Genomic DNA, 144,179 nt, shown 5'->3' on the forward strand with positions numbered 1-144,179 from the left:
CACTTCTTACCTTAAGCAGAAGGTTAATAATGTCCAGAGGAAGAAGAGGGAAAAGTTCCCAAATGTTTCTCCTTTATTCCCTTAGTCCCCACATTGTTATCTCAGCCTCTTCCAAAAAGATTTGGTTTCTTTAGCATCTTTGTCTCCAGGCAGTGTAGTACCACGGAAAAACAAAAACAAAAATACTAAACAGTGGATTTTGAGAAAGGGATGTGTTGGTTTTTGTAGATAGAGTGCTCTTATCTCTGTGAGTTCTTTGAGAGCAGAGATTCCTATCTTTCTCTATCCAGCATTTAGCAAAGTGTTTAACACATAACAAGTGCATAACAATGCTTGTTGGCTAAATGACTGCTACTGACTACCTGTATAAAGTGGAATGTAAGATAAATTATCTTGAACTTAATTACTCTGCCTGTAAAATGAGAGAATTAGACTACATAGCTTTAATAGTCCTTTCCAGCTCTATTTTTTGTCCCATCTTCTCATTCTACCACCAAAAGGCCTTGCCTTGAATTTTATCTCAGAGGTTCCACTGTACTTCAATTTTAAAATTAGAGGTAATTTCAGAGAAGCTCCATGTAAAAGATGAATACTTTCTATAATATCCCTGACAAGTGATCATCCTTCTGTACTTTACCCCCAATTAAGAGGAACTTGTTATCTACCAAGGCAATCCTTTTCCATTTTGGACAGCTTTAATTATTAGGAAAATTGATCTTCTGTAACTTCTATCCACTGTTTCTAGTTCTAATTTCATTTGTTCATGGACATTCTATAACTAGTTTCAGTAAAGTTTCAGAGAAAATAAAAAATGAAAAAGTTGATTTACCAAAAGTGGGATAAAAGAACATATGAAAAGTAGTCAAAAAGAGATTAAAAAGAAAAATTGAATTAGTAAAACCTAAAGTGCAAGCATTTAAAAATAATTAATAAATTTGAGATAATTCTCAACAATAAGATTTAAGAAACATGAAAAAAAAAGAAAAAGAAAATTCAAATTACCAAAATCAGAAATGAAATCAATAAGATAACAAAATTAAAAATAAATAATGTTTTGTTACATTGAATTAAAGTTAAGAAAACAGTGAAAAAACTCTTTGCATAGCTAAATGCTAACAAAATTGAAAATAATGTTAATGGTTGGTTATGATTAAATGGGCAAGGATGAATGGAAGTTTATTGTCAGTCATTGCTGACTCACACTTAATTAAGTGCCATCAATGAGAATATGTATGGGCAGAAAAGAGGTAAGTTAGCCATATGAAAAAAAATGACATCTAACAGTGCTGCATTTGGTATCCATAAAAATTGGACCTCCAGCATATTGGGCAGATCATCTGTGAAGCATTTATGGAAAGTCATAGACAAGATTTGCCTAGAATGAAAAATCATGAAGAAGTTTCAAGTTGTCTCAACACAGACAGTATGCACAGCAATACAATATCAGATCAAACATGACAATATATTTAGAAAATCCAAGAACTTAAAAAACATTGATTGATGATCTAAATGACTTGAATGAGAGCACAGAAAATCATCCATATTTTTATATCTCAGTAACAGAAATGAAGATTATAGATTTAGAATTATTTAGTTAATTCAAATCTCAGTTTTAAAATGATTAAACTGAGAATTAGAGAATTTAAGGAGAAAAAATAGCATTAATGATAACAAAAGATGTTAAGTGCTTAGACACTGAACTAGTAAAAATGCACAAGATTTATTTAACAATAACCATAAAATAATTTTGATAAACATAAAAGATGGATCAAAAAATTGGAAAGAGCTTGAGTTAAGACAATTAAAAATTCTAACAGTACTCACATTAATCTACAGATTTAATATAATCAAAACATGGCAGGATTTATTGGTTCTATCTCTGTGACATTTCTTGCATCTGTTCCCTTCTTTTCATTTATTATACCATTACTATCTAAATTTACATCTTTAACATCTTTCTCCTAGATTGTTTTAATAGTTTTTAATTGATCTGTTTCTATTTGTTCCTCTTTTGTTCCCCTCTCCAACTCATCCTCCATATAGCTATCAATTTTTTTCTATATTTGTTTCTTTTTACTACACCCTTCCTTCATTCCACATTCCAATTAAACAGGCATCTTGGTGTTCCTCAATATCTGCACTTCATCCCTTTGATTCTGTACAGGAAATGTTTGGAATTCAATCTCTCTTTATGTCTTCCTCTTGACATTCATGGATTCCTTCAAGGCTCATCTGAGGTGGGAAGCCTTTCATTATTTCCACACTTGTTAGTGCTCCCTCCATTCTCCAAGTATCATGTATATATACTTAGGCTTATGTGATCTTTCCTTCCATTCTACTCTTTTACTAAGCCTTTTGAGTGCAATGACCTTTTTTCCCCTATCTTCAACACCTAGTACAGTATCTTGCATAGTACAAACTTTATAAATGCTTCATGATTCAAATGAATTGGTATTTCAGTGTGGAATATTACTGCAGTATGAGAAATGACAAATATGGAGAATGCAAAGGAATATTGAAAAGCTTACAAAAAATGAAGTGCAAAGTGAAGAAAGTGTAATAAGAACAATTAATACATTAAAACAACATATTAGCAACATCTGATAGTATATACAAAAGGAAAGAGGTCAGAAGAAAGAGAAACAAATATGTTATCATTGTTGTTATTCTACTAAAGCCAAAATGTACATTATCTTTATATGTCAACTTGCAATAGTTTATGGTTTATATACGATTTAATTTTATTTGAATATTTGCTTATACTGATGATTATTCCATTTACAATATACTTTTAAAAACAATTAAATCTAATCAAGGAAAGCAATAAGTTGGGAAAACATTTTTATATTTAAGGATTCTGATAGAGGACACATTTCTAAAATATAGAGAGAATCGACTCAAATTTATAAGAATTCAAGTCATTCTCCAATTAATGAATGATCAAAGGATATGAATAGATGGAGAAATTAAAACCATCTTTAGTCATATGAAAAGGTGCTCTAAATCACTATTGATCAGAAAAATGCAAATTCAGACAACTCTGAGATACCACTATACACCTGTCAGATTGGCTAAGATGACAGGAACAAATAATGATGAATGTTGGAGGGGATGTGGGAAAACTGGGACCCTAATACATTGCTGGTGGAGCTGTGAATAAATCCAACCATTCTGGAGAGAAATTTGGAACTATGCTCAAAAAGTTGTCAAACTGTGCATACTCTTTGATCCAGCAGTGTTGCTACTGGGCTTATATCCCAAAGAAATCTTAAAGGAGGGAAAGGGACCCCATTGTGGCAGCTCTTTTTGTAGTGACAAGAAACTGGAAACTAAATGGATGCCCATCAATTGAAGAATGGCTGAATAAGTTATGGTATATGAATGTTAAGGAATATTATTGTTCTATAAGAAACAACCAACAGGATGATTTTAGAGAGGCTTGGTGAGACTTACATGAAGTGACGCTGAGTGAAATGAGCAGGACCAGGAGATCATTGTAAACGGCAACAAGACTATACAATGATAAATTCTGATGGACATGGCTCTCTCTTCAAAACTGAGGTAATTGAGGCTAGTTTCAATGATCTCATGATGAAGAGAAACATCCACACCCAGAGAAAGAACTGTGGGAACTGAGTGCGGATCACAACATAACATTCCATTCTTTTTGTTGTTGTTCATTTGCATTTTGGTATCTTATTCATTTTCTTTCCTTTTTGATCTGATCTTTCTTGTGCAACAAGATAATTGTACAAATAGGTTTACATATATTGGATTTAACATATATTTTAACATGTATATTGGACTACTTGCCATCTAGTGGAGGGGGTGGGGGGAATTTGTTACACAAGACTGCAAGAACCAATGTTGAAAAATTATCTATGTACATATTTTGAAAACAAAAAGCTTTAATAAAAAGATAAAAATAATATAAAATAAAAAAGTTAAATCTAAGTTAACTTTAGCTATTAATGCCCTTTCATATCTGGAATAACATACCTCATGTAAATTATAAACTAATTAGGATTTGAGAAGCTGCTTGAGAATCTAGCCATTATTTCTAACATTACTTCAAAGGGAATGGGAGTTCTAAGTTTCAAATATCTGACTTTACAATCACTTTTTGGAGCCCAAACTTTTTAATAAATTGAGGGAGCCTTTAACTCAATTTACATTGCTCATCTTGTACATGAATAGGGAGGATGGGAAGAGGACATGCTGGAAATGAACTGTAATTATTCTGTTCACTTTCTTTGTGTGTCTTGCTTCCTTACTTTCTCCATCTGACCCCTCCATCCATGTACTTTAAAAATTCCAACTGACACAAATTGCTGTTACCCAAATGACCTTAAAACTGAAAGAGAGGCAAGGATGGTGGAATTAATGGCTACATAAAACTTTTATTTTGCCTGAATTGGGGTTTAAAGCAAGTCTATTTCCTTGCTAATTCTCTACACGGAGTTCTTTTACATAGCTAATTTTTGTAGATGGAAATTCTGTGTTCAATACAACTCTACTGTAAATGGATGGCCTTATACAAATTGTTGTCATTGGATTTTACACACACCACTACACAATTCCAATCAATTTAACAAACATTTATTAAGTACTAAATATGCACAGGATTATGCTAAGCTCTAGGGAAATGAAGAGCATCCCTAAGACCTGATCCTGTTCTTTTCCAGTCTTCCAATATTGTAGAGGGTTATGACAATAATATACAATGAATATATAAGACAGTTACAAAACATTATGTGAAGTTTGAGAAGGGAAAGTAACATTTTACTCAATCAAAAAGCATTTACCAAGTGCCTACTATGTGCTAGGCTCTGTGTTAGAAGCCAAAAATACAAATAAAGAGTGAGACAGTCATTGATTTAAAGATAACACATTTTGGAACAATATAAATCATTCACAAGTAAATGAACATTGAGTGTAGACATATAACACAAGATGTTTTTAGGGAGAAAGCATTAACCACAAAAGGACCTCTCAAAGGATGTCACTTGGGCTGAACTTTGAAGAAAGCTAGGGGTCCCAAGAGACAGAGATAAGAATGCCATTCCAGTTACATTGGAAAGGAATAGAAGTGGCAAATAGAATTTTATATGTGAGAAAACAAAAAGTAGGACAAGTTAACTGCAGTGTAGAATAAATGATGTAAAGTATAACCATCAGAGAAAGATGGGCTGGAGCCAGTTTGTGAAGGACTTTGAATGCCAAAAAAGAGTATTATCATATTATCCTTCGGGCTATATGGAGTCCTTGAAGCTTCTAGAGTAAGGGAATGAGAAGGTCAGATTTGTGCTTTAGGGATTAAGCTTCAGAGGAGGTAGAGAGGATTTTCTGAAAGTGAAAAGGAAGAAGGAGAATATTATATTGAGAAAGAACAATGTGAGTGAAAATAGAGGATAGGGGATGGCTAAAGGGGAAGGGTGTAAATGTGCAAAGCATAATTGGAACATGGCAAATGTTATGAGTAAAGCAAAACAGTAGAATTGTACCTGAAACGTATTAAGCACTTAGGAAATGTTTTTCAATTTCTTCTATGTCTGATTAACTCAAATGTCACTTCCTCCATAAAGTAAAAGGAGGAGAATTGAATTATAAAGCAATAGACTCTCACTTTGCATGCTGTGGGGGTGGGAAGGGATTGGTAATCACGTGAAATGTGCTTGAGTGAGTGAAGCCCTTTGTGGAAGAGGCTAAGGAGCCTGCTCCCTGATTTGGCTAAAGCACAGACGTTCTGTAACTGGTTCAGGTTGACTGGCCTACTGATGTGGAGACAGACTGTTGATTGTCTGTGTAGCTAGAAATGGGGTATATTTAAAAATTAAAATAGTCCTCATACCTGCATGGTTATGTTCCAGTAAAGAGGCAAGAAAAACTGAATGTTCTTAGTGCAAAGAGGCCTTGGGCATTTATCTCTCTCCACTATACCTTAAGGGATGTAGCCCATTAGTACATGGTCCTAATGTTGGTTCTTTCTTTCCTGAAATTTTGGAAACAGGTATGATCATATGAGATTTGGAAAGTCAGTATGTGTGTGTGTGTCTCTATATATTTATATATATGTATATGCCATGTATATGTCTGGGAGCCAGAATCCATGCTAGCCTTTCTAGTCAGCGAGTCTAGTAGTTAGACCCTAAAGAAGGTTATATGGAACACAGCTCAGGGTTCATGAGACAAGTATTCAACTAATGACTATGCTGTATTTGGAAGTGAACTTGGTAAGATCGATGTGCTTTGAATCCATTCTCCCCAAGAACCAAGGCCATACAGGAATTATAGGGAGGATATGTTTACAACTTAAATTCTTGCTATTTCTTTGCAATAAATAATTTTTAAAAAAGTAATAGATGTTAATTGTTTAGTAGGAACAGAATTCTAATCACTGGAGTTTAACAGAGAGAACACACTAAAATGAGGGCTTCAATCAAGAGGCATGAAAGCTATGCTGAGCCCCAAGGATATCCCAACCACTCTGAGGGAGAAATATAGCTGATCTTACTCTATGACTATATACAGGAAAAACCACAGAGTCAGAAAAGTTACCTAACCAGGGTTACATAATAAGTTAGACTCAGAGATAGTACTGGAACATGTATTTCAGAGAACTTAGTATTACACTATGGTTTAGTAGTGAGAGGCCCTCAATCCCAAGAAAAGGAGTTCAAACTATTCAGCTGACATTTTGGAGCTATTGAACATTTCTAAGAAAGGAGCTCTAGAAACAGTTGTATATCTAAAAAATGTTCAGTTTATCAGTGACATGAAGAATGGATTGGGATAGGGAGAGAACAAAAATATGAAGATCTGTTAGGAAGTCAATCCTGGTATCAAATTATCCTTATCAAAAATGATGAAAATGCTGCTCAGTAGGAGAGGGCAAAGGAGAGCATGGGTTAGAATAAGAGAGATATACAGAAAGAAACCAGAACAGATGTCACCCTTCTGATTTCCTAGAAATTCAATTAGAAAGTAAAAGGGCATTTTCACAAATAATTTGTGTACAAGCCCACTAACAAGTACATTTCTCACTTAAATCATTTGAATTTTCTTCTCATAGCTATTTTTTTTTGTTTTATAATAATAATATGTTTATTGTATTTATACAAGATAAATATAACCCTAGTGGTCATTTATCAAATTCTTGTCCTTGACTAGAGGAAAAAAAGCATGTTTTTACTCTCACCACACACAATAGAGATGGAAATTTACATATATTATAGCTTAGGATCAGAGAATTCTCTTCTAGTAATATTGAATTCCAAAGAATGACTGTAAATAAATCGGAAAGAGGAGTGCTGTCTTATTTATTGGGAGTATAAGAGTTTTACCAAAATAAAATATCATCTCCTCAAAGGATTCATTGTTGCTTGAAATATTTATGATAATTTTATTATGAGGTTTGCTGCATCTAGCAATACTATCTTTCTTTTTGTTCAAATTTTTTTTTATTAAAACTTATTTTCAAAACATATGCATGGATAACTTTTCAACAATGACCCTTGCAAAACCTTGTGTTCCAAATTTCCCTCCCCTCCCCTAGAAAGCAAGTAATCTTATATATGTTAAACATGATAAAATATATTTTAAATCCAACATAGGTATACGTTTATACAATTATCTTGCTGCACAAGAAAAATCAGATCAAAAAGGAAAAAAAAATGAGAAAGAAAACAAAACACAAGTAAACAAAAAAAAGAGTGAAAATGCTATTTTGTGATCTACACTCAGTTCCCACAGTCCTCTTTCTTGGTGTAGATGGTTCTCTTTATCACAAGATCATTGGAACTGGCCTCAGTCATCTCACTGTTGAAAAGAGCCACGTCCAGCAGAATTGATCATTGAATAATCTATTAAAATGTACAATGCTCTCCTAGTTCTTCTCACTTCACTTAGCATCAGTTCATGTAAGTCTCTCCAGACTCTCTAAAATCATCCTGTTGATCATTTCTTACACAATAATAATGTTTCCATAACAATCATATACCATAACTTCTTCAGTCATTCTATTGAGTTTTCAGTTTCTTGTTACTACAAAAAGGGCTGCCATAAACATTTTTTGGACATTTGAGTCCCTTTCCCTCCTTTAAGATCTCTTTGGGATATAAGTCCAGTAGTAGCACTGCTGGATCAAAAGGTATGCTACATTTTGATAGCCCTTTTTGGCATAGTTTCAAATTGTTCTCCAGAATGGTTATATCAGTTCACAGTTTCACCAACAGTGTCCCAATTTTTCCACATCCCTTCCAACATTCATCATTATCTTTTCCTGTCATCTTAGCCAATCTGAGAGGTGTGTAGTGGTACCTCAGAATTGTCTGAATTTGCATTTCTCTGATCAATAGGTGGTTTAGAGCACCTTATGACTAGAAATGGTTTCAATTTCTTCATCTGAAAAATTGTTCAAATCCTTTGACCATTTATCAATTGGAGAACAGCTTGAATTCTTATACATTTGAGTCAATTCTCTATGTATTTTAGAAATGAAGCCTTTCTTAGCATTCTTGAATGTAATTTTTTTTCCCCCAGTTTATCTAGGAATACTATCTTGAGCTTAGGTCAATAAGAGAATTTCCCTCCTATTTCTTTTGTTTGGAATTCAAAGCCCTTAATAATTTGCTCTCTCCCACCCCTTTTCCATTCTTCTTACACCTTCTACCTTACAATTGTACTATAATCTAATGGCTCTTATCCTCTTGTTCTTTGAACAAAATATTTCATCTTCTGAGTCCAGGGATTTTTACAGGATGTCCTCCATGATTAGACTACTCTTTCTCCTCATCTTTATCTCCTGGCTTCCCTCCAGTTCCCTCCCTTTCCTGAACCCCCTTAATTCTCATGTCTTCTCTTTTTTGATTATTTCCAATTCATCTTGAATATATCCTGTTTATATGTAATAGTCTGTATATCGTCTCTCCCATGAGACTGCGAGCTTCTTTAGAGCAGGGACTGACAAGCTTTGTCATTCTTTTTATCTCCACTGTATAACACAGTGTCTGGAACACAGAAAGTGCTTAAATATATGCATTACTTTAGCTGTCAGAGCTAAGATTTACTGACCTAAAAGAACACTATGCTTTTCTATGGGAAAAGACTATTTTCTTCCCAAGGAATTAAACTTCAGTTTCCATTTGAAAGTTCTGCCACTGTTTGCACCCATAGAAAATTTTTCTTTGTCCTCAGGGACTCAGGGTTTCTCCTAAACTAAAGTGGGTGGAGGGAGGGAAGGAGAAAGGTAGAGGGAAGGGAAGGAGGAAGGGAGAGAGGAAAGAAAGGAAGGAGGGAGGGAGGGATAGGGAAAAGGAATAAGAAAAGGAGGGAGAGAGAAAAGGAGATAGGGAAAAAGGGAGAAACAGAAAGAGGACAGACAGACAGAAACAGAGAGAGAGAAAGAGAGAGAAAGGGAGAGAGAATGAAGAAAGTGTGTGTGTGTGTGTGTGTGTGTGTGTGTGTGTGTGTGTGTGTGTGTATCTTCCTGGTTGAGTGTTTTTGTTTCTTAGCTGCAGTCTGTTACCTAATTTCCAAAACAATGCTGTAAGATTTTGAAAATTTTGCTCTTTGAAGACTTCCCTTCTCTAGCAACATGTATGGTTTAGAGTGGACAGTAGATTATATACTCTGGTATCAATTTGCCACTGAATACAAAACCAGTAAAAAAAAAAAAAAGTCATTTTGAGGGAGGAAAGGATTGTGAAAAGAGTAAAAATTCCGCTTTTCTTTCATCAAATTCAATGCTATTTATGCCTACAGGTTTCTCACCTACACAATTTTCTAACCTATACTATTAGTAGCTGTTTTGCTTCGTTGAACAAAATGATCGGCAGTTAGTGACAGCTATATACATGGCTCATGAAAATGTTTGAGCGTATTAAGAGGCAAATGTCAAGCTGAAAAGCAATTAGATATTACTGAAAGCTCATTTCATTGAGGCAGGAAACAACTTCCTCTGTTTATAGCATTACCTTTCGACCTTAATTCCTGTGGAGGGGAAAAAAATAAATAAATCTCAAGATTTTTTTTGACATTGGTTCTGGAGTAAGATGACCTGGGTTTGAATCCTAGCTTTGCCATTAGCTGTATGATCTTGGTCAAACACCTTAACCTTGCTGGGCTTGGAAGAAATTGGAAGTGTCAAATGCAGCCTATAATATTCCCTAGTGCCAGTAGAAACATTTCTGATGAACTAATGTTCATCTGTTCTATTTGAGTCTAATCTGTTGTTTAGTTGTGACTAACTTTTTGTGACTCCATTTGGGATTTTCTTGGCAAAGATACTTGAGTAACTTGCCATTTCTCCCTTCAGCTCATTTTGTAGATGAGAAAATTGTAGCAGAGTTAAGTGACTTAAGTGACTTTTTTTTAGTCCAAAAGGTAGGGTCTGAGGCTGCATTTGAACTCAGTTTCCTGACTCCAGACCCAGCACTCTATTGACTATGCTACTAGCTGCCCTTTTGAGTGTGATACCATTGGACTACATGACTGATGAAGTTCTTCCATGGCACAATCTCTAATCCTGTGAGTTTTCTGGAGAAACTCAGGACTGGGGTCAGGGTAGAGTATACATAAATCTAGTCAGTTCTTCCATATCACAAATATATGTTCTCCAACATATTTTTCTATGCACAAGAGCACATTAAAAACCACAGAGCTTATGGGGAAAATGGGGCTAGGGAAACAAAACTCAAAAACTTCAGTGACCAGGAAAAAAAAATAACACAATAGGAACCTAATAGAAATGGAAACACAGTTTAATCCATGTTAAGCTTACAACTATATAAACCTAAATAAATAGTATTTAGAGTCTGCAGCCTCTGGATACTACTTGAGAAGCACACCATACTACAAGAATGAGTTGAGCAGGTTACAACTTCAATAATTGGGAAGGAGAACCAAGGAGAAATGGAAGAGGATGGGAAAGTGGTGCAAATCAGGCCTTCGCTACCCACATATCCTATTGTGCCAAAATTTGACAAAAGCCCAGCACTTTACCCTTAAGTTTACTTATGGAAGTGGGCATAGGAAGGGTTGCAGTTTTGAGTTATTGTGAAATGATGTAGTTTTCTGTATTCTTGAGAGAGAAGAAATATGAAAAAAAAATCCTAGAAATGTGCATTATGGTAAAAATATTCTCTATCAATTGTATTGGAACAAATTCCCATTTTACAAAAAACAAAACAAAACAAAAACAAAAACAAAAAACAAACAACAACAGAAAAGCTTTATACCAGAAATAACTATGTATATGTGTGAGAAGAAGGCAGAGAGAAAAATCCATAGGGGATAGCTGCTAGGGAATAACAATAAGAATGAATCTATCTGAATGAATATTACTTTATTTTATAAAATATGTTGTTTATTTTTAAATTCTTTCATTGAATCAATATTGTAGTTGGAAAGATAACTGCTTATTCATTTTTATTATGTTTTTTTTTTTAACATTTACATGCAAGACAGAGGCAACCCTAGTTCATTAATGCAGCATTGATTGATTCTTAAGATCTTATTCATGTCATAGGAACCTTGGACAGCAACATTCCTCCCTCTTTTGACCACAAAAGTAGGATTGAGGATGTAGGTTATCTTATATCTCACTGGAATAGATTACTTTAAAAAGGTTGGCCCATTTCATGCTTTCTGTGGGTTTTTGACCATCTGTACTGCTGATACATTTACAATCTAGGACTGAAGCTTTCAAATAAGCCACAGCATAAACAAAATGCCATGAAGCTTATTTTTTAATATGTATAAGGTATGTGAGCTGATTTTTTTTTTTACATGTGGCCCATGTATATATTCCTCTCTCCCTATAATTAAGAATATAACTAAAGGAACATTTTATTTAAATGTAAAACTTACCAGAATTGGTTCCAAAAGTAAATGGGCTACCCCAAGGAGGTAACCTCCTTTTGAGGCAGCTAGGTGGTTAGTAGAAACAGTCCTAACTTTAGTGTTAGGAAGACCTTAGTTCAAACCTGATCTCAGATACTTACTAGCTGTGACATTGGGCAAGTCACTTAATGTCTGTTTTCCTCAAATTTTTCAACTGTAAAATTGGAATAATAATAGCACCTATTCCCCAGAACTAATGTGAGGATTCAATAAGATAATATTTGTAAGAAGTTTTTAGCATAAGTGCCAGTTGCATATTAGGCACTTTATTGTGTTTTTGTATGAAATAATTGGGTTTAAGTGACTTTCCCAGGTCACAGCTAGTAAATGTTAAATGTATGCAGTCCCATTTGGAGTCAGGTCCTCCTGACTCCAGGGCCAGTACTCTATTTACTGTGCCATCTAACTGCCTCTATGCACTTTATATATGTTTATTTACTTTCCTCATTCCCAGTAATGGTCTAAACAAAATACTAATGAAAAATTTTATATACATATACACATACATATGTTATGTGTTTTATGTATTCAACATAAATTGAATATTTGAATATAATAAGAGGGCTTAATAGTTACAGATATCCCTTTTCAAATCTTTATATAGAAAAAGTAATCACCTTTTAATATTTTTCACCTGGATCTTTACATAGTAGGGTTGTTTTAAAAGAGGCATAATTGTACTGGTTTTTACTGAATTGGAATTTCCTTGAAATAGTAATCAAAAAGGGCTTAGATATCTTGTTGAGAGAAGATATTCATTTTTTTTTTATTATATATATATATATATTTTATAATATTATCCCTTGTATTCATTTTTCCAATTTACCCCCCCTCCCTCTATTCCCTCCCCCCGACGACAGGCAATACCATACATTTTACATGTGTTACAATATAGTCTAGGTACAATACATGTGTGCGAATATCATTTTCTTGTTGCACAATAAACATTAGAATCCGAAGGTACATGCAACCTGGGCAGACAGATATTAGTGCTAACAATTTTCATTCCCCTCCCAGTGTTTCTTCTCTGGGTGCAGCTACCTCTGTCCATCATTGATCAACTGGAAGTGAGTTGGATCTTCTTTATGTTGAAGATTTCCACTTCCATCAGAATACATCCTCATACAGTATTGTTGTTGAAGTGTACAGTGATCTTCTGGTTCTGCTCATTTCACTCAGCATCAGTTGATTTAAGTCTCTCCAGGCCTCTCTATATTCCTCCTGCTGGTCATTTCTTACCGAGCAATAATATTCCATAACCTTCATATACCACAATTTACCCAACCATTCTCCAACTGATGGACATCCATTCATCCTCCAGTTTCTAGCTACAACAAAAAGAGCTGCCACAAACATTTTGGCACATATATGTCTCTTTCCGCTCTTTAGTATTTCTTTGGGATATAATCCCAGTAGTAGCGCTGCTGGGTCAAAGGGTATGCACAGTTTGATAACTTTTTGGGCATAATTCCAGATTGCTCTCCAGAATGGCTGGATTCTTTCACAACTCCACCAGCAATGTATTAGTGTCCCAGTTTCCCCACATCCCCTCCAACATTTGTCATTATTTGTTCCTGTCATCTTAGCCAATCTGACAGGTGTGTAGTGGTATCTCAGAGTGGTCTTAATTTGCATTTCTCTGATCAGTAGTGATTTGGAACACTCTTTCATGTGAGTGGATATAGTTTCAATTTCTTCCTCTGAGAATTGTCTGTTCATATCCTTTGACCATTTATCAATTGGAGAATGGTTCGGTTTCTTATAAATTAGGGTCAGTTCTCTATATATTTTGGAAATGAGACCTTTGTCAGAACCTTTATTTTTAAAAATATTTTCCCAATTTGTTACTTCCCTTCTAATCTTGTTTGCATTAGTATTATTTGTACAGAAACTTTTTAGTTTGATGTAATCAAAATCTTCTATTTTGTGATCAATAATGATCTCTAGTTCTCCTCTGGTCATAAATTCCTTCCTCCTCCACAAGTCTGAGAGGTAGATTATCCTCTGTTCCTCTAATCTATTTATTATCTCCCTCTTTATGCCTAAATCATGGACCCATTTTGATCTTATCTTGGTATATGGTGTTAAGTGTGGATCCATATCTAATTTCTGCCAAAGAAGATATTCATTTTAAAGATGTATTTACGACCTTGAGGAAATCACTTACTATCTGCATGTCAGTATATTGATCTTCAAAGTGAGAAGGTTGGACTGGAAGATTTTAAAGGTCCCTTTAAGCTACATGTGTTTTATTCAGTGTTAGTACCTGAAGAAAGGTCCTGAGCTGCCTAGGAAAATTTCAACATCTTATCCTAATTAGACTCACATGACCAATCAATTTTATATACTGTATTTCTTCCTTTAAACACATGGAATAATTTATGAGGACCCAGAAACAGGACACTTATGATTTATTGAAACAAACAAAAAGTAAAGACTATCACACATGTTTGTAGGGTCATTGGCCAAAAATGACAAAGAATGAAATTTAATGTCCTAAAATTGGTGCTAATAGATTTCTTTTTAAACAAAAATCTTTCCCAAAGTAACTTTTTAAAGACCAGTTTAACTTGAACTAAGGTGCTGCTAGTCATTTTGCAAGTATTTGTTTTGTATTTGGCGTGAGCACCCTCTACTGGCAAAATAGTTTTTGGAGTCCTCCCCTTTTACAATGTAAAACAAATGAGTATTGATAATTATAGTGCATCATTTCAAGATTCTTTTAAAAGAAGTAATTCTAAAGTAGTGTAGTGAAGGGCAATTTCTACATCTGAAACAGAAACTTAACAGATATAAAAATTTACTAGTGTTAGAGACAAAAAATAAATTTCTCAACAACTGATCAATGTTCTAATTTTAAATGAAGTAGTTGCTTACTTCCATTTGTTTTCTTGTGGCAGTTACACAGATATTGACCTGAATTTAAACTGTGCCCTTTGTATCTATTTGACATTATGAAATGACTGAAGAAGTCAATAATTTGTCTTCTCTAACCTGTGGCACTGAATGACATTAATTTTAAATTTTAACCATTTTCAGACTCAAGATATGCTTGAATCCTTTGGTTTAAAAGGTCCCACACCCTTGGGCATGCTTTCTGTTTCTCTCAATTTCCCCTCCCTCCTTTTTCACCATCTCTTCCTTCCCCTATCTTTCCCTCTACTTTTTTTCCTTTCCCTTTCCTCTCTATTCCTTTCTGTTTGAGGTCCTCTAGCTAAACTCAACCTGGTTGGCCCGTCTGCTAAGAGGTTTTTACAAGGGTGGCTGCTGTACATGTTAATAGCTTCTTAGGCCACAGGTGGGAGTGAGGTGAAGATGAACATCAAAGGTGGACAAAGAGCCCTGAAAAGGGCTTAGTCAGATCTCTCAGCAAAAGTTGGTCCTCATCTTATCTGATCCAGCATCTTATCTGAACTAGATCAACTGATTTTATATACTGTATTTCCTCCTTTAGACATGGAACAATTTAAGAGTAGTCAGAAACAAGCCATTTATGATTTATTGATACAAACAAAAATTAAAGACTAACACATCTTTAGTTATTGGCCAAAAATTATGATTTTTAATGTCCTAAAATTGGTGGAAATAGATTTCTTTTTAAATAAAAAAAACTTATAAAGCAATTTTTTAAAGAGCAGCTTAACTCAAGCTAAGATACATTTAGTCCCTGAAGGAGTGAGTGGATTCCATAAATTTAGGTTAGCCTCTGCAAAGATGCAGTTGTAGGATAAAGGATGTAACGTACAGGAAAAAGGTATTAAGCAGGACAATTTGGAAGAAGCATAAGAATATTTGAAAGAGAGTAATATGTAATAAATTCTGGGGAAAACCAAGGATACTTGAAGAGAGGAAAAATATCAATCAAGTCATATAAGTGCTAGATCTTAGGGATACAAAGAAGAAATAGTCATATCAATCCTTTACAACTGTTAGTTCATCAGCTGTGGAGGATTGATTGTAGAGAAGCTGCAAACATGGATGTCATCAAGTAGAAAGGTAATGCAATAATTCAGGCAAAGGATAATGAGAGCCTGAATTAGGGCAATGATTATATGAGCAGAGAAAAGGGGATAAATGTGAGACCTTTACATTGTGAAGGTCAAATCAGCAAAACTTGGCTTAATTGGTTCTTGGGGAGGAAGGGGAAGAGCCAAGAACGACTTCTAAGTTGCAACCTGGATGACTGGAAGATGGAGCCCTTCACAGAAATATTGGTTAGGAAAACACTGCCATACTGCAACAAAACATCTGTATCTCAGTGATTCAATGGTGTTAGATTCATCAGTTAATGAAATGAGCTCTGGTATGGAAGACATGAGTTCTAGCCCAGACTTAAATAATTATTGCCTATGTGATCCTGGGCAAATCATTTGTCTGCCTTAGCTTTCTCATCTGTAATGGAATACCCTATGTGGTTAGTGGCAGTGCAGAGAATTGTGGGAACCCCTTCTAGTCCACGCAGGTCCAATGTGAAAAGAATTCACAAACTTTAAAAGTTTGACTGGCAAAAGGGAAGTTTATGGTTGGCACTGCCGAAGGCAGCTTTGCAAGGAGACTGACTTCTGAGTGACAAGGCCCTGGCAGAGAGATAACAAAAGGTTTTCACTGAGAAGAGGGTCTCCTCACAGCGGGCAGGAGTCCTGGCAGGCAGCTATGTCAAGGAGAGAGGTTCCTTGCCATGGCATAATTCCTACTCTGAACTTCTGCAAGTTATGTCTTTTTTATAAGAAATCAACTGAATGAGAGTTCTTCAATGTCATCACTGCCCCCAGGCCTATTTCCAGTTGAATGAGACCACTTAAATTTCAGCAAAGTAGGATTGGTCCTGGACTAATTTTCATCTCAATAGAGTGTAGCTAGTCCCACCAAGGTAACAGAATGAAGCAATTTTATCTTGACTTCCAGAGGTGGGACTCTCCCAGAGGAGAGTTTCTCAGTGTTTACCCCAAGGCTTCCCTCCATAGTCAGGGAAGACAGTTTTAGGGTTCCCTCTGTCATACCCACTCCTATTTCCTTCTCTATTCTTCTATACTCTAGGGAAAATACACCATGGGCAGCAAGATGGTGCAGAGGAGCATGTGCGCGCGAGCGTGCCTGTGTAGATATAGAAAACTGGTCAGGAAAACAAGAATTCATATCCTCCATGAGACACATCCTAACTGCTCTGTGATCCTGGGCAAGTAGCTTCCTCAGTTTCCTCATCTGTAAAAGGAGCTAGAGAAGGAAATGGCAAATCAGTATCTTTGCCCCTCTCCCCACCTTCCCCCAAAAAAGATCGCAAAGAGTAGGACACAACTATGCAACAAAATAGAACTAACTCCTCCAAGTGACATGAAGCCCTTCACTATCTGTCTTCTGGATAATTACATGTCTTGCTTTTCTTAATCCAGTGCCCAGAATTGAACCCTGTAAGCACAGATAGGATCTAATAAGAGCAGAGTATGGTGGGATTATTTACTCCTTATTCATTAAAATTCTGGCTCTTATCAATGCAACCCAAGAACATGCCTGTTTTCTTTGGCTCTCATCAGTTTGTTGTTTCATACAGCTTATAATCGAGTGCAACCTTTTATAATGCTTTTTCAAAACGGTGCTTTATGCCTCTTGGTTTCTGTAAGCAGGCGGAAGATTTTACATTTCTCCCTACCAAATTGCTAAATTTCATCTTATTAGATTTAGCCTAATGCTGTATGGCCTATAAAGATCCTTTTGGTTCCTGTCATGCACTATTAGCTATCCTCTAAGCTTTGTGTCATCTATAAATTGGATGAATACACTATCTCCTTTTAGTCTTATTATCACTTTAAGGAATTTAATTGGTTACTGGTAAGTTATCTCAAGATATATTGGTCAGGGAATAACTAAATGTCTGTGAAATATAATGGAATGTTCTCTAAGTGATGAATTATGAATACAAAAAAGCATGGATAAGCTTACACTAAGATGTTAAGGGAAGTAAACAAAGCCAAGAAAATATTATACACAAGACTACAAAAATGTAAATGGAAAGAACTACAAAACAATTAGGTGACCTTTACAGAATTACAAAGCCCCAGAGAAGGGACACAGGAAAATACCCTTGCACCCAAACACTCCTTTGCAAAGCTGGGAAACCCATAAGTGTGGGACATTTCATATTATTTTAGACTTTTTCAATGCATTTATTGCTTTTCAGTTATTTTTTTCCTTCTACCTCTTAAAAATAATTTTACTTCTACGGGATGGATCTCTGGAAGGAGGAAGGTGAGAGATATTAGGAGGAATTTTTTAAGAAATAGTAAAATGAAGACACTAAAAAAATAGTTTTAAAAATGTATTACATTATATGGTGATATATTAAATACAGGTATTAAAAGGGAAATTTTAAAAACAGATTTGTGGTTTCATATGATTTTTTCTAGTTCTATTTGTATATAAAAATGTGTTTTGGGGACATGCTAAATTTTAGAATTAAAAAAATTAAGAAAAAAGTGCCCAGTTAATAGTCTTAATATGTGTTGATAAATGTGGGATATATCAATTTTTCCTTGACTTTTCAATTAAGTTTTTTAAGTGTGTGTATGGAAATAACTAAATGAAGAATGAAAGGGGCAATTTTCACTGATGAAGTATCCACACCAATGAAATGTCACAGATTTCTTTAATTTCTTAAGTAAATGGATATAAAAAGAATATTTCTTTTGTTTAAATATGTGTGTGTATGTGTATGTGTGTGTGTGTGTGTGTGTGTGTGTCTCTGTCCACTTGATACTTGATACCTAGTTGTCTTGGTGGCATGGTGGATAAAAACACCAGGCCTGGAGACAGGAAAACCTGAGTTCAAGAATGGCCTCACTTATCAACTCTGGGACCTTGGGCAAATTACTTAATTCTGTTTACCTGAATTTCCTCATCTGTAATATGAACTGAAGAAGTAAACAGTAAACCACACTAATCATCTCTGAAAGTTCAAATGGGGTCACAAAGAGTAAGAACCAAAATAACAACATATGTGTGTATATACATTTAACATACATATCATACAAACCTTAAAGTGCTATTGAAGAGGGGACACAAACTCCGAAAATCCTTAAAGGAGAAAATCTCCTTCAACTTGACAAGGACAAACAGTTTCATCTTTGTTATCTGGGTGGGGTCGGCTTAGTCCTGGAAACCCAATGAATTCAATTCAAATTCCAGTTCCAAGCTGAAACCTGGCTAAACTAAAACCCTCTCTTTGCAGAGGTTCCAAATATGCCAGTCATACCATGCTTGACAACCCAAGGAGCTTCTGCCCACTGGAATACTCTTTTTCCAGTGCTCTCTTCTCTTTGTCCTCATCTATTTCCTTAACCAGACTTTAACCTAACTTCCAATCCCCATAATAAACCTCTTTTATCAATCTAGGTTTTCAGGTCTGTAAATTCCTTTACAGGAGACCTCTAGCGGCACCAGAAGGGAGTTCCCCAGAGCTCCCTATCCTTGCACTGAATCCAAAGAGGTTGCAGGGGAGCTCCATTTGACTCCCTGAACCCCGAAACTGCCACTAAATCTTATTTAACTTCTTGACCACCAGAAACCCTAATTTCATTTGGGTACCCAAAATCTAAACCTGATCACTATAAAGATGCAATACTGGGTCAGGTAGGTACCACAGTGGATAGAGCACCAGCCCTGACATCAGGAGCATTTTGAGTTCAAATCAGGCCTCAGACATTTAACACTTCCCAGCTGTGTGACCCTGGACAAGTCACTTAACCCCAATTGCCTCAGGGAAAAAAAATTAAAAATGCAATATGAGAAATTAGTTGTTGGACTGTATTAGTAAAACTAGTAATAAAAATTAGTATTAGTAGGATTAGAACTAGTATTAGTAGGTATCAAAAGTAACCAGTGTTCCATATAATGAATGAGTGATTTTCTACAGAAGTTTCTGTGTTAAACACTTATTTTCAACATTTCTAGGAATAAAAGACAACAAGTATTTTTCTTTATTAAAAAGACAGTTTGCATGGTTCATTTTGTTTTTATTATAAAAAACAACAAAGAACATGAACATGTACAGGCATTTTAAGAAATGAATATAAGACAAATCAGAACCATGGTGAGTTATTAAACCCCTTTTCTATATACAAACACTAAAATTCCCAAAGTGGGAACATCATCAAATGTGAAACACATTATAGCATTATACTGTACATACAAAACATACACAGAGATCTACTGGTTATCTCTGAATCTTTTATATACATGTAACTTAATACATAAAACTGCATTTGAAGTTTAGTTTTAACTTCTCAGATGCCCTTTCCTGCTACAATAGGATGAAACGGAACAGTTTTACCAAAGTTTACAAATGAGGAGAAAATAAGTTAAAATGAATTTCTGGCAAGAGCTTTGTCTTTTATTCTCTCCAGAAGCCCACCAAAAACAAAAAATACAGCTTTGTAGCCTATCTCTAGGCTCAGTAACGGAAGACTTTGCTATCCAAGTCTTTTTTAGCTATATAATTCACTAATCTTGAGTGCATAGTCCAGAAACTGTTTTGGTTCAAGAACCAATAGCATTTTCATTGTTGGATTAAATTTAAAATGTCACATATATATTTTTTAAAAGCCAACACTAAAAAAGATACTTTCTGCAGCAAAAAGGGCAAAGTTCAAGTTTTTGTTATCTGATCATAATACAATACTTCAACCCATCATCATTTAAAACATGTCAAGCTTCTATGAAATGTATATTCAATAATACAATAATTTTAGGAAGGACATGCCTTCTAGAATAAAGTCGTTTCAACTTTTTCTTTTTTGTCTATAGCAATAAGGAATGTCTCTGTCTTTTGCCTGGTTTTGTTGCTGATATTGCTTTGATCATTTCTGAATTTATCAACCAACTCTTCTGATAAAGACAAAAAGGCACTTGGACAGATGCAGTGTCTTTCTCCTCAATGGTTTAGCTGAATTCTGCTGCACACAACAAATTGACTTCAGCTAAGCAGCTCACAACAGCAGATGGGATGTTCTTTGTGGTCACTCTTGTCCAATTTTCTAATACCTTGGACACTTCTGCGGGATTGCTGGGACTCAAGTCACAAAGAGCATATACAGCTGCTAGCTGAATACTCCAGGGCACATCTGGAAAGAGTTTCAGTCATAATTATTTATACTCTGGAGGAAATGTATTAAGAATTTTTAGAAAATTTACATGACAGTCTATTCATATAATTTGGATACTATAAAATATAAATTCTTTTCATAAATGAAAATTAAATAAAAAGAATGAGGGGAAAAAAAAATCACAATTAATGAAAGCAACGAGGGCTGCAACAGCCCTAAGATGATGTGACAAAATCTAAGAGGCAGTTAGATACAATGATCAGAATCCTAGATTTGGAATCAGGGAAGCTAGATTTGAATCTCAGTTTACCCATAAAGTAGCTGTGTGATTTGGAGAATTTATCTTTCATGTACTTTATTGTAAAATGAAGGTAATTAGATGATCTCTAAGGGTCTTTGTTTGCAGCTCTAACTCTTATGACATATCTATGCATAGTTAGGAAGTCTTGATCTTAGATTTCTCAGACTCTATTCTTTTTAAGACTTAGTTCATTTAGTTCACTGTACTCTTACAAAGAGGAAGGAAACAAGTACTTGTTAAGTGGCTTAATATTATATGCCCAGAACATGCTAAGTGCTTTACAAATAGAGGCAGAAGTACATGATATCCCAAAAGAATTAGAGGGAACTGTAGAGATATAGAAAACACCATGAAACTATATCTAAACTCTTAATCTGATCATAACTCATATGTGAGACAATCATTGTTTTATGGAGAGGGAGCATAACTAAATATCTGAGGACCAGATTCCCACTTAGCTCCAAATCTGTTTAAGACCATGAACTTGTAATCTTTATGCTTCAATTTCTTCCTACTAAAAACAGACCATTTTGCACTGGCATCACAGAGTAGGCAAAAAGATTACTTTGAATGCAGTTCTTCCCATGAAAAACAAATGCAAAATATAATATAATATATACATATATATGTATATATACATATATACATACATACATATATATATATATATATATATATATATAATTACTTTGCGTTTTTAAGAATATGGTTTCAGAGAAAACTTAAAATGTATTACTAAAATCTTATATGGTGATATTGCTGTTCTTCTAGCCTAATTTCTCTTCTGTAAAATCACTGCTTATCAAGAGATAAGACTTAAGGTTGAGTGTAATGATTTTTATATAACCATATTTACCTTCTTCATTTGAATGCTGTATAAACATACAAATCACAGAACTGATATTTTTCACAGCAGAAGAAAATCCTTCCTTCAAGCCTAGTTGGCCTAAACGACCTGTAAGAAAAAAAAAAAAAAAAATGACATAAAAGATATCTTTAGTTAAGTATTATTAGCTACTTTCAATAAGAATTCAAAACTGTTATCTTTTATCTCTTTTTCCACCATTCCATCAAGTCTTTTTCTAAAGTATTGTCACATAACAGCAACAAACTAAAATGATTATATCCACAATTGCATTTATATTTCTATAAGGAAAAAAAAAAAAGATCACATGATAGAAAGACATTTAAAAATAATGCATCCATATGTCCTTTTCAATCCATTCAAATCATTCATTACCAGCTTAAGCCTACATCCAATGGTCTTTTCTGTTTTCTTCCTTCTTTACCAATCTCAGGCATCTGACAATGTGAACTACACTTCATGATGTCATTATCATTCTTCAGATTGCTTCCTTCTTGTTTCTTTTTCTAATCTCTCAGTTACTCTTTAAATGAAGGTATTCACCAAAGTCCTGTCTTTTTCTCTTCTCATTTGACTGTCACTTTACTATGGGGATCGCATTCATTCCCAAAGTTTCAATAGTAACCTCAATGTAGTTAACGCCTAAATCTCTACCCAACACTTTTCTTCGTATCTTGTCTTTTTTTCCCCCCCAATTGAATAATTCCCAACTGTCTGATAGTCTGTGTCCACATCAAAAACATATCCTGAACTGAACTTATTTTCTCTTCCAAAAATTTGACCTTCTACTTTTTGTTATTTCTTGAGAACCTGTTTATTTGTATTCCTTCTTGGTAATGAGCTCCCTTTTTCTTGTTCTGAAATACAAGTTCCTTCAATATCCTTCCTTTGACTATGAAACCTTCCTTCACAATGCCAGGAGTACTACCCTGGAACCTCTAACTAGAAGTGTTTTCTCTTTGAAAACGTTCTATTTGCCTTTCATTGTAGTTATTTGGATACGTGTGCTTTCCTCCTATTAGAAATGTGAGCCTTAAACAAAAAACCAGGATATGTGCTCAGTAACCTTAAAATTTAAAACAATTCCTTGAACACAAACACTTAATGTCTGCCGAAATCAAAGTGCTTTAAGACACATTTAATATATATTTCTCTCATGTGGTAAGGAAAGCTTATTAAAAGAGATTTGAGTTATATTTCTTGGATTGGAGGAAAACGTGCTTCAGATATGCCAAAAAGAACAAAACTATCTTTGTTCAATTTTATATTATAAAAATAAACCAAATTATAAATTTGCAAAGATGTATGTTGGCATTTCAGCAACTGTTTTGTTAATTGTGTATTTGTTACATAGAAAGCTGATTCAAACAAAGGTAAAATAATGTTTTAATTGACTTCCTCCAACACTTTGTACCTTTGGTTTCTTCAGCCTGCTTTTTGCTGTTAGGTTGTCTCAAAGGAGTCCTAATGTGAGGGCACAGGTAAATGTATTTGCTCAACTTTGACAAATTTCTCTATATGGGGCTCTTCTGTTTTCTTCAGGACTCACAAAAATATATCAAACTTGCATTAAAAATAAAAATCCTTCTAAACATAACTTATATTTAAAAAAAATTCCTTCTTTGAGTTCTTACTGTACTCAAGGTCACTAGTACTGTTTTAATATGTACGAAACCCTGTATTGTCCTCTGTTTTATCTCTCCAAAAAGACGTCTTGAATATAGGGGGCACCTTTTTAATTTCCTCTTGAATTAGAAAAGGATTTCCTCACAAGATCAGAAAGTGTTTTTTTGTTTTTTGTTTTTTAAATATAGTTCTTTTTATTTAAGCAACAGTTAAGGTAATAATCCTGTCATGAAATCTTTCCTGATGTTCTTCTTAGACCCATCTCATATAAAAGTGATTGCTGCTTTCTCAAATTTTCTTTTATTTCTTTCTATTCTCATCAGTTGTCTAGTAAACATTTTGAACTAATTGTTCCAAAGGGATCTAAAATTCAACATGTCCAAAATAAAAACCATAAAGACTCCTCCAAATCTATTTATCTTTTGAACTTCTCTATTTTTGTTGAGTACTGATCTTTCTAATCATATATCCTCAACTTTTGACTCAATTATCCATATACTAAACTAGTTACCAAAGGTTGTAATTTCTATTTCCATAAAGTTTTTTTCACATATCTCCCCCTACTAGCATATTGTCACTATCTTAGTTCTCATCACTTATTGCCTAATCTACTGTAATAGTAGCTTAATGGGGCCAACTCAAATGCCTTCCATCTTCAAACCAACTACATATAGTAGCCACTCAAGTGATTTACATAAGCACAGGTATGATCACTTCATCCTTTCCATTCCTATTGAAATAGTCCCATGGCTACTATTATATCTTAGAATGGATAGATATATACACATACATACATACATACACACACACACACACACACACACACACACACACACACACACACACACTCTTCTTTTTGTATTATTAAGTGAAATTAAACTATTAAGTACCTGACAAAAATTATCAAATAAATATCCAATTGACACTCAAAATGTATAAAGTTCAGATTACTGTGAATACATGAAGTTGAAATAGAAATATAGTCTTCAATTGCAGGTACTGTCAACTCCTTAATAGTCTCATGTATTAAAAGAATGTTTGAAAAATAAATTAAAAGAATGTATTAAAAGAATATTAAAAGATTTGTCTGCTTTTCTACTCTAATAAATAGAAAATGAGAGCAAAAAGATTAAGTATAAAACAGTGAATGAAAGCATAATTCTGAGTTTGCAAATTTTCTAAGATAGTGTAGGACCAGAGGAAAATGATTACCTCTTTTCCAATTGGGTAATGCTTGCTGGAAGAGGCAGGATTTCATAAGCTGTTTGAATGAAGGAAGCAAAAGAAATGAATAATTGTGAAATGAGGTTTTTCTGAGCATCTGATGTGACCTGACATAAGGCTCAGAAAACAAGATGAGATGACTGGATAGAATGAAAATGTGCCTGTGCTAAACAAAGTGAAAGAGTGAAATACCAGAAAAGGAAGCAAGTTAATCTAAAATGTGAGACCAAAGATATAGTTCTTTAAACATCAGCTTGGTTGGATTTTACATTATGTAAAACAAAAATTTTAAGAATGACACGGCAAAAGTGATAGACCACAACCTTGGAAACAATGAAAAGGAAAGGCTAATGGCCATTAGGGCACAAAGGTTTGGGGAGGAGATGATAACTAACTTTGAGAAGAGATAACCATAAATTTAATGATTCAAATTCAGTGAATATCTATGAATTCATAAGTTAACAATGATAGCTTAACAAATTTCACTCTTGTAGGTTTGCAGTTTGATTTAGTCCATAACACTAAGTTGAACAAAAGATAGGATTTTTCCAGTGTTGTTGTTGTTGTTTTTTAAAAGCCATTTCCCTCTACTCCAGTAGTATTTCATTCTTTTTGGCAAAGCAGAGTTTAAGTATTGCAGGGATGTCCCTCCATTTTTTCTTTATCCCCAATAACTCATTAGATATTATTTAGATTATATTTTGATTTTAATGTTTCTTATAAGTAGAGATCATGGTTTATTTATATTTCTTCTGTATCCCACGATTTCTTAGTATATTAGTAGATAAGGAGGCATTCAATAAACAGCTATTTAATGAAATGATTCTTTTTTTAAAAAATTCATTCATTTTCCATTATGTTCTATGTCTGTTGTTAACATAAGTTAGCAGTCTTGGGCTCTTTTTGATGATTAAACAGTCCTCCTATAAATCTATAAAATGAGGGGAAAATGGATCAGATCTCTACCATCCCATGTAAAAGCTCTGAAACTATGATGCAAATGTCAGTTAAAACATTTCAAATGTTAGTCTTCAATTCATATCAAAATTGAAAGTGTTCAAAAATTTTTTTTAAATCAAATAATCTTATATAACAATTAAAATGAATTTTATTGTTATTTCCACTATTTTGTGGAAAAATTCTGAATAATTTTCTAGTAATATTAGTTTAAAAAAATGTTTCTCCCCCCTTAAAGGGGATCATTCTAATTGAGGGTGACAAGAAGCGGGGACAGATGGGGAGAAAGAATAAGAAAGAAGAGAAAGAGAGGGAGGGGGAAAATGGGGGAATAGAATGATGATAATTGAAGGGAAATCTTGGAGGGAAAGGAGGATAGAGAAGGGGTCAAAGGCCTCTTCTAGAAGGCTCAGTTTAAGCTCTCAAAAAAGGCTAAGAAAATAAAAAGGCAACAAAGAAGAATAGCACTCCAGATATGGGGCATAGTCTATGCAAATATAACAGAAAAATTAATGTGATGGATACAAGGAGGCCAGATTTCATGGATCACAGTGTGTGGAAAGGAGTAAGGTGTGTGAAAAGACTGGAAAGATAGAAAGGAACCAAGTAATGCAGGTCTCTAAATATCAAAACAGAGCTATATGTTTGATCTTGGAGACATCTGAGAGTCATTGATAGGATAACATGGTAAGATATGTGCCTTAAGATCCTTTTGGCTGATGAATAGGATGGACTGAAGTGAGAAGAGAACTGAGATATGTGACCATTAGAAAGTTATTGCAATAGTCTAAGCATAAAATAACAAGGGCAAGCACTACGGTAAGTACTGTGTAAAGGAAGAGAAGAGTACATGTAGAAAAGATTTTGTGAAGGAAAAAGTAACAAGATATGAGTAACAAGCTTGTATTGTATGAATTAACAAGTAACACACACACACACACACACACACACACATTTGAGTGAGCAAGAGTAAAGAATCCTGGATGACACGAAGGTCATGAAAGTCTGGGTGACTGGACAGTGGTGTCTTTGACAATAATGGTAAATTTAAGAAGAGGGAAAAGTTTGAAGGAAAAGACAATGAGTTCTATTTAGAACACAGTTAAGTTTGAAATGGCTACATGATGTCCATACAAAATATACAAAAGGCAATTGGTGATTTAGGTCTAAAGTTTGGAAGAAGGATTAGTGCCAGATATGCAGATATTAGATTCATCTACAAGAAAGGACAGTTAATCCTATGCAAGGCATTAAGATCACAAAGTGAGATAATGCAGAGATAGCAGAGAACATCCAAGCAGAAGCCCTAGGGAAACATCTAGTCAGTATGACCTGGATGAAGATGTAGCAAAGGAGACTGAGAAGTAGCCAGAGCAGTAAGACAACCAGAAGAAAGGTTGTGAAAACCTATAGAAATAAGAGTAATAAAGTTAAGAGGGTTATGAATAGTGTTAAACATTGAAAACAATTTAAGAAAGATGAGGACTTAATTGCTATTAGATTTGGCAATTAAGAAATCAATAGTAACTTTAGAGAAAGCTATTATAGTTGGATGATTGGCTAGAAAGTAAAAGAGTAAGAGGAAATGAAGTTAAAAACCTCTGACTGAAAGTAGACATCTTAATGAGTTTAGCCCCCAAAAGGAGAGAAAGAAGATCACTTTAGCTAGATAACTTTAGCAGGAATAGACAGACACCAATCAAGTAATAACCAGTAGGAGATAAGATCACAAAAATCTATATAAACTTCTTTTTCTGAGAAAAGAAGATGATTGACAGTTGGGGATGCAGATAGGTCAAGAAAGATGACTAAAAAATCATTGGTGAATTTGGAGAGCAATTTTGGTTGAATAAGGAAAGAGATTGCAAAGGTGTCAAAACAAGAAGATCAATAGTTAATGGCCCCAGGTGAAGATTTCTCAAAAAGTCTATGAGATGGAGTAGTTCAGACCCTAGGCCTGCAGGTCTATTACATGATCCTTATTCTCAAAGGTCTATAGGGCATAAAAGGTCAGGCCCTAGGTCTAAGCTTCAGGAAATTACATGTCCCACAGGAAGTAAATGTCATTGTTGAACACTGATCAATGATTACTTCCGTTTCAATCCATCCAATGAACCAAAAATTTTTGCTATTTAACCAATTCACCAATTCCAACTCATACCATATACCATGCTGGGCTTCCTCAGCAGATGTGTTTGGGCCTCTCCTTACAAGGACTGACTAAATGCTTCCTCTTTAGATCTGAAGATACCTCTGAGTAGCCAATTTGAGTAAAGAGGTCTAGCATCCCTCCCACACAAGAGAAAATAAAATCTAAATTTAGATGACTTTTTCAAGCAATTTCAAGCTTCAAGATAAAGGAGAGACATGAAAATATCTAGTGGGGATAATAGGATAAAGTGATAAATTAATTTTTTTAAAGGGTGGATATAGGTATATTTGTGGTTAGCAAAGAAGGAACTAAGAGAAAGAGAATAAAATCAAGGACACATAAAGAAAAGTTTGCACTGACTGACAAAGAAGAAGCTCATCTCTTCAGGCAAGACAGGAAGAAATAGTGGGAAAAGGCTTTTGATTGATGTGAAAATAAGTGAAGAGGAAAAGAGGGAACACAATTCCACAATTTTCTCCAATTCTATTCAGTATCACACTATTCAGGAGTGAAAAATACAGATGATGGGAGTAATCTCAAGGCTGCAATTTCAAAGATGGCCAGTAATAGGTCAAAGGGATGTGAAATAAAATGGAAAAGGATCATAGTGATTATACAACCCAACCCTTGTTTTACATATGAAGAAACAGAAAAACAGAGGTGATATAATTTAAGAGATGGCAAAAATGAAACCCAAGTGTTGACTTCAAATTCAGTGTATTTTGTACTAAATAAAATGAATTTGTATTCTCTAAACTAGTGTTGTTTGAATCCACAACCCTTAACAATTTCATCATTTGCTAACCAAGTTCTCTGGTCAATAGCAATCCAGACTCATGAAGCAAAATTTAGACAGTATTCCTTCTTAGTAGAATTATTAATTTTTTTGAGTTCCCAAGATTGCTTTTAACTATTATTTGATAATTAAAGTCAAAACAACAAAACTTATCAATTTGACTCTTATTGGTCAAGCTGGCTTCAGACTTCATTATTTAAACAAAAGTGTTCTTTCAAAAGTGACCAAAAATATATTTGGAATACTTACCAAATCACTTTATTCTTGGATTTTCAAGACATGGCTCTCTAGTTAACCTTCCTACCTGTCCCTCTGTCTGCTTCTACTCTGTTTCCTTAGTTGAAACACTATACATATCACTTCCTCTAAATGCAGATATGTGTGTGTGTGTGTGTGTGTATGTGTGTGTGTGTTAATATGTACCTAGCCTTATTCTTTCACTAAATGACAAGCACACATGACTAAATGCATGCTTGACATTTTTATCTAGAGGTCCTGTGACTACCCCAAACTCAATCAGTTTAAAACAGAATTCATTATTTTTCCTCTCAAATTCACCTTTTTGATCATGTAAAATTCTACTGGAGACATAATTCTTTCCAGTTGCTTTGGTATACAGTAATTTTTGCTTTATCCCTGACTCTTCCCAAGTCAAAATGATTTTGATCTCCACCACATTTCACATTTCTAACCTTACAAGGCCATCAAATAATTCAAGGCTTACCCAGTCTCCTCTTCTTGTCTCTCCCCAGTGTATCCACCACACTTAGCTACCAAAATATTTTTTTTTTCTTGAAGCACATGTAATTTCCTTGTACTATGAACTCCCAGGCTTCTAGACTAAAGTACAAACTCCTCTGTTTTGTATGTTAAAGCCCTTCACTATTGTTAACACATCTTTCTATCCCTAAAGCATGATCCTTTCACAATCCAGCCAAATTAACCTTACAAATATTATCATAGATGACACTCCACTTTCTATTTCCATGCCTTTGCATAGGCTATAACTGGAAAGAACTTCTACCTCTGTTTCAAAGAATCCTTAAGCTATAGCTTTAACAATACTTTCTAGATTGGGGTGGGGAATGTGGTTGTATAGGGTTCATGAAATCATTTCCTTACACAACTACAGACAAAGACTTGAAAGCTAGGTACAATAAGCTCCCACTGCTTGAGCTCTGTAAGTAGATAAATTTTTTTTTTAATGGCCCATGAATGATGTTATAAAAATCCAAATGGCCCTTTGTAGAAAAAAGGTTCCCCATCCCTGTTTAGATAAAGACTTTCTTGACCTTTCCTTATTCTTCTAAATCTAATATTGTCCTTCTCAAACTTTTATGGTTATTTGTATTTTCTTTATATTTATATCAACTGTTTCCAGTAGTTTTGACTTATTTTTTCTTGAAGCAGTAATGAATGAGTGATCTCTTTCAGTGCCTAATCCCTTATAATCCATAGTAAGGTACTCATTTCCCTTTACAACTATCTTAATCATATACATTAGAGGTATCTCCTCTCAACACTGAAACAATATTTGTCTTTTTTCTCCCTTTCTAAATTCCTTTCTTAGTTTCTTTGCCCACTTTTCCCCTAAATTTTCTTGAGAAAACACAGGTGCTATTCTCCCTTCATATATAGATAGGAAAGTGAAGAAAGAAAAATAAAATGTTTCAGAAAAGTAAATATGTTAATTGCAAAACAGCTTAAACATCTTAAAATAAGCCAATACAAGAGATAACCCGAAATATAGGTTAAACTTAGAAACAACTTACATTAATTAGAATTTTTGCATTAGGAAAAAAAAAAAAAATTACATAAAAGAGGCCAAATGCCAACATGCACAAAAACTCACCAATTAGCCTGAGTATCAATGCCACAATAATATCTGGAGTGTATGCGATGTTCAAATGTCCTTTTCTATGCTTTATCCACTTATCCATGACAGGCCATAGCTCTTTACTATGAAATGAAGAGATAATGAAAGAATAGACACTCCAAAATTTACCAAATCAACAACCTATCTTAAATAGATAATAAGTTAAGAATTACCCTAAAAAAAAAAAAAAAAAAAAAAAAAAAAAAAAAAAAAAAAAAATTATATTAGCTGGAAAGCACTCTCTTCTGAGGAAGAATTCCTCCCATTTCTAATGGCTAACAAATCTCCTTCAATTACTATTCTTAGATTGTATTAGAGGCTGTCACATGGCTATCTAAAAGCACAAGCACATTTTATGCTATGAAACAAAAGTATTTCAGGAAGATTAAAAAAAAAAGTAATTTTGCAATTCAAATAATTTGAAATGGATATAAAATCCTCACTATTCTAAAGCACAATAAGGTAAACATAAGGTAAAGAAGTGCTTTCCCACTTTATTGGTTTTGCAATTTGAATTTCTATATATTAAGTGCATTATAAGCAAAATCTACCTGTACTATATTTCCTGGAAAAGAGTTTATCATTCATATGGAATGGTTGACAACAAATCAACAAATTTAGTAGGTGCCTATTATGTTTCAGGCATTAGGTTAATACTATACACAGTAAGGATGACATTGCTACCTTAAAAAAATTACTATGAAATAACTTTCAACTGAGAAAGAACTAAATTTTATTATTTTTATTTCTATTATTTAGCAAGGCAATAACTTACCTTATGATATTATCATGTGTCCAAACCCATTTCTGATGACAACAGAGTAGATCAAGGGCAAAAATATATTCCCATGTGTCATCATTTAGATCTTCACCAAATTTCTCACTTAAGTGAAACTGCATTTTAGGACATAATTGTATTGTCAAAAGCAACTTGGAGATCATCATACTAACATCTAAGGAGGAAGTCTGAGAAACAAAAAAAACCCAAAATTTCAGATTTGTAGAGATAGCACAATATACAACTCACTGTTTGGGATATTACTTCCAAACATCGAAATAATGGTCAGATGATCAGTCATTTGATTAAGAGTCCCTACTTTCCCTTTTCATAAACAGAATGATTTCAATTTTCATAAACAGAATAAATAAACAAGAATTATATTTCCTCTTACAATAAATTAATCTTTGTAGAAGTAAACATTTTGGGGGCAGCTAGCTGACACAGTGGATAGAGAACTAGCCCTGAAGTCAGGAGGACCTGAGTTAAAATCTGGCCTCAGACACTTAATACTTCCTAGTTGTGTGACTCTGGGTAAGTCACTTAAGCCCAATTACCTCAGCAAAAAAAATTAAATTAGAAGTAGTAGTAGTAAACAGTTTAATTTCCAATTCCAATTATTCCCCAAAATCTCCAATCCCCACCATCTGCTTATATTATAATGACAACAACATTTGTAGGAATCCAGTGAGATATTTAAGATGTTTTCCCCCTACAAAGCAAGAGTCATTGATCTAGAAAAGATTGTGCCATAAAATGACTTGTACTCAATTTAAAGCATATACTTAAAACTTTTAACTATTTTATCTTACAGAATAATCCTTATAGATACTAACCAACTATGGTGTCATTTTTAAGTAATTAACCAATCACTTAATATGGTAACCTAAAAAAATTTAAAGTTTAGTTTTGTCATGGTTTTATAATCAAGACTAATTCTGGCAATGTCAACACCTTTTAACATTTCAAGTTTAACATTTCAAGAGTGCTTTATTAAAAAATGAGAATATAATGTGTTTGTAGGAAAATGATGCTTGTGTTTTATACAGTTTTTCTAGCTCAGTATGATCTATACATAGTTGTCCAAACCAACATCATGTTTTAACTGCATTATCAACACATTATAAAAATTGCATAAGCCTGAAATAAACGTGACTGTTTACTTAATATTTTGTCCTTTTCAAACTAAATTTTCCTACAAACACATTATATTCTCATTTTTTAATCTTAAAGGAAGTAGGGATAGGTTTATTACTGCTCAAAACTTTGATTTAAATCTGAATTACTTTTACAGCTTGCCTAGCAATGGCATCCATTCCAGCTTCTTCAGACCTGTGACCACAGATTTTCCCAGCCAAGGAATTCAGATGTTGGTACTTCCTCAACATGGTAGGATGTATGTTATATGTTGTTTCCCTTCTTGTTATAGTGTCTTTATTGTTATGGTAGCCACTTTATTTATTAACTGTGTATTACTTTTATGCTTTGAGTTTCTTCTTCTCTTATGTCTTATTTAAATCAAAGTTTTGAGCAGTAATAAACCTATCTCTACTCCCTTTAAGACTTTGCCTACTGAATGTGAATTCTGAACCTAGATTAATCTCATAATGTGATACAAGAAATAGAAATGTTGCTGTGGAGTTGCCTCAACCATTTCTGACTATGACCTCATTTGGGCTTTTTTTGGCAAAAATACTAAAGTGTTTGTCAATTTCTTCTCATTTTATATTTGAGGAAACTGAGGCTATCAGGGTTAAGCGACATGCCAAGATTCACGCAGCCAGTAAGTATCTAAGCATGTATTAAGTTAGCACCATGGATCATATACTAAGCTGGCTGCTAGAGAAACAAAGACAAAAAAATGAAATAGTTTCTGACTTCGGCAATCATATATGCTATCAGAAGAAATGACGATACATAAATAATTAATATTAATTATTATTATTATTATAATAAATAATAGTATTATTGATAGAATAGCATGGGGGTGGTGGGAAAAGTGTTTGGGGAAGAGAATATCAGAAAAGATTTTGAATTCAATCTTGAAAGAAACGTGTGTCTAAGATAGAGGTAATGGGGCAGAGAATTTCAATCATGAAGAATGAGCATTTTAAAGGCATACAGAAGAGACATGGACCATCATGCATTTTTACAGCAAGAATACCAAAACAAATAATATGAAAAGACTGGGCTGGGAAATGGAAAGGTAAGATGGAGCCAAACAGGATTATGGGAAGGGGAAAAAAATGACTATAATTTAAGTAACTTTATCCTCAAACTACTGAAGAAAAAAAAGAAGAGAAAAGGGATGAACTACTGAAAAACTTCCATTTCAAAAAGAATCTCCTTTTATTTCGACTTCATCTAGCATCTACTCCTAGAATATTTGACCTATATCCTATCAAGAGATCTCTCTATAACTGAGATTTTATAAATGAACGAAGTTCATAATAGACAGGATCAAATGATTTTAAACAAGAAATACTTTAGAACCATCTACTTCAACTTCCTTAATTTACAGATGAGAAAACTAAAGATGAGAGAAGGTAAATGACATGCCCAGTCATATACTAGGTTGTCCTCAAGAGCTCTCAGTTAAAATCTGGTATTCCTTTTACTCTACATGTCTTTCACCACATGTATTTCTAAGTGTATAATTGCAAAATCATTCAATAATAGCTGACTAGCAATTTAGTTTTATATATATATGTGTGTGTATATATATATATATATATTTTTTTTTTTTGCTGAGGATAAGTGACTTGTCCAGGGTCACACAGCCAGTACGTATTAAGTGTCTGAGACCATATTTGAACTCAGATGCTTCTGACCTTTGGGGCTGGTGCTCTATCCACTATAATATACTTTTAAAGAGAGAAATCTCTACTAATAAAACAATTTAAAAGACTATGTTTCTAAATTTGTTCTGAATATCCCATGTGTGACAAATTTCCTTAAAACCAATAAAAAAAAAATTCAATGATGAAAAAGGTCAAAATTAATATAGGATGGGGGAGACAATCTGCCAAGTTTAAATATCAATATAAAAATCAAAGATACTGAGATTGCGAGGTGTGTATATATTAAAAAAAAAAAAAAAAAAAACAAGAAAAAAGAAAAGACATCATTATCATTAGTTTGTCGATAGAAAACCACCAAGTCATGAGATTTATGTTTAAACTAGTTTTATTATAAGAGAAATTAACTGCATGCAGAACCAACAAAGTTCAAAGTGCACCCTTACAGAAATTTGCATATTTATGACAAGGATACAACAAGAAGGGGAATGGCATGGGAGGGGAAAGATGGAAAAAAAGAAATAACCTCTCCTGAATGGGAGGAATAAGGCAATGGCAAAAGCCACATTCTTTTCTTTTGGGAACTGTTAGACTATGAAGAGGGGCCTAAGTTGAGTAAGAATTTTCCCATCTAGCACAGACTAGCTAGTGCTTGTCTTGCTTACCAAGGATACACAGTGGATCCAGCTTGGGATGCAAATAGTAAATTATGTCAGCTGGCTGCAGGAGGCTTTGTCCTTAATGCATTCAGAGACCCCTACAATGCTCTAGACACAGTGTTCTGGATATGGCAACTCAAAAAGACCAGTTCAGGGAATCCTTATAGCCCTTCATAGAAGCAAGTTATGGAATTCCAAGAGTTCAGTAAAAATGAAGCATACCTTTTCCCAATTGAGATATGTAATCAAACAGTTCAGAACTTCTCCTTTAGCACGTTGTCGGACAACCAGCTGCATTGCTTTATTAATCACTCCTTGGAAGGCAAATATATCATGCCATATGTTTGCAATAAACAAAGTTAATTTATCAGATTCTGGAAAATCTAAAGGGGAGACACAAAAACATGAAATCTTTATTATAACTTATCAACTATACAACAATTACAAACAATTTTCCTTTTTTTTTTTTTTTTTTTTTTCTGCTAGCACACAGGATTTAGCGTTAAGACACCTCCCCTCCCCCAATCTTAGGCAATCTTTTCTTTTAAATAAACTTTTCTCTTAAAAATGAAAAGAAATTTCAAAAAGTCAATTTGCTTAAATAAATTGATGCAGGAACTTAAACCACATTTAGACAAAGTAGAATGCAGCCTAATTTGTCTTCAAAGTAAATCTGGTGCATACACAAGGGAAACATGAGTGAGAAGTAATTAAACTAGAGCATTTAATGTACTGTAATATACTTAGCACCATGGATCATACACTGCTGGCTGCTGGAGAAACAGACAAAAAAATGACCTCAACAATTATATATGCTATCAGAAGAAATAACAGACACATAAATAATTAATATTAATAATTATTATAATAATAAATAATAGTGTTATTGATAGAATAGCATGGAGGTGGTGGGGAGAAGTGTTTGGGGAAGAGGAAATCAGAAAAGATTTCATGAGTTTAATCTTGAAAGAAAGGTGTGTCTAAGATGGAGGTGATGGGGCAGAGAAATTGATTTAATTATCTTCACTTTGAAGAAAGTTGGAAAATAAACTCTCTCTATACTTATGAAAACAGATTTTTTATTTTCTTTTGGCTGAGACAACTGAGATCAAGTCACACAGGGTCACACAGTTAGGAATTGTTAAGTGTCTGAGGCCAGATTTCAACTCAAGTTCTCCTGACTTCAGGGCTGGTGCTCTATTCCACTATACCACCTAGCTGCCCCCAACCAGATGTATTTTTTAAGTTTCAGTTCATTATGATCAAACAATCTCATTTTTAGATTATGTAAAATAAACAGATTTAGAAATGGCAAAAGCAAAAGCAAAAATCTGAGGATTACTTTTAAAGTCTGACTTATAAAATCATAAAACAAAAAGTCCATTGAAACCGGTTTTAAAAAGACATGTCTTCTAAGAAAATGGACATTGGGAAGTTTGTAATTATTTTCTGCATTTCTCAAAAGATATTCATAAACTAGGGATAGACCTTCATAAATTATCTAGTACAACCCTGTCATTTTAGAGATGAGGGAACTTAGATAATGACTGACCTGAGTCACTAAGATAAGCAAGCTGAGAAGGGACTTAAATTCAAGCCCTGGACTTCAAAATTAGCATCATTTGCTGCTATACCACGAAATGCCCAGAACTACTTTTCATAGATCATATTCTATTCTAAAATGTCTAGTACAAAAATGCCTAACTTTCCCTTCAAAAATATGTTTCAGATCCTAAAAAGATGAAAACCAAATTTTTCACAATACAAAAGGGTACCAAATTCTCTTCTCTTCTCACCAATGCACTTCTGTACAAAGGCCTAGATAATACGGAAGCTTTTCCAATTTTTTTTCAAAAAGACTCTTTTGGAATGATATTTTTAGTACAGTAGGAAATAAAATTATTTAAAGGATAATTTGCTTTAAAAAAAAATCTGTCTCCAAAGTAAATCTGGTGTATGCACAGGGGAAGTTAAAATCATTTAAATTTGCATTTAGATGGAATAAAGGGGGAAATTCATCTTTAATTATCTTTCTTTAAAACAAAAGGAGAATTAGCTTGCCACTTATACATATAGATTAAGGAGATATGTCAGTATTCATACTGGAATGAAAATTTTGCTACAAAAACAATCAAGATAAAATATATTAGTAATTATTTATATTTTAAAGATTGAACCCAGGGATTTCCAACTTGGGTTCTTTTATGCTCAAGTTGGATACTAAAATTTACAAAAGAAAATTTTAATTTACCTTAATGTTAAAAAATTTCATAAGAGCACTTTTAGAAAGGACAAAAGAAAAAATAAGAAGCAAAAAGGTATTATAATTCTAGAAAATATGAATATTATAAGTTTCACAATGAACAAGTAACATATGCAAGCGTTCTTTATAAAACTCACACAAAACAAACAGAAAGAGTCTTGAGATGGACAACTTACATTGCATCTATAGCTAAAGCATTCAGATGTCTATTTTAATTCACACTGGCAGTCAGAAGCAGTTAAACACGGCAGCTTCATTCAAAGGGCTATTACAATCATGGACAAATGGTTTGTTTTCACCTGAATTTATACTGGCCCTAGAGATTGCTTTGAGACATGAAGAAGATAAATCTTGGTAAAAAGAAATTATATTTTTGGAATAAAATACCCAAACCTTACATTCATATAGCATATTTTAGTTAGTTATCAAAAATCTTCTAGATACTTTATTGTAGATTATATGATCCAGGCCATTTTTAATAATCTGATAAATAATAAAGCCATTATGGGTAGAGCAGGTGTCAAGCAATCATTGATGAAAGAATAACTCAAGGCCAGATCATTTCTTTTCTTCATCACTGGGTAGGCATTTCTAATTTCTTATCTAAAATCTTCATTTTATTACATTATAGGGTCATAGATTTAGAACTGGAAGAATCCTCAGAGGCCATCTTGTTCAATTTTACAAATGTGGAAAATTGAAGACTGGGAAACTTAAGTGATTATAGGCTTCTCTCTTGATGGGTGATAAAACATTTTAATTTGACTTGTGCTTCAAATGGAGTATCATTACTTTAGGTCAAGCACATTGTTTCCTAAATGTACGAACAAAAGAAAGCCAAACCAATAAGACCAGAGTGGTGAGTAACATTCACCTAAATATAAACTATGCTAATGTAGTATGTATGCATTTAAATGCTGGACATTATCTGCTAGGTAAAAATCTGGAATAAGTTTATACCCCTTTACAAATATACAATATGAAAGCGGTATAAATAAATTATATAAATATATTCCTAGAACAAAATAAAAAGCAAAATATAAATGTATATAAAATATAAAATAATAAAATATAAAATATAAAAATAACAAAATATAAAAAAAATAAAATATAAAGAAACCTATCCAATTCCCACCAGCTGTTCCACTTTTGAACTTTTCTGCATCTCTTCATTCTGCTTTCCCTCTCTTGGAAACTCGTCACTGGGGCATATCATTATTCTGCAAAACTGAAACTGCCTGATTTTCACATCTCATCAATGCCCTCTGCCTCACTGATTGCACTCTGGGAAGGCAAAGCCAGTTTCTAGGGCCTTCATTTAAAAAAGAGGTTCAGCACAGTTTTCCATATTTTCCAAGAGTTAACACTGCTATTGGCCTTCACAAGAATTCTATCTCTTGTCCCTTTGGGCCAAGTCCCTCCCACCCATCCCCTACTCTAGTCTTTTTGGCTCCCTTTTTAGTTTTACATTTGCCATTATAAGATAAGCTCCTTGAGGGCAGGGACTGCCTTTGTTTTTATTCATATTTGTTTCTCTAGTACTTAGGACTAAGAATATAGGAGGTTCTTACTTGACTGAGAGAATATTTCCAAGACAGTGTTACTTAAGTATATCAACATACCTTCCTTAAGTAAGTCATAGCAAAATAGTCTGGCTCTTTCCAAGTCTCCCAGTTGCCGACATATTCCGACATAAACTCTGCAGAGCGCATGAATGTAAGTGTAATCCAAGGAAGTCTTGTGAATTTTCAATTCAGAGAGAATAGCATGAAGCAAAGGCTGTGCTAAGTGCTGTATTAAAAATGTAAAAGCAATTTATTACTCGCACATGTATTCAGTAAAGACTTAAGAATAATTAAATGATAAAAAAAATTAAACACAAAATCTCAAGAGTAAATAAATTAGCCAAATGATGTGTAAGCAGCAATTAGAGAACCAAACCTATTCAATCTGTTATCATTGCCAACATTGTGTTTATCTGTTTTGAGTTAAGCTTTGTTTTCCTGAGTTAAATTTTAGTTTTCCTGTATATCATATCATATATCACATCAAATCATATCATTCAGCTATTATTGTACCTCTACCTGTTCTGCAGAGTTCAGGTGGTTACAATCAATCAGTATCCCCAGGACCTGGAAAAGTCCCAGTCTTTACCACCAATAAGAAACAGGATGACACAATCAATCCTATTCCTGTTCTACTTTTATCAACCATGAAATTACAACCTATTCTATTTTTGTGTGCTGTAAAATGCCTTTTCTGTTTTTGTACTCCCATCATTATAAAATCCTTGTGATTTCTTTGCTTGGTATCTTTTGTGCTTATGAAGGCTCTGAACCCAATGTTTTGCAACTGCATGTTTTACCAATAAATTGTATTGTTTATTTAGACTTTATTTCCTCAGTTATACTACATATGGGAGGCCATGAAAAATCATTTCAACTTTCTGGGTTTTATTTATACACTGAAAAATTAAGGAGTTAAATTAGATGACATTTAAGGTCATTCCGGCTTTCTACCTATGAATCCAAATAATAAATAGTATCATGCCTTAGATTCTTATAAATGTGTAATACTATTTAGGAAAAAATATATAAATATTTACACAAATGCCAAAAATATGGAAATAATGTATTTTCAGTGATACAGAACCAAAATCTTTTTTAAAGTTTTCATATCTTTCAGGAAAACAGGTTCTGAATGGGCATTATAACAAAATCTTACCTAAAAACAAAAGCAAAATCAAGTATTATGGATTCTAATATTATTTGAGATATCAGGAATCAAAATTCTGGCTTGCCTACTACTTTTTGAAGTTGATCATTCTTACCTATCTACTTTTTATTTAGACTCTTACATTTTCTGTTTCCTCAGTTTCCTTACTTTCTTAGACAATACCCTTTTTAGAGCATTAATTAAGATAATTATTGTTAATAACAATAGACTTTGTATAGTACTGGCAATTGTAAATCTTATTTGATTCTCACAACTCTGTGAAATAGATCATACAAATATAATTATTACCATTTTAGAGATGATAAGAGTAGACTAATCAGAGGTTCCATGAACTGTCCATGGTCACAAAAGTACTATCTGTTAGGATTCACATTTGGATAGCTCATGACAACTCCTCTACCTCCAGAGTTCTGAATTTAAAAATCACACTATTTCATGAGATCCATTGATTATCAAATACAATGATAATGGTGCTATTAATAACTTACGTTTAGATAGAACCTTATAGGTCATGCAATTTTTTTTAACATAAAATCTCATATGGTTTGCTATTTTTTATTCATTTTACTCTTAAAAGTTACACTGACAAATCCTATTGTCCTTTTTCATAAAGAGATAAAAGAAAACTAATAAAATCTGTAACACAAAGGTGATATTAAAGAAACTTTTTGTTTTGTATTTAAAAGATAATCTCCAAAGGCCTGTTATGATGCTGGTGATATAAATCTTCAATGTGTTTTAAAAGAATATTACTTTTAGAAACCATTTTATATCTTAATGTAAATATTCAAAACTATTTTGTTTCTAGGAAATATTTTTGAAAAAAGAAAAAAATATAAATGCTGGTGACTAATACAATATCTTCAGCAAATCCCTTCCAAAGATCTCAAAGAAAACAATGCACTGGTCTCTTCCTACCTATTTTTCTGCTCCTTTTCAGTTTGCTCTGCTGTATTTTCATACAAGTTAAACCACTTACCACTAATGTTCCACAAGAGTCTATTCTTGGCTTTCTCCTTTCCATCTGTAATTATTACAATGGTGGTTCCGTTTTATCTTACGGACTTCATGACAATGCTTTTCAGATCTGTTTACAGTCCAGCCCTAATGTCTTTATTGATCTTTATTCTCTTACTGATCATGTTAACTGGTGGTCTTGTAAAAATCTAAAAGTCAAACATGTCTAAAACTGAATATGTGTCTTTTCAAATCCTCTGATCTTTTCAACTTCTCTACTCCTGCTGAAGGCAACAACAGCTTCTTAGTAATCCAGGTTTGCAATCTTGTTGTCTTCCTGGACTTCTTATTAATACTGAGCTCATATACTTAAGCTGTTGTGAAATTTTGGCATCCTCAGTTCTTCTTTCTTATCTCCAAGTCCAATCTGTTGGCAAGGCCTGTCAATTCTATGTTCACAACATACACATTAAGATGGAGAATGATCTCTCTGTCTTGTATATGTATATACACCTATATTATAAAGATCTATCAGGGCAGCTCAATGGCGCAGTGGATAGAGAACCAGCCCTGAAATCAGGAAGATTTGAGTTCAAATTTGGCCTCAGACACTTAACACTTCCTAGCTTATGACCCTGGGCAAGTCACTTAACCTCAATTGCCTTAGCTTCAAGTTTCTTTCCAGTCTTAATTTATCCTCCATTAAGCTACAAAATTGGATTTTTCCAAAGTGAAGGTCTGATTATGTCATCCATCTGTTCAATAAACTTGTGGTTCCTTATCTATCATTTATAAGATAAAATCTAAAATCCTATTTAGCTATTAAAGCATCATAGCCTAGTCTTTTCCTACTCTCCAATCTTATTATATTTTATTCCCCTCTACAGTCTGCAATACAGTGCTACTGGTCTCCTTGATATTTACTGGTCTCGATGTTTCTCTTGCAATATACTCTATCTCTTGACAATGTACATCTCCTACTGATTGTCCCCAAGGACCAGAACCCTCCTTCCTCCTTATTTCTATTTCCCTCCACTCATCAAAGTCTTTGGTCTTCTGCCAATGAAACCAAACCAAACCAAACCTCTTTAATCTTAAGATTTCCTTAAGATTATCTCTAATTCATCCTATATACATACACCTTGTCTGTACATAGTTGCTTACATATTGTCTCCTCATCTGACTGTGAGGTTTTTGAGAACAGATTGGTTTTTGCCTTTTGGGTTTTTTTTTTTTTTTGTATCCCTAGCACTTAACATAAAGCCTGTAGCACAATAAGTACTTAAAAAATAATTGTTGACATGAATTACCTTTTCATCTCTCATACACATCCCTCTTCTTTCCACTCACACTTTTGAATCTTGCTCCAGGGTCTCATCATAACACATAGACTACTGCAATACCTACTGCTTGATTCCCCTCATCTTAAGGAAGTCTCTCTCCATTCTAATTTATCTTCCACACAGCTACCAAGTGATCTTCTTACAATTCAAGTTTAACTAAGTCTCCCCTTTACCTAATAAACTGGAATGGCTCATCTTTGCTTCCAGGAATAAATAAAAAGTTCTCTCAAGCCTTTTAAAGCTATTCACAATCTTTTCTATTTTTCCAACATTTTTATATTTTACTTTCCTTGACACACTTTGCATGCCAGCCACACTAGCATTTTTGCTGTGCCTCATGTAGGACACAGCATCTCCTGACCCTATAAAGCCTTTTCACTGGCTGACTCCAGGACTGTGATGTTCTCCCTGGGAAATTTCTCTTCCACCCATTGCTAATGCCTTTTCTTTTAGATGACACTATATAAGTGTGTGTATCCACTAATGTAAGGAACCCCACACTGAAGCAGATCAGCAAATCATCTATATTGTAGTTGCTGGAACTCTGAAAAGCTGAAGTTACTTACTTGTTTATGGTTACATAATTAACATGTTTAAAAGAAAGAATGTGAACCTACTTTTTCTTGCTTCCTTTACTTACTATGTAACATTTTTATATTATGCAATTAATTATGTAACTTATTATGTTACAATAGGCTCTCTAAACAAAGGCTATTGATTATAACAAAATGGCTTAAGATTAAATATACTTGCTTGCTTTGAAAATAACATTAAATTTGAGATATTTTCCAAAAGAAGCTACTAGTCCTCCAAAATCTTACAGCAAAGTTGAATGTGTAGTAACTGCTAAATAAAGCAATTATGTGGTACCATATTTTATGGGGCTAGCAATTCTTAAAACAAAAAATTTTAAAAAGACTTTTGCAACCTGTTGATTTTCAATACAAATATAATAATTATATACAATATATACACTAGATCAAACTACATACCTTCTTTGTGGTACTAAATTCACAAACAACTTCTTTCTCTTGATCTCTCATGACTGGCTTTTTTGAAACATTTCCTACATGCACATGACTTCGGATGACAGGTAACAAATCAAAAGATGACTCGGCAATCTTTTTCAGGACATTACTCATGTTGTTATCATGTGACTCTTTATGTTCCTGTAAAGTCGAAGATAATTCTCCAACAGTGTTGTCTGTCAGTTCCTGAACAGAAGAATTCTCATCATCATGTGTCATGACATTTTCAGCTTGAGGAGAACTAGCCTTAATGATTTCTGGTGCATCTACCTTAATCTCCAATTTTGGTGACTCACTGTCTAGACGTAACCTCTTTGCACTCCTTAATATGGTTGATGGTACCAAAGGTCTTTTCCCACCATGACTCTGGAAACTTGTAAGCTCAGGCTCAAAATCTTTTAGTTTACCTTGATCACATTCAGTATTAGAAGTGCTTCCTGTTTTAACAAAAGCAGTTGAAGCAGAAGTGATTGCTTTGAATCCTGTAATATTATTCACAGGCCCGGGTAAATTTTTACAATCTGCTGGAGGACATCTATTCAGCTGAATATTCCCTTTAAGAATGTTAAGTGTCCTTGCCCTGGCAGACAACTCTGGATACATGGTATCAAGGATTTTTACAGAGTTTTCCTGGGGTCCTCCTAGTGCAGTATTATTGCCAACTGCCAATGGAGGAAGCCTTCCAGGCACAGGAAGTGCATGCTTTGGTGTGGCAGCACAAAATTGCAAAGGAGATGATAAGATTCTCTGACTGGCAGATGCATCTGAAGGAGATGGAGTACTATGCATAGGAGACTTGTACCGTGGATCATCAGACAATGGAGACATCAGTGGAGGGACTGGTGTATCACGCAATGGGGAAATCAGATCATCAAGTGGTGAAGTTAGAGAAGACTGACTAGAAGTTGACATTAGAGGGGAAACTGGATGCAGAGTCCTTGGGGGTGTTGCAAGCAATGGTGCAAGCAAAGGAGGCAAAGGTGGCCCCATCTCTTGCCTTATTTTACTCAGAGTATCAGGAGAACATTTTGTTGGTGTAGAAGTATCAGCAGTTGCCAAAACTGGCTGAGCTAAGTGACTGTGTTGAATTTTTGCTTTGCTTTTTACCCTTGAAGACTTTTTAGAAGCTTTGCACTGCTTAACTTCAGCTTTAGATTTCGCTAAAGCTTTTGTCAGTTTATGTGATGATTCTTGGTTTGACATTTTTGACCCACGCTTATTTTGATTGACTAAATCAACAAATGGCTCAAGTTCTAAAGTATCAGTGCTATCTAAGGAAATACTTGGGGATTCTGAAGTCTGATTATTTTCTTGAGAGTCAAAATTTACATCACACATAGATGAATTCCACAGCGTGTCTTTATCAAAGATACCATTTTGACCATTCTTTGAACCATCTTTCTGTGTGGATAAAGGATCGTCATCATAATATTCATTAGATGGGGAGTCACTCTGATTTTGTTCAGAATTTGGTGTGTATTCAGTAGAGGCAAGAGGATCAAGTGCATCTTCTAAGATATCTCCAGAAAGAATAGCTTGTACTCTAGAGACTGCCTCAGGAATTTCATGCACTACAATTTGGTCCATGCTTGACTGGATATTTCCATCCTTTGTAATCATCCAATCTTCAGATTCTTTGATACTTAAATTCAAATTATCATGTTTTCCATACCCATTTACAATTTCTGGATTCAGCCTAGATGTACGATGGAGCAACATACCTTCTTTAGAATTTCCAGTATTTTGGTCAATGGCACTTTTCCCAACTTTTTCCATTTCTGTGGCATCTTTACTATCATTTCTTCCTTTGGCTGCATCTGAATATTCTATATGTTCTTTTCTTTGAGTGTTTTCATTAACAAACCTATCAGTACACGACTTTTTTTCAGCATCAAAATCTAGAATCAGTGATGATTGTTTTATGTCTGATGAAGGCTTAATTATTTTATAGGAAAGAGATTTTTCTTTCAAACATCCAGCTATAATACTGTTACGTGTGTTCAGAAAGGAAACATCAGGAGATTTAGTATGAGAATCTTTACAAAAGTTTTCAATACCAGGTATATCTTTGGTGTAAGTCTTAGTGGTTTCCCCTAGTAAGCAATAGGTAAACTGACTTGCACACTTAACCTTTCTTAAACGATTACATTCTTCTTCTGAATCACTTGTTTCTTTGGAAACTTCATGAGTTTTTACCCAAGAGTGTTTTCTCAAGTTTTCTTCAGATACTTTTCCTATTTTTAGTTTGTTTTTCATTTCCTTGTTTGCCAATACTTTGTCAAAACATTCTGAAACAGAGTTCCTTGAAGTACAATCCTGTGACTGACTATTTTCGAGAAGCTTAAATATCTCTGATGTAGAAAATCCATTTGTCTCAGAAACAGTACTTAAATTAAAATCTTTCAGGGCTGATGTCAAATTCTCTATGTCTAAAGAGCCTCTTCTTTTCATACATGCATGAGCATCTTTATAAGTATTAGTTTTTCCTGTTTGCATTTGTGGTTCTTTGTTGAAATTTTGCTCTTTGGTTTCGTGGTTAGTTACAGTTTCATTTTTACTTTTACTATCATAACTAATCTGATCATACATCTCATGTTCAGAACCATGTTTTGTGTCTTCTGGACTACCCATATAGCACTGTACAATGTCATTAAGTATATTTAGGCTAACTTGGGTCTCATTTTCATTTTTTTTGGTTAGGGATAAAGGGAAAGCACATTCTTCTTTCATATAAGAGTTCAAACAAATATTCCCAGGAGTTCTCTCTTTCTGAACTTGTTGAACTTTAAGAGACACAGAGTCCAAGGGTGTAATTAAGACTTCTAAATCTGATATAGAAGCATCTCCTGAGCAAATTTCTTCTGTGGTTAAATCATCTGGAAGTGAAATATTTGTGGATGGAGAGAATTCCTCTTTAGCACTCATGGTACCAAGATGACCTTGATTTTGCAGATCTTGTTTTTTCTCTGCTTCTGACACATTACTCTTCTGGCTCTGGAGGGATATCTCTTCAGATCTGGTTGATAGTTTTCTAATTGTCTCATAATGAGAATTTTCTACTAATAAAGATTCACTAAAACAGTTTAAATCTGTTGTTATCCAGGAAGCAGAATCTTCTGCTGAGGAGCAGTTTACTGCCTCTATTTGCTTGACTTTTAGCAACTGGCATTTCTCTTTGTCAATATATTCTGCTTTAGATGACATATGTTCAGTTTCAGTGTAAGTATTATCAGGTGTCAAAGTGCTCTCTTTAACATGAGACTCAAGATCTTTCAAGTTGGTAACCTGGAGCTCTTCAGATTTCAACTGCTCAGAAATAATCGAGACCTGGTTATTAAAAGTAAATGCTATTGGATTTGCTTCCTTTCTATGAGAATCCAATTTGGGTGATGACAGAACATTTTCTATAACAGGAGTTTCTGTCTGTAATTGCTTATTATCTTCTTGTTCACAGCTGAGTTTAGCTTCTGGACTTCCTTCATATTCTTTGTCTATAAGCATACCAGCATCTATATTATGACATGAAGTACTTATATCTAAATGATGATCTCTCTTTACCAAGTCACTCTGAAATGGTGTGGAAATTAAATCATCTGATTTAGTTGTACTAAGCTCAAGTCTTGGTTTTTCAGTTTCACATTGTTTATCTCCTGTGTCTTTTTCAAATGTTGCCTGATCAACCACATAGGTATTAGCCATGTCTTTTGATTCATCAGAACATTTTGTGTCTCTGCTGATTTGACCAGTAGGCATGGGTGTTGCCGAATTAGGGCTCAAAGCATGTATGTTTTTCTCAACATTATATTCTTCTTTAGAATAATCTGTAGATTCAGAATGCTTATCTATTGTATCTGAAATATTATGCATTGTTTCACAGGATTTTTGTTCTGCGCAATGGAGTTGATTTGGAACAGTCTCATTTAAAAAGTCCGTATTTACAACTTCAATTAAAGTACACTGTCCATTGAATTTCCAAGAAACCTCATTATTATATCCTAAATCAAAAGAGAACTGAGGATTACTACAATTAGATGACATGACATGGGGAGAAGAGAGAACATCTGTCTTGACATCAAGTTCACTTGTATCCATCATAATGAGTACATCTTGTTTGGATTCAGAAGGATTCTGTTTATTAAATCCTTGCATTTCTTTTGCTTCTTTTCCAGGCAATTCTCTAGTTATTTCTTGCAAATGTTCAGAAACCATGAGCATTTTTTCATTTTTAGAGGTGAATCCGTTAACAGATATTTGTTTAGAAAATTCTAATTTGTGTGATTCAGGTCCTGGCAATGAGATTTTTTCTTCAGATGTAACTTGTACAACTAACTTTTCCTGGCTAAGCAAAGAATTACATATTTCTTCATTCAATTCAGCATTTTCTGTCACTTGCATTAGGTCATCAGATATCGTATGTAAACACTCAGTTTCAGTGGGTATATGGGGAACTCTAAAGGTTGCTCTTTTATTTTGCAGTGGTGTGACATTTCCTTCTTTGTCATCTTGTGATATACCACCTTTATCTAAGACATATTTATTTTCATCTTTTATATTTTCATTTGATACTGCATGATGTTCTTTATGGAGTAATGGGTTAGCACATGAAAAAGGCATCTCCATTTCTTTTGAATTAGGTTTACTACCCTTGAATTTTAATCCTGTTGGTAAAATATCACACCCAATAGCTGTTTCTTCATTCATTTCCAGATTCACTGGATCCTGGGTTCCAAGATCTGGTTCAATTTGTTCTATAACTTTTCTACTTTCTTCTTTCCCTTCAGAAGAGTTAGAAGTATTCAGAGACTCAGATGTGCCATTTTCTAAAGGAGATTGCATAGTATGTTCTCTATCCACCAACTCTTCTTCACTGGAATCTGTAAAATCTCCAAAATAGTCCTCCTGGGGAGAAAAACAAAACAAAACAAAACAACAGCTTATGATTAGTTGCTTCAGCTTCCTTAAATCAAATAAAGTTCAGGTTCAACAGATTCACTTCTTTTCCCCTTCTCTTTACCAAACTTTTTCTTTTCTTTTCTTTTGGGAGGAGGTCAGAGAGAAGGCACAAAAAAATTAAATGGCTTTCCCAGAGTCACACAACCATTAAGTTTCAAGTTTTGAGAATGGATATTAACTCAGGTCCGCCTGACCTACTGGCACAACCTAGCTGTTTCCTACTCCAAGACTTTTAATGAAGAATTCAGTTTATTATCATGTTTATTAAAGAATTGATCTATTTATATAAAAAAGATGCTCATTATTAACATATATCAACGTTCCTACTCAATTATAAACCACTTAATCAAATATCAAGTTTATATTTCTAAAATTCAACACAGAATACAAAACTGTATGTGATTTGATTATAGAACAACACAATCATCACTATCTTTAAACTGGATGCCATGCCTCCCCTTAGCTTACTATGGCTACCATAATCACACAAAGCACAATGAGATTCATCATCTCACCAGAGAGGTTTGCCATTTCAGTGATAAATTCTTTAGCCAAAAACATCCCTGAGACAAAGACAAATCCAAAATTAGATTTTTTGGATTTTTAAAGTGAAGATGGCAAAGTGGTAAAGAAAAGGGGCAGGTAAATGTGAAGACTGAAGAGGATTTGACTAAACAATCATTAACATAGGTGTTAAATGTAAGGTCCTTGTGTACTTATCAACAAGTGAACATACCACTTCAAGAAATGAATCACATAAATCTTCCAACTAGAAGACAAAAGTTGCAGCTAAAAAAAGAAGCTGGTGGAATTGGTATTATTGTGCATCCAAAAGCAACAACAAACATTATTGAATGGGACATTTATTATTTTTTATTCATGCAGTGCTTATAATAAGCATTTAAAAACCATTACTATGAAAATAACTGAAACTCATGCATCAATATTTATTGCCACTAAGGAGATAGCGAAATTTCATAAAAATCTCTAAAATCAATCATTATAAACTTTAATTCCAAGGGATTTCAATGCATATGGAAGTAATAGATAAGGAAGGTGAAAAATGTTTAAAAATAGGGTTCTTAAGAACTGAGACCACAAAAAGCTTAAAGAAAATTTTCATACCCACTAATCATAAATACTTTTAATTTTCATATCCACAAATCCTAAATACTTTTCTTGAGAAAAAGGTCCTAATATAATATAAAACATATACAAAATACAATACATATTGTAATACAAAACATATAAAGTAACTTCAAATCAAACAAAAATGGTTAGATTTTAATGGGCATGATATTAAAGATTATTGATGAGGAATTCCTTTCTGCATCAGCTCTCTACTGAAAGAAAGGTCAAATTAGAAGAATGAAAATGAGATGGAAGTCTTGCAAAATAGAGCAACTCCAACCTGAATTAATCAAATAAATTTGTTACAGTAAACCCTGGGAAAATGATAAAACAGACATTGACATGAACTATTAATATTTTCTTAAGGTGATTAGCCAATCACCATAGATAACTATAGATAACTACTATGGGGACAGAAAAGATATGAATTCATAAACTCAGAAGACAGTGAAGTACCTCAAAGAAAAAGGTCAAATGGTTGCAAGCCCAAAGAGAGTTCTTAGAAGAATTTAAAGGGATTTTAAAAATCAAATAAAAGAAGTCCAGAAAAAATTAGGGGGAAAAATTATGAGCAATCCAAGAAAATCAAGAAAATTATAAAAACAAAGCCAACTGGAAGATGAGATCCAAAAACTCAAGAAAGAAAATGCTTTAAAAAAAAATAGAATTGGAGAAACTAATGATGTTATGAGACAATAAGATGCAATGAAACTAGTCAAAAGAATGAAAAAACTGCAAAGAATGTGAAATCTCTTTTAGAAAAATAATTGATCTATAGAACAGAACAAAATATAAAAATTGTTAAGACTCCCTAAAAGTTAGGATCAGAGTCTCTAGATATATTACAAGAAATTAAGGAAAATTACTCTGAAGTTCTATAATGACTGGGTAAAATAGAAAGAGAAAAAAAAAAAAAAATCCGCCTATCACCACCTGAAAGCTATCAAAACAAAAACTCATAAGAATATTATTGCCCAGTTTCAAAGCTTCCAGGTCAAGGGAAAAATCTTAGAGCAAGAAAAATAAACCAACAAAACATCCCATCAAGTTAAATAACACAGAGCTACAATCAAGATAACATAAAATCTAGCAACGTCTACATTAAAAGACCAAAGGGGGCAGCTAGGTGGTACAGTGGATAGAGCACCAACCCTGAAGTCAGAAGGACCTGAGTTCAAATTTGACCTCAGAGGAAAACAAAAACAAAAACAAGCAAAACAAAACAACAACAACAAAAACAGAGCTTAGAACAAGAGCAAAGGTTTGCAACTAAGAATAATTACCCAGCAAAGATGAATTAAAAATAATGGTAACTTAATGAATTTAAGACTCTAGGGTATTTGTGACAAAAAGATCATAACTTAATAGAAAATTTGACATGTAAGATTCCAGAAGAAACATAAGGTAAATATTAAAGAACAATTAATTATGAAGGACTGAATATGGTCAAATTGTTTAATTCTTATATGGGAAAATATTATATGTATTTTTAAGAATATTACCATTACTTGGGTAGTTAAAAAAATATACATATAGTTATAGGAGGTTTGGGATTGAGCTGAATATGATGGGATGATTCTAAAAAATAAAACTGGGGAGGAAAAGATAAAATGGAACCATTATCTCACATAGAAAAGACCTAAAAGGAAGAACTGTTATAGCAGAAGCAGATGGGGAAGAAGGGTAGGTAGTACCGGAACTTTATTCTTATCAAAATTGGATTAAAGAGAAAATAACACATACATCTAAAAGGATATAAAATTCTTCTATTTAAAAAAAATTTTTTTTAATTTTTTTAATTATAACATTTTTTGACAGTACATATGCATAGGTAATTTCCATTCATTTATTTATTTATTTATGACATTATCCCTTGTATTCCCTTTTGTTCTGAATTTTCCCCATCCTTCCCTCCAACCCCTCCCCTAGATGGCAGGCATTCCCATACATATTAAATGTTATAGTATATCCTAGAAAAAAATGTTTACAGCAGCCCTTTTTGTAGCAGCAAGGAACTGAAAACTGATTGGATGCTCATCAGTTGAAGAACAGCTGAATAAGTTATGGAATATTAGTGTTCTATAAGAAATGATCAGCAGGATGATTTCACAGAGGCCTGGAGAGATTTACATGAACTGATGCTAAGTGAAGTTGATGAGGTTTATAATTGAAACTAGGTTTAATTGAGGTCTAGTGGCAGGTTTGGGGTACAAGGAGTCAAATAGAGCTCCCTTGTATCCCCTTTGGATTCAGCACAAGGATACAGAGTTAAATGGGGTCTAGTAGCGGCGCAAAAGTCCCCTATAAAGGAATTTACAGACCCCAAAACCTAGATTAATAAAAGAGGTTTATCATGGGGTTTGGAAGTAAGGTTAAAAGGTGTTAGGTAAAGAGAGGAGGGCACCAGAACCAGGTGGTTCCAGTGGGCAGAAATCCTTTGACATGGCAGATATAAGGCTGCCATGTTTGGGATCTCTGCAAAGAGAGCCAGCTTGGCTCTTTTATAATAGGAGACTTTAGCTACAAGCTGAAGGAGGGCTTGTGCATGGAGTTCCATGTTGGCTCTGGGCTGGGTTTCAGCCAGGGTTAGAATTTGAATTGAATTCAATGGGTTTCAGATTGAGACAGATAAAGATGAAAAGGTTTGTACTTAGAGTGGAATCCCCTCCCTGAGGCAGACCAAGGAGGTTTTCTCTTTTAAGGATTTTTCAGAGTTTTGGGGTTTTCCTCTTCAAAGAGAGTAACCAAGAGAACATTTTACATAGCAATAATAAGATTATGAGATGATCAATTGTTAGAGACTTGGCTCTTTTCAACAATAAGGTGATTCTAAGAAATTCAAATAAACTTGTGATGGAAAGTGCCACCTGCATCCAAAAAGAGGACCGTAGGATCTAAATGTGGATCACAAAATGGTATTTTCCCTTTCACAATTTTGCTTTTTTTTCTTTCTAATTTTTAATTTTTTTTTTCTTGTGCATGATGCATAAATGTGGAAATGTTTAGAAAATGTGTACATGTTTAACATATATTGGATTTGCTATCTCTGGGAAGAAGAAAATTTTGGAACACAAGGTTTTACAAGGATGAATGCTAAAAACTATCTTTGCATGAATTTTGAAAATAAAAATCTATATTTAAAACAAAAAGTAGGAAGTGAGAGGAAAGGATTAGGGAGGGATTGTTAGAGGAGAAGATAGATTAAGAAATAGGAGGTTACAGGAGAGGATAAGGAAGGGATTCTTTAAAAGGAAATGATTTAGGGAGGTAGTAGTTATAAGTAAATTAGAGATTTAATGAGATATAAAGTAAAAAACAAAAACAAAAAAACAACAAAGAGGATAATAGTGAAGAAAATTGGATTAAGGGAAATAAACAACTAGTAATTATAACTTTGCATTGTAAATAGTCATAACTTAGAATGTGAATGGGATGAATTCACCTATAAAAGGGAAACAGCAGAATAGATTAAAAATCAGAATCAGAATCTGAAAACATGCTGTTTACAAACAACACATTCAAAATACAGAGTTCAAATAAAAGGCTGGAATAAAATTTATTGTACTTCAGTTGACAAATTTAAAAAAAAAACATTATCTCAAAGTTAAAACAAGTTTAATTAAGCAAAATAAATATTAAACCAAGTGCACCAAATGTTATAGCACCTAAGTTTTTAAAGGAAAAGGTAAATGAATTACAGATAGAAGTAAAAAGTTAAAAAAAAAAAAAATCAGGGAAGAAATAGGAAGGACTTAACCTCTTTAAATGAGATAAATCTAACAAAGTCAAGAAGATGAAGAGAATATTAGATAAGATAAATAAGATTTTTCTTAGTAGCAGAATACTTTATAAAAATCAAGCATCCCTTAAGGTATAAAAACTATATAATGAAATGCAGAAAAGTTAATGCATTCTTTTCAGATTATAGTGCAATAAAAATTATATTCAATAATGGACCATGAAAATAAAAGATTAAAAAATAATTGAAGACTAAATAACTTAATCTTAAAGAAGAGTAGGTTAAACAATCAATAACTTCAGCAAAAAGAATGACAATAATGAGACCACATATCAAAACATGAGAGGTAGCAAAAGTGGCAACCAGAGGAAAAAAATCTCTAAATATTTATATCAATAAAATAGAGAAATGGAACATCAACAAATTTCATAAAAACATGGAAAAAGAACATATTAATGATTTCCAATTAAACACTAAATTGAAAATCCTAAAAATTAAAGTTGAGGCTAACAAAATTAAGTGTTAGAAAGCCCAAATAAAAGTAAGAAAACCAAATCACTGATATTAAAAATGAAAAGGATGAATACAGCACTAATGAAGATGATATCAAAGCAATTATAAGGCATTATTTTGCCCAATTATCTGCCAACAAATGTGGCAATTTAAGTGAAATGAAAGAGTATAAAAATAAAAACTGCGTAGAGCAATGAAAGAGAAAATAGAATAACTAAATAAATCTACTTTAGGAAAAAAAAAAAATTTGAACAGGCCATAAATGAATTTCCTAAGAAAAAAAAGCACCAAGACCAGATGAATTGAAACATTATTAATTCAACAGGGCAGGTAGGTAACACAATGGATAGAGGCCCTGGAGTCAGAAAGAACTGAATTTAAATCCCTCAGACATTTCTTAGCTGTGTGACTTTGGATAAGTGATTTAACTCTGATTACTCAAACATTATTATCCCCAACCCCCAATCCTATAAATGAATTCCACCACATTTAAAAATCAACAACTTCTAATATTAAGTAAATTATTTTGAATAATAAGCAAAATCCTTTTATGAAACAAACTAAGGGGAATAAAAAGAAAGGAAGAAAATTATAGATCAATTTTATCAATCAATATGGATGTAAGAATTCTAAATAAAATACTAGACTACAAATGAAATAAAAAAGTAAGAGACAATAACATAATACCATGACTGCAAAAATGGTTTAACATGAGGAAAACTATTAACACAATTGATTGTATCAGTAACAAAAGTAACGTGTTTAATAAAATACAGCACTCATTCCTAAAAAAACAAAAACAAACAAACAAAAAAAAAAAAAAACAAAAAAAAAAAAACATTTGAAAGCAGAGTTATAAATTAATTTTCCCTTAAAATGATAAAAACGTATCTACCTAAAGCCACCAGCAAGCATTATCTGTAATGGTAATAAAGCTAAAAAGCCTTTCCAATAAGATCAGGGGGAAAGCAAACCTACTATCATCAGCATTATTCAATACTATATTAGAAATTCAAATAACAAAAATGAAAAAAACAAAACAACAAACTAAAGGAATCAGAATAAGCAAAGAGGCATCAAACTTTCTCTTTTTGCAGACAATATGGTATATTTGGAAAATCCTAAAGATTGAACTAGAAAATTAGTGAAAACAATTTTAGCAAAATAGCTGGATATAAAATTAACCATATAAATAATCATTGTCTCTATATGTCACCAACAAAATATCCTACAAGAAGAGATGGTAAGAGATAAACCCAGAAATGAAATAAACATAATTATAAAACACTTTTTACAAATAAAGTCATATTTAAATAACTGGAGAAATGTTAATTATTCATGGGTAAGCATAATCAATATGATAAAATGACAAAAGTTATTAGTTAAAAAACTAAGTAAAACTAATCTATTTCTTCAATGACATCTTAAATTACCAAACATATTTTTTACTGAATTTGAAAAACTAAGAAAAATCATTTCAAAGTACAAAAAGTCAAGAATATCAAAGGAACTAATATTAAAAAAAATGTAAGGGAACATTTACCAGTGCCAGCTCTTAAACTACACTATATGGGACTGGCTAAGAAAAGTGATACAGCATTATCTCTAATATGCTGTATGATGTACAAAGGGGATGCAGAAATAAATATTCCTGGGAGTCTTCATGGGGAGAACTGTGTATGAGCAGCCATGCTTAGGGATTAACAAAGTGGCCAATTGTTCTAACTAGCATGCAGTAGTCTATAGTTTCTGGTTATTCAAAAAGAGATAATTGAACAAAATTAATAGAGCCAAAGAAGTTGATATAAATACCTTCACATAAAGAGACAAATCAAGAAGAAAACACTGCATTTTATACCTAGTAGTTTTTCTATTAGGAAAAGATGCTCCATAGATGTTTGTGAACCAAAAGATCTATAAAGACTGGAATCAGTGGATGGAATTAGATTTAAGGTTGGCCTTAAGTGTAGATTTTAGGAACAGACAATTGTTAACAATTGGTTAGATTTCAGGCTTTAAATTTAGGCATGAATAACCCCTTGAAGGGAAAAGCAACTCCCATCATTGACTTGCGAAATTCTAAGGTTTTTCTGATCTTTAGCCAAGCATCAAAGAGTCCTGCTAGCCAATGTCTTGGAATTTTTCGAGTGATGGAAGTGTGCCCAAGTATCTCGGCATAAGATATTGCTAAAAAGTAAAATGCCAATAAAGTATAGAAACGTTTGTCTCAGTCATCACTGTTAGATCACTGGTTCTCAGACTGTGGATGAAGGATCTCTATATAAAAAAAAATGTAAGGGAACATTTACCAATGCCAGCTTTTATACTATTTTATATGGGACTAGCTAAGACTATTGGTACTAGCTAAGAAATAGAAAGTAAGATGAGTGGAACTAAGGAGACATATAATATACAATAGCAAATTATTACAGTACCCTTGTGTTTGACAAATGTAAGTATTAGAGAAAAGAATTCATTTTTTGCTAAAAATTATTGGGAAACTTCGCAAGCAATTTAGCAGAAACTAGGTACATCAATAACTTGGGACATAGACCATTATATTACATCATTTATCAAGACAAGGTCAAAATGGACACATGATCTAAAAATGAAAGGTAAATATCATAAGTAAATTAGAAAAACTTGGAACAGATTTATGGATAGAAGAATAATTTATAGATAAATAAGAAATGGATAGCATTATGCAATATGAAATGGATAATTTCAATTACAATGAATTTTTAAAAAGTTTGTACAAATAAAACCAATGTAACTAAGATTTGAAAGGAAGGAGAAAATTGGAAAATGTTTATAGACAGTTTCTCAGATAAAGGTCTCATATCTCAAATACATAAAGAACTTTGTCAAATTTATAGAAATGAGTCACTCCCCAATTAATAAATGGTTAAAGAATATGAAAAATAAATTTTTCAATGAAGAAATCAAAACTATCTAAGGTCCTATGAAAAAATGCTCTAAATCATTATTGAGAAGATAAATGTAAATTAAAACTTTAAGATCATCTTATACTTGTCATATTGGCTAAAACTATAGACGGACAAAGTCACAAATGTTGGAAGGATTGTGGAAAAACTGGGAAACTTTCCAGAGAAAAGAGTGAAAACTAGATGTATACCATAGTTTTACATATACACATATAGTTATATCTAATGATAATCTTCTCTAAGGAGGGGAGGGACAGGAGAAGGAAAAAAAAAAAAAAGCACACAGTTAAGAGCACTTACTATATAGTTTTTCAAAAAAATGTACAAAGTACAAAATAGAAATTCATGGTCTTATGCTGAATCTTCTTTTATGTTGAACTGTGTACATGGAAATATTCTTTTTGTTTTTGTTTTTGCTGAGGCAATTGAGGTTAAGTGACTTGCCTAGGGTTACACAACCACGAAGTATTAAGTGTCTAAGGTCAAATTTGAACTCAGGTCTTCTTGACTTCAGGACTGGTGCTCTACCCACTGCATAATGAAATATTATTTTTTCCCTAGTCTTTCTCTAAATTCAAAATGAATTAATTTAAAAAATAATAGACTTGAGAAAATTTAATGAAATAAAAATTAAATATTTTCTTTTCCCCATTACAAGTAAAATCAATTGTTAACTTTTTTTTTTAGTTCTGAGCTTCAAAGTGTATCATTTCTTCCTTTCCCATGCCTCCCCTTACATAATCTTACATAGATTACATATGTGCAATGATGTAAAACATTTTCATTTTAGTCAATTTGTACAAAAATTTCAGATAATATTAGTTCTTTCTCTGAAGGTAGATAGCATTTTTCATTATGAGTCCTTTAGGACTGTCTTGGATCACTATTGCTATTAACAATGTATAGCACAAGTTTGCTGTTACTACGTACAATGCTCTGGTTCTGTTCATTTCACTTTGATTCTGTTTACGTAATTAATAGTTCCAATTTTTTCCGAAATCATCCCATTTGTCATTTCTTATGAAACAAAAATATTCTATTACAATCACATAACACACCTTGTTCAACCATTACCCAATTGATGGGCATCCCCTCAAATTTCCAATTCTTTGCCACCACAAAAAGATCTGCTACAAATACTTTTATATAAATCGATTCTTCTTGCTTTTAAAAAAATCTCTTTAGAATATAGACCCAGTAGCAGTCTTGTTATATCAAAGGATAATATAGCTTTTCAGATCTTTGGGCATTGTTCAAAATTGCTCTCCAAAATGTCTGGATCAATTCACAACCTCACCAAGCATGCAGTAATGTCCCATTAGACAAATAATAATAAATATATGGGGGAGGGGAAGAATCTAGGTTTTTTTTCTTCCTTTTTTAGGTACTCATTTAAAGCTCAGCCTTTAAAGGACATTTCTGACCCTGACCAAAGAATTCATGCAACCAGCGAGATGGAATTCTTACCATAACCCTACCATTGTTCTACTCAGGTTATAATGGAGAATTGTCTGCCCATAGACAGGCGTGTCTGGGTTTGAAGATCAGTCTCTTGATCTGACAAGTAAAGAGTCTCCCATTAGAATCCCTCATTAGAGCCTCTCACTACAACAGGTCTATACCTCATTATAAGAGTTGCTTTCCACCTATCAAGACCACACACACACACATACACACACACAAATATTTAGCAGCTAATAAGTCCATCTCTGGTTTATAGGAGAAAGCTAATAATTATCATTTTATTAATTATTTGTAGCCGTAACTAATAAAATTGATAATTGGCTGTAAATCATGTCTAACTTTTCATGTTTACACCCATTTTTTTCCAAATCATGTCCAACATTTATCAGTTTCCATTTTTGTCCTATTAGCCTATCTGATGGGTATGAGGTGATATCTTAGGGTTGTTTTAATCTGCATTTCTCTAATCACTGGTGATTTAGAGCATTTTTTTTCATGATGATAGATAGATTTGACTGCTTTGTCTGAAAATTGCTTATTCATACCAGTTGACCATTTATGAATGGGAAATGAATCTGTCCCCAAAGTTTAGCTCTTTAGACTTATCAAATACTAAATTACTATGATCACTTACTACAATGTTTTGTGTACCTAATCTATTCTAATGATCTATGATTTTTTAAAATCCAGTACCAGAAATCATCTTTTTTCATAGCTACCTTACATTAACATTATAGACAAATGTTTATTAGTAACAAATGCAAATAATCTGTAACTTACAGGTGCAAGTGGAGATGATGATGGCACCTGACATCGTAATGGTGTTGGAGGAGGTGTGGACACTGGGGACAGAAGTGGTGGGGGAAGTCTGAAGAGGTCAAAGATGGCTTCCAGATCCTTCACAAGTGGTTTATCTTCCATATCTTCCGGATCAGAGGAATCAGAACTATTTTCCTCCCAACTGCTCGGCACAAAAATCTCAGGATTTCTGTCCTCATGAAAAGCTGAGTCATTACTGCAATCTTGTACATTGACAGTGATGGGACCATCCTCCTCAATGGACCTACACTCTCCGAGGAGTTCCTGCTCTAACTGCACAGAGAAGCTTCTCAGGCAAGTCTTCATTTCAGGAGATCTGAAGTTATTGCTCTGAACTCGAGATAGCAGTCCATATTCTTCAACAGATTTCCTAGATTGTGTATTTTCTTTGGCAGCCTTTTCTATAAATAGATATTTGAAATTAAACTTTGGGATATTCTTGCACTCTTGCAGTACAATTCTACAAACTGGTCATTCTAAAGGAAATATATAGTCAAAGGCAAAAATATTCTTAATTATCTACTCTAAAATTGAGTATCATGTAAATATAAATAAACTTGCCATCTTTCAGACATTAATACTAACTTACCAAGAAGGTATATCATTTGAGATTTATGTCTACTGCTTTAATAGGCTCATGTCAAAATGCATCTATTTCTCTTGCTTTTGTACCAACAAAAAACATGTAGCACAGTTAGTTTCAGGAATGTGGTTTATGGAAAAACTGCCTAGCCCATAAGGGAAATATACCTGCGACTGGAGCCACCTTACTGCAATGTTCTTACCAATAATGAATTAGAAAATACAAATGATTTATAGCATATACGAAAAAAGAACTTTCTGTTCTCAATTTTAATTAAATCAGATTGCCAATAATTAAAAAGATAAAACCTCTAAGTCAAAGGAAATTGTAGTTGCCATTCTCTTTTCGTCAAGTGAGCATTTCCTAAGAATATAAGAAACCCATATTTGTTTTCATTTCTACAACACAAGAATATAAATAATATATTTTGATGACAGATAATAGACTCTGTCCAATAGCTTCATCTTCTCAAAATACTAATCAAAACACACTCATTTTCATAGGGCCAAATGTTTAAAACAGTATTATCCAGTGAAAGATAGGCCAAACTTATAAACAGGTAAACCATTATGAATTGCAATGTTTATTTGAAAAATCACATGTAACTTTATAAAAATGTCCAATTCTAAAACTGACCTATGGGTCAACAATATTCATGTTCTTGTCTTCTAGATTATTCTTAGTGATTTTGATCACTGCAAATAAAAGACAATCAGTACATGTAAATTTTAAGTGGCCTAGGAACATATCAGCTAAGCTTGTTGCCATCATGACAGCTGCCAAAAGTCACAGTGAATGTCCCTTCCAAGTCCATGAACTGGGAAGGAAGTTGAGAGATAAAAGATGATATAATGCCATTTTTGTTCAATTCTAAATTCAAAACAGGTGTACACCATATGTGGAATATTAAATTTAATAACTGCATTGCCTACAACCCTAAAGACCAGAAAGAAAAGTAAGCCTATAAGGAATTGATACTGTTTCAAAATACTAAATCAAATCAGGGTTTTACCAATCAAATACAAGAAGCATGATATTATGGACAGCCCTCTGAGTTGGCTGCATGACTCTGTGTAAATTCCTTAAAATCTCGGTATTTCAGACAACTTTATAAACTGAATGACAGTTAACTATCTATAGCAATAGAGGATATTTCTTCTTCATACCTCTCTATGGCCATGAAATAATAAATCTGAACAAAAACCAAATGGAAAAAAAAAAAATCCAAATGTTTTAAACAACATTTAAATGTTTTAGAAAACTTTTAGATTAGTGTTTAGAAGATGTCATCAGTTTGGTAACAAAGGGATTGGCTTACTAAATTGACAAATTTTGGTCAAATGATAATTCTCTTATAATATACTGAACCCAATCTATCTTTGTATTCCATGGATTTTTTTTTCAGTTATCACTAAACATTCATTGATAGAAACTGTAGCAAATCAAAAGCCAAATATATTATTTACCAAGTACACAGTAGGAATCATGCTATGATAGAAGAAAAAAAAAAAAAAAAAAACAAACAAAAATTTTTTTCTGATAATCTTTAATATAGCTCGCCTTACCTTGGACATCTTCATTGTCTTCATTCTGTAGCCTTTCTTTTGTAGAGTCAATGCACAACCAGAGCTCCTTCAAAAGCAGTTTTATTTTTTCTAAGAAAAATATGGAAAGCATTAAATTTTCTTCATTTATCAAAATTTACTTTAATCTAGCTGAGCTAAGACACACTGCTCTTGGAATAATAAATATTTGATGGAGCCTGTGACTTAAGTGTGGCTTCTTCTCGGGGTCTTAGTGCAAATTCCAAGGATATGGAAGACAAAAAAGGGGGAAGACTAAGGATTTAGAAGTCAGGTAAGTAGCAGGATCACAATTATTAAGAAAAGATGAAGTTTTATGAACTTTGGACAGGATATAAGGCTAAAAAAAGATGTTTTTCATCCTAGTTTGGGTAAATATGGAGTTGAGGAAGATAGAGGTCTGAATTCCTAGAATGGACAAAGAAGGCTTTTAGAGCCCACTGGTCTGAGTAAGAAGATCAGGAGTAAAGAGAACAGGTAGGTTTTCAAAGCAGTGACAGGGATGAGCAACAGTAGCCTCAAGTAATCTCTGTTTCTTATGGTACACTAGAATAGACAAGGGATCCTATTGATTTCCTTGCTTAGTTACCAGAAAACTCCAATCTTTCTTTTTTCCTACTAAACAACATTTTATTTTTTCTAATTACATGTAAAAACAGTAAAACTGAATCTTTCTTAGCTATTCCATTAGGATCTACCCAAATAAGTGAAAAAACATTAAAATTGTGCATTATAATTATTACCATGCACTGTTAATTCAAACTAAAACCTGAAAAAGTCTCCATAGCAATATAATAAATTCCATCTAACAAATGAGGAAACAGAGGTTAAATCCTCTTATCCAGAGTCATAAATCAGAGTAGCAAATGTATACATACCTTAAAAGAAATCGATTTACTACCTCAAAGAATTAGATCTGAAGGAGAACCAAGAGGTTATCTGGTCCAAAATATACCTGTGGAGGAATCCCCTATTCAGCAAAGCTAACAAGAGGTCATACAATTGCACCTAATAATTCCTCATTATTGAATCACTGCAGACTCTACTATCTGGTTTTCACACTCAACACTGCACTGAAACTACTTTTCAAGTTTCCCAATTGACCACATTACAGCCAAATTCAATGACATTTTATCAGTCTTTATCTTCCTTATCCACTTCACAATTTCTGAGGTCACGGCCCATCCCAGACATTCAAATAATTTCTATTTTTAATTTCTGTTCTCCTTTTTTTTCTCAAAGCATTCACTGTCTCCTCCACAAACTCCTTTCTCTCTTCCTGGCTTCTAAAGACTATCATTTTTCAAGTATTTTTCCTCTGTCGTCATCTTCTTCTTCTTCTTTATTTAAATATATCCTCCCTTTTCAGGCTCAGCTATAATCTATATGCAAACGACTACCAATAGGGAAGCAAGATAGAGTAACGGAAAGAACAAGTAACTAAGTCAGAAGATCAGACTAATTCCAGTTCTACTACTTGTAGAACATCTATTTCTACTGCCTCCTCTTCCATGCTCTAGGCCTATTCCAACTCCTTCCTAATAATCTTCTGAATGAAATGAGACAAATTTTAAAATGCCCCAAATCAAAGTCATTATTTCCCCAAGCCCAAGAGTTCCCTATTTCTGTTAATGGTACAGTTATCCTCCCTATCACCCATGGACATCAAATAAGTTACAAAATCTTATTCAACCTACCAATGATTCTTCTCATACCTAGAATAGATCAGAGATAACATCATTTCCCTACCCAGCTATTATTCCATGAAAATTAAAAATATCAACAATATAAAGATTTTAATATTCTTTGCAGAAGCAAATAATTCAGTGCACTTATTTTCTAACAGCAGCTAAGCAGTACAGTGGACAGAAAGGCTAAGTCTAGAATCATGAAGACAAGTTAAGAACCATGACCCTGAAAAAGTTAATCTCTATTTGTATCAGTTTCCTCATCTGTAAAATGGGGATAACAATAACTCTAATCTCCTAAGGTTGTTAAGAGAATAAAATAAAATAATATTTTGTAAAGTATTTCACAGTGTCTGGTATATTGTATGTAAATGTTAGTTATTATTATCATTATCATCAGATACATATACTTGAATTGAATTGAAAGACTACTCACTCTTGTCTAGGGTTTCAACTGGCTCATTACTGGAACTCTGGGTCCCCATATGTTTCAACACTAAAAATATAGAAAAGAATGATTTTATAATGCAAAGTTTATTATAAATCAAAAGAAAAATCAAATATAGTTACAAAGTCAATACTCACCTTTTTTACTATTTTGTTTAGGAAACTCATCAAGTTTTTCCTGTTAAATAACAAAATTCTGTTACAATAATCTGTTACCTATATATAGAACCCTCACCCTCCACACATCCATGAAATTCACCAAATAAACAACTCTTGGTTAGTACTTGGCACAATTTGCTAATTTTTAGTTAGCTTTGATTTTGTTCTATAATTATTCTCAAATAAATAAATGTTTCTATATGTAAAAGGTCTTAGAAGAACTCACTTTTATATAAGTAATATTTTGAGATTGACAAAGGATAACATGTAAACCTCTAAATCTTGATACCAAAGACTTTGTAGATTATTACCTGTGTCTTCTTGAGCTCTTTTTCAAGAGTTTTCTTTTCAATTTTCAATTGCTTTAAGTCTTCAGTGTGTTTTACTGCAGCTTCTTTATTTAAAAAAATAAAAGAAGATGGGAAGAAGAAAAAAGTAATTACTTTAACTATGGTTAAATCACATTCATGAATATAGACAGGCATATGGTTGCTATGTGCATAAAACTTTTCTTTGCCTATTTACTGTATCTTAAATGGAACAAAGTAAAATAGCTTCCCTTCAATATTTTACCAGATGTTAGAATTCTTACAAGGTGCTAAGTCAGTGGAATTGATAGAGACAATGGTGGTTTAACCGGGTGCTTAATAGTTCTCTAGATGTACTTAGTATTTATTAGAGTTCTACAAGATTCATACCTTTAAGAGAGCATATATAAGGAGGAACCCACTAAAGCACAAGCCCACACTCAATCAGATTCCTTCTAACTTCCACCTTTGTGCTGGCTGGAGACATTGGGAGGACGAGAGGCTGAAGCTGGCAGAGGCAAAGGACTAGCGGGAAAAGCTCTCGGAACCAAGGAGAGAGATAGCTTCTAAGAAAGCTAATCAGGCCCAAGGAAAGAGACAATACTTGGAAAGAGAAAATAAAGGAGCTGGACTGTAATACCTGGCTGCATTAGGGGTGATTATTACACTGAATTGAAACCAAGGCTGCCTCCAGAAACCCTTAAGAAATCTGCTCCCAGAGAACATTAAATTTTAAATAAGAATATTACAACTAGGATCTACAGAACTGCAGACAGTTTAAATCCAATTTGTAAATATTCTTCAGGAATTTTCACAAAATTATTTTAGGCAATTTCGAAATTGTTTCAATTTATTTGCATTTCAGAGAATAGCTCAATGCTATTTTACATTTAAAGACTTCTGTTACTAATGAAACAGTTCCTATAATTCCTTCACCTTTCATTTCCATAGCTTAAATAATCCCAATTCCTGAAACACTTTCAGATAAATCTTTACTTACAAACCTTCATTCATCTTTAAAGTTCTTATCTGTAGCTCTCCACATTCCTCCTTAGCTGTGGAGCTCCAACTTAGATAGAATATTCTAGTAAAGGTCTGATCAGTAACAATGATAATAGGATTTATTATTATTTTTATTTATTATTTATTTATATAAATATATTTATTTATTATTATTATATTTATTATTATATTTAAATTAAATTTACCTAAAAATAAAGATTGGCAAGTACCCTCTAAATAAATAAAAACTCTTCCACTGATTCATCTAACACTCCTATGCTATTTGTCAAAAAAATGTAATACAGAACAAATTCAAACTTATACAAAACAAAAATATATTTCTCCTTATGCTTCAAAGGAAATTTTTAAGATATGCTTGTAACAGTGACAAAAAGCAAAAGGTGAACTGCAGAGCACTTCCATCAATAAAAACCATGTCTCCTTAAATTCAAAACCACGTCTCCTTAAATTCACTATTAAATGTTGACACAGCACACAGGGGATTCTCTACCTATGCCTTTTACTGACAATGTTTAATACAATTGCAAAGCAAGATGAAATCATCAGTATTTGGTTTTTAAAGAATTCAAATCTAAATTTCAAATTTAATCAATATAACAAATTTATGTCTGAACCTATGTCAGTTCTTAGCTATTGCAATGTAACTTTATCCTATGTTAATCTAGAATATACTTCATTCCAAACCTGAAGTAAACTCATTTTTAAAAACAGAATTTTATCAAATTACTGAATTATGAAAGAACAGATATAGTAATTGAGAATACAAAAGGTAATGGTGATCAGGTTGGAATTCTGGAGAGTACTATGTATTTATGTCAGTCTTAGTCAAAATTATGAAAGTGTCCAAAAAAGAAAGTCAGAAGATTATAGACTCAGAGCCAGAAGGGATTAAATGGGTTATAACCAATCCCCTCATTTTATAGAGGGGGAAACTAAATGCTGAGAAAGGTTACATAACACATACAGGATTAAGGGAAGCCTTGAGTTCCAAGTTTTTCACAATACTCCAATTTTCAATCCAGTGTGCCCCCAACTGTCTAAACCTTTCCACCTTCCATAACAAATTTGCTTTACTTTTTCCTGATTCCACCATATTCCACAAATGCCCCACAACTCCAGGTCTATTTTTCTGAACAATATTGACATGTTAACTAAACAAATAAAATAACTGTTGAGGAGGTATACCATCCCAGTATAACAGTATTTTAATGAGTGTAGCAGAAGAGTAAAAGTTAATTCTTCCTCTAAACAAAGAAAGGAAAAATAAATCTAATGTGCTTATTTCTGATCCAAAGTACCAATTTTTCTGACAAAGAAAAAAATATCCAGATTTTATTATAATTTTCCCATCACACATATCATAATTTGCTTGCTTCTAAAAATATCTTTTCTTAGTAGTGACTTTCCTTAAGGAAATGAGTACAAAAGACCCATCCCTTTCAACTTTCTAAAATAAATCCATTACTCAATTGTTGTCTAGTATAACAAAACTATAGTACTCCTATTATTTGGACTGTAATATTTTGTTAAGTTATCTTGTTACAGTCAGACATTACTGTCTAGTAATTACGGATATAAGTACAGTATTTATATTTCCTTTGACAGAGTTGTTAAAGCAGTTATCTATTACTCCAGCATGAAAGATACTGTGCAAGGATCATTCAGTCAAGTGTCAGAACAAAGTAGAAATGATTTACTTTATCATCATGATCATTGTAGTGCTAATTACCTTCCAGCTTTTTCACTTTGGCTTCGAGTTTCTTCTTCCTAATTAAAATTTCAAGTTAGATAATAAGTAACAGGATAAAATATAGAATTCTGCTTCTGCAATTAGATAGCATAATATGCAGGACACAATTTTTGTTCTATATATGGCTTAAAAAAATTGGTAGACAATAAACATGGCATGAAAAGACTTGTTATTGTTTATGTGGATTTATCTCTTAATTTTTTGTAAAGTCTTACTATCGACTTGTCAAAAGTATTAGCAAAGTTAGTTCAAAACAAAACAAGAATAATGTGAAAGAGATACGGGAGGAGGGAGTTTATAATGTAACAACTTAACTAAGGAAATGAAAATCAGAAATAAACAATGTATAACGGAAATAATATTGTATCTGTTATACTAATTTCATCTTGAAGTTTCACCAATATAAACTGTCACAATAAGAAAGGCTAGAAAACACCTTATAGTAGGCAAATTGTCTGACGAACAATCAATTAATCAATTAACATTTATTAAGCACCTAAGCACTTAAGATAGAAAGATAATTTCCAAAAGTTCTATTAGAATATGCATTAATTTTAAAATCTTATGAAAGAGGATAATAATAAAAAGCAATATCATGTTACAAAGAAATGAGAAGCAATGGAGGTAAAACCAGTTTTTAAACATTTCTAGCAAGCTATCCAATTAAGCAAAGTCATCACAAAGTTATTCCAGGTTTATGAAAATAGAAGGTATTTAAACAAAAAAAAAAAAAAATTTTTTTAAATCTGCAAAATTAATTTTAATAAACTTTTCTGAAAAGCACTGGAAAGTACCACATTTGGATTCTAATAACACAGCAAATGTACCAATAAAAAGAGAGAAATGGTATCAAAAAGGGGAAAAAAATGAAATGAACCAAGTGTATATACTCATACTCTAGTATAAGTTCCATGTTGGAGAGAATACAATTGTGAAGATATCAAAGGCTGATATATAAGGTGTTGAACAGAGAAAGCTATCAAAAGTGTGGGGAAAATATCTTATTACTTCTGGGGAGGGGAGGAGAGGGAAAAGGAAGGTAAAATAGAAAGTATAATTAAAAAACTAAAAACTTGCTTTCCTACTTATGAAAAATTTTTGTAAGAATTTTCTATAATCAAGCTGAATGGACTTATGAGTATATTAATAGGAAACAAGCAGACTTTCCCAAACAATAGTCAACAATAAATACATTTTTACTATTTAAAAATTAACTTTAAAAAGTGGAAAACATGGATAACACTGTGCTTATGATATTGCGATTATAAAAAGACATATATATATATATATATAAAATTTTATAGCACAAAACAGGGTTCTTCAGAATAAAGTGTCTCCCATCAATACTCAATCAAGAGCCTCTGTAAGATGTAAAGACAATACATTAACATTGTTTAATGTTCTACTAATATTGAGCATGATGTGAGTCATGAAATAAGGAGACATATGCTCACCCAAAGTATTCACCACTGTAACCAAAGAGATTTCTACAGATGGTGAGGTCACTTTGGTGGGTGGCATAGTGGATAGCATGTTGGGCCCCGAATAAGAAAGGTCAAATATGACCTCAGATGCTTATTAATATCCAAATAAGTTTAACTTCCATATGGCTCAGTTTCCTCAACTATAAAAAGGGGATATAATAAAGCCCTTCCTTCATAAAGTTGCTGTGAAGATAAAATAAGATAATATTTACAAATTATTTAGCACATTCCTGACATTTAATAAATGGCTTCCTCAATTATTCCTCCTTTAACCTTTACCCCCAAGCCCTCATTTGTAGATATCATTGGGTTTAGCATATCAAGCTTCAGAACAATAATTACACATCCACCTTGATTAAAATTGCAAACACTTCAAAGGATTCAGACTATTTTTACTAGAGGTTCAATAAGTATCTGTATGTACATACTAAAGAGTTCACAACAAGACAAGCTATGCTCAGAGCAGACCAGAAGAGAAGGCTGGATTGTTTTGGGAAATGAGAAAAAACTTTTACCAATTTAATACTTCCCATGAAAGTAAAGGAATATTTTTTAAAAGTCAATATTCCATAAATATTTTTATACAATTTTCAGAAACAACAAAAAAAAGTCTAAAACAAAAGTCTAAATTGCAGAGACTCTGAAATTAACAACCATAAGCTACATATGGTAATTTTTCTTTAAATAAGATAAAGTAAAATAAAAAACTTACCGAGCATCACTTTTTAGGCATTCTTCTTTCACACGAGTATATTCATGATAAGAATCCTGATATATCTTGAGAGAACTCTAATAAGGAGGAAAAAAAAAAAAAAAAAAAAGGCCTGAAAATTGTATTGCACTGTCAAAACCCCCCCAAAAAACAGAAGATGACTTTCTTTTTATGACTATATTTAAATGTAAAGTTTCATATATGTGTCATCAAAGGAAAAAACTCATTATTCAATCCTTCTGCATTATTATTATTTTAAAATTTAATATGATAGGCAATCTGGGGAGATTAATGAGGAAGCTATGTTTTGACATTCAAAAACCCAAGTTCAGGTACTGCCTCAGAAACACTGTGATAGTTCACTTACTCTTTACAAGAAATTTTCAAAGATTATAGTAACAGAATAAAATGTTGATCTTCATTGATAAAGAGGAATTTTCTCACTGGGGAGGTTCACTTATGGTGGTGAAATCACAAGTTCAGGGAAAAACAAAAAAAATTAATGACCAATCATATGAAAATATAATACCAGTTTATGTATAGAGGGACATACAGATATAAGGTATAAAATAGAATACCTCAATAAAAGAACAATGTACAAATATTTAAAAAGAGGTCTTGCTAAAAATTGTTGCAAAAAATACTGAAATGAACATATAACATCAAATCTTAGCCAAAAGAATGAGAGGTAGTATAACCTTATAGTGTAATGAGAGGTATCGATGCAAAAATGGATCCTATCTATGATGTATATTTGTATGTATTTGTATATGTATGCATATAACTTCTCTTAAGTCTCATTTTCCTCATCTACAATATTAGAGGTGCTGGACTCATGACAGCTACGATTCCTTCTAGATCTTTAGAGGAATTAAGGCAAAAAAATCTTGTGATTCTCTAACTCCAATAATAGATCCTACAAGTTACTATGATCAACTCCAATTATAAGGAGACAAACATTAGCAAAATATGCTAAATTGCATTAAAAATACAAACACCCTTTACAGGTGGTTACACTAAAAGATACAAATAAAAAGTTTTCAACAAAGCATAATACTCATTTTTGATTAAAAAACAAAACAAAACAAACAAACAAACAAAAAAAAGCCCTCAAAAGCAGAAGTGAAGGCCACTTTTTAATAAAACAAAAATTCACTTAAAGTAAAATGCCAAAATAATTAATGAATTTACTAAGATAAAAATTCATTTGAAATCAAATGTCAGCATTACCAATCAGATTTTCCAGAAAATACAGAAGTAGATCAAGGATACCTCATTCCCCACTATTTAAAGCATGTCTATCTGACAATCTAAACACTGTTTCATATCATCACAAGTAAATTGGCAATAATGACAAAAATAAAAATGGCTCATGCTGGAGTGGCTGCAGGACACTGTTATACAGAGCTGTCAACTGTTCTAGTCATTCTAGAAAGCAAATTGAAATTATGTCAGGAAGAAAAAAGTAACCAAAATATTTTTGCCTGCCTAGATATTCCCTGACTAAGAAAATTCAAGCAAGTCAAAGGTGGAAGAAAAGTTCCATTTACAGTAAACATTGCAATACCTAATGGCGTAGCAAGAAATTAGAAACACTCAAAATTGTAATGGAGTTTTACTGTGTCATAAAAAATAACTATAAGGAACTCAGAGAAATATGAGGTTTATATGAACTTATGCAGAGTAAGTAAGGAAATACTACGGAATAAAACAATTAATTTTTTTTTTTAATGACAAAAGCATAGCAATGAAATGACACTGAATGTTGCATTATAATGACCAAAGAGGTTCAAAAAAATAAATAGTTGAGAAATGACATCTCTGTTCATCGAAAAGTATGTACTCTTAAGACAATGCCAATGTGTTATTGTTCTGTGTTGCTGAACTGTTTTTATTTCTTTTTCGATCTGTATGCATAGGAGTATATTTGGAAAAAAAAATATTTTTTAAAAAGGTATTAGAGAAGAATAATTTTGACAAAATTCAATATCCATTCCTAATGAAAACACTAGAGAAATAGGAATAAATGGAGTTTTCCTTAAAATGACAATTATCATCTATCTAAAACCATTAGCAAATCATATATAATGGGGATAAATTAGAAGCACTCCTAATGAGAGCAGGGGTGAAACAAGGTTGTTTACTATTACCACTACTATTGAACAATTGTACTAGAAATGTTAGCTGTATTAATAAGAGAAGAAAAAAGAAATTGAAGGAATTAAGAGCATGTAATGGAGAAACCAAATTATCACTCTTTGCAGATGACATATATACTTTGAGAATCCTAGAGAACCCACTAAAAAAATTCCTAGAAAAAATTAACAACTTTAGTAAAGTTGCAGGATATAAAATAAATCCATATTAATCATTGGCATTTCTACATGTTACCAACAAAGTCCAACAGCAAGACACAGAAAAGAAAAATTCCATTTAAAATCACTATAGATAAGATAAAATATGTAGTTGTCTACCTGCCAAGCTACATGAATACAATTACAAAACACTTTTCATACAAATAAAATTAGATCTGAACAACTGGCAGAGTATCAAGTGTTCATGGGTAGACCGAACTGATATAACAAAAATGACACCACCTAAATTAAGAAATTACTTTATAGAGCTAGAAAAAAATAATAACAAAATTAATCTGGAAGAACAGAAGATCAAGAATGTTAAGAGAATTCATGAGGGGAAAAAAAGCAAAGGAAGATGGCCTAACTGTACCAAACCTAAAACTGTATTGTAAAGCAGCAGTTATCAAAACCATCTGATGCTGGAAAGAGTAGTGAATCATTAGAATAGGTTAGTTCACAAGACACAATAGTCAATGACTATTCTAGTTTTTCATAATCTAGTTTTTCATAAACCCAGAATCCAATTTCTGGGATAAGACCTCACTATCTGACAAAAATTGTCAGGAAAACTGGAAAATAGTATGGCAGATATTAGGCATGCTAATTTCTAACTAACATGCTATACCAAGATAAGGCCTAAATGGGTTCATGATTTAGATATAAAAGGGATACTATTAAGAAAATTAGAGAACAAGGATAGTCTACCTCTCAGATCTGTGAAAGAAGGGATGAATTTATGGCCAAAGATGTAGAGATTATGAAAAGCAAAATGGATAATTTTGTTTACATGAAATTAAAAAGATTTTTTACAAGCAAAACCAATAGAGACAAGATTAGAAGAAAGGCAGAAAACTGGGCAAGGAGGGGGATTTTACATCCAGTTTTGATAAAGGCCTCATTTCCAAAATATATAATTGATTCAAATTTCTAAGAATACAAGCCATTCCCCAATTGATAAATAGTTAAAGAATATGATCAGACAATTTTCAGATGAAGAAATTAAAGCCAGTTTTAGTTATATGAAAAAATGCTCTAAATCACTATTGACTTAGAGAAATTCAAATTAAAACAACACACACAGTTTCAGACTGGCTAAGATGACAGGAAAATATAATGATAAATGCTGAAAGGGATGTGGGACAACTGGGACACAATACATTGTTGGTGGAGTTGTGAACTAATCCAACCATTCTGGAGAACAATTTGAAACTAGGTCCAATATGTGAATATCCTTTGATCCAGCAATGTCTCTACCGAGTCTGTATCCCAAAGACTTCATTAAAAAAAAAAGGAAAAGGACCCACCTATGCAAAAATGTTTGTAGCAGCAATGAATTAGAAACTGAGTAAATGCCCATCATTTGGGGAATGGTTGAATAAACTATGGTATAAGAATAAAATGTATTATTATTGTTCTATAAGAAACAAACAGCAGAATGATTTTAGAAAGGCCCAGAGAGACTTGCAAGAACTAATGCTAAGTGAGGTGAGTAAAACCAGAAGAACACTACACACAGCAACCATAAGATTATGGGGCAATCAACTGTGATAGACCTGATTCTTTTCAACAATGAGGTGATTCAGAGCAATTCCAATTGACTTGTGATGGCAAGGGTCATCTGCATCCTTCCAGATAATTATGGAGACTGAATAGGGACAAAAACACATTATTTTCAACTTTTGATCTCATTTTTTTCATATAGCATGACAAATGTGGAAATATGTTTAGAGGAATTGCACATGTTTAACCTATACTGGACTGTTTGCTCTCTAGGGGAATAAGGGGAAGAAGGACAAAAATTAGAAACATGAGGTTTTTCAAGGATATACCTTAAAAACTGTCTTTTCCATATATTTTATAAAATAAAAAGGCATCAATAAAAAAACTGTCTATGAACAGAATATTTATTAGCCAAAGGGACATAAATGAAAGTCATGATGACGTATTCTGCAAAATGAAAGATTTTTTATAATACAAACCATTAATTTCTAATTAGCTGCTTTCCAAGTCTGAATTTTTACTAATTATATTTTCCCTAAAGAAGGATGAATAAAGATATGACTATCTAGAACAATCAATATTAAAGATACATGGAATCAGAGAATTTTAGAACTAGAAGAGATCTAAGAATCATTGATTTTTACATATCAAGAAACACAGAAATTACAAGACTTCTTCAAGATCAAAGTTAGCTATTAGCAAAGTTAATAACCAAGCAAGCACCAGTTCTCCTGATCCTCAGTCATGGAAGCTAACAGCTAGCAGAATGGATAAACAGAGATGGACCTGCAATGAAGAAAATTTGAGACTGAAACCAGTCTCAGATACTAATTGTATATTCCTGGGAAAGTTTTTTTAAGGTCTCTCAACTTCAGTTTTCCTATCTGTAAAACAGGAATAATAATAGTGCCTATATCACAGGGTTGGGAGAATTAAATAAATTTGACAAATTAAATAAAAATGACAGATTATGTATAATAGCAACTGAAAAATAAGAATTTTAGAGCTACGTTTTTTAGTTAGTAAAAACACTGTAAACCTTAAAATACTTTGTGATTATTGAGCCTAGGTGTATATATACTAGTTTGCTGCTTACTTAAATGTGCCTTGAAGAATATGTACAATTTTTAAGCATATAAAATCTTTCCCCCCCATTTCATATAAATGAGACATTCATTTACTGAAAATTATCAACTACTCAAAATTCTAAACTTAAAAAGTTTTAAAATGAAGTTATTAGAAGCCAAGCTGTCAAAGGTTTTAGCAAGCCATGAGATATTAAAATTGCAAAATGAGTTTTCACTCAGTAAGACTATTTTGCAAAATATTAAAATTAAAAATTAAGAAAGTCCTTGTGGACATTTTTTTTTAAAAGATAGCACATATTCTTTTCAGTGTGATATAAAATTCCAAGTGAAAAACCTTATTTCTAACAACTCTTTAAGTAGTCTGGAATTTTAAGATGGAAACCATGCTTAATCTGGCCAAGTCCAAAGATCTAAAGCTACATAACACACAATGACGGAAAATAACAAAATCAAGAAGATAAATTATATCTGTTCAAGATAACATACCTACAACTTACTCCTCCAAATGATTACACAAAGCAACGAATAAATGAGATTTGAGTAAGCTTCAGCCAAACAATACTGGCCTTTTCACTACTGTACCTTTTTTTCTTCTAGCTCTGCTTTCAAACATCCCAGTTCTTCCTGGCATTTCTCCAGAGGGGAAATTTTTTGCAACATTTGTTCCACCTGCTTACGAAGTGCAGAGTTTTCTCTGAAATAAACAGTTTATGTGTTAATACTATAGTATATAATTACTTGAGCTCAATTAATGTACAATTCTTTAAATAGTTTTACTTTTCAAGTGAAAGGTTAAGTCTCTGCTGTTGCTGTCATAACTGTTCTATGAACCTTATTAGCTACATTAGCATATCATAAAATTACTCTTTATTTTTTTCTTTTTATTGCCAAAAAAAAGCCTAAAGGATTTTTAAAAGAGGTTATTAATATAACCTTCTAATCTGACTACTACTGTCCCAGCAAACTTATCTTATCTCCTTAGACCAAACCTGATCCATTGAGCCAAAAAGATTAGTTAACTCATTCCCATATTAAAATTTTAAATTCATGCTTTGTGTTTCAAGCAAGTAATGAACACAATTAGGTAATGCAACATTACTAAAAATTTATGTCCATTGGTAATTAATTCAAATACTAGTTAAGACAACCAAATTAGTCTAAATGATACAAAATAATCTGATGGTACAAAAATATATCAATATAGACATTGGCTAAACATCACTAATGAAAAAATAACTTAAAAGCTATAAAGAATAGAAAAATCAGTGCAGAAAAGCTCTGAGGACCCTATTCCTTTTACTGATATCTGAGTAATTAGCATCAAATATTTTGAACAAATATTAATAAACAGCCAGCTGAAATCCTAATGCTTAATAAAGTTACAGTCTACCAAAGAGTTTTTTGGTCAATGAAGTTGAATTTAAATGATAATGTATAAAAAGTGTGTTTAAGGAGCAAGGTTATCTTCCATTAAGTAGATGTTCAGATAATCATGTGGTAAAGAAGAAAGGCTCAAACAAATGAAGCTTTAAAAATGACACAATCTGTCAATTTTTCAGTAGTTTTAGTTGAGTCAGACTCATTGTGAAATCTTATTTGGAATTTTCAGGACAAAGGTACTAGAGGGGCTTTCTAGTTCTTTTTCTAGATTATTTTATAAAGCAACTGAGACAAAAGGATCACATACTTATTAACTATCTAAATCCCAAATTTGAGTCTTTCTACTTCAGTCCTGGAACCTATCACTTCCTAGCTGCCTGTAAAGATGTCATTAAGGGGGAGCTAATATTATTTTTAGTAAATATGATATGCTATTAGCTTTCTTACTATAGCAAAGGATGTCCACTCAAAAACAAGGCCCATGTAAATTATATCAGTTAAATTCATGCTTACCTTTCTGCGAATTGCAGCTGTAATCTTGAGTTAAAGATAACTTAGAAAATTATGTATTTTTTTGTTTCAAAATATTTTTTTATTAATTTTATACTTTTAAATTTTTTGACAGTACATATGCATGAGTAAATTTTTTTTTTTATATAACATTATCCCTTGTATTCATTTTTCCAAATTTTCCCCTCTCTCCCTTCCCTAGATGACAGGCAATCCCGTACATATTAAATGTGGTAACAGTATGACCTAGATACAATATATGTGTGTAAATCCAATTTTCTTGTTGCACGTTGAGAATTGGATTCCAAAGGTATACTTACTTCTGGTTTTGCTCATTTCACTCAGCATCAGTTCATGTAAGTCTCTCCAAACCTCTCTGTATTCATCCCACTGGTCATTTTTTACAGAGCAATAATATTCCATAACCTTAATATACCATAATTTACCCAACCATTCTTCAATTGATGGGCATCCATTCATTTTCTAGTTTTTAGCCACTACAAAAAGAGCTGCCACAAACATTTTGGCACACACAGGTCCTTTTCTCATCTTTAGTATTTCTTTGGGCTTATGCCCAGTAGTAGCACTGCTAGGCCAAAGGTTTTGGGGCATAATTCCAAATTTCTCTCCAGAATGGCTGGATTCTTTCACAACTCCACCAACAATGTATTAATGTCCCAGTTTTCCCACATCCCCTCCAACATTCATCATTATTTGTTCCTGTCATCTTAGCCAATCTGACAGGTGTGTAGTGGTATCTCAGAGTTGTCTTAATTTGCATTTCTCTGATCAGTAGAGATTTGGAACATTCTTTCATGAGTGGATATAGTTTCAATTTCATCATCTGAAAATTGTCTGTTCATATCCTTTGACCATTTATCAATTGGAGAATGGTTTGATTTCTTATATAGGGTCAATTCTCTATAGATTTTGGAAATGAGGCCTTTATCAGAACCTTTAACTGTAAAAATATTTTCCCAATTTGTTACTTCCCTTCTAATCTTGTTTGCATTAGTTTTGTTTGTACAAAAGCTTTTTAATTTGATGTAATCAAAATCTTCTATTTTGTGATCAATAATGACCTCTAGTTCTCCTTTGATCATAAATTCCTTCCTCCTCCACAGGTCTAAGAGGTAGACTATCCTCTGTCCTCTAATCTATTTATGATCTCATTCTTTATGCCTAAATCATGGACCCATTTTGATCTTATCTTGGTATATGGTATTAAGTGTGGGGCCTTATCTAATTTCTGCCATACTAATTTCCAGTTTTCCCAAAAGTTTGAAAATTATGTATTGTAGTATTATTTTTTTTGCAGGTAGTGACAGGTTTCCCCTGCAGTTATACTTTTGCAAGTGAGAGCTCAACATTCTGCTGTCCCAGTGATAATTGATAAACCTGATTAGCTATACTGGTATATCATCATCTACTCCTTAATCCTATTCTTTACTTTTTTTCTTTTACTGGCAAAAAACAAACAAAAAGGATTTCTTTAAGAAGTAATCAACATAATTTTCCAATATGTTCCCTATTATTTGTAGAATCAAATATCTGGTACTTAGAGCTCTTCACAAGCTGACCCCTTCCTACCTTCTCAGTTTCTTTACTCTCCCCTCCCTGCATACACTGTCCTATATGCTGTTTCACAAAGGATGCACTATGAGCTTTCTGTAATTCTAGCATGTGCTACATCCTTTTTTCAACCTACTTTCCATCATTACTCTTCTCAAGTATGACCTTCCACATGAAATCTTTCACTTTCAACCCAAAATATCTTATATTAATACCTTGCATAAACTGTATATGTTTTCACACTTTTCTAAGAATCACTAGTAGTTGGAACATAAATATTTTACTTTAATAGTAAGCAGACTTTTTAAAACAAGTAGTCAATGGGTTCAAAAATGAAATGAACCAGAACCCTTAAAGAACCCATTTTAAATGACAATAAAATAAATGTTCTTCAAAACTTCATTTGAATTTTTACTTATTTCCAAGAGTAGAATGAGGATTGAACAGAACTATAGTATAAATGATATTCATACCTATATAATCTGCTGTATATTTTCTGTAACATTAATTCATACATGTGTTTTGAATGCTTATATTTGTGCTTTAGTGAGTTCTTAAGATATACTTATACACATCATTTGTATATGTATGATACATATATAAAAAACAAAATCATGACTTTAAAAAAAAAAAAATTCCTGCTGATATAATCTGAGCTCAGATGGAATGCACTTACAATATGGAGATAATGAAATTAATTCCAATACAGATAAGGGTCTATGAAATACCACATCATAATTCCTATATCAATTTCCATTTTCAGTAATGATTAAGAAACACTTTTCTTGAAGATCTATTTCAAAGATGCATTAGAAATTGGAAAATGACTTTAAATAATAAATGAGCTTCAAAACAGTAATGGAACATTATTTCTTTTATTATTCAGGCTTTCAAAGCACTTCTAGATTAGGAGGCGGAAAAAAAAAACATTTTCAAAAAGAAGAAATTATGTAAACAGATTAGGATGAATACACATTATTTCTTTTGGATGAAACATTACTTTAACACAATCCTCATTACTGTTCATGAATTCCTCTACTCTATTTTCATGGTTTACTGGTATTCCTATAGTAAAAAGCCTCCTACTATTTCTCTTATCACACAACAGTGAGACTAACCTTCCTCGCAAACATAATTGGCCTTATGTTCAAAACTCTTTGAATGGCTCCATTCTGAGGCCTGAATATAGTTCCCAACTCCTAAGCCTCATATCCAAGGCCCTCTAGAAATAGGGACCACCCGACCACCTTTATGAATCCTCTGAATATACCCCACACTTTCCCACCTCTCCTTATCCCCTTCTCTTATGTACTGAATTCTTGCCTAAACTTTAAAGTCCCCAATCTTCTTTATGAAGGCTTTCCTTATTCTTTTTTACATTTCAGTATGAATTTTATTTCCACTAGTATTTGTTTTCAGATTCTATCACTGGTTGGTTCTTTATAAAGCAAGAAAATACTGATAGTCCTAAAGTTTACAATGAGTTAAGACTACAAAGACTCCATTTAAATGGAATACCAAACTTGGTATTTTTCACAGGTCTCTATGAACAATTGTCTATAATCTAAGTATATGAAACAAATTTAATAACGGACAGTTAAACAGCACAATACCTTTCATGACTTCCTCACACATCATTTCCTTTCCCACATTCTATGGTCCAGCCAAACAAGCTTCTTTTCTTTTCTAAACACATGATACTCTCTTTCCCCTTTCTATGCTTTGTACTGGCTGTCATTTCCATGTGTGGAAAACACCACCTGATAAACTCTGCCTTCTACTTGAACTCTTTCCTAATCCAATTGCTAACTACCTTGGATTTTGTCTATGTGTGGCTATAACATGTATAATACTCAATATATGTACACGCTATCTGCCTCAATGAATATGCTCCTTGAGGAGGGATTGTCTAATTCTTGCATTTTTATCCCTCATAGGAAGTAGTTTATAAATACTTGTTGACTGACAGGATAAATTCCTACTTATCCATAACAAAAGTTAGAAAATAAAAAGCATATGTATTTGTGCTAATATAACTATTTAATCTGAATATTCCATGTCCCAAATATTTTTTATCATAATTTCCTATGCTATAGCAGATTTCTTCTAAAGTTCTAGTTTTCACAATGTTACTTTCAGGTAAATAAAGAATATATATATTTCAATTTTAAAGATAAGGTAAACTATATACAAAAATGTCTTAAAACTTTTCTAAGATCCTAGAGTTAATAGCAGAATCAACTGACTAATCAGCATATTAAATACATTGACTTTGAAATAAGACATGTTCTTTATCAAAGTCTATGTCTTTGATCTTATTTTACTTTATATTACTTTGATTAAGTATTAAAGAATTCTTTCAAAAAATTAGACATAAAAGAGATCATTTTAAAGAAATACTAAGCAAACATATTGAGAAGTAAAAATCTATTAAAAGGATATTATCACATTTCTTCTGATATTCTGTCAGCAAATTACTGTGAGGAAAAAAAGAGAAAACAGAATAAATCATTTACAATGGAAATATAAGAAAATCACCAGTTTATATTTTTTACTTGAAAAATCTAAACAATTATATTTATTAATATTGTGCAATACATAACCCTTATACTAAATGACCTTATATAGTAAACAGCTTAGTAAATATATTCTAAGATAAACAAGTCACAAAATATGATTATTCTAAAAATACAGCATTAATTATCATTATTATTATCTAAAACTACTGAATTATGAATTTAGTGAGGGAAAATTCCCTCACTAAAAATTCATCTGATCTGACTAAAATTTATGCCTAATATAATTATTAGACTTTTCACAAAGTTTAATGAATTTTAATTGAACTTCCCAGAATGACTGGAAATCATAGTATTCCATCTTTTTTTTTTTTTTAAACTATGAGGAAAATAAGAGAACAGTAAGAAATTCAAAAAACCCTTCCATATCAGAAAACAGAATGGTGGCAGACCAAAGTCTACTTAACTTGGATTCTAAAATTATTTTTCAGTCTGGATCCTGAGAGATATCATTTTACTTTTAAGTCAATTTCACCCTGCAACACAGATACCAGTGTTGGAAATAGTCATTCCTTCCAAGCTAATTTAACATTACAGATTAGTTAAGAAAAAAATGCCAGAAATTAGTCAGTAAATTTTTCATACACTTTTTTTCTTCTCCTTTCCCATGTCCTTAATTTTTTTTTTTTTTGGAAAGAGATAGGGAATCTTGTTTAAAGTTAACACTGTGTAAAAACTTTCATTTATTACACTAGAAAATTAAAATTATAATATATATGCTGCTACTGTGTTCTAACATATTCTAATGTACTCATTCATCCCATAAAGAGAATGTGGATTAATTCTCAAATCCTGGTTATAAATTTTTTATTTTGATCTACCATTTGAAGCTTTAAAATTATCCAATTATTCTGGAAAGAAATTAGAAACTATGCCCAAAAAGTTACTAAATTTTGACCGTAAAAATCCACTTATAGGTCTATATCCTAAAGAAATCAAAAGAAGAGAAAAATGATCTACATGTATAAAAAATATTTATAGCACCTCTTTTTGTAGTGACAAAGAACTGGGAACTCAATGGGGCAATGGCTAAACAAATTTATTGTAAATGAATGTAAAGGAATGCTACTATTCTAAAAGAAATGATGAAAGAAGGAGTTTTGGAGAAACTTAAGAACAATTTTATGAACTAATGAAGTGTACTTGAAGTGAACAGAATCAGAAAAACAATTTAGCTAGAACATTGTAAAGACAAACTTTGAGCAATAAAGAAATCTGACTAAGATCCCATGGTAAAAGACACATTTCCCAATAGAGAAATAAAGGTCTCAGTGCAGACTGAGACACAGGAAGTGTCCCAAAAATCTTAATACAGTTTTAAGTTTTAATAGCACCCTGCGTATTTCCTAGAAATAGTTAAAATGGAAATGTGTTTGTTTTACAATGCATAAATATACGCACAAGGGTTATAGGATTGTTTCCCCCTCCCCCCTCACTGGGATGAGAAAGGGAAAGGAAGATTTTTTTATTAATTAAAAAAAAAATTAAAATCTGCCTAATAAAATATCTTAAAACTATATTAACTGTCACTATATAGACATTCTCCAATGCTAGTCTGTTAGTGAAAAAGAAAACTGATATGGGCTTGGCTCCACTGACACTGAGCTCAAGATCACTGTACTAACACAAGTAGAAATTTGTATATATCGCTTATTTTCCCCAGACCTGCTATAGTAAAGCCAAATAACAAAAAAACTTTTGCTCACTTAAAAAACAAACAAAACACACACACACACACACACACAAAACATTTGTACTTACTCTGTATCAATTATTTTTTGTTTTAGTGTGATTAGTGCAGCAACATATTCATTTAAATTCTGAAAGAAAAAAAAATCAATCAGTTCTAGTTACATTTTCTGAGGAGGCAGTTCTAACAAAATCATTGGATAGTTATTATCTACACAATAATAACTGTACAAGATTGATAGGGAGAGCTAAATGTTTCATATTTCTTTTCATTTGAATATCAAGCAGTAACCACTTCAATTTTCCAGTGCCTAACACTTAATAGGTCTTCAATCTCTTGAATTATCCTCAGTACTTCAAAGAATCCAAAGTTAACAAATATAAAATTAATTCCCAAACTATTTATGAAAACAAAACTAAACACATAAAACACTTTCAAAGCAAAAAGTGAAAAGTGGTATGTTCCTAAGTCTTTCTTTTCTTACTTTTTCAGTCACAATGTAGTAGTGTCTACTACTACTAGTGTGGTAATACTACAGAAGTGATTTCTGAAATATAAATGACTACATAGAAGCCAAACATGAAGAGTTCTATATAAATAGCTTTCCAATTCATACGTAATCCTCTAAGCAGAATCATGCTACACTAAATTTTAGATGCTTTTCTGGACTATCTAAAAAAATTTTTTTTTCAATTTTTTTTTTAATGCTATAATTTATTTGATAGATTCCTAGAATTTTAGCCTGATTTGATTCACAATGTAGATGATTCAAAGACAATAAATAGTCATATGGAGGAAACTTTTTTAATTTAAATGTCTTTTCATTTATTTTACATTGTGCCAGAAATGGGAAATGGTATGTGACTTAAACATTGTTCTAGAACAAATATAAAAATATTAAGTATTCCCTTACTCAACATGAAAAGATCAAAACCATATACTAAATATGAAACAAGGTTTATGATGCTTTCATTTGTAACTTTAGAATTATCAGTAACCAATGATTAATAATGCTAGACCTACTAAGTTAACATCTTAATTTCAATAGTTTCCAGGTTCTAGCCCAGTTCAATAAGTTGATTAAGAGTCAGAAAATCTGGGTATTACTCCTGAATATGACACTTAGATACTAACCCCAATTTCAATTTCTTTTTCTGTAAAAATAGGGATGAGCATCTGACTACATTGAGAATCAAATGATATTACACAAGAAAATACATAGTAAGCTACTAAGCACTAAAGAATCAGAGGAAGACTTCACTGAATAGTGCACATCTTTTATGAACAATTCATGAAAAGATGGCCAAGTTATCACACAAGACAAGAAGAAATGAAAGAGTTTTAATTTGTACTGGAATGAGTTATTTATATCAGTAAGATTACAGATCCATCAAAGTACATGAGAACTAAGAACAGATATATTTGATCGAGAAGTATGAGAAGATTTTTAATACACATCTCATTTAAACCATACAATAAATCTATGAATTAGGTACCATTTTTCTTTTTAGCAAAAGGAAATTGAGGCTCTAAGAGGTTCAATGAATTTTAGCCCATGGTCATTGAATTGGAATCTGAACTCTAGTTTTCCTAACTCCAAGTCAAATATCACATATTCTATTATATCATCTTGCAAACACTGTCCCCATCATGAAGACCCGATTTTTGAATTCCAACTGGGGAAGTTCAAATCTTAAGTTTCCATTTGAAAAGGAAATAAGCTTTTATTGATTACTTGATTTATTTTTAGTTTGATTAGGCTCCCTTCTTTAAGAACTACTCCTTTTAAAAAATATATTTTGGTTTTCTTCAGTTATATGTCAAACAATTTTTTACATTTGTTTTTAAAACTTTGGATTCTCTTCTCTTTCCCTCACTCCTACTGAGAAGGTACATATGAAGTTATGCAAAATATATGAAGTCCTAAGAGCTAAGCCACATTAACAGAGATAGTCTAGGTTACCTACAGATTTGGATGAATAGATTGAGAATACATCTTTTCATCATTTAGCAGCAGATAATTTTAGAAAAATAAAATAATCATAAGATTATAAGGTTTTTCAAAAGGCTATCTCTTTTTCTAGCAGAAAGCAAAGGGGGAGAGGAGAGGATATGACCAAATGCTAAGCAGAAAGCAGGGGTTGACCAGAAGCCAAGTTCTCTTATCTGGCAGGAGAAAAGTTTATCAGTCCTTACAATGTAAAGTCCCCTTTTCTTTTTCTTTAACTAGAGTCTAAGTTGAGTAAAAGACCCTGCTAAGGAAGATGGGAAGTGATTGCTAACCTCTGACCACAAGTTCCTTTTTCCTAGTATATTTTCTGGTTACAAAAAATATCACCTAGAGAGAAAAGATGTGGAATAACCAGCAAATAATTAAGAAAGTCTGAGAGAAGATAATTAACCAGGTGACCTGCCCTTGTCCAAATGATTTATGTTCAAAACAGTTTCTATAATTTTTCCAATTCATTTTTTGTTATTACAAAAACTTCTGTGAGTTACTCCTTGTCTCTGATCTCTGAGGAGTAAGGTAACCTGGTTTAATATGCAAATTCTAGCTTTGCAAATCAAATCATAAATGACTATAACTTCTCCCTCAGTTTCCTTTTTATTTCAGACAATTTGAACACATCTCCTAGAAGTAACTATCCTTGAACACTAATATATTCTGGCCTTCAAAGAAGTCCCTTAATCACTCCACTGTTCAGAAAAGCAGAGTGACCTACTGTTCCTGGCACTGTAAACTGGAACCAAGAATTTGGTTTTCTACAGCAACAATAATATGTTTAAAAAAGAGAGAATTGAAATGAAGGCAGTCATGGCATTTTGGCAAAAAAGTCTTAAAATTTGAAGTTAGAAGATCTATGCGTTAAGCATACTACCTTTGTAATCTTCAGAAAATTACTTTACTTCTCTGGACTTGTTTCCCTATCTAGACAAAAAGGGAAATGGGCTATATGATTCTGGTGGTCTTCATTGCTACTGCCCTTCTAACTCTAAATCTTAGAATGTTAATAATAAAATGAAACCTCAGCTATTAAGAACATTGAGGGCTATGACAGCATGGAAATTCATACTAGAAATGTAGGGTAGGCTACATATTTGGAAAACTATCAGCATAATTGATCCTATTAATAACAAAAACAACAAAATCTTTATGATTATCTTAACAGATGCAGAAAAAGCTTTTGACAAAATAGAACATCTATTCCTACTAAAAACACTAGAGAGCACAGTGAATCAATGGGGCTTTCCTTAAAATGATAAGTAGTATTTATCTAAGCATTATCTGTAATGGTAATAAACTAAGGATCGGGAGTGAAGCAAGGATGCCCATTATAACTCCATTATCTGATATTATACTGGAAATGCTAGCTATAGGTATAAAAGGAAAAAAAAAATCAGAAGGAATTAGAATGGGTAAAAAAGGAAACAAAACTCTTACTCTTTGCAGAAGACATGATGTTATGCTTAGAAAATCCTAGAGATTCAGCTAAAAAACCCCAGGAAAAATAATGAACAACTTCACCAAAGTTATAGAATATAAAATAAATCCATATAAATTATCAGCATTTCTATATATTCCCAACAAGATTCTAGAGACTTGGGAGTCTGTCTGCCAAGACAAACCCAGAACTATATGAACACAATTACAAAACAGTTTTCACAAAAAATAAAGTCACATTTAAAGAATTCTAGAAATATTAATTGCAGGATCATTAATAAAAATGACAATTCTACCTGAATTAATTTGCTTATACCAATCGAACTACCAAAAAGGTTGTTTTATAGAACAAGAAAAAATAACAGCAAATTTATCTGGAAGAACAAAAGGTCAAATATAACAAGGAAATTAAATTTTAAAAAAACATGGGAAGGAAGGGGGTCTATCTGGATACCAAATGCACTATACAGTGGTAAACATCAAAACAATTTTGTACTGGTTAAGAAATAGGATGGGTGGGGTGGGTTGATCAGTAGAATAGATTAAGTTCACCAGACACCAGACAGGTCACAATAATCTAGCGTTTGATAAACCCAAAAATCTAAGCTTTGTAGACAAGAATTCACTATTTGACAAAAATTGCAGAAAAACCAGGAAAGCAGTTTGGCAGAAACTAGATATAGACAATACATCTTACACTTACTTACACACACACACACACACACACACACACACACACACACGCACACACACACCCCTATCTTTTTCCTCCATTTGGCTCAATGATTTAAGATGTAAAGGGTGGTATAAGCATATTAGGGGGGAGCATGGGGAATTTTACTTGTCAGATCAATGGATAAGGGAAGAATTCATGACCAAATAACTAAGAGACAGAACGTTAGGAGATACAAAATGGATAATTTTGATTACATTTTGATTACATTAAACAAAATCAATGCCAACAACATTAGAAGAAAAGCAGAAAAAAAAATTTATGGCAAGTTTCTTTAATAAAGGTTTCATATATACATACACACGTATACATATCAGAAATGAGTCAAATTTATAAGAAAAATGAATGAATCTCCAATTCAAAAATGGTCAAAGGTTATGAACAAGCAGTTTACAGAGGAAGAAATCAAAGCCATTTACAGTCACATAAAAAATGCTTTAAATCACTCAACAGGAATGTAAATTAAGATGATTGAGGTTCAATGTCACACACCTACAGGACTGATTAATATGACATGAAAGGAAGATAATAAATGTTGGAGGGCATGTAGAAAAACTGAGACACTAATTAAATTCACTAATGTTCAACTGTGAATTGAACAAAACATTTTTGGAGAAAAATTCTCAATTACTCTCAAAGGGCTTTATAAAACTAGGCATACTCTTTTTTGACCCAAAGAGAATCAAAGGAGAAGAAAAAGAATCTATATGTAAAAAAAAAAAAAAAAAAAAAAAAAAAAAGTTTAAAGCAGCTTGTTTTGTGATGGCAAAGAATTTGAAATTGAGAGAACATCCAATAATTGGGCAATGGCTGAATTAATCATGATATATAACTGTGATAGAACACTACTGTACTATCAGAAATGATAAGCAGCTTTCAGAAAAACCTGGATTTACATGATGCAAAGTGAAGTGAGTAGAAGCAAAGCATTATATACAGTATCAACCATATTAAATGGTGATCAACTATGGACACTTTAGGTATTCTCAGCAATACAATAATTCCAAAGGACTTATGAAAAATGTTATCTCTATTTACAGAGGTGACAAACTGAAAGCAGACTGAAGCACACTTTTTATTTACTTTCTTTTTCTGGGTTTTTTTTTTCTTTTAGTTGTGGTTTAGACTTTTTTGGGGTAACAAGGATAATATGGAAATACGTTTTTCATGCCTTCACGTGCATAATCTGTATCAAAATGCTTATCTTCTCAAGGAGTATGGAGGAAGAGGCAAGAAAGAATCTGAAACTTAAAATTTTTAAAAGCTCATGTTAAAAAAACTTTTTTTCATGTAATTGAGAAAAAATAAACTGGTAGGCTAGAGGGAGAAGGACCATACAGCCAGAACTGAGCTTTCTAAATAGTTACCACCACAAGTATTAAATAGTTGTAAAGCATTTTGCAAACCTTAAAAAACTAGATAAGTGTTAATTATTATTATATATATTCATCATCCTTGTAAATCACATGTGTCCAACATGTATCTTTAGTGATACAACAGGATGTTGAGTTCTTTTAGGGGCAACTAGGTGATACACAGCAAAGAGCACCAGATCTGAAGTCAGGAAGATTTTAATTCAAATTTGGCCTCACATACTAGTTGTATGACCCTGGATAAGTCACTTACCTTGTTTGCTTCACTTTCCTCATCTGTAAAATGAGCTAGAGTAGAAAATAGCAATCAAATCCAGTAACTTTACCAAGAAAACCCAAATGGGATCACAAAATCAGACATGATTGAAATAAATGAACAATAAAGATCCTTCTAACACATACTAGAAGAACCCAACAACCTGTTTTCACAATTCTTTGACCTCTACAATCTTGTGCTCTGCTATAAAATACATAATTCTTGGGAATTAAGATGTTGATATAATTCTGGAAAATAGGAGTAGCAGGTGATGACCACAAGATGTTCTGTATATCTTGTGATATGCTTTTGTAATAACTACAGATATTCTTGAAATAACCATAAAATTTGTAAAACTCTGGCTGGACAATCAGAAAGAGAATGTCCACATTGCTAAAGATTATGCAAGCTGATTGGTTTCTCATTATTGACTATATGCTTTGTTAATTGCAAAATAGTGTCTTTGAAACTATAGAGAGATTTTGGATCTGATTTGTTATGCAACTGTATGCCTTGCTAATAAATTGTTTTGCTGGAATTTAACTGCCTCAGTTTTATCAATTTCACTAGTGATAATACCCTTCTCAAAACATACACAGCTCCATCAACCTCATTTGAGTATCTCTTTAATTAGCAGTGAGACAAAGATACAGATTACCCCTTATTATATAGAACTCAATATAGATATTTTTAACATAAATGTGAGTATGTTTTCTAAAAATATCCCACAACTTTAGCCAAATTTTGAACTGTCAACCTGAATACACCTTGAAGTTCATTTCCTTATCCTTGACAATTCTTTTTCCTCTCCATCACATAATTATCTTTTATATTACTATAAAAAACTTGCCTATCTTTTCAATGTTCAACTCAAATTCTATCTTCCTCTCTTTAACTATGCCACATGAAAGAGATCTTTTCCATTTCCCAAATACTTTTGATTAATTCAGCACTCCATTAATTGCTGGCATTTATCTTTTCACACATCTCTAATGTTATTGATCCTGAACAAGATATTTAACCTCTCTTGAGCCCCAGTCTTCTCATTTGTAATATACAAATAGTAACACATAAAAGTGCAAACATCCTAGTAACTTCTACTAGTTAGAATAAATTAGGGCAATTATAAAATTATGTAAATCACCCCTATGAGTTTACATCATTGATCCAAGTCCTTTCTATATAGTGAACAAATTTACATTTAAAATTTCATACTTTGCTGTTGAATGGAGCTGAAGGAAACTGGAGCGAACCTCTGTTTTCTAATCTTAACTGGGCCCTTCTTAATATCTTTGCTATCCCATTTTCCTCAGTTGTTATTCCAAATTTTCTTAATTCACATATAAAACAGGGAGAGGGAGAAAGAGACAGAGAGGGATCATCCCCATGTCTTGCCTCATTATTCTTATTGTTCCACACTCTCTTGTCAAAAAGGATAGAAAGACCTTCTCCTTGCCTAGGTAAACTTTTATATAGATACTCTTGATGCCAAATCCTCTTCATTTCTCCAGGAAATTTCCCCCACTATCATTCCTACTCTCATCTTCCATCATTTCATTTCTACTAACTCCTAATTTATTGTCTGTAAACATAATCAAGGTAATTCTCAGTGGATCTGACCATATCCAACAGCCATCATCATCCTATATGTCTCCTAATTTCTCAGCTAAAATCTTTGAGAAATTTATTTACAATCTATTCTTCTACATCCTCTTCTCTACACACACATGGAATACTAGCTAGCTGATATAAATGAAGCACCAAAGTACCCTGATGAAAACTGTAAGTGACATATTGGAGCCAAGCAAATAACCCTATTGACTACTTTTCCTTCAGGCCCCAATGAGGACAGATTAGAGTAGCAAAAGACACTGCTGCCGCCGCTGCTACCACCACAACAAAACCAAACCACTAGACCCGCTTTAGGCCCATTCTCCATTGCCTTCATTGTAGGAAGTAATAATTACAAAGAGAGGGCCACCCTTTCTCATCACCACCAGCAAAAAAAAAAAAACTGTTGACCAACAACTACTAAAAAGAAGATAGATACAAGTTTCTGAGTCTGCAATATCCCCCAAAGAACCATTATGGCCAAATTCCAGAATTTTCAAGTCAAGGAGCAGCTAGAAAGAAACAAACAAATATTGTGGAGTTACAATCAAGATAACTCAAACGTAAGACTTAGCAACTTCTACATTAAAGAATCCAAAGGCTTGGAATATGATATTCTGGATGGCAAAGAAGCTAGAATTACAACCAGTAATCACCTACCCAGCAACATTGTATGTTCTTTCAGGAAAAAAAGTAGATGTTTAATGAAACAGAGGACTTTCAAGATTCCTGATGACACTGTACCTCTCTCTGTCCTGGATTTCCCTAACTACAACTTTTCTTTCTTAGTTTCCTTCCTTGGTTTTCATCCATATTACACTATCATCCATGCCAAAATGGGCCCTTAAAGATTTCACTCTGAGCCTTCTTATCTTTTTTACTCTATATTATTGATGGTTTTGCCTAAATATTTTAAGCTAAAATATTTCTTTTTGCTATCTTCAAGTATTTAAAAGATTGTCAATGATTCTCTAGGGGATATTGCACACTCAGGACACCTGTGTCTATCTTCTTTTTGGTGGTTGTTGATCAACAATTTTTGCTGGTGGTGATGAGAAAAGTGGCCCTCTCTCTGTAGTAATTTCTTCCTACAAAAATGATCACAAATAACAAAACAAAGTATATCATTGGAAATACTATGCTTTATAAAGTTTCAATATGCAGAGTATTCCTAAAAAATAAATATTATACTATCTTGATATTGCTGTGAGAAATACTGAAAAATTAGGTTTCCAAAGAATGTCCTAAGCTTCAAGGTAATTGTAAAATACTACTTCTAAGTACCACTCAAAACCAGAGGGTTTTCAGAATGTGAGAAATTAAGGAAAGTTAGGTTTCCACAGGACAATTAAGTTTCTATCTCTTAGAAGCCTGAGCAAATAAGGAAATGGGAGCTCTAGAGAAATAAGCCAATCAGAATCTTGTGATTCTGAGAAAACCACAAGCTTAAAATAATAGCCATTTCAGGCCAAAGTGGTTGGGATCAATGACCTGATTGAATAATTTGCATCTTAAATGTTTGTCTTGTTTTCTCCCTTTATACTTTAAAGGGTAGAATTTATAAGATTTTATAGACCTGATGGGAGGAGAATGTTAAATAAGGCCATGATGAAGAAGATTCGGCAGTAAATCATTGATGTGCTCAAGCAATATGTTGATGTCTTAAAAAAATTTTTGGAAAGGCAGAGTTGAGATGAGAGAATAAAAGAAAGGACTGGCCCAGCCACTTCAAATTCCTTTGGGTGGTGACTGAACAGATTTTGAAAAAGCTGAGTTTTCTAGCAGAAGGCCACTTCAGTTGAGTAGAAAAGACCCATGATACCGGGATGGGAGTCCAACTTATAGTCCTGATGCAGGCCATGACATGCCAGCACAGCCCTGTTTCCTGCACCATTGTGGTCCCAACCCCAGCCTGGTATCATTAAAAGCAAGAAATTTGGTGTATAGGGATATGTGTAATTGCAAAACAAATACCTGAAAGATGTGTGATGTGTCTAAAGATAAAAAAGAAGGTATTGAGGAGATGTCCTTTGGGGGAAGATAGCCCAGAGTATTTAAGTTAGATTTTACTGAAATGACGTCAGTGGGAAAACTGAGATATTTACGGGTTATAGTGGACTATTTGATAGGATGGGTGGAAGCTTTCCCCTGAGATCTGCTGCTGCAAGAGAAGTTAGTGGAATACTTAAGTATAGATTAAATATAGTGGAGACTAATGATTCTGATAATGGAACATACATGAGAAGGGATAGACTCATTACACCAGGGTTAAAGGACCTATGGAGGAACCTCAAGAAAGGATTGTTAAGAATAACTTATAACCTCTAAAATTGACTTTGCACCAGGACAATTAGGAATATTTTGGTGGAAAGGGAGATGAACTGTGCTTAGAGGAATTTTAACAATATTGATATGCCTATTATTTAAAAATTTAGGAAAGTTTATAGTGACTTCTTGATTGGGAGCTAGATGAATTGATTTTTTTTAGGATGAAAAATTGTTGATTCTGATAGGGTTTTTTAATGTTAAATTAGGACAACCCCACCCATGAATCTCTTATTGTTATCAATGTAAGATTACACTCAAAACTTACTTAGGATATGTGATCTTTAAGAGCTAAATTGACCTGAAGCTTCAATTAATGAAATTTACTATTTGAGTTAAAATCTCTTGGTACTGTAATCGATTTTGTTTAGAGTTTTAAATATTAATTGTCTACTGAAATCCTCAAGTCAGAAACTTGAGAGAAATGCCACAAATTACTCAGAGGATTGTGATCCTGAATTGTTACAGGTGAAGGTCAGTATCTAGACAAGAGTAGGAAGGACAACCCTCACCTTTGCTTAAGATGGGATCCTTCTGACTCAGTTTCCCAATGGTGTTCCTTTGAATAAGAACCCACATGATTTCTGAGTCTACAGGTGGAATTGTTACTGGTTGTCAACTGTGAAAAAGCTATGGAAGCTTTATCCTTCATGTATGTGCTCTCAAACTGAAACCTGAAGGACCAGTTTAGATTCCATTATAATCATGTTCCCACTTTTTTCTTATAGCAAATTTCTATAATCAGAGCAAGTAATCAATAGAAGCCATGAGCATAATTCAAGAATGTAAGTAAGACCTTGCAATTTTAAATCTGAAAATATTTAGTCATTATATCCTAAGTAGGTAAATGAATATTTGGACCAGTCATCTATCTGTTGTTGGTAGATACAAGTTTGAACATTGGATATATAAGGGAGATGGGACATGCTTTTACATATTTAAGGGGCATACAGTGGGCATATTAGAAAGATTGTAATCCAAAACGGAATGGACCAATTATGATCTCTGAGGGAAGGGACTATGACAAGCTAACAAATCTAAAGCTTCTCTTGCAGGGTGCATACTCCTCCCTCTTTCCCAAGAGAACCTGAGCCCACTTCTAGCAGAAAGGTTAAGACAATTCCTTAAAGTTCTTCTTTAATAAATTTTCCTCATATCTGAGGATGTATCAAGTATGTTTCTAACAATGCTTGCACACAAATTTAACAGTAACACAGTTTTCTTAAACTCAAAATTTAGAGTTAGTACAAACTGCTATAGTCATAATAGGTAGCTTATCTTCCCAATGCTACTTGAATAATGAATTCTAGGGTTATTTCAGTTATCTTTATATTGCTAGTCTTTGCAAGTAGTAGACATTTATTTGAAAATAATTTAAAGTTAAAAGAGAACATAAAGTTCAACCAGAATGGACTAATGAAGAACCTAAGCTGGCATCATGGAACAATGGAAAGAGCCCTGGGATCGGAGTCAGAGGTCTTGGTTTCAAATGCAGCCTGGTATATTTACTTGACCTTGGTCAAGTCACTACCTTTCTGAGTCTCAATATTCTCATCTGTAAAATGCGGGAGTTGAATTAGATGGCCCCTAAGATTTCTTCCAGTTATGATCTCTTGTATAGATGAACTACTAAAAACAATCGTTAAAGATGATTCACACTTATCAAAATTTGGGGCTCTAAAATGGGAAAAACAAAACACTTCTTAGTTCATATTTTTATGTAGCACCTTAGTGCTACATAGGTAGTACCTTAAGAGAGATTCTTACAGCACCTGTCTATATCACTCCAAAATGCTCCATAACACCCTACACAAACACTTTCTTTGGGATCATATGAGCAAATTCCTCTAGTTGCAATACGTGAAAAGTCATTTACATATGACATAGTGTCCTAAAAATACAACATAGCTCCTCCCAACAAGGTTGACATTATCACAATTGAAATCTCAGGGAAAGGAAACAAGAATTCTCAAATAGCATTTTTTAAAAGTCCTCACAACCAGTCCCTAACAAGAATTACAAATTGGGCTGCAAATTGGCTACCTTGATGTTATCACTCACATTTCATCTCAATTCCAGGTGCCTCTGCACAAGCTTTATTCCAGGGTATCTCCCTCCTCACCTTTTCTTATAGAAATGCTAGCTTTTTTTTTCAAAATTCAGCTCCAGGGTCTTTTCCATTTTAAAGTCCCACTTACTTATTTTGTATATTATAAAAACTGTTTACGTTGTCTTACTCCTCACACCCTTCTTTCCTTTCCTCCTCCCAAATAATAGAAAAGCAAAAATTACTAAAGAAGATGGGACGAGTCTCTTTGTCTTTGCACTCCCAGTAGCATGCATATTGTTTGGCACAGAGTAGGTGCTTCATAAATAGTTGCAGACAGTCTGACCCTATCCAAGTCAACCTTTAAGGTGATTTTCTCTAGAGATTTCCACCAAAGAGCAGAATAGTCAGGAAAAAACAAAACAAAACAAAACAAAAAAAAATACAAAAAACAAAAACATTATCTTCTGCAGCTTCTAGCAATTCAAGGCGTGACCACACCTCCCAGGGGGAGTGCTTTGGGTAGGAGGGAGCTTTAAAACAAATACAGTGGGTTGGGGGTGTGACGGGGGTGAAGGAACCTTTCAGCCCTACAAGAAAGAACAGCACTGCACAGCCAGCCTTCAGCAGCCATCCCTATCCCCAAAGCAAAGAGCTCCACGCGAAAACCTAACGTAGACCGAGAAAAAGAGCGTCCACCCGCGCAGTCAATCCTCAGGCAAAGCAAGAATCCGGCATGATCCTAAGGGCTGGTCGGCCTGCAAACCCTAGGACCCAACTCCCCCTACACTCTCCACGACGTACTCCCCCCCAAAAGAACACGTGGTTTCTAAAACGAGAAAATTCCTTTTCCAAAATGCTCCAGGAGCGGGGGCGGGAGCGCGAACCCCAAATGCAAAGAGATGACAAAAGGCAGTGGGGTGGGACCTAGGGGCCAGCTCACCGACCCCGGCCTCCAAAGGGGCGGGTCCCAGGGATGAACTTGGGGAGGGCGAATTTGGAGTGGGAAGGGGGAAGGAGCCCGGCCCTCCCCTTCTCGGCGCACAGTCCGTACCTGTTGGAGTGCGGAGCAGCCCTGACAACCCGAGGCATCCGCTGCCGTTCCCGCAGCCTTGGAGTGAGTCTCCCCGGGCATCATGGTGCCGCAGGAAGCCGGACTCCTCTGCCTCAGGGACCGATCGCCTCCACCGCCGCTTCGTACGACCGCCGCCGCCGCTGCTGCTGCTGTTGCCGCCGCGGCCGCCGCCGCCGCCTGCCCGGCCGGAGCCTGCGGAGCCACTTCCCGCCGGGACCGGGTGAGTCCATCCGGACACCGATGTCCCCGCGGAGCGAGCGAGCGACACCCCGAGCCCGTGGTAGTCGCCGCCCCGGGTACCGTGGGGAAAACGCTGCGCCGGGCACCGCCCTAGAGAGCGACGCGACCCATTTAGGACCCCGCCTTTCCCTGCCGGGGCGAGGTTGTCCATAGCACAGCCTGAAAGAAATGAGCTAAAACTACATATTGCAGGAATCTGAAGATCTGCCGATCCGGATGTTCTAAAATTAAATATATAAATAAGGGTTGGCGTCGTCTGAGACCCCTCACCACCCCAGGAATTTAACAATGCAGATTCTTTTCTGAGCAGGCACTTGGGCAGGCTCCTAAGTCGGCAGAAGGTGGGAGGCAGCGCCCTCTTCTCGGAGGGAGAAGGCGGAGCCTCACCTGGAGCGTAATATTTTTGCTTCGTGGGCAGTCGAAGGCCCCCAGGGCGGGGAAAGTGACTACCCGGAGTTATAGAAAGATGCCTGTGAAATTCACTACTTTCCCGCGTCTGTCCTGATAGTGGAGCGCCGTTCCCAGCGTGCCGCGCGACTGGCGAAGCCGGCAGCTACTGGTTCTGTTCCCGAGGCGCGCCCGATGATATGAGCGTGGGGGCAGAGTGGTCCAGGGGCCTGGATAGGTCCTGGTACGTGGTCGCCCGACTCCAGACTTTCCCAACAATAATGTTCGTAGTCATATATATGTGATCTGGCCCTTTAAGGTTTGCTAGTGATTTCCTTTTAAAAGATCTGATTTGACCCCGTCTTCCCACCCACCTAGTGACGTAGGGCTCTCGTTATCCCCTTTTTACTACGGAGGACATTCTAGATCAAAAACGCAATCTTAGCAGGCTTCTCGGCCTCTCAAAGCACCCACAAATAAGTTTTTTCATCATCATTTTTTTAATAACAGCTGATCATTTGCATGCGGTTTCTCTTTAGAGCCTCCCGGAACCACTGGGTATTTGTCTTCCCATTTTATAGAGTCGGAAACTGTCGCAGCTGGTGTAAATCCCAGGCTTGCTGAGCCAGAGTCCAGCACCTTGTGCGCTCGGACGTGGGAAACCGTGTTTCTTTAGCATTGGCAGTGTCTGTCCAGGGCCTGAGCTCCGCTGAAGCCAAGGTTAAAACACCTCCAAACAGGAGACGGGTTCCTTGGAATCATTCTAATATAGTACATTTACTCCGCTTAATAAACAATGTAACAATTCCAGCTAATTTACTTAATTGCTGTGACCTTGCTGCAAATTAGTCTCTCTGGCTAAATTTTCTTCATAAATATATGTAAAAATATATATGTAATAATAATATATATGTGTATATATATATATATATATATAAATAAGTAAAATAAGAATAAATGATGTATGATAGAGCTTCCCACACTATGAGGAGAAATACAAACCTCGTTCAGAGCCTTTCGTATATAGGCATCTCTGTATCAACTTAAAGTTTTCTCGACAATAGAGACAATGTATCATGTAAAATCTTTATAATGGTGACCACTGTGAGGGACAGCGAGGTGGAGAGAGTGTCTAGAAATAGGAAGACTCATCTTCCTGACACTAGCTATGCCACTTAACTGTCTGCCTCAGTTCCCTTATCCTTACAGTATCCCTGTATCTGGAATAGGAAAGAACAACTACTCCAATATATTTGCCAAGAAAACTCAAAATGGAGTCACAAAGAAAACTACTATAATGATATGTTTGTAAGGAAAGAAATATAAGGGAATCTTGTTTGTTACTTTAGATAAAAAGGGACAAGAAGCAGCATGTGTTATGTGTCTATTATGTTCCAAAAACTATGTCAAGCCTTTTATAAATATATAATTCTACAACTCTGGAGTAGGTATTATCATAAATATCCATATTTTATAGCTAAGGAACCGGAAGAAGAAATAAAATCATTTTGCCCTTGTCATGAAGCTAGTGAGTCTTTGAACTCGCCTCTTCTTGACTTTAGGATCTAATACTTTGTGTGTTAAGGCCACCTAGCAGAATTAAAATTATCTGAAGCATGCTGACCTCACAGGTCATTAAGAAAAGCTAGTCCCTTCTGACAGGGCACTAGGAAATAATTGTTTTTTGTACCTATGAGTCTAGAAATCTGTAAGAATAGCTGGACTCCATGGCCCTCAGAGCCAATTGGATCTTCTACACAATTCATCTAACAATAACAATGTATATACATAATCTATATTCATTCATATGTAAATCTCAAGATTACAATTGTAACTACCTTCTTGAGTATTATTTGAGAGAACCACCCAAAACTTTATTTCAGACTATCGGAGGAACTTCAAGGCAGTAGTCCTGGGAAAAGCTCCCACCCGCACTAATTGTTTACTATCCATCTAAGTTTTATTTTCTTAGGTTTTTTTGGTTTATTTTTTTGTTTTGTTTTGTTTTTTTGTCTTTGTTTTCATCCATAAAACCAGTGGGAAAGGCCTTCATTTCTCCAGTTATAAATTTATAGATAAATGTCCACCTGGACCTCAGGAGCCTCAGAGGACCTGGGATTACAGATGTGATCTTTCACATTATTTCCATTAGCACACACACATTTTATCTATATCTTTCACATCTTTCACCCACTCAGAGACACCAAAAGCCACCTGAAAGCAGTTAGCAGACCCAGACTCCAGTAGAATTCTTAATGTATATCAGAGAGTTAGAGATAAAACTTTTTCTTTTTTCTTTTTCTTTTTTTTTTTTTTTTAAATTATAGGAATGCTGAAAAGCTGTTTTAGAACCTCCATCCTACTACTCCATATGAAAGCCTATATGGAGATCTGTAGCAAAACATTTTCTCCAATCTGAGTCCAAATTATACTGGGGCTACAGCATCTCATTAACTACATATTTTCTTTAATAAAGCTCTTCTGGACAAATATATCTTGCATATGGATTTCCTGCTTTACTCCTGCTAATTGTGAAACCCAATATCAATATAATTACTCTTTTGGAGAAGGCTTTGCTAACAGGTGTAAAAATTAAAAAGTCATGGGGAAATCAATTATAACTTTATTTGATTAAAGTCTCTCATGCTAATCACATGGGCAAGGTATCAAGATCAAAGATTTACAAACGTCATTGAGCCTGACTCTTGATTTTATAGATGAGGAAACTGAGAGAAGCTGAGTATTTATCTAGTCACACAGTATCTGAGGCAGTATTTGAAATGGGGCTTTCCTGTCTCCAGATCCAAAGCTATAACTCACACAGATACCCTTCATTCAAATTGGTGTAGTGAGCAGTTCTAATTCATCCTCAAAGCAACTTTATGTGCATTAAACTCCTCAGTAATGGATGGAAATGTAGCTTCAACTTAGAGGTGAATAATCAACACAGAATATTTAAAGTGTCACTGTAGTGTCTGTTAAGCCTCAAAAATCATTGGATGTCCATAGGTTACATGTTTACTTAGAAGATTTGGGGGGAGCAGGTGAATCCCAATAATTTTAAAGAATTCAAATCAATATGACATCTAGATGGTGTTCACCAAACCATATCAATGTGAAATGTATTCAAGTAATGTGCTGTGAAGAATTGCTGTAGACTAAATTACTATCAAAATATAAGCATGGTAGAGAAAAAAATAGGAATAGAAACGACAGTGAGGAAAGACAATTATGAAAAGAGAATTAACAGTTTTATAAAAGCAGTACAAAAATACTGAAGAGAATAACATCTTTAAAAAGAGAATTAGTCTAATAGTAAAAGAGACATAAACATTCACTGAAGAAAAGAACTTAAAAAGCAGAAAAGACTAAATGGAAAAAAGAAGTACAAAAGATCATTGAAAAAAATAATTCCTTAAAATTTAGAATCAGGAAAATAAGCCAGTAACTCCAAGAAATAACAAGACACAATAAAACAATGTAAAATATATGGGAAAAATAGGAGAAAATGTGAAATATCTCGCTGGAAAAAAAAACTGACTTGAAAAATAAATCAAGAAGGAATAATGCAAGAATTATTGAACAATCAGAAATCCATGATAAAAAAGCAAAGCCTTTCTAAATGATAATCTGATTACAAATCAGGAAATTTGAAGAAAATGTATACTACACAAAGCCTGAATTTTAAAAGTATAAAAATAATAGCAGATGTCTAGAATAACTGTTAACAAATTATAGCGTAGGGGCAGTGAGGTGATGCAGTGGATAGAGCATCAGCCCTGAAGTCATGAGGACCTGAGTTCAAATCTGGCCTCAAACATTTAACACTTCCTGGCCGTGTGACCCTGAGCAAGTCACTTAACCCTAATTGCCTTGGAAAACAAAACAAAACAAAACAAAATATTTGGTGTCCAATCATCTCTTAATAAGAGATTAAAAAAAAAGAAAATCAGTTGAATCTGTGTTTAAATAATTAGAAAAGGATCCAAAGGAACAGAACAAAATAAAGAATGTGAGGAATTGAAAATCCTATCAAAAAATGAATACTCAGAGACCTCTTGAAGTAATAAGCAGAAAAGTTGTTTATTTAATAAATTCTCATGAGAATGTGCAATTCCACCATGAGGAGGGAAAGAGAGAAAGCTCTACTTTCTTTTGATAGTAGAATTAGGAATTTAGAATTTAGAATTAGGAGAAGATACACAATTTTTATAGGTTTTAATTACAAAGGATTACATCATGGGTTGGGGAACATTAAGAGATAGGTGCCCCCCACACTTAATTGAATATTATCCGTGCCAAAAACATCAGATTCCCTGGTTCCAGGAGAAACCATACATCAGGCAACTAGCTGTCTAAACACTGATAACTTGAACAGCGATAAATGTCATCATCATATCTAAAATCTAAGTAAATATTGGCTAATATTCAACATACTTAATGCAGGTCACAGAGACCTAGAGAAAATAAAATACAGAAAAGGAATTTAAACATTCTTGTAAATTTTTTACTTTATCTCTACTCCACACAACTCCCCCCTCCTAATACGTAAGTGATTTTTATCATATGTTCTATGAAGAATTTACACATTGCTCAAAATCAGTTAACAGGCTTACACATTATTTATCAACTTCACTATCTTCTGGAAGGAAGAAAACTTGGGCCTTATTGTACCTATATAATAACTCCCAGTCCAATTCCTTGAGAGGTGAGTATATGCCATTTGACCACAACTTAAAGCTGGGTTTTCTCGTGCCAGAAAATAAAAACTCCCGGATTTCTGATTGTTCAATAAGAGGGAAATATCTAATATCACATAGGCCTAACGGTCCCCCTTTCATGGTTTTTGAATTACACTTCCAAAGTTGTTTTTCAGGCTCCAAGTGCAATTATAGTAATTTTCCCCAGTAAAATCTATATTACTCCAAAAGTTACCAATCATTCTTCTAATAGTTCCATTTCTATTTTCCCACTTCCATCCCATTACAGTACTAGCAGTACCTGGCTTTGTACTATTTAACCTTAAACATCTCCATAAATCTTGGGGTGTTTGACAAGTTGGTTTCTTTTTAAATTCCTTCAAGCATTCTTCACTACCCTCTACTGCATGTTGATGAGTACATTTAATCACTGACCCATCATCACAAACAATAGTTATTTTATTCCATCTATTTTTGTATTTACTACAATCTATAACATCTACTTTCTCTGGCTGGTGGATAAAAAGTCCATTCCCATTTACTTTCTCCCATCCAATATCCTGTGCCTGTTTGATTTAAACAGTGCCCTCCTGGGACAGCATTAGTTAGTTTCCACTGATGTTCCTCCTGATCTGATCAAAATCCTGTATCATCATTTCCAAGCTGGAAATAAAGGGACAGGTACCCAGGGCCATCGTGTGAGTTGTTCGGGTCCCCCACATATCGAGCAGTTTTTGAGATAAAATGTATCAGCAATAACCTGAATCAAGTTCAGGAAGCTATTGCCTTCCTTCAGTAAAGGATTAGGGATTGTTCAGCAAGGGGTAGTGTTATACACAGGGATAGAAAGCACAATCTCCTGTGTGTGTTTTGTTTGGCCTCCATTCTACTGAATAAATAGTCAAATTTCTGAGTCGAAGTAACACTGTCCAACAGAAAATATCTAACACTGTTAGAAAAAAGCCTCAATATAGTACCCCAGATCAGTACTGATATTAAGATTTTACATTCACAATTCATCAGGTCCTTTTTAACGTTTGCTTTAACTGATCTTATGGATTCAGCTTCAAGATCCACACCCCTGGAGTATCCACTGTTCCTTTAATTCTGGTATGGTGAATCCATCCTCTTTCTCTGGTACAGACTGCTGTGACTGATGTTAGGAGGATCTGGAATGATCCTTCCCAGGTTGGTGTCAGCTTATCCTCCTTCCACTTCCAAACTGGGACACAGTCTCCGGCTTGTGTACTTCGAAACCTAAGGGAGGAGTCTGAGCAATAATCCCTTTCAATTGTAAAGTCTTTAAATGTTGTAATAAAGACACAACATATTTTCTCAAAAACAAATCCTTAGTTTCAAATATTGGGTCTAAAGAGGAGTTTTGCATTTCCCTAGGATAAGGGTGACCATATAATAATTCAGGGTGATAACCCACATACTTTCCAGGTTTTGTTCTAATCCTTAGCAAGGCAAGGGGAAGGCACTTAATCCAGGGCAATTGTGTCTCTAAGGCCAATCTAGTTAATTGCCATTTAATTTCCTGATTGATCCTTTCCACTGTGCCTGATGAAGATGGATGCCATGGGTATGCAAATCCCAGGATATTTCTAGAGCTTGGGCTATAGCCCGGAGGTCTCTGGTGGTAAAATGAATGCCTTGGTCTGAATCTATTCATTCCACCAACCCATACCTCAAAATAATGTGTTCAAGAAGTTTTTTTTACAAGCATCGAGGCTGTTTCCTGGGTAAGGGGAAAAGCATCCACCCATGAGGTCAGATGGTCCACTACAACCAACAGGTATTTGAGACACACCACAGATGGCAATTCAGTGAAGTCCACCTGTACACATTGAAAAGGCCTGATACCAGGGGGCCTTCCTCCTTTTTCTACTTGTCATTGGGCCACCCTATTTGTCCTTTGACAAACAAGACAACCACTAACAAGCTGCCATGCTATTGTGTACAGGCCAAGTCTTCAAACTTAGTCAGGACCACATCACACAGGTTCTGGACACCCCAATGACTGCTCTGATGTAAATGTTGGAGTACATGTCTGATACCTGCTGTGGTCAGTACCCCTCTGCCATTGGATAGGAACCAATGCCCTTCTTTATCTCCCTGAGCACCAAGGTTCTGAATCTTTTTCTTCTTTTCCAAGGTAAGGGAAGGTGGCGGCAATTGAGGTGGAAACGTTGAAATTAGCATCATTTCCTGTGTACTTACAGATTCCTCTTCTCCAGCCATTTTGCTTCCTCATCTGCAAGGTGGTTTCCCCTAGCCTCAAATGAATTTCTTCTCTGATGTTCTTGCATGTGAATCACTGCAATATTCTTAGGCAATATGAAATTAGTTAAAATTTCAGTGACCAATGCCCTGTGTGCCAATCCCTTTCCTTTGCTATTTGCCATTCCCCTTTCCTCCATATTTTCCCAAATATATAAACAATTCTCCAAGCATGTTTTGAATCTGTATATATGGTTCCATTCTTTCCTTCAAGCAATTTTAGGGCTTGATTTAATGCATATAATTCACAAATTTGAGCTGACCACTCTTTTGGCAAGGATCCAGCTTGAACCAGAGTCAAGTCTTCCCCATTAACAATAGCATATTCATTTTTCCTTTTCTCATTAACTACTCCTGAGGAATCATCTGTGAACCACTGAGTACCTTTCAACAAAGGGACCACCTGCAAATCTTCCCTAATCTTAGTTTGGTAAACAATCACGTTCAAGGGATACATGTTCCCCAGGGGAAGCAGATAAGAACATGGCTGGATTAAGGTTATGGTCTGGTGAGAATACCAAATCATCTCTTTCCAATAAAATTGCATCATATTTTAAAATACTTGAATCAGTTAACCACCTCCTGGCCCTTTGATTCAGAAGTAATCAAACTTGGTGCGGAACACTCACTATTTAAACTACCCCCAAAGGAATTTCTGACTTTCTTCTACCAAAAGTGCTGTGGCTGCCATTGCTTGAATACAAGTAGGCCATCCTTTTGCCACTGGGTCCAATGTTTTTGACAAAAAGGCCACGGGGTGTCTCTGCCCTCCCCTTAATTATGCCAATACTCCTAATACCACCCTGTTTACCTTATTTACATATAAATGAAAAGGCTTTTCTAAAGATGGCAAAAGTAATACAGGGGCTGACATTAATGCCCTTTTAAATTGTTCAAAACTTTGTTCCCTTTCTGAATCCCATTGCACGATATCAGGCTTCTCTTCCAACAAATGAGTATACAAAGGCTTAGTTAATAATTCCTATTCATCAATCCAGGTACTACAATACCCCACCGATCCTAGAAATTTCTGGAGGCTCTTTTTCATCCTAGACTTAGTAATTCCAAGAATCCCCTCCACCCATACAGGGTCTAATTTCTTTTTCCCTTCACTTATAAAATGACCTAAATATTTTACCTCACGCTCCACAAATTGCAATTTCTCCTGGGAAACAAGATCTTAATCCTTGTGTCCCTAGATAATTTAAAAGACTGATAGTAACTTGGGCAATATCATTTCTTTTCTGTCCTGCCACAAGAAGATCATCTACATATTGTAAAACTTTTACTCCTTGAATTGGATTCATAAAATTTTCAATTATTACTTCCAGTATTTGCCCAAACAAACTGGGGGACTCTGTGTATCCCTGTGGTAGTAACACACCATTGATATTGCTGTTTTCTCCCTGTATCTGAATCTTCCCACTCAAATGCAAAAATATTCTGACTGTTCTCAGCTAAGGGGCAATTCCAAAATGCATCCTTTAAATCTATCATGCTAAACTATGCACTTTCCTCTGGAATCTTTCCCAAGATCATATAAGGGTCCGGTACTACTGGATGAGATGACAATACTATTTTATTTATTTCCCTTAAATATTGGACCATTCTATACGTCCCATCTTTTTTCCTTACAGAGAGAATGGGAGTATTAATTGGTGAAATGCAGGGTTCAATTAGTCCTGTTTTCAGCAACCTTCCGATTACTGGCTTTAGTCCTTTTTTTCCTTCATTTGGGATTGGATATTGCCGGACCTTTATAACGGTTTGGGGATCCTTTAAAGTTATTTGTATTGGGGGAATAGACAACAGTCCTGGATTCTAGGGACCTGCCCAAACTTCAGAATTAATCTTTTGTTTGTCTACTTCCTTCATCACAAAAGTTCAGATTGGAACCAGTAGGAGGCCCCAAGGCACAAGACTAATTGAAAGCTTTGTTATCAAATCTCTCCCTAACAAATTTACACCTGCCCCACTAAAAATTGCCCCAAAACTTTAACTCCCTCATATTCTTTTATTTTTTTATTTTTTTAAATTAATGTTATAATTATGACATTTTTTGACAGTACATATGCATAGGTAATTTTTTACAACATTATCCTTTCTGTTCCGAATTTTTCCCCTCCTTCCCTCCATCCCTCCCCTAGATGGCAGACATTCCCATGCATATTAAATGTGTTATAATATATCCTAGGTACAATATATATGTGCAGAACTGAATTTTGTTGTTGTTGTTGTTGTTGTTGTTGTTGTTGTTGCAAAGGAAGAATTGGATTCAGAAAATAAAAATAACCTGGGGAGGAAAACAAAAAAATGCTAACCGTTTACACTCATTTCCCAGTGGTTTTGGTGACTGCTAGGCCACTTTCATTTGATTTTTTTTTTTCATTACTTCCCTTGAAATTCTCAATCTTTTGTTCTTCCATATGAATTTTATTATTTTTTCTAGGTCTGATTGGTTTTTTTCTTCTATGGAATTTTTTTCCATTTCATCTATTTTATTTTTTAGAGAGCTGTTTTTTTTTTTTTTTTCCCAGCTCACTAATTTTATTTCTCAATGATTTGTTTTCTTTATCCACTCTGTCTTTAAATGCCTGGGATGACTTCTCCAGACTCTCTTGCCAAGCTTCCCTTTCCTTTTCCCATTTCTCTTTTAGCTGTCTTGTGAGAGCCTTTTTGATTTCCTCTATGAGAGTCTTATGTATTGAGGAGCAGATCATATCCCCCTTAGGGGATTCCTCTAGAGACAGTCTGTTTTTAGTCTACTCAGGGTTTGAAGTCTGCTCTCTATCCATACAGAAGCCGTCAATGATTAGAGCCCTTTTAAATTTTTTGTTCATTTTGTCAGAGCGGGTATTGAAGAAAACAAATTGACAAGAGAAACAATTGGTCTGTTTTGGGGCGGGGGGGGGGGGGAGATGGGGTTGGATGGTGTTACCGGGCTTACTCTACAGACTGGGGGAGGCAGCAGTGAGGCACTAGCAGGACAGCGATAGCTGCACTGTGTCTGCGCTCTGAGGCTCTAAGAACTGCTGAGTCACTCTGGATGGGGGTGGGGGTAGCTGGGTCCTGAGAGATGCTAGCTTTCTGGGGTTTTATTCTTCACCTCCAGTGTTTACACCTTCTCTGCTGCTACTGCTTGCTGCCAAAATGGAGTATGCACTCTGGGGTAAAGGTCGTTTCAATGAAACGGAAGAGATTGCACCCCTCCCTCCTCAGGTATGAGCTCTGTGAGCTGTCTGTCTCGTTCTGGCTGCCTGCCCTCAGTTGGCGCCCAGTTTGTTCGTCCCCTCCCCCGAGCAAACACAGACCTTTTCTGGCGAATTTCAAGGATGTCTTCTGTTGGTGATTATTTGTGGGGTTTTTTTCCAGTCAAGCATTAATTCTGAGACTTCTCATGAAATAAGTTCTGAGAGAAAACACAGAGCTCAAGCACCTGTCTGCCTCCTCTCCACCATCTTGGCCAGAAGTCTAATTCCCTCATATTCTATTGATAATACTTCAGTCATAGGTACTGAGAAAGTTTCTCCCTTAACTCCCAAAATCATCATACATTTTGATGATAATTTTTCCTCTGCTGGTAGTCCTGTCACAGAGGTTCCAACTGTACCCGAATCGACTAAAAAAACCATTTCTTCCCTTTTAGACCCCACCTTCAAATTTATCAAGGATTCTTGGGGACCCTGGAGCCCCTGATACCCCTAGTCTTCCAACTCTACCAGGGACAATACCTGTTCCTCTTCAATTTTCTGCGGGCATCTCTTAGAGACGTGACCTGATTTTCCACAAGACCAATAAGTCACATCAACTCTCTTCCTTCCACTCCCCTCACCTCTTTCCTAATGCGGCTTTCTTTCATTCCTTCTTACCTCTTTCTCCTTATTAGCTTTCTGCTGTGTTGTCTGTAACAACATCTTAATTCTTCCATCTCTCTGTTTTTCTTTCTCCTCATCCCTTTTTACATACACCTTGGTGGCTTCTTCCAGAAGGGTTCTAGTGGGGACTACATCCACCCCTCAGTCTTTTGTATTTTCTTATTAATATCTGGCCAGGAATTGGATACGAACTGTACCTTCAATATTTGTCCATTCTCTGGGCTATCAGGGTCAGCCCCTGAATACTTCCTCATTCCTTCTCTGAGCCTTTCTAAATATTGGGCTGGTTACTCATACTTTTCCTGAATGATAGTCAGTGCTTTGTTTATATTTTGTCTCTTCAGGAAGACATCCCTTATTCCTACATTCACTAGCTCCCTCAAATCCTCAGATCAGCGGGGCTCAGGGAGGTATTGGATTTGTAAATGCACCTCTGTCAGTGAATGAGGTTAGAAAATTTAAGAAGGAATTAGTCTCTCTCATGGAAGATTTGGTTGGGGCATCCAAACAATTGGATCAATTTTTAGGCCCCAACTTATATACTTGGTCAGAATTGATGCATATCTTATCCATATTATTCACTCCCAAGGAGAGGTGCTCAATTTGAGCAGAGGCTATATGGGAATGGGAGAGGAGGCACTCACTCCTGAGTGAGGGAGTGATCCCAGCAGAGCAGAAATATACAGAAAATGACCCAGGATGGGTTCATAACAATCAGGCCCATAGGCTCATCCTGGGTCATTTACTCAAATCCTCCCTGAGCCCCACTTAACAGAACCTCTCTAAATGGATACATATTCTGTACTTTATTAGCTACTGGCCCTGGCTCTGTTTTCTCTCTATAGGGGAGATTTTGAACATCCTGTCTTAATTGCTCTAATTCTTTTCTTAGATATTTATATGAGTCACTGCAAGCTCTGCCTACACCCTCCTGACCCAAATCCATTACCTCTTTTCTAGAGGAGGGGGAGGAGGAGGCAAAAGATCTTCCTCTGGTGGTGCAAGAAGGGGCATAGCATAAGGAGATGGAAGGGCAGCAAGGGGATCCCACTTCAGACTCCAGGTTGTTATCTACTTTTCCTTTTCCCTTATCAGGGTTATTCTCTTCCTTCATTTTGCTCAGAAAAATTCTCATAGCTCTAGCAATTCCTGGCATCCAGAGGCTAGCATAAGCCGATTCCTCTGGGTTATACAGATCTCTATTACTCACATATATATTTAATTGATGTCATATCCAATCCTCAGCAGAACCATATTTTGGGCAAATTATTCCCCCACCAATATCTTGATTGTCCCAAACAAAACAGCAATATTTAATCATTATCTTCTTGTCTTTCCCTTTATACCTGGGTAATTTATCCCAGTCTCTTGAGTTGGCTCCCAAGTGGGCTGTCGACTGGAATTCCCTGGCTATCATCCTGACATACATCTTTGGACTGCTTCTGTCCCATTTTTACAACTTGGTCTCAAACCAAATGTCAGTGGAGGTCCTTTGTTAGGTTCTTACTAAGTGCTAATGAGATAATGAGATGATAGGTTCTTACTAAGTGCTAAGTCGGTACTTAAAAATTCTCTAATTCTGGCCTTTAAAGGGAGTTTTACCCCTTTGAACTCCTGGGGATGAGCTTAATGTTTAAAAGGAGCAAATTCCTTGGTAGAAGTAATTTTCCCACAAGCCCTTGCGTTTTATCCCAGGCCCATTCTCTGGGAGGATAAAAGAGGGCGGCACTCTGGAGGAGGAGGAGAATCTACTCTACGTCACAGTTTGGCCAGGAGATTGAATTGAGACTTCAGATCTCCTCCCAGAGAGCAATTGGCAGTCTTTGGAGACAACAGGAACATTACACAGATCTACCTTCTACTTCCATGGACTGCTCTGCTCCATCACATCACAATTGTTAGCCTTGCTGTCTGCCCCTAGCTCAGGAGCTTCTTTCTGACTTCTTGATCCTCCTGGATGGGTTTTCATTTCCTCTTGAACTTACTTTGTATTTGTTTGGCATATGGGTTTAAAGAGCTTGCTCCTACCAACGTAATCTGTCTTGTCTCTTCCTGTCTCTGTCTCACACACACACACACACTCTCCTGCACACATAAAATATGTAAAGTTCTGATCGTCTCTCAGTTGTAATCCTTCTCTGGGAGGAGGTTTCTTTTCTCTGTGAATCTTTTTCTCTGTCCTCTTCACTTGCGAATCCATGGGACGTCTTCTCCTTGATCCAATCCAGAACTCCTCCTCCAGGCCGCAGTCCTAACTCTGGCCCAGACTCGACTCTCCTTGCTCAATGGTGTCTTCTTTTATCCTTCCAGAGAATGGGCATGTGAGATAACACAAGGGCTTGTGGGAAAATTATTTCTACCAATGAACTTGCTCCTTTAAAACATTAAGCTCCTTCCCAGAAGTTCAAAGGGGGTAAAACTCCCCTTAAAGGCCGGAAATAGAGAATTGTTAAATACTGACTTAGCACTTAGTAAGAACCTATCATCTCATTATCTCATTAGCACTTAGTAAGAACCTAACAGTCCTTTGTTACTCTCACGCTCCACAGTCACCCCAGAGAGCTTCCTTAGAAAGTCCTTTATTGTTGGGGTCAATAGCAGTCCACCAAAGAAATTTTTAGGAGGGCTAATTCCTCAGATCCCCCTCGACCCAGCCAATAGACCTCCAGACCTCCCAAGCTTACCTTGAGAACACGTTTTCTTTTCAGACTGCCACTGGCTCATTAGGACTCTATTTCTCCTTTTTGTCTTCAATTCCACTTTTCACTGAATATCTCTGCCTCGGGTCATTTGTCAGAGAGGGAGGGAAGCTACTCAGAACAAGAGACCATGGAAAAAAACAAACCGTGAGTGCACCTATCCCCGTTTGGGATGCGCAGCTGTCTCCCCCAAAGATTCATCCCAGACGAGCCCCCAAAACTGTGAGGGATTGAAAATCCTATCCAAAAAATGAATATTCAGAGACCTCTTGAAGTAAAAAGCAGAAAAGTTGCTTATTTAATAAATTCTCATGAGAATGAGCAATTCCACTACGGAGGGAAAGAGAGAAAGTTCACAGTAGAAGGGCTAAAGAACTAGGAGAAGATATACAGTTTTTATAGGTTTTAATTACAAAGGATTACATCATGGGTTGGGGAACATTAAGAAATAGGTGCCCCACCCCTTAATTGAATGTTATTTGTGCCAAAAACAGTAGATTCCCTGGTTCTGGGAGGAACCAAACATCAGGCAACTAGTTGTCTAAACATTGATAACTTGAACAGCAATAAATGTCACCATTTTGGGTTAAATACATATATCTAAAATCTAAGTAAGTATTGGCTAATACTCAACATACTTATGTAAGTCACAGAGAACTACAGAAAATAAAATATAGAAAAGGAATTTAAACATTCTTGTAAGTTTTTCACTTTATCTCTCACTCCATACAAGAATATTATTAGACTCAAAGCAAATATTAATAAATTTATAATGTAAAAACATTTGAAAGGACAAAATTAGGTGTTTTTTAAAACTAATTAAAATAGAAAATTAGATAACAGCAATAATACATATATGTACCAAATGGCAGAGCATCTAAGATCTTAAAGAAAAGTAAATATTACAGAAAGAATTAGAAAAAACCCTAGAAATTACTAGGAATTTTATAATTCTCTTTTCAAATCAAGATAGAATGAACAAAATCAGTCAATGAGATTAAGTACCATCTATTATGCAAAGTACTGTGCTAGGTACTAGAAATATAAATACAACGAATGAAAAAATCCCTACTTGCAACAAGGTTACATTCTAATGTGTGACAATGAATGCATAAATGTAAAGTGAATAAATACAAATATATGCAAAGTAGTTAAGTGCAAGGCAGTTGGTAAGGGAGGGCACTGATAGTTTGGGGGGAGTAAGGCATCAAAAAAAATTCATAAAGAAGATAATCCCTGAATTCCTTCTTTTTTTTTTTTTTCTGAGATAATTGGGGTTAAATAACTTGCCTAGGGTCACATAGCAGAAAGTGTTAAGTGCCTGACTAAAGGGCTGGCACTCTATCCACTGACCTATCTAGCTGCCCCCCTGCATTGATTCTTAAAGGACATTATGTATCTAAGTACTGTACAAGAAAATTTAGGCTGGACCATTAATGATTTTTTTAATAGCTTTTTATTTACAAGATCAGCATTGACAGTTGTAAAACCTTTTGTTCCAACTTTTCCCCTCCTTCCCCCCATCCTTTCCCCCAAATAGCAGGTTGACCAATACATGTTAAATATGTTAAAGTATAAGTTAAATACAATATATGTATACATGTCTAAACAGTTATTTTGCTGTGCAAAAACAATCGGACTTTGAAATAGTGCACAATTAGCCTGTGAAGGAAATAAAAAATGCAGTCGGACAAAAACAGAGGGATTGGGAATTCTACGTAGTAGTTCATAGTCATCTCCCAGAGTTCTTTTGCTGGGTGTAGCTGGTTCAATTCATTATTGCTCTATTGGAACTGATTTAGTTCATCTCATTGTTGATCATCATATAGTATTGTTGTTGAAGTATATAATAATCTCCTAGTCCTGCTCATTTCACTCAGCATCAGTTCATGTAAGTCACTCCAGGCCTTTCTGAAATCATCCTGCTGTAGACCATTAATGATTACTTAATTTTAATAATTACCCTAAAGAATATACATATTTGCAGCTTTTCATGACAAGTGTATAGAAATATAAAAAAATTCTTCTGAATCAATTAGCAGTTATGGCCTTTGGAAAGAGAGGAGAAGAAAAAATCCCTTGCTCCATTGCAAGAAATTGGGTTCTTCAATAACTTTTCATCTTCTTTTTGACTATTCCCAACTCTGAAGACTGAGCTACTGAAACTGATTCCAGAGTTTGACTACATAAAACCTTCAACCAAATTATAATCCATACCCATCTTGTTATACCTTCTGATTTAATCAGAAGTTTGTTTGCATCATAGAGTGCTAACAACTTATTACCATATCAACACATGACTTACTTGCTATGACTATAGGAATTGATTTGGGGCCAGTCACCAAATTCTTCCTTTTCTACACACATTCATATACAACAATTTCAAATCCATTCCTGAAGGGCACCAACTCTTTTTTCACCTTTTTTTTTTTTTTTTTTTTTTTTTTTTTACTACCATAAAAAATGCTTTTGCTATTTCTTTAATTCATGAAACTCTTCCCTCTATTTTTGACCTTCCTGAGATTTGTCGAATACTGCTATACTTAGTCAAAGGCTATATGAAAATGACAGACTTTTCTAATAGGATTCCCAGTAATTTTGCAGAACAGTTGAACTAAGTCACAGCTCTATACAGCAGTATCTGAATGCCTTTTTATAGAGATTGTTTTACATATCACATTTAACATTTTTCAATTCACCTTTTTTTTTTATTCTTTGTGATGATGGTGTTCTTTTACATAGTTTTTGAGAGTATGTATTTTCTTTCTTGAAATCCATTAGAGGATGGTTATATGTTTCAGTCAATCATTCAACAAGCATTTATTATACACCTACTATACTCAAGGCACTGTTTTAGGGCTCAGGGAATACAAAGAGACAACTGTTGAATTGTGACAGACTCCTCCCTCTTCTCTCTGACACCTATCAATTACTAAGTACTGTTTATTCTGTCTTTATAGCTCTCACATCAATACCTTAGTTCTATATTTATTTTGGATATCAGATCTTTAACAGAGACACTAGATTAAGATGTGAAGGGTATTTTTTCCTCACAAATGTTAGATTTTTCTTTATTCTAATTCATTCACTTTTATTACACAAAATGTTTTAAATGCATATTTTAAAATAGTGATTACTTCTACCCGTTTTTTGATAAATAATTTCACTTACAGTTATAGTTGTGAAAGGTAACACCTTGCATGATACTCCAAATTTTAAAAATTATGTTACCATTTAAATATAGGTTGAATATCCAATTTGGAATTTATAATGATATATAGCATAAGATGTTGGTCCAAGCCTGATATCTGCCAAACTGGTTTCCAGTTTTTCTAGCAGATCTTATCAAATGTGGAATCCTTATTCCAGGATTGTGTTCTTGTATTTAGTAACAAATAGGCTACTATGTTTATTTCCTTCAAGATCTTGCTTACTTAGGTGGTTTCACTGATCATTTTTTCCTTTGTTTTAATAAGGAATTTCTTATACCGACAAATTCCCAGATTTCAGTCTCTCTCCAAGAAGTGACTGATAGATTGCTAGGGAGTGTATATTCTATCTTTGGGGGAAAAAAGATTCAGAGAGAAAAGAAAAGTACTGTATGTAGCTGCATTCTCATTGTCTCCCCTTTCTCCCATCAATTAATCAATAAACATTTATTATGTACTTACTATATGCTAGCAGAAGAACAAAAGAGAAAGTAACAAGAAACAAGATACGGCTTCAATAGGGATGTGTAGCAGGATAAAAGTCTGAAGGCTACAAAGGATTCAGGGTGTCATGCTGATAGGGTGAAACTTTTAGGGGACCTGTGGCAGTAACTCTAAGGCCACCTAGGCTTGGGAGTGCTATAGTTCTACAAATAATGCTGGCTGCTGAATAACAATCTGTAGGGTCAGTAATAAAGTTTCTGAGACATTATGAGGTGCATATCAGATAACTACTCAAATCTACATCTAAGCCATAAAATTAGCCTATCAGTGACATGAAGTACCAAATATCTCTTTCTTTCTATAGATTTATCTTTTTGTTCCTTTTTTTTCTTCTAATCCTTTTGGAACTTAACCTGTTTCCATTGGCATTACAATTATAATAAACTTTGCCCCTGACTTGGAGATAGGTTCAAGCCTGCAAATTCTTTTTTTTTTTTAAAACAATTTTTTATTATATATTTTTTTATAACATTATCCCTTGTATTCATTTTTCCAAAGTATCCCCCCTTCCCTCTACTCCCTCCCCCCAATGACAGGCAATCCCATACATTTTACTTGTGTTACATTATAACCTACAATACATGTGTGTAAATACCATTTTCTTGTTGCACAATAAGCATTAGATTCCGAAGGTACATGTAACCTGGGCAGACAGATATTAGTGTTAACAATTTACATTCATTTCCCAGTGTTTCTTCTCTGTCCATCATTAATCAACTGGAAGTGAGTTGGCTCTTCTTTATGTTGAAGATTTCCACTTCCATCAGAATACATCCTCATACAGTATTGTTGTTGAAGTGTACAGTGATCTTCTGGTTCTGCTCATTTCACTCAGCATCAGTTGATGTAAGTCTCTCCAGGCCTCTCTGTATTCCTCCTGCTGGTCATTTCTTACAGAGCAATAATATTCCATAACCTTCATATACCACAATTTCCCCAACCATTCTCCAACTGATGGACATCCATTCATCTTCCAGTTTCTAGCTACAACAAAAAGAGCTGCCACAAACATTTTGGCACATATATGTCTCTTTCCGCTCTTTAGTATTTCTTTGGGATATAAGCCCAGTAGTAGCACTGCTGAGTCAAAGGGTATGCACAGTTTGATAACTTTTTGGGCATAGTTCCAAGTTGCTCTCCAGAATGGCTGGATTCTTTCACAACTCCACCAGCAATGTATTAGTGTCCCAGTTTTCCAACATCCTCTCCAACATTCATCATTATTTGTTCCTGTCATCTTAGCCAATCTGACAGGTGTGTAGTGGTATCTCAGAGTTGTCTTAATTTGCATTTCTCTAATCAGTAGTGATTTGGAACACTCTTTCATGTGAGTGGATATAGTTTCAATTTCTTCATCTGAGAATTGTCTGTTCATATCCTTTGACCATTTATCAATTGGAGAATGGTTCGGTTTCTTATAAATTAGGGTCAGTTCTCTATATATTTTGGAAATGAGACCTTTGTCAGAGCCTTTGCTTTTAAAAATATTTTCCCAGTTTGTTACTTCCCTTCTAATCTTGTTTGCATTAGTATTATTTGTACAGAAACTTTTTAGTTTGATGTAATCGAAATCTTCTATTTTGTGATCAATAATGATCTCTAGTTCTCCTCTGGTCATAAATTCCTTCCTCCTCCACAGGTCTGAGAGGTAGACTATCCTCTGTTCCTCTAATCTATTTATGATGTCATTCTTTATGCCTAAGTCATGGACCCATTTTGATCTTATCTTGGTATATGGTGTTAAGTGTGGATCCATATCTAATTTCTGCCATACTAATTTCCAGTTTTCCCAACAGTTTTTTCCAAATAATGAATTTTTATCCCTAATGTTGGTATCTTTGGGTTTGTCAAAGATTAGATTGCTATAGTTGTACCCTTTTTTGTCCTTTGTATCTAATCTGTTCCACTGATCTACCGGTCTATTTCTTAGCCAATACCAAATGGTTTTGGTGACTGCTGTTATATAATATAGCTTTAGATCAGGTACACTTAGACCACCTTCCTCTGAGTTTTTTTTCATTAGATCCCTTGCAATTCTCAACCTTTTATTCTTCCATATGAATTTTGTTGTTATTTTTTCTAGGTCATTGAAATAGTTTCTTGGGAGTCTGATTGGTATAGCACTAAATAAATAGATTAGTTTGGGGAGTATTGTCATCTTTATTATATTCGCTCGGCCTATCCAAGAGCACTGAATGTCTTTCCAATTATTTAAATCTGACTTTATTTTTGTGGCAAGTGTTTTGTAATTTTTCTCATATAATTCCTGACTTTTCTTTGGTAGATGGATTCCCAAATACTTTATACTCTCAACATTTGTTTGGAATGGAATTTCTCTTTGCATCTCTTGCTGTTGCATTTTGTTAGTGATATATAAAAATGCCGAGGATTTATGTGGATTTATTTTGTATCCTGCCACTTTGCTAAAATTCTGAATTATTTCCAATAGCTTTTTAGCAGAGTCTTTGGGGTTCTCTAAGTATACCATCATGTCATCTGCAAAGAGTGATAGTTTGATTTCCTCATTTCCTACTCTAATTCCTTGAATCTCTTTCTCGGCTCTTATTGTCGAGGCTAGCATTTCTAGTACTATATTGAATAGTAATGGTGATAGTGGGCAACCTTGTTTCACTCCTGATCTTACTGGGAAAGATTGTAGTTTATTTCTATTGCATATTATGCTTACTGACAGTCTTAAATATATGCTCCTGATTATTCTAAGGAATAGTCCATTTATTCCTATACTCTCAAGAGTTTTTAGTAGGAATGGATGTTGGATTTTGTCAAATGCTTTTTCTGCATCTATTGAGATGATCATATGGTTCTTATTAATTTGATTATTAATATGGTCAATTATATTAATAGTTTTCCTAATATTAAACCAGCCCTGCATTCCTGGAATAAATCCTACTTGATCATAGTGTATTATCCTGGAGATGATTTTCTGAAGTCTTTTTGCTAATATCTTATTTAAGATTTTAGCATCAATATTCATTAAGGAAATTGGTCTATAATTTTCTTTCTCAGTTTTCACTCTACCTGGTTTAGGTATCAGTACCATGTCTGTGTCATAAAAGGAGTTTGGTAGGACTCCTACGTCCCCTATTTTTTCAAATAATTTTATATAACATTGGGGCTAATTGTTCTTTAAATGTTTGGTAGAATTCACATGTGAATCCATCTGGTCCTGGGGATTTTTTCCTGGGGAGTTGATTAATAGCTTGTTCTATTTCTTTTTCTGAAATGGGACTATTTAAGCAATTTATTTCCTCCTCTGTTAATCTAGGGAGCCTATATTATTGGAGGAAGTCATCCATTTCACTTAAGTTATCAAATTTATTGGCATAAAGTTGGGCAAAGTAACTCCTTATTATTTCTCTAATTTCCTCTTCATTGGTGGAAAGATCCCCCTTTTCATTTGTAAGACTAACAATTTGATTTTCCTCTTTCTTTTTTCTGATCAGATTTACCAAAGGTTTATCTATTTTATTGGCTTTTTCATAAAACCAACTCTTGGTTTTATTTATTAATTCAATAGTTTTTTTACTTTCAATATTATTGATTTTTCCTTTTAATTTTTGTATTTCAAGTTTAATATTTGGGGGTTTTTAATTTGGTCTTTTTCTAGCCTTTTAAGTTGCAAGCCCAATTCGTTAATTGTAACGAGCTGCCGTCTCCAGAAGCTGCCAGATCGCTCTCTGGGAAGAGATCTGCTGTGTCTACTCAAATCTTTCCGACAGATTCTTCTTCCTGTAGTGAACCGTTGTCTCCAGGCAGTTGCTGTTAACTCTTGTCCTTAGAAGTGACTTCCCTTCCTGCAGAGAGCCCCGTCAGGCCTGATGTAATGCAGAGAGTCTTCTTCTTTCTCTGAGAGTCCTCTCTTTTATTCTCCCAGAGAATGGGCGTGGGATAATGCAAGGGCTTCTGGGAAGAACCACCCCAGCCAATGAGCTTGCCCCCTCTATCAAGTCAACCTGAGTTCTCACCTTGTAATTGTCCAGAAAACCTGAATTCTCACCTTGTCACTGTCCAGACAACCTCAGTTCTCACTTAGTAATCCTAACATCTCCCCCTTTCTTTTGATTTAGAACATAGGACAGTCATGACCTTGAAACATAAATCCATCAATATGGGAAGTATTACAGATAATTGCATAAATGACCTTGAAACATAAATCCATCAATATGGGAAGTATTACAGATAATTACATAAATTACATAAGCATATAGTAACATAGTAACATAACACATGCTAGAAGTATATAACATAATCATAAATTGAAAATTTATAAATGTCCATAAGTCCATTGTCCATTAGTCTCATCTTGTGTGAGGAAGTCCAATGATTCCTGCTGGTTTTTAAAGTTCTTTAACAGTCTTCTTATTATCCATGCTCTTTCAGTGTCAGATGTTTCTTAGATCTTCTCCTTTATTTTGAGGTCTTTCTCTATTTTCCTTCTTCCCAGATATTGGGGATAAGGAAAGTAGAGGGCTAGAGACTTTATTTAGTCCAAAGACTCCACTGCTTACAGAGAATCAGATAACTGGGTCACTGTAACGAGCTGCCGTCTCCAGAAGCTGCCAGATCGCTCTCTGGGAAGAGATCTGCTGTGTCTACTCAAATCTTTCCGACAGATTCTTCTTCCTGTAGTGAACCGTTGTCTCCAGGCAGTTGCTGTTAACTCTTGTCCTTAGAAGTGACTTCCCTTCCTGCAGAGAGCCCCGTCAGGCCTGATGTAATGCAGAGAGTCTTCTTCTTTCTCTGAGAGTCCTCTCTTTTATTCTCCCAGAGAATGGGCGTGGGATAATGCAAGGGCTTCTGGGAAGAACCACCCCAGCCAATGAGCTTGCCCCCTCTATCAAGTCAACCTGAGTTCTCACCTTGTAATTGTCCAGAAAACCTGAATTCTCACCTTGTCACTGTCCAGACAACCTCAGTTCTCACTTAGTAATCCTAACAGTTAATCTTCTCTTTCTCTATTTTCTTCAAATAAGCCTCTAAAGATATAAAATTTCCCCTTATTACTGCTTTAGCTGCATCCCACAGATTTTGATATGATGTCTCATCATTGTCATTATCTTGGGTGAAATTATTAATTGTTTCTATAATTTGCTCTTTCACCCAGTCATTCTTTAAGATGAAATTATTCAGTTTCCAATTACTTTTTGGTCTATTTATCCCTAACTTTTTACTGAATTTAGCTTTTATTGCATTGTGGTCTGAGAAGAAGGCATTTATTATTTCTGCCTTCCTACATTTAATTTTGAGATCTTTATGTCCTAATATAATGTCAATTTTTGTATAGGATCCATGAACTGCTGAGAAGAAAGTATATTCCTTTCTATTGCCATTCAGTTTTCTCCAAAGGTCTATCATACCTAGTTTTTCTAATGTTCTATTTACTTTTTAAATTTCTTTCTTGTTTGTTTTGTGGTTTGATTTGTCTAAATCTGAGAGTGCAAGGTTGAGATCTCCCACTATTATGGTTTTACTGTCTATTTCTTCTTGCAACTCTCTTAACTTTTCCTTTAGAAAGTTAGATGCTATACCACTTGGTGCATATATGTTTAGTATTGATATGGCTTCATTATTTATGCTACCTTTCAGCAGGATATAGTTTCCTTCCTTATCTCTTTTAATTAGATCAACTTCTGCTTTTGCTTGATCTGAGATAAGGATAGCTACCCCTGCTTTTTTGGCTTTACCTGAAGCATAATAGATTCTGCTCCAACCTTTTACCTTTACTCTGTATGTATCTCCCTGCTTTAAGTGTGTTTCCTGCAGACAACATATTGTAGGGTTCTGATTTTTGATCCAATCTGCTGTCCATCTTCGTTTGATGGGATCATTCATCCCATTCACATTTACAGTTAAAATTACTAATTCTGTATTTCCTGCCATCATATTATCCCCAGATTATGCTTTTTCCCTTGACGCCCCTGATCCCCCTCCCCGATATTTAATTTACAGACCCCCCTTGTGATGCGCAACCCTCCCTTTTTTTTTTAATATCCCTCCCCCCTCCCTCCAAGTCCCTTCACTTTTTCTCCTTTTCCTTTTCCCTTTTTCTCTCCCCCCTTTTAATGAGGTGTGAGAAAATTCTCTAAAAAACAAATATGTTAATTATTTACTCTTTGTGCCTCTCCTGATGAGAGTAAGATTCACACAATGATTCTCCCCCTTACTAAATTTCCTCAGATATGGTGTATTTTCTATGCCTCTTCATGGGATGTAGTTTCCCTCTTTTTATCATTCCTTCCCCTTTTTCTGAAACGATCTCCTTCCCTTTACTACACCCCCCTTTTTTTCTTTTATATCAGTAAAATCAAATTATCCTTGAGTACTTTTTATATACCCACAACAGAGTTATAGTTCTCAAGGGTTCTGTGTACCTTTTTCTGTGTCTCTTCAGTCTTGTGGATGTAGATCAAATTTTTTGTTTAAGTCTGGTTTTTTTCTTAGAACCATATAGAATTCCTCTATTTCATTGAATGACCATCTTCTTCCATGGAAAAAGATGCTAAACTTAGCTGGGTAGTTCATTCTTGGTTGCAGTCCTTGATCTTTTGCCTTATGGAATATCAGGTTCCAGGCCCTTCTATCTTTTAATGTGGAGGCAGCCAGATCTTGAGTGACCCTTATTGTGGCACCTTGGTATTTAAATTGTTTTTTTCTAGCTGCTTGCAGGATTTTCTCCTTTGTGTGGTAATTCTGCAGCTTAGCCACAATATTCCGTGGTGTTCTTTTTTTAGGGTCTATTTCAGAAGGAGTTCGATGAATTCTTTCCACATCTACTTTCCCCTCTGTCTCTATTATCTCTGGACAGTTCTCTTTGATAATTTCCTGTAAAATAGAATCTAGGCTCTTTTTTTGGTCATAGTTTTCGGGAAGTCCAATGATCTGCAGATTATCTCTCCTAGATCTATTTTCCAGGTCTATAGATTTTCCCAGTAAATATTTGACGTTGTTCTAGAGCTTCTCATTTTTTTTTTGTTTTGTTTGACTGATTCTTGGGTTCTCTGTGAATCATTCATTTCTATTTGTTCCATCCTGACTTTTAAGGAGTCATTTTCTTCTTTCACAGTTTTTAGTTCTTTTTGTAAATGCCCAATTTCGTTTTTAAATGAATTATTTTGCTCTATTGAATTTTTTTCCATTTCCCTAATTTTTTTTTTTGAGAATTATTTTCTTTTTCCAATTCAGAAATTCTATTTTCTTGAGATTTTTTTATCTTTTCCAATTCAGAAATCCTACTTTCCTGTGATTTTTTAAGCTTTTCTAATTCACAAATTTTGTTTCCCTGCATCTCCTGTGAATTCTTTATTTTTTCCAACTCCAATTTCAGGACGTTATTCTCTATCATTGCTTCCCTTTCCTTTCCCCATTTTTCTTCAAAATCTCTTAATTTTTTAATAGTCTCTCCTAGGAGAGAGTTATGTGATGGGGGGCAGGAATCGTTCCCCTTTAGGCTGTTATTTGCTGACTCTCTGCTGTTAACTTCCTCGGGGTTGGATACCTGCTCTTTCTCTGTGTAGAAAGAATCGATCGTTTTTCTTGGCTTTTTTGTTCATATTTAAAAAATCTTTTGGGGTCTGTCCCTGGGGTAGGAAATTATTTATTTACTTCTTTACCAGCTTCCTCCCAGACCGGATGGATGCAGCGGCTCCTGCGCCTGAGCTAAGAGAGAGCTCTGGGAGAGAGTTCCCCACCCCCTCCCTGGAAGTGCCTCAGAGGTGACTAGCACTGCTGTGCCTTGAGGGCGTTGTGTTCTAGCGGCTTCCCTGACTTTTGAGATTGAAGTAAAGAAGGCACAAAGCCCAGCCTATGCTTCCTGATGGGGTGTGGATGTCTCCAGCAGGTGACGTGAAAAGCCCCTGCACTCAAACTGGAAGTGTCTGCCAGAAACCGTGGCCCCTAGTTCAAAGGTTCTGCTTCTCTGGGACTTCCGGAGGTGAGTTCCACACCTGAGTTCCACCCCCTCCAGCTAAGCTAGGCAGTGTGTGTTGCCTTGGGCCGTATCCACTCACTTGTCAATCTCTTAACTAGTCTTAGGTGGGGGCTGAGGCCACACCCCCTGGTGCCGAGATCTGCTGAGTCACCCCCAGGATCTAATCTATCTGAATTTTTAAAGTGTTTAGATTTTCCTTCTGAACTGCTATATTATAAGCAGTAGAAGAGCTAACAGCCTGTGCCAGATTCCTTTATCTCAGTGGCTTCTCTGATCCCAGAGCCCTTCCCAGCGCAATGGGCAGAGTATGCTAGCACCCAGCCGTCTGTGCTGGCCTCTCTTCTTCCTCCCCTGGGAACTGACCTTTTCTGTTGAAACTCCAGATTCTCTTCAGCTGGTAAGTCGTGCTTCCAGTCCTTGTGGTATCTATCAGTCCAGGGCTATTTCTGAGGCTGATTTATCTAATTGGTTGTGAGGGAGTAAGGACGTTCACAGAGTTGTGTGTTTCTTCTCCACCATCTTGGCCAAGCCTGCAAATTCTTTTGCGGCACCTCAGGACATAGATCTGAAACCACAACCTTTTGGGGGGGGGTTTCCTTTGAACCTCAATGATGATAACACTGTTAGGTTAGGGTAGGGTGCTGAGTTCGATTGTTGTGCTCTGAAATAAGATAGTCATAGCAAGTATTAGTCTGAGAATAGCAGACATGAAAACAGTCTTTAGGAATTCTAGTTCACCATCCTATAAATTTTCATCCTATGCTGGGAGCAATCCAGGGTCCAGGATTATTGAGTCTTCATTTGGTTATCAGCTCTTATAGATGCAGTGTTCAGAATAAAACTCTGACCTGAAACAGCCCTGTAAAGTTATATAAAATCACCAACAAAAAGTTATGCAAACTCAAATGGTTCTCATATCCTCTGGAGACAGGAAGATGATTCTTCAGAAAATGTCTCCTTTCATAAACAAACTCAAAATAGTCTTGCAAACAGAATGTCAATTCTTAGATTCCTGTATAAAATAGGTCTTCAGAAAATGTGTCTTTGCAAATCACTTCTCTTTTGAGAATGATATTGTCCACCAAGAAAGTCTTTCTCTTGGTGTCTCTTTAACAATAAAAGCCTTTTTTTATCACAGCCTTTGAGTTTAATGATTTCCTTTGCTGCGAACTCATGTCTTGGAGAACAAGGGAGCCCTCACCCATTCCTGCCACACCTCTCCTTCAGTACCCTGCTCTCATCAGCATGAATTAAGAATAAACTGTGCTGTATTATTATTCCCTTGCTCTATAAAGCTGTTATTAGAGGGAGAAGGGATTTAAGTAAATTGAACTTCTGAGTTCAAAGCAATTTGTATAATGTTCTAGCAACTGATAAGGTCTGTGTAACAGAGGATATCTAAGGGAGAGATAGATGTTTTATTTATGTATTTGTAATGGGAATTACCAGAGCAACTCCTTAGAATACACTGGGCACTTTTCATGGAGTTGGGCATTTGCTCTATTTTCATGCTGTAGGATCTGAGCCTAATTGATGTGATACAATAACTCTGGCTTGGTCATCAGGGATGGGAATTGCATTGAACATCACTACCCACATAGTCAGCAGGAGTTTATTCTTCACTGACTTAAAAGAGGAAATGATGATAAAACAGCTTTTTCTTTTCTGAATCTTCTCTTGAGACTCTTCCATTGTTTTCCTTCCTTTGGCCATTTAGCAAAGGAGATGAAAAGAAGGTAAAAGCTCCCTTTCCCCCTAGTGACAATGGCAGCTATATGCACATAGAGACATTACCTGTCTAGGCCAGTCTGAAACTAGCCCTCAAATCTCTAGTTGCCACCTGTGTCTTTTTGTGCCTTCTCTGTGCACAGGCCAGCACCCAGAGAGGCTAAGAAATAAATACTTCCAACCCTGGTGCTCACCTCTTGCATTCAAGAATTTGAGAGTTTCTGAACCAGGTGCCAGATGCTCAGAGGGAGGTGGCTTTCATCACAGGGTCACTTCTCAGAAGAGTTGACTTGCTATGGCATATTTTCCCTGAGATTAATTCCCTGAGATTAAACAACTGGACTCAAAAATAGGAACTGATGTTCAGGTTCTACTTTAAACACATACAATTTGAGCCAGTACAAGTCATGTCATATATAATCTTTCAGTATTTTAGATCCCAGTTTCTTAATTTGTGACTTCATATTGTTGTGCCACAGTTCCCTTCTAATTGTTCTACCTCAGTTTGTTCTTAATTGTTCTGCTTCAATCCCCCTGGTTGCAACACCATTCTTCCCTCCTAATCATTAGAACTGATATAATTGAGGGCTGGCAATGCTAAGATAGTAAATTGTAAATGTTTAATCCAGAGAAGGAGAAAGACCTTCTATCTTAGACATCATGACCCCAGACCTTCCCTACTTATCAGAATGTCCAGTGCCTTCCCCATTCTGTCATTGTTCTTCTTGATCCCAATTTATCAGAACATTTAGTGCCTCCCCCCACCCTGTCAGAGCTGGATTGATAGCCCATTCTGCTCTCAGTGCTCTGACTCTGCCCCTGTCTCCTTCTACCCCTGTAACTTGGAACCATGTGTATATATCATGGGAACCTCACATTACCGGCTGCATGCTTTGAGACATCAGCCCTGAAGGCAACATGCCCCCAGCACAATATCTCCCTCTCAAATAAAATATCAAAAACTCTCTAATCTCTATCTTGCCTCAGTTTCTCCAGCATTACAATATAAGGTCTTATAAATAAATGTGGGGGTCGTGAAGTTATGATTTATTATCAATAATGTTTGATTCATATACCTATTTTATATATATAAGGTCACATAAAAATTAGTTGGGCAAAAAAGGATCAAGAGTGGAAAAAGTTTAAAAAGCCCAGTTCTACACCAATGCTGTCAAATTTAGATAGAAACTGATCCCTATGATCTATATAATAGGTTTAGAAAACCTTAAGTGAATTTCATTTGGGTCATGTATTGTATTTTTACTTCTTTTGTCAGACATTTTCTAATTCCATTTTAATTTGGTTTTATCAATCTGGAGTTCTGCAGAGGACTTGCAGCATTTGACTATAAGTCTGACATTTCTATACTCTAGGCAACTCTCTAAGACCAGTAGCTGCAGAGGTGTTCCCAGGGTCAGAAGGTAAAGACCTACTTTGGTAGGAGGAGCTTCCTTTTTAAGAAGTTGCTTATATGTGATATCTAGTATTGTTCATCCCCATTTGCTAATGTGGGATATGAGTCTTTTATGTCTGAACCATTTTTTGTGGTGGAACAAATAGAGGTTATATAACTGATATTCATAGGATACGTGGAATACTTCAAAAGAAGCTTTATACTCACATTTGGAGAAGATCTAGACAGGATTCATAACTGCCTAGCTAAGCTTTGATTTTGAGATTTCCCTGGAATTACCCAGTGGTAACAACTTAGTGTGACAGGGTGAGAAAACTTATTTCTTTGGGGTTTAAATCCCTTGTTATTAGCCCAATATGTGTTACTTTTTACTAAAGGAGTCCCCCAGCACTGTTAGTCATGGGTTGCTTCACTGAAATTATATAAACAGTAGATCAAAATGTGTTCCAAAGCTGGTAAGGATTATAGCAAAGTGTAGTATGCAAAGGGAACAGGCAAATGCCTATAAGAGTCCAAAGCTCAATGGAACAGTGGCTCTTAGCCAAAAGCAAAAAGGTCACTTGATGAAATTAGGAGAATTATTTAAGTATGCAGAGGTCTTTCTTTCTGTTTGGGAAGTGTCTTTAACTCTTTCTGCCCAGAAAGCATCTTTGGGATCATAAGCTTCTCTGAAGCATCTAGACTCTAATTATTTAGTTTATATCCCTCAGAGGACAATCTAAAGGAGAATGGGGTATAAAACCTGGTATTCTAGTAAACATTTACTAACTAACTTCCTTGGAGAAAATATATCCCAACACACTTTTATTGAGGCTCTTTTTTTTGGTCATGGACTTCTGGTAGACAAGTGAAATTGAATTAAAAATTCAATAGTTTTTAAATTGTCTTTTCTGATCTATTTTCCAGGTCAGCTGTTTGGTCCAATGAGGTATTTTGCATTTTCTTCTATTTTTCATTCTTTTTAGTTTGACTGATTCTTGCTGTCTTACACAATCATTAACTTTCATTTGCCCCATTCTAGTTTTTAATGTGTGATTTTCTTCAGTTAACTTTTGTATCTCCTTTTCCATTTGGTTAATTCTACGTTTGAAGGTGGTATTTTCTTGAGTGTTTTTTTGCATTTGGTCAATTGTATATTTTAAGGTGTGGGTTTCTCCAATTTTGTTTTCTTCCTTTTCCAAATTATTGGAATACCTGCCATTTCTTTTCTCATTTTTCTTTTACCTCTCTTATTTGCCTATAAAGTCTTCTAAAAGCACTTCCAAGAATCCTCTTTGAGCTTGAGACCAATTCACATCCCTCTTTGAGATTTTTTCTGTGCACATTCTGATCTCATCTGAGTTTGGTCTGCCCTGTCACCAAAGCAGCTTTCTATGGTCAAGATTCCTTTCTGTTTCTTGCTCACTGTCTTTTCTTCTTTTCTTTTCTTCTTCCTTTTTTTTTTTTTTTTTTTTTTTTTTTTTAAACTTTGATGGTTGAATTCTGCTCCTGTGGTAAAGAGGCCACTGTCCCAAGCTTCTAAGCAGCTCTCAGCCTTGGCTTTGAGCACAGCACCCCCTTGTGTTTGTTTGTTTGCAGGGGCTGCTCTGCTGGAAACAACCAGTTTGCCTTCTGAGCTGGTACTGGAAGCTGCCCTCTGATCTGCTTCTCTCCTGAGCCAGGACTGAGGGTCTTAGCTGCTGACTTGATGTGATTAAGACCTTCTCACTGGCTTTCCCAGAATATGTCTGAGCTGGGATGAACACACTTTCACCCTTTCTTGAAGCTTTTTCAGTCTATCTTGAGCAGGAGAGAGATTTCATTCCTTTAGACTCTGTGCAGAAACTTGGTTTCTTGTGGATTTTGAGAGAAACTGGGAGAGATTGAGCAGCTTCCTGGCTTTTACTCCACCATCTTAGTTCCACCTCTGGAAGTTCCCACACACTTTTAAATTTAATTTATATTAATAACACTTTCTCCATCATTTTTCAAATCTAGACAATCAGCAAAATAAACCAGATCACAGTTTTTTTTATTTGTTAATTTTATAATTATAAAATTTTTTGACAGTATATATGCATGAGTAATTTTTTTTATAACATTATCCCCTGTATTCAATTTTCTAAATTTTCCCTCCCTTAGATGACAGGCAATCCCATACATTTTACATGTGTTACAGTATAACCTAGATACAATATATGTGTGTAAATCCAATTTTTTTGTTGCATGTTAAGTATTGGATTCTGAAGGTATAAGTAACCTGGGTAGATAGAGAGTAGTGCTAACAGTTTACATTCAATTCCCAGTGTTCCTTTTCTGGGTGTAGTTGTTTCTGTCCATCATTGATCAACTGGAAGTGAGTTGGATCTTCTTTATGTTGAAGATATCCACTTCCATCAGAATATATCTTCATACAGTATTGTTGTTGAAGTGTAGAGTGATCTTCTGGTTCTGCTCATTTGACTCAGCATCAGTTCATGTAAGTCTCTCCAAACCTTTCTGAATTCATCCTGCTGATCATTTCTTACAGAGCAATAATATTCCATAACCTTCATATACCATAATTTACCCAACCATTCTCCAATTGATGGACATCCATTCATCTTCCAGTTTCTAGCCACTACAAAAAGAGCTGCCACAAACATTTTGCCACATACAGGTCCCTTTCCCCTCTTTATTATTTCTTTGGGATATAAGCCCAATAGTAGCACTGCTGGATCAAAGTTTGATAACTTTTTGGGCATAGTTCCAAATTGCTCTCCAGAATGGCCGGATTCTTTCACAACTCCACCAACAATGTATTAGTGTCCCAGTTTTCCCACATCCCCTCCAACATTCATCATTATTTGTTCCTGTCATCTTAGCCAGTCTGACAGGTGTGTAGTGGTATCTCAGAGTTGTCTTAATTTGCATTTCTCTGAAGATCACAGTTTTTAATGGTAGATGTAAATGCTCATAATGAAAATTTAGCAGTGACTTTTGGAAGTCAAATCAAGTACATCCCTTGCAAAGTCCTAAAAAAAGATTCAAAAGGCAGATGTGATTACTGAGCAAGATATCGTACAGAAAGAAGAGAAGACTGATGAGAACAAAAATCCTAAATATCTAAATTTACCCTTAAGTGAATTTCTACCAAAGAAGCCACTGTAAGAGAATAAGTAAGAGAGATGGGTAGAGAACCAGGTCATCATAGTGTCACAGAAACTGAGAGAGGATTTCAAAAAGGGTATTGCAGACCATTAGAATCTTCACTTTTACTTTTCCTTTAGACATTGAAGAAGAAATTATCCTGAAATGGGATTGCAAGCAATAAAAATACAGCACCAAATTCTACATAAATATTGAGGAGGATGACAAATGAGGCAAGGTCATTTGGCTTTGTACCTTCACTGGTAACTTTAGAGAGGACAATTTAAGTTGACTCGTGGGTAAAGAATTCAAAGAATTAGAATTAAAGAGCATATATGGGTAAGATAGAGACAGAATATATATACTATTCTTTAGAGAAGTTTGACAATACAAAGGAATAAGAGAAGAACATAGTAGGGAAGGATGAAGGTATTAGTTGTTTTTAAGTATAGGACATGCTGAGAGAGAAGGGAGAAAGAGAGAGAAATTAAAGACATTATTTCTTAAATGATGGGACCAATGATAGAGTCATTTCCTATAGAGAGTGCAGGGAAAATGATGAAGGAGGTTTGTACCAAAAGCAAAGATGGATAGATAGGTTAGCCTTGACAAAGAGGAGGGCTATTTCTTTCTTTGAGACAAGTGAAAAGGATAGTGTGAGTAAAAATTTTAGAGGAATTTCAGTTAGAGAGGAAGGAAGTTGAATGAACTCACATCAAATTGTCCTGTTCTCAGTAAATAGACAAGGTTATTAAAGAAAAATGAAGGGAAGAAAGGATAGAGTTTTAGGAGAATGGAAAAAAAAAATGGAACAGTTGTTGTGGTATCCTTGCAGAAATAAGAGAGGCTTATTGATGTAAGTTTTGGCCAATTTTAACCACAGTCAACTTCTGATGCCTGAGTCAAAGAACATAGAAAATAAGAATATAGAGATAGTTATTAAAACTTATATGTATCCCATACTTTTATGTGTTGCATAATAAATAGCTTTATAGTGGTACATTGATGGTTGTCTTTTGATAGTTTCCTTATTTAATCTGAACCTGTGATTTCATTGATAAAGGAGACACAGTATAAGGACATATTTGTTGAATCATTACTTCACTAATGCATTTTAATAGCTCAAGACTTTGGAGAGCTGATTGGGACATTAAGAAGTTAATAACCTTTGGTCACCACACCACCAGTATATGTCAGAGACAAAACTTGAATTCTGTTCGCTAAAGTGTGAAACTTTGAGACTAATTCTCTATGGAGTATTGCAAGCTATATCTCATTCTACTTTTTTTTTTAATTCATTAACTTAAATACTTTTATTATGAACTCAACAGACATGAATATTTTTCATGTCCAAAGAGTAGAAAACATGGGTTCCATGTGAAACTGTGTATAACAAAAATGTGTAGCTTGCTTTAAACTATAATGTGCTATATTTAACATGATAATGCCAATGCTTTTGTTAGACATTTATCATTTTTCCTTTTAAACTTCCTTGTACTCTTGACATTTTCTTTTTCTTTTTGTTCCCACTGATATCACTGCTCATTCATTCTTCTTCTTCACAATTTTCTCTCTGAAACAAAAGCTTTTTCTAGTAATTATATAGTCAAGAAAAACAAATTCACACATTGCCTGTGTCTGAAAAGGTTATGCCTGATTTTTAACCTAATCTATCAAATAATATAATTGGCTTTCTTAAAATACACTTTATTAGGCTTTTAACAGTCTTTGTACTTGGTCAATAGACATTTGCCACAAAGTTTAGAGATTATACCAAAGAAAATTTTTGGATAATAAAATAGTTTCTTGGGTCCATTTCATTGTCTTTTTTAAATACAAGGACAGCAACTCACATTCCCTCACATTAAGAAAAGTCCTCGTGCTAATTGTCCTTCCCTCACATTAAGAAAAGTCCTTGTGCATCAGAAATTTTGCAAGGGGGGTGGAGCCAAGATGGCAAAGAGGACACACATTTCATTCTGTGCTCCTCTACTACCCTCAAACTATGAAATTCAGCCTCTGAATTAGTGCTGGACTGTCACAACCCATGAATATCAGGAGTATAACACATTACTAACAAAAGATAATCTTGAAGATCACCAGAAATGGTCTGTTTTGGTTGGGCACATGGGAGGCCAGGCACAGGCATAGGTAGGCAATCAGGCAGAGGAAGAAGAATAGACAGCTCACACTGAGCAGACTGGGAGTGGGATGTGGTCTCCATTCCACTGCTGTTTCCTGTTGTCTGTTGAGGAAGCTTGGTAAGCCATCATTGCCCCAAAAGCTGACCACAGCCTTTTTTTTTTTTTTTTTTTTTTTTTTTTGGTTAAAATGAGTAAAAAGGCAAAATGGGGCTCTACTATAGATAGCTTCTATAGTGAAAGAGAGCAGATTTCAAACCCTGATAAGACTAAAAATAGATTGTCTCTAGATAAAACCCCAAAGGGGGATATGTCTTGGTCCCTACCACATAAGGCTCTCATAGAAGAAATTAAAAGGTATCTTAAAAGAGAGCTAGAAGAAGAATGGGGAAAGGAAAAGAAATCTTTTCAAGAGGGTCTAGATAAGATATATAACTCATTAAAAGATAGAATGGAAAAAGAAAACAACTCCCTGAAAAACAGAATTTGTGAACTGGAAAAGTTAAACAAACTCCCAGGAAAACAGAATTTGTTAATTGGAAAAAGAAAATAACTCCTTAAAAAAATTGACAAATGGAAAAAAATTCCATACAACAAAACAACTCATTTAAAAACTCAATTGGACAAATACAAAAATAAATTTAAAAGTAAATGAAGAAAATAATTCATTAAAAATCAGAACTGAACAAATAGAAAGTAATGACTCAAGGAGACATTAAGAATCAGTCAAGCAAAACCAAAAAAAAAAAAAGAAAAAATAGGAAAAAAGTTATATACTTACTTGGGAAAATAACAGACCTGGAAAATTGATCTAGGAGAGATAATCTAAGGAGTATTGGGCTCCCTGAAAATCCTGATTTAAAAAAAAAAAAAGTCTAGACATTATTTTTTTAGGAAATCATCAAAGAGAACTGCTCAGATGTCATAGAACCAGAAGGTAAAATAGCAATTTAAAGAATTCATTGATCAGCTATTGAAAAAGACACCAAAATTAATGTGGCTAAATTCCAGAACTATTGGACGAAGGAAAAAATACTACAAGCAGCCAGAAACAAACAAACAAACAAACAAACAAACAAACAAAAACAATTCAAATCCTGAGGAGCCACAATAAGGATCATTCAAGATCTAGCAGCATCCACATTAAAGGACCGAAGTGCCTGGAATCTGATGTTCCAAAAGGTAAAGGAACTTGGAATGCAGCCAAGAATAAATTACCTGGCTAAACTGAGCATTTTTTTTCAGGGAAGAAGAAGATGGACATTCAATGAAATAGATGAATTCCATTTATTTCTGATGAAAAATCCAGAGCTAAACAAAAAAATTGACTTCCAAATATAGGACTCAAGAGAAGCATAAAAAGGTAAAAAGAACTTGAAAACTCTATTTCTGGTATGGGTATACATAAAGAGTAAATGTATAATTTGATTTTACTGTTATAACAAAGGAACTAGAGGTAGAAAGGAGATTGTACCAGAAAAAGGGAAAAGTGGAGGTAAAAAGAGGAAAACTACATCTTATGAAGAGCCAAAGGAAACCTGTTATATCTGAGGAAAAGAAGGGAGGGGGAATCTATCTTGTGTGAATCTTGATCTCATCAGATTTGCCTCAGAGAAAATGTTAGACATATTTACTTTACAGAGAAACTTCTCCCACCTCATTGAAAAGTGGGAGGGGAAAAGCAAAAAGGTAAGGGGTAGGATAAATAGAAGGGAATACAGAAATCATAGGGGAAAGGTTAAGAAAGGGGAAAGGATTCTAAGGGGGATGGAGGGATTCTAAAGAGGGAGAGCATCATGAGGCAAGGTGTGCCCATAAGTTTAATATTGGGGAGGGGGATAAGGGGAAAAGGAAAGAGAAAAGCATAATCTGGGGATAATAAGATGGCAGGAAATACAGAATGAGTAGTTTTAACTATAAATGGGAATGGGGTGAACTCTTCCATAAAGTGGAGGTGGATAGCAGATTGGATTAAAAGCCATAATTCTACAATATATTGTTTACAGGAAACACATTTGAAGCAGGGTGATACATACAGAGTAAAGGTAAAAGGCTGGAGCAGAATCTATTATGCTTCAGGTGAAGTAAAAAAAAAAAAAAAGCAGGGGTAACCATCCCTATTTCAGATCAAGCAAAAGCAAAAATTGATCTAATTAAAAGAGATAAGGAAGGGCACTATATCTTGCTAAAGGGTAGCATAGATAATGAAGCAATATCAATACTAAACATATATGCACCAAGTAGTGTAGCATCTAAATTCCTAAAGGAGAAGTAAAGAGAGCTGCAAGAAGAAACAAGACAGCAAAACTATAATAGTGGGAGATCTCAACCTTGCACTCTCAGAATTAGATAAATCAAACCACAAAATAAGTAAGAAAGAAGTTAAAGAGGTAAAATAGAAGAATAAAAGTTAAGTATGATAGATATTTGGAGAAAACTGAATGGAGACAGAATGGGGTACACTTTCTTCTAGGCAGTTTATGGAACCTATACAAAAACTAATACATTAGAACATAAAGACTTCAAATTCAAATGCAGAAAGGCAGAAATAGTAAATGCATCCTTTTCAGATCATGATCCAATAAAAACTACATTCAATAAAAAGCCAGGGAAAATAGACCAAATAGTAATTGGAAATTAAATAATCTCATCCTAACAAATGAATGGATGAAACAACAGATCATAGACACAATTAATAATTTCACCCAAAAGAATGACAATAATGAGATGACATACCAAAATTTGTGGGATGCAGCCAAAATGGTAATAAGGGAAATTTTTATATCTCTAGAGGCTTACTTGCATAAAATAAAGAAAAGATCAATGAATTAGGTTTGCATCTAAAAAAAGCTAGAAAAAGAGCAAATTAAAACCTCCAATCAAACACTAAACTTGAAATTCTAAAAATAAAAGAAGAGATTAATAAAATTGAAAGTTAAAAAAAACTATTGAATTAATAAATAAAACTAAGAGTTGGTTTTATGAAAAAATCCAACAAAATACATAAACCTTTGATAAATTTGATTAGAAAAAGGAAAGAGGAAAATCAATTGTTAATCTTAAAAAAGGAAAAGGGAGAACTTTCCACCAATGAAGAGGAAATTAGAGCAATAATTAGGAGTTACTTTGACCACCTTTATGCCAATAAATTTGATAATCTAAATGAAATGGATGAATACTTTCAAAAATATATGTTGCCCAGATTAACAAAGGAAGAAATAAATTGCTTAAACATTCCCAACTTAGAAAAAGAAATAGAACAAGATATCAATCAACTCCCTAAGAAAAAATCCCCAGGACCAGATGGATTTGCATGTGAATTCTACCAAACATTTAAAGAACAATCAACTCCAATGCTATATAAACTATTTGAAAAAATAAGGAATGAAGGAGTCCTACCAAATTCCTTTTATGACACAGACATGGTACTGATACCTAAAACAGGTAGGTTGAAAACAGAGAAGGAAAATTAGAGATCCATCTCCCTAATAAATATCAATGCAAAAATCTTAAATAAAATCTTAGCAAAAAGATTATAGAAAATCATCTCCAGGATAATACATTATGACCAAGTAGAATTTATACCAGGAATGCAGGGCTGGTTCAATATTAGGAAAACTATTAGCATAATTGACTATATCAATAACAAAATTAACAAAAACCATATGATCATCTCAATAGATGCAGAAAAAGCATTTGATAAAATCCAACACCCATTCCTATTAAAAACATTAGAGAGTATAGGAATAAATGGACTTTTCCTTAAAATAGTTAGTAGCATCTATTTAAAATCATCAGTAAGCATCATATGTAATGGGAATAAACTGGAACCATTCTCAATAAGATCAGGAGTGAAACAAGGTTGCCCACTATCACCATTACAATTCAATATTGTATTAGAAATGCTAGCTTTGGCAATAAGAGATAAAAAAGAGATTTAAAAAATTAGAGTAGGTAATGAGGAAACCAAACTCTCACTCTTTGCAGATGATATATGGTACAGAATAAATCCACATACATCATTAGCATTTTTATACATAACTAACAAAATCCAACAGCAAGAGATACAAAGAGAAATTCTATTGAAAGTAACTACCAATAGTATAAAATAATTGGGAATCTATCTTCCAAGGGAAAGTCAGGAACTATATGAGCAAAACTATAAAACACTTTCCACAAATAAAGTCAGATATAAACAATTGGAAAAATATTAAGTGCTCTTGGATAGGTCGAGTGAATATAATAAAGATGACAATACTACCTAATCTATTTATTTAGTGCTATACCAATCAGACTCCCAAGACACTATTTTAGTGACCTAGAAAAAATAACAACAACATTCATTTGGAAGAACAAAAGGTCAAGAATTTCACGGAAACTAATGAAAAAAAAAAAATCAAATGAAGTTGGTCTAGTTTTACCAGATCAAAAACTATGTTATAAAGCAGTGGTCTCCAAAACCATTTGGTATTAGCTAAGAAATAGATTAGTTGATCAGTGGAATAGGTTAGGTTCAAAGGACAAGATAGTGAATAACTTTAATAATCTAGTGCTTGACAAACCCAAAGATCCCAGCTTTTGGGATAAGAATTCACTGTTTAACAAAAACTGTTGGGAAAATTGGAATTTAGTATGACAGAAACTAGGCATTGACTCACACTTAACACCATACACCAATATAAGGATCTAGGCATAAAGAATGAGATTATAAATAAATTAGAAGAACTTAGGATAATTTACCTCTCAGACCTATGGAGGAGGAAGGAATTTGTGACCAAAGTACTAGGGATCATTATTGGTCACAAAATAGAAAATGTTGATTATATCAAGTTACAAAGTTTTTGTACAAACAAAACTAATTCAGATAAGATTAGAAGGGAAGCAATAAACTGGGAAAATATTTTTACAGTCAAAGGTTCTGATAAAGGCCTCATTTCCAAAATATGTAGAGAATTGACTGTAATTTATAAGAAATTAAACCATTCTCAAATTGATAAATGGCCAAAGGATGTGAACAATTTTCAGATGAAGAAATTGAAACTATTTCTAGTCATATGAAAAAGTGCTCCAAATCATTATTGATCAGAGAAATGCAAATTAAAACAACTCTGAGATAAATTACACACCTCTCAGATTGGTTAAGATGACATGAAACGATAATGATGAATGTTGGAGGGAATGTGGGGAAACTGGGACACTGATACAGTGTTGGTGGAATTGTGAACGAATCTAACCATTCTAGAGAGCAATTTGGAACTATGCTCAACAAGTTATCAAAACTGTGCATACTCTTTGATCCATCAGTGTTACTACTGGACTTATATCCCAAAGAGATCCCTAAGAAGGGAAAGGGACCTGTATGTGCAAAAATGTTTGTAGCAGTCCTTTTGTAGTAGCTAGAAACTGGAAATTAAATGGATGTCCATCAATTGGAGAATGGTTGAATAAATTGTGGTATATGAATGTTATGGAATATTATTGTTCTGTAAGAAATGAACAGCAGTATGATTTCAGAGACCTGGAGAGACTTAAATGAACTGAGCAGAATCAGGGGAACATTATACACTTCAACAATATTATACGATGATCAATTCTGATGGATGTGGCTTTCTTCAACAATGATATGATCCAAATCAGTTCTAATTGTTCAGTAATGAAGAGAACAAACTACACCCAGTGAAAGAACTATGAAAAATTAGTGTGGACCACAACATAACATTTCTACTGTTTGTTATTGTCTGGTTGCATTTTTGTTTTCCTTCTCAGTTTATTTTCACCTTCTTTCTAAATCTGATTTTTCTTGTGCAGCAAGATAACTGTACAAATATGTATACATATATTATACTTAACATATACTTTAACATATTTAATGTGTATTAGACTACCTGCCATCTAAGGGAAAGAGTGGGGGGAAGGAGAGGGAAAGTTGAAACAGAAGGTTTTTCAAGGGTCAATGTTGAAACATTACCCATGCATATGTTTTGTAAATTAAAAACTATAATAAAAAATAATTTTTTTCAAATAACATCCTCTGGTGCCTGCCAGGAAAAGAAAATGCAGGGAGGTTTCTAATTTACCTACTGGGACAAATTTATCATGTCAGTTAATCATTATGAATGATACAAGGGGTGCCAGAATATTGAATATGTATAATTGGTGTATAAAGGGAGAAAGATGAATTCTGAAAACCACAGACTGTAAAAACTAAGATAGAAATGATGATATTGTTCCTCACCAAAATTCTAACAAAGAATTATTATGTGGATAATTTGTCAGCATTTGATCATCATTTAGGATCATTAGGATCACCATAAGTTTCCCAAGAATAAATCATCCCAAGCTAATATCATTTTCCTTTTTGGTAGGATTATTTAGCTCATAGATAAAGGGAATGTCAAAGATGGAGAACATCTTGATTTAAAAAAAAAATGATAAATTTCTTTTGAATGACATAATATTAGATTTTGAAGAGACCAAACCATCTAGTCCAATTCTCTCATTTTACAAATGAAGGAATTGAGGCCTGTAGACATCTTAGGATTTAGAGCTAGAAAAAATAAACAGGAAACAAATTATATTGCTCTTTAAACTTATTTAAAATATATTTTTGATAATTATATTTTACATTATTGACTTTCTTTGTAATTCTAGAGATTTTATTTTGTACATTTGAAGATATTCTGAAAAGGTAAAGACTGACAAATATTAATGTTTTATATTCTAATACAGTGAGAACTCCTCATGTTACAAATGACAAAACTGAAACCTGGGAAGATCATGGTATTAGTGCTGAACAGGACTTTAGAAATAATCTACCCTAATTTTCTCATTTTACGGATGAGGCTGCTAAGGTTCAAGGCAGTCATATAGCATAATTAAATCACACAAGTCATATATAGCAGGGGAGACATTTGAATCTGTGCCCTCTCAATCCAATTCCAATGAATTTTCCATTGTAACATGCTACCACTTAAATACTTGTTGAATTAAACTAAATTCATTGTATTGAAGACCATATTGAGATTTTTCACTTAAGATCTCTTTCTTCATGGATCTTATGATCAAATCAAATAAATAGATGAAATGAATGGTCCAAAGTCATAGTGGGTTCATGGCAGAAATGGAACTCAAACCCAGGTCCCTGAATTCCTAGGCCAGTTTGCTTTTCATAACATTTCCTATGTTTCATTGAGATTTTATTTGTATAAAGAAGAAACCTAATTTCTCCCTTTTCTGAGACTTCCAACTGCTATTTAACCAGATCAGTAACTGTATCAGCCTTCCAGGTTAAGCTGAATGGCAAATACAAAAACATATTGCAATTTCCTGGCAACAGAGTAGGACCAAAAGAAGTTAAAATAGAGCTCCAGGATTTCTCAAGGGACTATGGAATGGGTTCTAGCAGTTAACAAAGTAGATGGACCAGTACAATAAATAAAACCAGAGAAAGCAGATAAAGATTCCTTTTCAAAGGATATCCTATACTAATGAGCATCTGGCAACATTAATGTCCATATTTATGTGGGACTTAAAAGCTCATACAGTGAGCTTTTTTTCCCCACAGCTACCTTTGAAATGGAGTAGTGAGAGCATTATTCACTAATTTTACAGGTGAGAAAATGGGGCAAAGGATGGGTGAATGCTATGTTTCATGGAATGGGCATCTTAGGACATCATGATCCCTGATACCAAGCCAGAATTTAATTGTTAATCATTCCTTCCCAATGTGGTTCTCTTCCTGTTCTGTTTAATTAATTATAGCAGGCAGTGATATTTATACTTAATAATGTATCCAGTGTTGGTATCATTAATAGATGAGACTATTCTCACTTTTTTGAGGGGAATATATAAATATATTAACTTTTTGGGTTTAATTTAGTGATTTTTTTCTTTTATTCTCTTCCTTCTTTTCCTTCTTTTATTTTCAGTTGAATGTCACAGTGGATAGAGCGCTAAAATACTTGAGTTCCGCTATTGCCTCACCTACCTGTGGGGAGTAATCTATTCAGCCTTAGTTTTTTCATCTGAAGCCTTCATAGTAATATCAAGGATAAAATAAGGATGATAATTGCCACTTTTATTTGATATAATGTTAGAAATTAAAATATATAGCAAATATATATCAAAAAGAAGAGAAAAAGAAATTGAGGTAATAAACATAGGTTAAAGAGGAAACAAAATGATCACTTTGAGCCAGTAAAATGATGGTTACTTAAACAACCTCAAAGGAATCAATTAAAATAGTAATTGAAACAATAATTTTAACAAAGTTGCATGATATAATATTAATAAACACAAACCATCAGCATTTCTGTATATTACCAATAAAATTTAATAGTAAGAAATAGAAAATATTTTCCATTTAAAATAACAACTGTACTAAATACTTGGAAGTATGAATGCCAAGATATACACAGGAATTATGTGAATATAAGCACAAAATACTGTTTAGAAAAATACAGACCTAAATAACTGGAGAAACAATAATTGCTCATGGATATGCCAAACCAATGTCATAACATGACAATGCTAAAAATTTACATATTCAATACCACTTCAATGAAATTACCGATAGATTATCTTTTTTAGAGATAGCAAAAAATACTAAAATTAATTTGAAGTGAAAAGTCTCAAGAATCTTTTGGAAAATAATGAAAACAAATGAGAAAAGAGGTCCTACCAATCCTGACTTTGGAACTATAATATAAAAGAATGAACATCAAAATAATTTGGTACTTGTAGGTGTTAATTAAGGACTGGAAGACCACTTGTAGAAGATGTTGCAGAGAAGATCTAAGTTTCATGTAAATGTAGAATAAGATGACTTTTGAGAAGGTCTTTTCTAGCTCTAACATTATATGATTCTACAAATGCCAATTCAGAGATGTCTTTCTGCTTCTATTCCTGTTGCAGTCATTCTGGAATGATGCTATGGCATGCTGTTAAAAATCTGACAGCTTGTGTGGGCATCATATTCCACCAGAATTCCTATTTCTCTGCTCTTGGTTAATAGATGTAATTCCTTAATATGACTTCTCTGCCCTTAGTTAAGAGGTGCAACACCTTATTATGACTACCTAGTTAAGCCTTTTGATTGATTATATGCACAATCAGTTAATTAACAAGTACAGATAGCTTTTTTGATACTTGGCAGTTTCATTAGTCTCATCATTAATTATTGCTTAAATTCATGTTCTACCTCATTCTTCAATTCTCACAGTTTTAATGTGCATACATTTATCAGTTTCTGGAAATCAATGATTAAAACTTGGGGAGTACAAGAGAGTAGAACAGCTTAACTCTGACATAAGGACTTTAGTAAAGATCACAAAAGGCCAAATAATAATCAAGGAATCCAAAGAGATCCAGACAGAAAATACAGGGGGAGCAAAATGCTCAGAAATCTTCCTGTTCTAGGCAAGAAATACTTCAAGGATCTGGAATTTGCATCATTGTGCACACTGAGAATAATGAAATGAGACAATGATAAAGCCCCAGCTAGACATTCATAGATCCTTGACATTGGACAATAAGAAATACTAGAACAAAATCGAAATCACAAGGCAAGGGGAAAAAAAGCTAATGCCTTTCAAAAGCAAATGACTTGGAAAACAGGTAAAAAATACAATTAAAATATTGTCTAGCTTAACTCTCCAAAAGTGATGCTACATTTGTATTCTTAAGGGTATTTTTGTCATGTACCTCATCTTATCAATTCAAGCTCTCATTTCAGTTAAACAATTACAGTTAAAACAGTTTAAAAAAAAGGGGTAATACTTCAAAGATATAGCAAGGGTAGAAGTATAAACATATAGGCCCTTTTCTCTCTAGATCTCAGGGGCTTATTTTTACTTCACCTTAATCTCTGAGAAAAGTGGACTGATTTAATACAATATATAAACAATAATTATTCCTCCAAGTTCTAATCTAAATGCAGCATTTCTGAGTGAGCCCTTATTTTACTTTCTACAGGTCTTTCTACTGAAGGATATATCTTCTTCCCTGAGCCTCAAAAGCTGGAGGGGCTAGCTGCAAAATATGGAAGATAGTCAATTCCCACAACTTAAAAACAACTCACAATGTTATAATTTCTATTTCTTTAACTTAAAATGACAGAACAAACAAAAGACAAAGAATCTTAAGGCTCTCCTCTTGAAAACATTATTTCTTTTCTCTCACCTGAGCATCACCAGGCAGGAAGAAGTCATCCAAAAACAAAAACAATGTTCTGATAGGCAAGTACCTTTTGAATTCAGTCTCAGTTCTGTTTATGAAGCCAGTCAAAACTGTTTCTCCTTACAGAATCAGTTACAGAATACTTTGTACATGCTGCTCTTGAATATATTTCTATACATCATTATTACTGTTGTCCAGTTTCTTCCATTGGGTGTACTCAGATGAACATATTCTAAAGACCTGGGCTCTTTGATTAAGTTTTTGTGCTTCCTTGTCCTTCCTAAAAACATGAACCAATCCTCCTTGATCCCCGAAATTGGTAAAATATTTCAAAAAATAATAAATGAAAACTGATCAGGTTTATTAGAATCAGAGGTCAAAATAAAAATAGAGACTGTATTGTATTAGTTTCTTGAATGAAGAAAAATTGTCATAAGAACACAAAGTCAGTACTGTTACATGAGCACTTTCTGATGTTGAAGATAGGTGAATAGCTGCATATTCACACTAATTTATACTTAAGTATGAAGATTAAAATATTTGTTTTGGAATTATTCTGATGTCTGACACTGTAGGATTGTTTGTGACCTAAATCAGGAATATAGTTATCTTTTTCTTTATGACCTATTGTGTATCCAAGAGCACAGCATGTGGCAAAGAAAAAACTTGGTGGGCCATAATTTTATATTTATATATATATATATATATATATATACATAAATTTAAATTTAAATTAGTTCAGAATGTCTGTGGCTGACAATCCTCTCAAATTCAGTGAAGCTGGTTTAAGAAAAATAGGTAGACATTTATGATCCTGAAATCTTTGGGGTCTTAATCCTGAGATTTCAAGTCTTTCTCTAATAATAATTTGAGAGTCTCTGAGACTTTATGTAAAATCCAGGAGGATGCTGTTCTTTTAAGGGAACTGAATTTGACTATTCAAAAGTACTGGGTGACAGCCTTTTGCAAGGTTAAAATCTGATACTTGTCTATATTTTGACTAATAATTCTGTTAGAAAAGTCAATCTGGCTATAGTGTGTAAAGCTAGTCAGTGGAACCTGTTTCCATTAAGAATTAAATGCTTCTAAAATGATCTGGACTGGTATTAAAAGACAAATCATGTAAAAATAGCATAATTTATAGATTATACAAAAGAGAGTTCATTTTAAAAAATAGAAAAGAGTTAAAAAACCCTTTTGATAAGTTGGGGGAAAGCTGAAGAAATAATGATAAAGATGAGAAGACAGGATTTAGAGAAACCTAGGAAGAACTGCATGAATTGATTTTTAGACTAAAGTGAACAAAATCACACCTATTTGTACGATGAACACATTATGAAAGAAAACAACTACAAAAAATGCAAGAATCCAGATCAATGCAGTGACCAATCACAACTCCAGATGACTGATATCTCCCTTCTTTTTATAGAGAGGTGATAGAGGTTTTCATGCAGTAATAGATACACCTTTTCTGACAGGGCCTTTATAGCAAAAATTTGTCCTGAATGATTATATTTTTATTTGAGGAGGGAAATAGTGGGGAAAGTAGTAAAAGTGATACAAAAAGTAGAAGAAAGGCTTAATATAAAGGTTTGTCCCTGGCCCTTGCCAGGTATGACAGTTTATAATTTTATATTTTAAACTGAAGTGATCAGCTGGATCCATGTTGTAATGTGTGATGATGACCACCAGGTGGCCCTCTTTGCTCATTGGTGTTTGGAATGTAAGTGCCTTTATACAAGTCCTTTAGCACATAATGTGCTTATCAATTTGCAAGTTAACAGTGAAGTTAATATAACCAAATTTTCCTCTAAGGAACGGGAAATGGAGATGTCCGGTTTAAATTCAGTCCTAATATTTCCATTAGGCCCTTGGGTAACAGGACTAAATTAAAGTCAATAAAGAAGTGAAGCCATTAGTTGGTGGCTTACATTTAATTCCTTTATATATTAATTCTTTCATTCAACAATTCTTTCATTTAAAAAACATTTATGGAGGACCTAGTGAAAGTTATCATGGCATCGATAGCAAGCTGGCTTTAGAATTATGAAGTCCTGGGTTTGAATTCTGCTTCTGCTACAGACTGGCTTTGTCTATTTGTTGCAAATTTATTTTGGTCGAGAGAGTTCCCTTATTAGGAGCTCTCTAAAGCAATGAAATCACAGGCCTATTTTAAGAAAAATGTGTCTTGTCCCTTTAGGGTCTTCTTAAAAGTAGTGTTTTCCATGCTGTGTGACTCTACCATTTTGTGTGTATGTATCTACCACTCTAGGTCCCTTTTGTGTGTTCCGATTTTCTGAGTCTCTCTGTCTCTCTGTCTTTCTCTGTCTCTGTCTCTCTTTCTCTCTCTCTCTCTCTCTCTCTCTCTCTCTCTCTCTCTCTCTCTCTCTCTCTCTCTCTCTTTCTCAATTGCTCTCTGTCTTTCTCTCTCTTTAATGCTAATATGATGTTTCTTTTGTCCAAAAGGAGAATTAGACTTCTGTCCTTTGTTTTATTGGTCAGTGAGTTGCGTTCCTTCTTTGCTAAACTTAATGGCTTATATGAATCCCACCTATTTTTCATAGCCTAGGTTCGGTGCTCTCTCCTCTATGAAGTTTTTCTGAGCAATTTTCTTTTTCTGAATAATTAACATTTAGGGTCTTCCTTCAATTGGCATATATTTTGAACTGCTCCCTTTTGTTAGTTATCTTTATATGCATAATGTTTATATGTGTATATGTTTGAAAAACTAAATTGTAAGCATCTTGTAAACTGGGTCCATGTTTGATCTGCTCCCCCACATCCTGGCTTGCAGACTGTAATGGGTGCTAAATAAACAATTTAAATGATATTTTGAGTGAAAAGAAATGTGCTTAAAGAATCATGGCATTTATAGTTATATGGAATCTCAGAAATCATCTAATACAAATTACAGATAAGAAAAGATCAGCCAGAAAACTCTTAAGTGTCCTGTCCAATGTACACAAACAATAAGTAGAAGGACTGGGATTTGAACCCAGGCCACAAGGGCATGGAACCAAAAAATGAGGTGACTTTCAAGGTCATATTGTCCAACTCATATATTTTTTAAATAAAGGTTAGTGGTTTTGTTTTTGGTTTTGGTTTTTTTTTTTTTTTCCTATTGCATGATATTCAACTAAGAAAGATCATTCTATGGAAGTGTATTTTATTAATAGAAACATAACTAATTTCAATTTACAAATTGGAGCATTAGTCAACTGTACAACTTTGTTTTTGCATCATATGAAAAAATATTATTTCAATTGATCCTTACCACAATCCTGGGAAGTCAGAGCTATTAATATCCTTATTTTATAGTTTAGAAAGCTGAGGTAGAAGGAAGTGGCTTGGGCCATTATCAAACAGTTATTAAAACTGAGTATGAATTTGAAATCAATTCTTCTTTGACTCCAAACCCCTGCTCTATTTACTGTTATCATCTTACTGAAAAGACAAAGCCTTTGGGTTTAAATATCAAATCTGTTTTCTTTGAAGATAACAATCTTTTGTGTGTGTGTGTGTGTATGTGTGTGTGTGTGTGTGTGTGTGTGTGTGTGATATATAAGTTAAGCCTTTAGTATATCAGGACTTAATCTTAGTGACTGTTTTCTTTTCCCCAATTTCAAGTTCACTCTAACAAAAAAAAAAATTGTGGTCTGACATTACTGTAAAATTCAGGGATTATCAACCATAATGAGTCATTTTCATAGGACTTCACAGTATTCAAAGTACTTTCTTCACAACAATCCTATGTTCTACATTATATGAATATAATTATTCTTATTTTATTAATACAACTAATACCTGTTGAAGGTAGGATTTGAACTCAGGCCCTATATTTTAGAATCAATGTTGTTTCCAATATACCTTTCTATATCTTAATTAAATACTAATATCTATTATTCACACTGAGTCATTTTCAGATTGTTTTGCCATCAGAGCTGACTCTAGTAAAATTGGCTAGATCATCTATGTAATTAACTTAATTCAATTATTGAAATTATTGAAGATGCTGACTGGATTGATTTTAATCACTTTCTCTCCCAAATATGTGCCCATAGCATTTAGTCATAGATTATACCATTTAGAATTGTTTTAAAGCCCAAGAAAAAAAAATCTGAACTTTTAATTTTCATTAATTTGTTTGATAGTTTTTCCTTTTTGGCTGCCATAAGAGGGGCTATTAGAACTAATTATTGGAAAATAACAATTTAAACCAAATAAACCTGTTTCTTTCACCCAAACTTCATACTCCCAGCTGTGTATTGACTATTGTCAAAGTAATATCTTTGCTCCCTAAACTTTTGCTGTGCTGTTCTGGTTTACTCAATTTAGGATATTTCTGGAATTAAGAAGGATCAATCTCTGGGTCAGTGTTTCAAAAAAGGTTCTGTTTAGTATCAAAGTCATTTTTCCCATAGGTGTTCAGTGTCTATGTTACTCAGCTTTCTTACATAGATATCGACTGACATTTTGTTTGAACTCTTTATCCTGGCATCCTGCTTCTTCATTGCTCCTATCTTCTGCCTGGATCTATTACTTTGCCTTCCATTTCTTAGCATAGTACTTGATCTACATTGCCTGTCCTTCTGGATTCCCGGTCCACATGTAAACCTTTACACAATAAATCACTAATAAATTTAATATTCTTTATATAGAAATTTTATTATATCTCTCCTTTTCCTCCAAAGTTTTCAATCACTCTGTATCTCACCATAGCAGTATTCTCTCTTTTTCAAGTTCTGCAATCTACCTCCATTCCTAATCTTGCAGGTCCATTTTCTACTGCTCTCAATTTGTCTATACCACAGTCAATCTGACTGTGTCAACCTTCATAGCATAAATATACTATGATCATTCTGTCCATTAGGCCTTATGTAATTTCTCTTTATTCTGCCTATCCAAACTTGATCCCTTGGTGAAAAAAAAATCACTTTTTGTATAATATCATTTTACAAGACCTTAATCAAGCCTGTGAATCCTATGAATTCTTGATCAGTTTAGAAGTAATTGAAAGGAGTGACACTTCACAGGAAATACATTCAGGCTGACTAAAGCCTTCCTGTTGGGAATAGGTGTGAACGTGCATCACACACTGCCTTGTATTATTTGCTGTTATTTCATGTATGCAATATCTACCCAAGTGAACCATATAAGTCTTCAGGGAAGATATCATGTGTTCTAGTTCTATATTTTCTGTGAGTATTCAATATTCAATTTAACACATTTATTAATGAAAGTATCTTTGCAGTTAAAGCATATATAGAAATATGACATTAATAAATTATAATAGTATTTCACTGATTAGTCTCTTCAGAGAGTTCGAGAAATCTTTTGATTTTCTGATGCTTTCACAAAGTATGACTCAATGTTCACATCTAAATAATAGAAATGACCATTGGAGGGCAGTACTATCTGTAAGATAAATTTTGTTGATAGACTTCATGTAAACAAAGCAACTGGTTGACAAATTTCAGTGACCCAGTTTAACTATCCTCCATCAAAATCTGTTTGGCTCTTCCCACTTGCTTCTTATCCAGCAAGTCCTTCAATATCTGTATAAATATGGTGCTTCA

General features: G+C 34.2%; 1 protein-coding gene across 3 annotated transcripts; it reads right to left on the minus strand.

Annotated features, from left to right (window-relative positions):
- Window positions 1–19,886: 19,886 nt before the first annotated feature.
- ICE1 (interactor of little elongation complex ELL subunit 1) lies at window positions 19,887–94,516 on the minus strand. Of its 3 annotated transcripts, XM_074279149.1 has the most exons (20): window positions 94,171–94,516; window positions 81,401–81,459; window positions 79,505–79,540; window positions 75,495–75,512; window positions 74,184–74,295; window positions 68,657–68,733; window positions 66,440–66,477; window positions 63,691–63,773; window positions 63,359–63,398; window positions 63,210–63,269; window positions 61,068–61,157; window positions 58,881–59,320; window positions 43,320–48,254; window positions 38,914–39,082; window positions 35,251–35,411; window positions 31,569–31,759; window positions 30,770–30,876; window positions 25,001–25,049; window positions 22,154–22,252; window positions 19,887–21,014 (listed from the first exon to the last, which is right to left on the minus strand). In XM_074279149.1, the coding sequence occupies exons 1-19, from the start codon at window positions 94,252–94,254 to the stop codon at window positions 22,159–22,161; spliced, it is 6,843 nt and encodes a 2,280-aa protein (XP_074135250.1). In that variant the 5' UTR covers window positions 94,255–94,516; the 3' UTR covers window positions 19,887–21,014; window positions 22,154–22,158. The 3 variants fall into 3 exon arrangements, 2 of the variants coding, with proteins under 2 accessions (XP_074135250.1, XP_074135249.1); XM_074279148.1 differs by lacking the exon at window positions 25,001–25,049; XR_012484379.1 differs by lacking the exons at window positions 19,887–21,014; window positions 22,154–22,252; window positions 25,001–25,049; window positions 30,770–30,876; window positions 31,569–31,759 and adding an exon at window positions 37,468–37,617 and having other exon boundaries at window positions 35,300–35,411.
- Between the last annotated feature and the right edge of the window lie 49,663 nt (window positions 94,517–144,179).

The sequence above is a fragment of the Sminthopsis crassicaudata genome, chromosome 1 (genome assembly GCF_048593235.1).
Source record: "Sminthopsis crassicaudata isolate SCR6 chromosome 1, ASM4859323v1, whole genome shotgun sequence".
Lineage (NCBI taxonomy): Eukaryota > Metazoa > Chordata > Mammalia > Dasyuromorphia > Dasyuridae > Sminthopsis > Sminthopsis crassicaudata.

Bases quoted from the DNA above. Each gene is read 5' to 3' on its own strand.
- ICE1 (XM_074279148.1), bottom strand. From the start codon at position 94,254: ATGATGCCCGGGGAGACTCACTCCAAGGCTGCGGGAACGGCAGCGGAT. The intron at 63,774-66,439 runs GTAATTAGCACT...TTTTAAATAAAG, and splicing joins CAAAGTGAAAAAGCTGGAAG to AAGCTGCAGTAAAACACACT. The intron at 31,760-35,250 runs GTATGCTTCATT...TTTGTTTCTCAG, and splicing joins CATATCTCAATTGGGAAAAG to ACTTCCTCCTTAGATGTTAG.